Raw genomic sequence first — 144179 nt, 5'->3', positions numbered from 1 at the left:
AGAAAGACTGCAATATAGCAAGCAAAATCCTTATTGTGTTTGGGTCCAGTGAGTCCTATTAAAGGATTTGTGGAAAATCAATCAAACATACTCTTGTGTGCAACATAGGATCACCCAAAGGGGAAAAAAATGATACTGAAAATACAGTAGCTGCTCCCCAAATCCTTTCTCCAATGGCCCTTTCAACTCAAAGACCTGGAGATTCCAGCTCCTCATCCGTTGTTCCAAGGATGCCAGCTCTGAGCATATAATATGCCTCATACCTGACCTTTTCTGGTCAGAAATTTGCTTTGTGAATTAAGAGACTGGCGAAATGGTCAGCCTCTGCTTGTGATTTGATAGCTATTGACATTTTGTGTTTGTGAAACTTTTTTCTCTCTGCTGGAACTTTCTTGCCCCTAAACTAGCTGGGTTTCTCTCTCAGGCATTGCTCGTACATCCCTTGTGCACTGTCCCTCCCCAGCCCAGCGCTCCTCATTGCTCACCATCCCTGATACCCCCCTTACTCCCGAGTGAGGCTGGCAGGACCCTCCAGCCTCCTCGCCTGGTGCTGCTGTGGGCGCCCCTCTTTCTGTTCGTCAGCAGCCTGCAGCAGCCCCTCTTCTCCCACTTCCCATTCTCTGATTTCCTGGCCTCATCCAGACTTACTTCTGGCTCTTGCCCTTTACAAACCAGCTCAGCTGACATTTGAACTCTGTGCCTGAACTGCCTGGCCCACCACTGAACCCAGGAACCACACTCCAGACACCTGCGCTTGCCCTAGTCTGTCTGTCTTCTCTGGCTCTGCATTGCCGGAGATGTCTGGCCCTGGGGTCTACTGAGCTCCTGTCCTGACTGGTGCCCCTTACTGCCCAGTGACACACCCACTAGCCTCCTATATACCGAGCTCTCTCCCTAGGTCCGATGGCCCCATGAGACCAGCAGTGCTTCCTGGTAGGACCATCATGCCCTCTGATTATCATATGACCAGCTGCCTCCTGTTCATCCTTAGGCATTGGAGAGGGCAGTCTGTTTCAACCTCTGCTTGTCCCCCACCCCTGCTCAGCTCTACTGACTAGGACAGGGAGTCCACTGGCCACTTACCCCATCCACAGTGGGCTCCAGCAATAGCCCTGCTCCCTCAGACTCCAGCCCCAAGCCTGAATGCTTCCTGAGTCATGACCTCCCCCTCCCTATTCCCTGGGTGGGCCTAGTCTACGGATAGCAAGTACCCTAGATAAGATACAAGTATCTTATGCCAACCCGTATCCACTGGGAGTGGCAGCCTCGAATGATGTGTTGAGGTTATTTCTGGGCTTAGCAGGAAAGAATGATGCAATCGATTAATGATGTCTACCATGTGAGCAGGAGTAGGGAGGGGTGATCTATATGCTGTTTGCTATCCACTCGACAGAGCTTCTGCCTCAGTTTCCCTAAGCAGGTCTGATTCTCTGCTGATTCTAAAGTCTGGCCTGATCTCTAGCCCACCTCACTGGTGCCCCAGATCCCTTCCATCTCTACTGGAGAAGTGACTCAATTTCCTATCTCCTCTGCCCGTGGCTTGGGTCCTGCCCACAGCAGACTGGTCACTTGGGAATATGTCACAGTCACTGCCCGCCCACTTCCAAGTACTTTGGTTTGCTCAGTTCTTCCTGCCACCATCTCCCACCTGCAAAACTGGGCACTGGTTCAAAACCATAGGGAGATAGCACCTCATACCCACTAAGAGGGCTAGAATCAAAAATTCAGGTAATAACAAGTGTGGGCGAGGATATGAAGAAATTGGAGCTCTCATACACTGCTGCTGGGAGTGAAAGATGGTGCAGCCACTTTGAAAAACAGTCTGTAAATTTCTCAAACAAACATAGGTTACCATTTGACTAAGCAATTTCACTCCCAGGTATATACTCAAGTGAAATTAAACATATGTCCACATAAAAACCTGTATATGAATGTGTTTATAGCAGCATTATTCATAATAGGTAAAAAGTAGAATCAACCCAAATGTCCATCAAGTGATGAATGGATTAAAAAATGTGGTATATCCATATAATGGAATATTATTCAGCCATAAAAAGGAGTGAAGTACTGATACCTATTATAACTTGGATAAACCTTGAAAACATTGGGCTGAGCGAAAGAAGCCAGACACAAAATACCACATATTATATGATTCCATTTGCCTGAAAGTCCAGAATAGAGACATCTATAGAGATAGAAAGCAGATTACAGGACTTCCCTGGCGGTCCAGTGGCTAAGACTTTGCCTTCCAATGCAGGGGGTATGGGTTCGATCCCTGGTCAGGGAGATAAGATTCCACATGCCTCATGGCCAAAAAAACCAAAGACATAAAACAGAAGCAATATTGTAACAAATTCAATAAAGACTTTAAAAATGGTCCACATCAAAAAAAATCTTTAAAAAAAAAAAAGAAAAGAAAGCAGATTAGTGGTTGCCTGGGGCTGGGAAGGGGATGAGGGGATAAGAGGTGATAGCTAAATGGTACAGGGTTTCTTTTTTAGGTGATAAAAGTGTTCTAAAATTTTCTAAAAATGTTCTAAAACCATGGTGATGATTGCACAACTCTGTGAATATACTAAAAACCATCAAACTCCATACTTTAAATAGGTGGAACGTATGGTATGTTAATGATACCTCAATACAGCTGTTTAAAAAATACAAAACAGGTCCTGGTGCCAACACCTACCTGAATGACGTCTGGGGTCCTCATGGGCCCATCTGGCCTAGGCTGGGCTGGGTTGCATCTCTACTTTGTGCCCCAGGGGCTTCCAAGCCAGCACTGCCTAGCTCCAGCCAGGACTCAAAGTGACCTTGCAGCATGATCATGTGACACAAGCAGGCAAAGCTGAGTCGGGAGTGACCGTGAGAACAGGAGGGCATGAGAGGCCACGTCCCTCTTTTCCTGGAACTGCTCTGACAACTGCTGCTCATGAACAACTCGGCCAAATCCACGGCTTCACTCCTCCTATGCCAGTGGCCCTGTGAGCATCCTGCCCTGGTCCCGGCCCTAGACTGATGCTGGTCACCCTAAGGGGTCTCCATGCTCTCGGGATCCCTCAGCTAGCCTGTTCCCCACAGCTCCTCTTCCCCCCAGCCCTCCAGAGGGACTGCACCAAGGATGGCTGGTTCAGTTAATGCTACTGTGACTCAAAGTCCCAAGAGCCGGCTTGAGTAACAAAGAGGTGGCAGGGGGGATTCATTCCAAAGTTTAGAGCCCTGTTTCTCGACCTTTTTTTTTTTTATTAAATCATCCACTCTCAGGAACTGTTTCAGAGATCTCTGTGTGGAAATCAGGTCCCCTAACCCCATAAAATTTTAGTACTGCAGATATATTCTGTATCTGTTTATGTACTATGGGCTTTGGAGGGCCACAAATCATTGTAATATCAAAGGCTTTTTTGCCCCCCGAGAACTAATTTTGCCTCCTTAAGGGCGATATCACCCCTGTTAAGAACGCGGGATATTCTAGTTTTCTCCAGTTATATATTTCGAAAAGGTACATGCACCCCTATGTTCATTGCAGCACTATTTACAATAGCCAAGAAATGGAAGCAACCTAAATATCCATCAATAGATGAATGGATAAAGATGTGGTACATGTATACAGTAGTATTCCATTGTATATAATGGAATACTACTCAGCCATAAAAAAGAGTGAAATAATGCCATTTGCAGCAACATGGGTGGACCTAGAGATTATCATACTAAGTGAAGTAAGCCAGACAGAGAAACACAAATGTCATATGATATCATTTATGTGTGGAATCTAAAAAAATATATACAAATGAACTTATGTACAAAACAGAAATAGACCCAGACATAGAAAACAAACTTATGGTTACCAAAAGGGAAAGGAGTGGGGGAGGGATAAGTTAGGAGTTTGGGATTAACAAAAACAACTACTGCATATAAAATAGATAACCAACAAGGACCTACTATATAGCACAGGAAACTATACTCAATATTTTGTAATAACCTATAAGGGAAAAGAACCTGAAAAAGAATATACATATATACATATATCTGATTCACTTTGCTGTACACCTGAAATTAACACAGCATTGTAAATTAACTATACTTCAATTTAAAAAAAGAAGTTTAAGTCCAAAAAAGATTTTTAAAATGAAGAAAAAATGTATTCTGTCTAGTTGAGCTACCATGAGCTGAGCCCCATTATTTTAAATATTTCTGTTGATCTTTGTACCTTCTGTAATTTTTGCTTTATAAATGTTATTTGGTGCAAGAAAAAATGAATGCAGGATATTCTAGAGGGATCTCAGGGGAACCAAGGCCACAGGTGTCCCAAGCCTCAGAAATAGTTCAGAACAAGAAAGGAAAGTGGCTCTGCTTCTCTCCTCCTGCTCTGCCCTTATCTGCGTACTTGCTCCTTTTTCCCTCCCTCTCTCTGCAAAGTAACTTTCTTCGCTGTGCAGCCGCCTGTAGAAAACACTGCCCATACTCCCTAGTGTTGACATAAACTATTCAAGGAAGTGACCCAGATGAAGGCTGGAATCCCTTAGTTTCCAACCCAAATGACCATGGAAGGACTTCTTCCAGCCCAGGTTGGAGCTGCCCACTTCTGAGACAGTCGGTGGGGCCAGTGAGCAGGGTCATTAGGTACAAAAATGGCTGCTGGGGGTCCATCACTGTTACCAAGTGGACAGAGAAGACAATTTCCAAAGGAGGGACGCCTGAACATCAGCATCCTGACACTGGCTTAGAACCCCAGCTCTCCCATTCCTTCCTCTCTTCCGTACCTCCCTGAGCTTCACCTTCTGTAGATTACTCCTAAACCTCACCCAGACCCTGGCTCTACCCCCAACTCAGGCGTGGACCTCTCACTGATGTACTGAAGCGAATTAATACTCAGTGAGGGGCCTGGAGAGCCCGCTGGCCCTGACACAGCAGGGAACCCGGTGACTGACGTTGGCCAACTGCCTATCTTTCTTTCTGCGAATGGTCAGTTGCATCATGTGAATTTCACCTTGTCTCTCCATCCCCAGCTCTGAATCCTTGCTCTAAGCTGTGTTTCCTCAAAATGACCCTCTTGACAGCTTCCTGGAAACCAGCCCTCACCTGTCCCAGTGTACTCTGTGCAGGACTCCTAGGGCCCACTGTCGTCCATACCTGGATCTTCTCCACGTCTATTACCTGCATGTGAACTTCATCTCGTCCACCAAGCCGCAGCTGTCCCCGCCTTCAAGACACAGCCTTAGGCTTTTAAGCAAACACTCACACCTGGGAGTTTCCCTAGACTCACTGAATCTACCTTCCAAGCCAGTTACACATTCCCTGATGTGTACTTGTCATACATCACACCCTCTCCCCTCCTCTGTGTGACTGTCCCTCCCAAGGTGTGGCCCACGTCCAACCTTCATTCTGTGCCCCAAACACAGAGGACCCACTGCCCTGAGGTGCTCCCTGTTAGATTACTCTTGGGCACCATTCTTTCAAAGGTGTCACAGTGGCAAGCGGCTGGCAAAGAATTTGAGTGACATGCCCTGTAAGCCAGAAACTGGCACGATAATAAGAAATGCTGAGAAGTACATGGAACAGCTTTGTCCTTTCATCCCAGAGGCAGCAGCTGTGTACTTAGTATTTGGAGGTCTCAGGACCTTGCTCCCTGGAGGAACATCGGTCTGGCTCGTAAGACTTGGAATGGAAAGTCGACAGCTCCCAGCAGAAGTGCCAAGCCTCACTCATCTCGATGGGGGCACAGAGAGTTCTTCCTGTTCAGTTTCCGGGAGGTTGATGAAGCTGAGGGGCAGTGGCAGGCAGGCACGGATACAGTCATCTTTAGAATCAAGTTTCAGCATAACAGCCCTCGCCTGCACAGCCAGGCAAATGGTTGTGGTCAGATAAGAGCAAATCCTTCTCTCTGCCCAGGACTCTCAAATGCCTCCAGACTCACAGGCAGCTAAGTCTTCTCAAGAGGGAAGTGATCAAATAACAGGTACAGAATGGTTTTATCAAGAGTTGTTCTGTAATAACCTATATAGGAAATAAATCTGAAAAAGAATAGATATATGAATATGTTTAACTAAATCACTTTGCTGTACACCTGAAACTAACACAACATTGTAAATCAACTATACTCCAATATAAAATAAAAAATTAAAAACAAAAAGAGTTGAGTCACTGAGATGGTGGCCACAGAGAGTGGGGCTTAAAGATGTGGGTTGGTGCAACGCCCCAGAACTTCATATGTGAGGGACACCTTCTTCCTCATCTTCCCCATCCCCACCTCCACCTCCTCTCCTGCATTTGCTTCTCTCCCTACACCGGGGTCATTCCTCTCTCTGTCGGCAGACAGCCTTCCTGCTCTCCATCTCCATCATGGCTGCCTCCATACATACCTCTCAAGGGATTATCTGGCCCACAAAGTGCCCCCTTCTCTAGGAAGACCCTTAAAACTCAGAGGTGAGCCTCCCATAACTTTTTCTGCCCCTGTGATCTTGCCTCTGCCCCACTGATTGTCCCCATAGTAGACCTCTGACCCAAGCTGAGCTGGCCAGTTTCTCCTGCAAATCTGAACTTAAGAAAAGAGAGACATGATGACCGGAGCCACTGGAGCTGCTCTAGGTCTGAATCGGTCCCAATTCCTCTCATTGCTGCGTCAAATGGAATTATTATTATTGCTAAATCTCTCTTAAATGAGCCAGGGCTAGATTCTGTTGGCTTACACCAAAAGAACTCTGAAGCTAACTGAACCATTTTTTCCATGTTTCTATTTCAGATTCCCTGGAGAGAGAATCTGACTCAGCCTTGCCTCTGGAATGGCTTTTTCTGGGTCAACGTCTACCCCAAGGCCAATCAGCTGTGGCCGGGAAAAGCAGGGCCGCTTAGAAACATGGTTATAGTGGCCCACCCTTGGATGTATTGTTCAGGGTTGAAGACACCGTTTCAGGCGGGCTGGGAAGGCCCCCAGGAAGGGTCTCCTACAATGAGATCAGGCAGGGAAGGGGGAGCCAGGCATAGATGAGGGTAGTAAGCAATCTGGTCTGACTGAGGAAAAGGGCTTGTGATGGAGCGCAGTGTGGAGTTAGCTTGACTTGAGCCTTATTATGTCTTTCTGAAGCAGGAAGAAATGTTTCTAGAATTATGTCTCCAGTGGACTCTGCAAATCTTCTGACTCTGGAGGCTTGGTGTCTGGTGGGCTGCAGAGACGTGCGACTTCAGGTAAAGGATAGCAGTGCTAACTAGTATGCTTCCATAAGAGATAACTTATCGGTTACTCAGAGCTCTGTCCAAAGCTGTGAGTCTAATTAGCTTTAATATCCTCTTTGCCGAAAAGCCTAATGTGAAAACAGACACATGCAAGGAAAACACATTTGGTTAATTAGCCTTGTGAAAACAGCGTTCCTCACTTCTGCGCCAGCTCCCAGGTCTCTTCACTAGGCAGCCAGAGCCACGGCTTCCTGGAGGGATCCAAGGCCCTGTCTCTCTGATAACGAGAGTGGGCTTCGGGGAATCCTGCCTGCCACCTACCAGGTGCCAGAGGATGTGAGCTGGCTGCTCCTCTTCATCCTCTCCTAAGACCGACACCAAGGTCAGAAGTGGAGCGAGTTGTGGAGTTAGACCTGGAAGGGCCATTGGGAAGCACCTAGAAGAGCCCCCTCATTTTGTTTTATCATTTTATTATTTATTTATGGGTGAAATATACACAAACGTGAAATCTCCCATTTTAACCATTTTAAGTACACAATTTCGTGGAATTAAGTATTCACATTGTTGTACAACCATCACCTCCATCTATCTCCAAAACTTTTCCATCATTTCAACGGAAACCTTTATACCCATTAAACAATAACTCCCCATTCCCTTCTCCCCCAGCCGCTGGCAACCACCATTCTGTTTTCTGTGTCTACGTTTTTGATGACTCTAGGTACCTCATATTTGTGGAATCATACAATATTTGTCCTTTTGTGTCTGGCCTATTTCATTTAGCATAATGTCTTCAAGGATGATCCATGTTGCAGCATGTGTCAGAATTTCACTCCTTTTTCAGGCTGAATAGTATTCCATTGTATGGATATACCACATTTGTTTTCCATTCACCTGTGGTTAGACATTTGAGTTGCTTCCATCTTTTGCTATTGTGAATAATGCTGCTTTTAACATTGGTTTACAAGTTTATCAATTTTTAATTTTAATGGTACATTACATAGTAACCATGCTCATTGCAGAAAAACTTAGAAAATGCAGATAAATGAAAAAGCAAATCAAAATAATCCTTAACCTCAACACTGAGAACTAACCCTATGAAGATTTACTATTTATCCTTCCAAACGTACTCTCACTCCTTCAATTTCTTTCTCCTTCTATATATCCATGTAGACATACTATATTTGCAAACAAGATGGAAATATACTATACACATTTTTTTTCAATTTTTTAATTTTACTTTATTTTTATACAGCAGGTTCTTATTAGTTACCCATTTTACACATATTAGGGTATATATGTCAATCCCAATCTCCCAATTCATCACACCACCACCACCCCCCTACTGCCACTTTCCCCTCTTGGTGCCCATACGTTTGTTCTCTACATATGTGTCTCAATTTCTGCCCTGCAAACTGGTTAATCTGTACCATTTTTCTAGGTTCCACATATATGCGTTAATAAACGACATTTGTTTTTCTCTTTCTGACTTAACTTCACTCTGTAGGACACCCTCTAGATTCATCCATGTCTCTACAAATGACACAGTTTGGTTCCTTTTTATGGCTGAATAATATTCCATTGTATATATGTACCACATCTTCTTTATCCATTTGTCTGTCGATGGGCATTTAGGTTGCTTCTATGACCTGGCTATTGTAAATAGTGCTGCAGTGAACATTGGGGTGCATGTGTCTTTTTGAATTATGGTTTTCTCTGGGTATATGCCCAGTAGTGGGATTGCTGGGTCATATGGTAATTCTATTTTTAGTTTTTTAAGGAACTTGCATACTGTTCTCCATAGTGGCTGTATCAATTTACATTCCCACCAACAGTGCAAGAGGGTTCCCTTTTCGCTACACCCTCTCCAGCATTCATTGTTTGTAGATTTTCAGATAATGCCCATTCTAATTGGTGTGAGGTGATACCTCATTGTTATTTTGATTTGCATTTCTCTAATAATTAGTGATGTTGAGCAGCTTTTCATGTGCTTCTTGGCCATCTGTATGTCTTCTTTGGAGAAATGTCTGTTTAGGTTTTCTGCCCATTTTTGGATTGGGTTGTTTGTTTTTTTAATATTGAGCTGCATGAGCTGTTTATATATTTTGGAGATTAATCCTATGTTCATTGATTCATTTGTAAATATTTTCTCCCATTCTGAGGGCTGTCTTTACGTCTTGTTTGCAATTTCCTTTGCTTTGCAAAAGCTTTTAGGTTTCATTAGGTCCCATTTGTTTAGTTTTGTTTTTATTTCCATTACTCTAGGAGGTGGATCAAAAAAGATCTTGCTATGATTTATGTCAAAGGGTTTTCTTCCTATGTTTTCCTCTAAGAGTTTTATAGTGTCCGGTCTTACCTTTAGGTCCCTAATCCATTTTGAGTTTATTTTTGTGGATGGTGTTAGGGAGTGTTCTAATTTCATTCTTTTACATGTAGCTGTCCAGTTTTCCCAGCACCACTTATTGAAGAGACTGTCTTTTCTCCATTGTATATCCTTGTCTCCTTTGTCATAGTTTAGTTGACCATAGGTGCGTGGGTTTATCTCTGGGCTCTCTATCCTGTTCCATTGATCTATATTTCTGTTTTTGTGCCAGTACCATATTGTCTTGATTACTGTAGCTTTGTAGTATAGTCTGAAGTCAGGGAGTCTGATTCCTCCAGCTCCGTTTTTTCCCCTCCAGACTGCTTTGGCTATTCGGGGTCTTTTGTGTCTCCATACAAATTTTAAGATTTTTTGTTTTAGTTCTGTAAAAAATGCCATTGGTAATTTAATAAGGATTGCATTGAATCTGTAGATTGCTTTGGGTAGTATAGTCATTTTCACAATGTTGATTCTTCCAATCCAAGAACATGGAATATCTCTCCATCTGTTGGTATCATCTTTAATTTCTTTCATCAGTGTCTTATAGTTTTCTGCATACAGGTCTTTTGTCTCCCTGGTAGGTTTATTCCTAGGTATTGTATTCTTTTTGTTGCAATGGTAAGTGGGAGTGTTTCCTTAATTTCTCTTTCAGATTTTTCATCATTAGTGTATAGGAATGCAAGAGATTTCTGTGCATTAATTTTGTATCCTGCAACTTTACCAAATTCATTGATTAGCTCTAGTAGTTTTCTGGTGGCATCTTTAGGATTTTCTATGTATAGTATCATGTCATCTTCAAACAGTGACAGTTTTACTTCTTTTCCAATATGTATTACTTTTATTTCTTTTTCTTCTCTGATTGCCGTGGCTAGGACTTCCAAAACCATGTTGAATAATAGCGGCAAGAGTGGACATCCTTGTCTTGTTCCTGATCTTAGAGGAAATGCTTTCAGTTTTTCACCATTGAGAATGATGTTTGCTGTGGGTTTGTCGTATATGGCCTTTATTATGTTGAGGTAGGTTCCCTCTATGCTCACATTCTGGAGAGTTTTTATCATAAATGGGTGTTGAATTTTGTCAAAAGTTTTTTCTGCATCTAGTGAGATGATCATATGGTTTTTCTTCTTCAATTTGTTAATATGGTGTATCACACTGATTGATTTGCATATACTGAAGAATCCTTGCATTCCGGGGATAAATCCCACTTTATCATGGTGTATGATCCTTTTAATGTGTTTTTGGATTCTGTTTGCTAGTATTTTGTTGAGGATTTTTGCATCTATATTCATCAGTGATATTGGTCTTTAATTTTCTTTTTTTGTAGTATCTTTGTCTGGTTTTGGTATCAGGGTGATGGTGGCCTTGTAGAATGAGTTTGGGAGTGTTCCTTCCTCTGCAATTTTTTGGAAGAGTTTGAGAAGGATGGGTGGTAGCAGTTCTCTAAATGTTTGATAGAATTCACCTGTGAAGCCATCTGGTCCTGGACTTTTGTTTGCTGGAAGATTTTTAATCACAGTTTCAATTTCATTACTTGTGATTGGTCTTTTCATATTTTCTATTTCTTCCTGGTTCAGTTTTGGAAGGTTATACCTTTCTAAAAATTTGTCCATTTCTTCCAGGTTGTCCATTTTGTTGGCATAGAGTTGCTTGTAGTAGTCTCTTAGGATGCTGTGTATTTCTGCGGTGTCTGTTGTAACTTCTCCTTTTTCATTTCTAATTTTATTGATTTAAGTCCTCTCCCTCTTTTTCTTGATGAGTCCGGCTAATGGTTTATCAATTTTGTTTATCTTCTCAAAGAACCAGCTTTTAGTTTTATTGATCTTTGTTATTGTTTTCTTTGTTTCTATTTCATTTATTTCTGTTCTGTATGATTTCTTTCCTTCTGCTAACTTTGGGTTTCGTTTGTTCTTCTTTCTCTAGTTCCTTTAGGTGTAAGGTTAGACTGTTTATTTGAGATTTTTCTTGTTTCTTGAGGTAGCCTTGTATTGCTATAAACTTCCCTCTTAGAACTGTTTTTGCTGCATCCCATAGGTTTTGGATCATTGTGTTTTCATTGTCATTTGTCTCTAGGTATTTTTTGCTTTCCTCTTTGATATCTTCAGTGATCTCTTGGTTATTTACTAATGTATTGTTTAGCCTCCACGTGTTTGTGTTTTTTACCTTTTTTTTCCCCTGTAATTGATTTCTAATCTCATAGCGTTGTGGTCAGAAAAGATGTTTGAGATGATTTCAATTTTCTTAAATTTACTGAGGCTTGATTTGTGACCCAAGATGTGATTTATCCTGGAGAATGTTCTGTGTGCACTTGAGAAGAAAGTATAATCTGCTGTTTTTGGATGGAATGCCTTATAAATACCAATTAAATCTATCTGGTCTATTGTGTCATTTAAAGCTTGTGTTTCCTTATTAATTTTCTGTTTGGATGATCTGTCCATTGGTGTAAGTGAGGTGTTAAAGTCCCCCACTATGATTGTGTTACCGTCGCTTTCCTATTTTAGAGCTGTTAGCAGTTGCTTTATGTATTGAGGTGCTCCTATGTTCAGTGCATATATATTTATAATTGTTATATCTTCTTCTTGGATTGATCCCTTGATCATTATGTAGCGTCCTTCCTTGTCTCTTGTAACATTCTTTATTTTAACGTCTATTTTATCTGATATGGGTATTGCTACTGCAGCTTTCTTTTGATTTCCATTTGCATGGGATATCTTTTTCCATCCCCTCACTTTCAGTCTATATGTGTCCCTAAGTCTGAAGTGGGTCTTGTAGACAGCATATATATGGGTCTTGTTTTTGTAACCATTCAGCAAGCCTGTGTCTTTTGGTTGGAGCATTTAATCTATTCACGTTTAAGGTAATTATCGATATGTATGTTCCGCTTACCATTTTCTTAATTGTTTTGGGTTTGTTTTTGTAGGTCTTTTTCTTCTCTTGTGTTTCCCACTTAGAGAAGTTCCTTTAGCATTTGTTGTAGAGCTGGTTTGGTGGTGCTGAATTCTCTTAGCTTTTGCTTGTCTGTAAAGCTTTTGATTTCTCCATCGAATCTGAATGAGATCATTGCTGGGTAGAGTAATCTTAGTTGTAGGTTCTTCCCTTTCATCACTTTAAATATGTCATGGTACTCCCTTCTGGCTTGTAGAGTTTCTGCTGAGAAATCAACCATTAACTTTATGGGAGTTCCTTTGTATGTTATTTGTCGTTTTTCCCTTGCTGCTTTCAATAATTTTTCTTTGTCTGTAATTTTTGCCTATTTTATTACTATGTGTCTCACAGTGTTTCTCCTTGGGTTTATCCTGTATGGGACTCTGCGCTTCCTGGACTTGGGTGGCTATTTCCTTTCCCATGTTAGGGAAGTTTTTGACTATAATCTCTTCAAATATTTTCTTGGCTCGTTTCTCTCTCTCTTCTCCTTCTGGGACCCCTATAATGCGAATATTGTTGCATTTAGTGTTGTCCCATAGGTCTCTTAGGCTGTCTTCATTTCTTTTCGTTCTTTTCTCTTTATTCTCTTCTGCAGCAGTGAATTCCACCAGTCTGTCTTCCAGGTCACTTATCTGTTCTGCCTAAGTTATTCTGCTATTGATTCCTTCTAGTGTATTTTTCATTTCACTTATTGTACTGTTCATCTCTGTTTGTCTGTTCTTTAATTCTTCTAGGTCTTTGTTAAACGTATCTTGCATATTCTTGCTCTTTGCCTCCATTCATTTCCGAGATCCTGGATCATCTTCACTATCATTATTCTGAATTCTTTTTCTGGAAGCTTGCCTATCTCCACTTAATTTAGTTGTTTTTCTGGGGTTTTATCTTGTTCCTTCATCTGGTCCATAGTCCTCTGCCTTTTCATCTTGCCTATCTTTCTGTGAATGTGGTTTTTGTTCCACAGGCTGCAGGATTGTAGTTCTTCTTGCTTCTGCTGTCTGCCCTCTGGTGGACGAGGCTATCTAAGAGGCTTGTGGAAGTTTCCTGATGGGAGAGACTGGTGGTGGGTAGAGCTGGCTGTTGCTCTGGTGGGCAGAGCTCAGTAAAACTTTAATCCGCTTGTCTGCTGATGGGTGGGGCTGGGTTCCCTCCCTGTTGGTTGTTTGGCCTGAGGCGACCCAACACTGGAGCCTAGCCGGGCTCTTTGGTGGGGCTAATGGGGGGGGGGGGTGGGATGAATTGGGAGACTGGGATTGACATGTATACACTGATGTGTATAAAATGGATGACTAATAAGAACCTGCTGTATAAATAAATAAATTAAATTAAATTAAAAAAATATATATTCAATGGGGAATTCCCTGGCAGTCCAGTGGTTAGAACTCTGTGCTTTCACTGCTGAGAGCCTGGGGTTCAATCCCTTGTCAGGGAACTAATATCCCGCAAGCCTCGTGGCTTGGCAAAAAAACCCCACAAAAACAGTATTCAGTGGAATATTATTTATCTTAAAATGGAATGAAATTCTGATACCTGACACAACCTGAATGAACACCGAAGACATTGTGCTCAGTGAAATAAGCTAGCCACAAAGGTACAAATACTGTATGACTCCACTCAGTTGAGGTTCCTAGACAGTGAAATTCATAGACACAGACAGTAGAATGGTGGTTACTAGGCACTAGAGGAGAGGAGAAATGGGAGTTATCACTTAGTAGGTTCAGAGTTTCTATTTGGGATGATGAGAAAGTTCTGGAGATGGATGGTGGTGATGGTTGTACAACAATGTGAACGTACTTAATGCCCCTGAACTGTGCACTTAAAAAATGGTTACAGTGGTAGGTGTTATGTTATGTATAGTTTATCATGGTAAGTAAATAAATGAAGGGGGATTCACATCCACTTGCAGGCTTTTCTCCACAGGCCTCACCAGCTGTCATCAAAAACCCAGTTCTCCAGACTGGTGGTTGCCAAGGGGGAGTGGGTTGGAGGAGGGATGGAGTGGGAGGCTGGGGTTAGTAGATGTGAGCTTTTATACACAGAATGGATAAACAGCAAGGTCCTACTGTATAGCGCAGAGAACTATATTCAATAAACCATAATGGAAAAGAATATTTTAAAAAGAATGTATATATATGTATAACTGAATCACTTTGCTGTACAGCAGAAATTAACACAACATTGTAAATCAACTATACTTCAATTAAAAAATATTGATTAAAAAAAAAAAGAAAGTTCCCCAGGTGATTCCCACGTGCAGCCAAGGCTGGGAACCACTGGTCTTTGGGGTAATTATCTTAATCCTTTATGGGGGAAAAACATTGCTCTTAAACTACCAAAGATGGTCCCTTTGTGGGTTCTAGAAGGACCTGATGAGTGTGAACTAGCTGACCTACAGGCCAGACTGCCCGGGCTGAGTCCTGAGCACTCCCCTTGCTCAGGTGACTGCAGGCTGTTACTTCACTTCTCCAAGACGTCAGCGGGACTAACCAGAGTGCCTGCCCATGAGGCTATGTTGTTTTTTGGTTTGAGGAGTTTTTTTGGTTTTTTCAATTTACGTCTTTTACTTTATATTGGAGTAGAGTTGATTTACAATGTTGTGTTAGTTTCAGGTGTCCAGCAAATTGATTCAGTTATACATATACATCCATGAGGCTGCGTTGTGAGGGGACATGAGACAGCCATGCAAAATGCTTGCCACGTGGAAAGAGCATCAATAAATGTGGGTTGATATTATCAGCTTTCAAATCAGCCAAGAGTGAATAATTCCTACTATGTCCCTCGGCTATGGCAGGGGAATACAAAGATGTGTCAGGCCAGTTCCTGCCTCTAGGCGTTTACAGTTATATGACTTTACAGCTACATGTGCCTTAAGAGAGACAAACCAAATGCTGCGGCAGTTCAGAGACAGAGGTGTGATGACAGCAAGGCTGGAGAAGGAAAAGCCTGAAGGTCAACGGTATCTGAGCTGGCCCTGCCTGGACACGAAGCAGAAAGCTGACTCTGTCTGGCAACATCCTTCTCCTTTTCCGATGAGAAATCCCAGCCTTAGAGGGGTTAGAGACCCACCCAAAGGTCAGAGTGGTTCATAAAATTCCCCGATCCCCACCCCTACCTGCCATGGGGTAACTCCACGACCTTGATCACTGAAAAGCCCCCAGGAGGCCAACTGACAGGCCTCACTGTCCAAATGTGGTTCATCCCAGGGCTGCTCCAGGCTGCACGCGGGCTCAGTGTGCTCTGGCCACAGGCAGCTGTCCAAGCCCGTGCAGCTGCCCTCCTCCCCGCCCAGGTGGGGGGGACCCTCCAGGCCACCTGGGGTAGCGCTCCCTCTTGGGGACCCTAAGCATCCAACAGAACTGGAGGGGACTGTGCTGGGCAACCAGCTGGCTGGAGGGAGGGCATAGCTGGTGTTCTGTCATGGTCTTCCTTGGCCCTTTGTTCTCCCAGCTCAAAGCTTTCGTGATGGAGAAGCCGTCCCCATCTTTAGGGGGAGATCTGGTCATTAGAGCCCGGGAGGAGGAAGTCCTTCGCTTCCTGCGGACCTTGCAGCTTTGATGTCACTTAGGTTTCTATTGAACCTGGACTTGGAGAGAGTCTGGGGGAGGGCACACAGGTAATGAGTGGTGGAACGGGGCTGAGGGCATTTCAAGCAGAAGAAACGGCACTAGCAGAGAGGCTCAGAAAAGACAGCCCAGGGCATGTTTGGAAATTTGAGAAGAATCTGTCAGTTCTGATGGGGAGGGCAGCCCATGAAGGCGAGATGGAGATTTAAGACTAGAAGGGTAAGGGTAGGTCTGAGCCAGATTGTGGAGGATTTGCCCTTACTTCAGTAGACAATGGGGAGCCATGGAAGGTTCTAGAACAAGGAGTGAGATGCGACTACAGCTGTGACTTATTTGTAGTTTGTTGAGCAAATTAATGAATGAGTGTCTGAGGAAGACGTGATAGTCGTGGGCAGGATGCCATGTGTGACAGAGATTGGCAAGAAGAGAGACTTGGCTGTAACGTGTCCCCATGGCCTTCTGTACGCTTGGGTAACTGGTACAACTGTTCTGCAAATTCAGCATGCAAGTAAGCTCATATCTATTCTATTTCTTACAAATAAACAAAACCAGCTCAAACCCACACACCAGATGAAGGAGAAGTCCAGAATCTCCCTCCTGGTGTTTCCCCATGTTCCTTCCTTGGTTTTGCTCTCAGCTGCCCCAGGTTACAGCCCCCATTGGTTTCTGAGGGAGGACCATCCCCTGCCTGGTGTCCCTTGGGCTCCCTGTGGTTCCCTGGGCCCTGGTACCAGCTCCTCCAGCCTCACACCCAGCCATCCCCACCAGCAGTCCTAGGAGCCCAGCACAGCTGGCTCAGGCCTCCGCCCTGGGCAGCTCCCACTCCTGCCCACTCTGGACACCCACCCACAGGAGGTAGGGCAACCCTCCCCCTCCCAAGCCTTGGGACACAGAGGACATCCCCTTTCCCGGCAATGTGGCCTCCCTAAATATTACCAGGAGCCCAGCAGCCTCCAAATGCAAAAGATCTAAAACAGCTTCTTCTCCAAAGACAAAGTCACTCAGCCTCCTTGGCACAGATGCCTGGACTCCCTCCGGGGGACCCAACAGGCCCACCCTTTTCATGTGTCAGGGAGGTACAATTAGTGCCTCAAAGCTGACTCACCCAACTAAGGAACAGCACTAACTCCAGGATCAGAGAAAGAAAAAAAGAAAAGGAGAAAGGGAGAAACAGAGGTACAGGGCATGAGATCTCCCACTAAATTTGTATTGTAATATTTTTCATACTATATTATTATTATTTTTGTTGTTTTACTTGGGGTTTTCCTTAACATTGTATATCCTGTATATATTACAATCTGAGCACGTGGCATTTGCTTATGAGATCTCTAAGCAGGAGGGAGGAAAGTGAACGGGGAAGCTGGAAAATAGAACTGAGATTCACCAAGTACCTTCTGCTGGCAGGCTCTCCGCTGAATGCTGTGCACACGTCATTTCATTGACCTCTCCCCACAGCCTTATAAGGAAAGTATTATTGTTATTCTGATTTTACTGATCTAAAAAAATGAAGAAATAAAGCAGACGAATGCATGCATGAATGACAATGCCATTTTTCTCTGCCTTTCCATCATGCAAAGATGGCTTGCGTTCCTGAATTATAAAACATTTTTCAAAAAGTCAGAGAACAAAAAAAAATATTAAAAAGAGATTAAAGCAGTATGATTTCCAAACCATTCAGTAAAGGATGAAAATAGCTTTGTTATCTAGCGCCTGTCTTCATAAAGTCATTGTTATCATGAGTTAGAACCTGCATTAACTCTGAAATTAAAATAATAGCCCCATGTGCAGCAAATTCTGAAGGCACACTCTATGGTTTTCCAAGCGCCTATTAATATTCTCCTGAACTTTAGTTGGATCTGAACGGTTTACCAAAAGAGGATCCAGCTTAAGTGTTCTACTTCACAAAGAAAAAGCAATAGAATGGGGTGACTCTGAAAAGCTTCCTTTTTATATTAAGCAGGTCTGAAGTACAAACTCTAAAATGATCAGTATAATGCCTGCATTTAGGAACAGGAGGAAGGGCCTCATGCACACACCTCAGGAGGTGTCTCAGTGGACAGTTCTGGAACCACTGAGCAGACTCAGAACAGACTCCGTGAAGAACGTTGCTCACAGGCTTGGTTCCAATGACCCCAACAGCAGCAGCTGTGACAATACATTTTTAATCAAATCTAAAGGCAAACTTATAAAGAAATAAACGCTATTCAAATAAACACAGTGCATTTTCCTGAAATATATTATTATGCTTTCCGGAAATTAACCCAAAAATATAAAATAAAGAGAATTCTACGGGGATTCACTATTGAGTCACAGGTCTTGAAGGCATTATCTCTGCACTAACTTCCAAGACAAATGACACTCATAGTTGGCACTTTCTGCGTGTTTCTGACCCTCTGTTCTGGGGCAGCTCACTCTGGTGGGTCCTTCAGGGGAGGAGCTTGCCATGTGGTCACAGTCTTCGGCGCTGGGCTGAGAACTCTTAGACAGTAGAGCCCGTGGTGTCTGATTAACTCTGCCCAGCCTCATGAGGAGAAAGGCCTGGACTGCACCTCCTGATGTTCCAAAGATGGCTCTCCTGAGGACAAAGCAGGACAGGCTGGAGGGCAGATGCCACCGGTAGAAAGAGCTGTGGCCAGAAGGGGTTTTGCATAGTAATCCAGTACTTGGTCCATTTTCATTCTCCTGCCGTTCAGAGGCCTGGCCCCCGGGTCTGCTTTCACTGTGCTGTTAGTGTCACAGAAACAATACTTTGAGTAAGGAAGAGAGAGCTACAAAGGCACAAAGATCTTTCATATTTGCTTTACACATGCCCTCCCCTGAGCTACCTGCAGACAGGTTTAATATGGGGATCTCTCAGAGCAGGTGCAATAGCAGACAAGGATAGATGGGGAAAGAGAGGGAGGGAGGGAGGAGGGGAGGGAGGAGGGGAGGGAGGGAAGGAGAGGAATGAAAAGTCCCACTTCTGAGAAAAGAGTTCTTTACAGCCAGATCAAACACAAAACTAGAGGAGCAGCAAACAGGATGATTTCTATTCTCATTCAACTCTCACAGGAGACAGGAACGCACATGCTAAAACAGCATCTGCCGGTGTAAGAGCTCACAGTTTTCCACAAAGTCTTTACCTGACAGGATTGTGCAGTTGAGTTGATCTACAAGTGGTTCATAAAGAGCTCCCCCCTCACCCCGCCACACACACGGAAAAGCCAAGTTTCATAACGCCATGACCCTGATCCCTGAAAAGCCCCCTGGAGGCTGACCGACAGGCCTCCTGCCTGAAGGTGGTTCATCCCAGGGCGGCCCCAGGCTGCACGCAGGCTCAGTGTGCTCTGGCCACAGGCAGCTGTCCAAGCCCGTGCAGCTGCCCTCCTCCCCGCCCAGGCGGGGGGACCCTCCAGGCCACCTGGGGTAGCGCTCCCTCTTGGGGACCCTAAGCATCCAACAGAACTGGAGGGGCCTGTGCTGGGCAACCAGCTGGCTGGAGGGAGGGCACAGCTGGTGTTCTTTCATGGTCTTCCTTGGCCCTTTGCTCTCCCAGCTCAAAGCTTTCGTGATGGAGAAGCCGTCCCCATCTTTAGGGGGAGATCTGGTCATTAGAGCCTGGGAGGAGGAAGCCCTTCGCGTCCTGCAGACCTTGCAGCTTTGATGTCACTTAGGTTTCTGTTGAACACCTGGATTTGGATGCAGTTGGAGGAGTGCACTTAGGGATTGGAAGTCATCCAGGAATTTCAAGCAATCAGATGCACCCGGAATGTTAGTAGTTTAAATCAAGGTTTGACAAATTACAGCTCATGGGCTAATCCAGCCCTCGTCCTATTTTTATACGACCAGCAAGCTAAGAGTGGTTTCTATATTTTTAAAAAGTTGTAAAACAAACAAAAAAGAATATGCAAGAGAGACATATGTGACCTGCATAGCCTAAAATACTTACTATGTGTCCTTATGTGATTTACAGAATCAGCTTGCCAGCCCCTGGTAAATGAAGGTGCTAGAGATGATAAAATGTCTAACGTTCACGAGGAAAGGTAAAGACAGTGAATCCCTGGTGGCAAACATTCATCTTCAATGGAGAATGACACTAGCTGAGCAGGCGCGTGGCTCCCCTCTCACCTGATGGTGCCCTGCCTGCTTATTATAGGGTGATGAGGGCGAAGTTTCCTAGATGGAAATTGTACAACATGGAGGGATGTGATGGATAGTTTTATGTCGACTTGGCTGGGTCATGGTACCCAGACATTTGCTCAGTCATAGTTGGATGTTGCTGTGATGTCATATTTCAGATGAGATTAACATTTAAACCAGGAGACTTTGAGAAAAGCAGATTGCCCGCCATAATCTGGTTTCATCTCATCCAATTAGTTGAAGGCCTTAAGAGAAAAAAGATTGACCAGCCCACCCCACCCCCCGGGGGAAAAGGGAATTCTGCAGCAGATGGCGTTTGGGTGGTCTTTCAGCATCTCCAGCCCACCAACCCACCCTGCTGATTTTAGGCTGCCTAGCCTCTGCCATCACATGAATCAATTCCTTAAAATAACTCTCTCTCTCTCTGTCTCACACAAACACGCACACACATACACGCACATACCTACTCGTGTGTGTGTGTGTGTGTGTGTGTTCTATTTCTCTGGAGAACCCTGACTACTACCAGGGGGCTGACCTATATACAAATCTTGATAAAAAACGCTCTCTGGTTACAAGCAAGGCCTCAGTGAGACTTGTTCCCATGGTGCAAGTCCATCGAGGTCAATAAACAGCCCCAAATGTCTGCAAGTCAAACTAGACTGCTTTTTCTGTGTTTCCTAAGACTCCGCATGGGGCTGAAGACACACAGAACTCAGGCTCCTGGCGACCGCAACACTCTCTGTCCAGGGCTCCCCCCGACCCGATCTTTGGACACATCGCCAAGGCTCTGGAAGAGTACTCAGGGCAGGGCTCATATATGAGGGTCCCAAGGTTGGCGGCGGCCCTCTGGCTCTGATCACCAACTTTCCTCCCACTTAGGAGGTAGTGCAGTGATGGAGACACAACAGGGCTGGGCTGTCCTAGCTCAGGAGCCCGAAAGGAGACTCTGAGGCCGAGCTTAGCAAGCAGGAGTTTTCCTGGGCAGTGCTCTTGGGGCCAACACCTTTGCTGGGCGAGTGCGGGAAGCAGGGCTGGGCAGAGGGAGCAGGTGAGCCTCGATGCCACCCCGCAGAGGCATCCGGCAATCTTGCGGGAGCTCTGCCGCTGGGAAGCCCTTCAGAGTTGTTCCCGTTAGAGAGAGGGGGTCAGGCCTTCCTACCCACTCAGTGACCACTCGTCTCTCTCCCCAGCGAGGCTGCCCAGGAAGAGGATGTGGTCTTGGCTGCAGGCAATTCCCAGAGAGGACTGAGCTGTGAGCCAGAAGGTGTTGGGAGAATGGGAGACTCTGTCCTGGAGGGGTGTCTGAAGGAGGCAGCTGGCATTCACTACAGAGAGCTCAGCAAATAGCTTCCCAGTGGAGCCACCTTCCTTATCTGCAGCTCCACTTTCTCTGGGCTTCACCAACCTATGCAGACAGATGGGGTCCTAGCAGCTGAAACAGCCTGAATTTGCAACACCTCCCTCAAATGAACATAACTCAAATGCCTCCAGGTCTTACCCACTGGGGTCTGTCAGTGTCACATCTTTAGCACTGACCAAACCCACCATTCGTTTGATGAACAGAGATTCCAGTGTTTGGGGCAGCAGATGAACTATCCAGTCATTCCCTCTAGAAGCCCCTGGCAGAGTGGGCAGGGGAGAAGGTTTCACATACAATGGAACCACTGCCTCTATCTCCGGTCCAACCCTCCTTCTGTTCTGTGCAGTCTCTTACTGAGCTGCCCATGCGCTTCTAGCCATGCCTACTCATGCCCAATGCCTGGGCCACTTCTGACCATCTCACCCCCTTCCACCCCACCTCTGGCCAGCAGGAAATTTCCATCCTTGCCCTCCTCCTGACCAGCTCCTTCAGAAGGGTTGCTGGGTTTCAAGTGACAGCTCTCTCATTGATGCCCCAGCTGGTCACCTTCCTGGATCACAGGGTCTTGGGGGGGGGGCGTGGTCAGGCCAGCCTCAGGCCATATCTGGAATGTGTACACACATCTCGGGCCCTGCTGCCAAGGCTGATCCACGCTGCTGGACCTTTGCTACGGCCACTGTGACTTCCTCACCGAAGGCTCACTCCATCTTCCAAGTCACCCAACTCTGGGGGACTCAGTCCATCAGATTGTTCTCTATGTCTGAACCCTGATTATGAGCTGGCTTTAAGTTTTTCCCACTAGACTCTTAGGATGTGTCTGAACATTTATTTTTCTGTCCAGAACTTTCCAAGAGAGTCGAGAAGCTTCCTCTCATTTCTTGACAGTTGAAAAGTACCCATGCATGGCAAGCAGGGGAACTCTGAGAGACTTTGCTATTTAATTCCAGAACCATACTAAGAGAATCATGACAACGCAGCCCAAAATGACAGCACACAAAGCAACTGGTGTCCTTTCAAGGTCTGTTTGACAAAGGGATAGAAGAAATGCTTTGGAAATGCACATTTAAAAGTGTCCCACCTAGGGACTTCCCTGGCGGTCCAGTGGTTATGACTCCATGCTTCCACTGCAGGGGGCACAGTTTCTATCCCTGGTCAGGGAACTAAGATCCCACATCCCATATGCTGCATGGCGTGGCCAAAAAAAAAAAAGTGTCCCACCTACACTTGGATGATGGCCCAGCTCCACTGGTCACCCTCAGCATGATCTAGACTGGGATGACCACAGCTGTGTGGGTCAGAAGAGCTGGATTCTTACTCTGGCTTATCCTTTCTTTGCTGTGTGCACCTGTCCCACCTGGGCTTCAACTTTCTCATTTGTAAAATGGAGATACGGCAGCCTTGACTACCAGAGTGTAACCTTGGATGTCAAGTGAGGTGATGTCTGTGAAGGAATTTGTCAGGTATGAATTACACAGATGTGGAGACCAAGATGGCTGTGAAACTCACTGCCTTCATCAAGAATGCCTGGGCCGAAGAGCCGGAACTGTCCCATCCTTCACCATTTGGCCCTCGCTATAATTCTGCCCACACTCGGCCCCTACACCATGTACAATGTCTTGGTCAACCAGGCCACACCCTACAGCCACCCAGAGCTCCTCCGAGATGATGGGAGCGTGCCCAGTTACCCCCAGGACACCAAGGCCCAGCTTGGAGTGGAAGGAGGAAATGTGAGCACCCCGTCCTCAGTGGCCCCCAATAAAAATGTGAACACGGAATAAATAAATAAATTACACATAGAAAACAAACTAGTGAATATAACAAAAAAGAAACAGACTCACAGATACAGAGAAGAAACTAGTGGTTATTGGTGGGGAGAGGGAAGGGGGGAGGGACAAGATAGGGGTAGGGGATTATGAGGTACAAACTACTATGTATAAAGTAAGTAAGCTACAAGGATATATTGCACAACACAGGGAATATAGCCAATATTTTATAATAACTATAAATGGACTATAACGTTTAAAAATTGTGAATCACTTTGTTATATACCTGAAACTTACATAATACTGTACATCATACCTCAATTAAAAAAAAAGAAAAGAGAAAGTAAGTTCAATGAAGATAAGGACATTTTATGCTTTACATATCTTTGTATTCTTTGAGCCTGGTAACTACCCTGCACGTAGTAGAAACTCAAATACATTCACTGAATGAAAGAAAGAAAGAAATTACACAAAGGTGGGGTCCACTTTCCAGCTTCGTGGTCTAGCAGCTGCAGCCACACTGGGAGGTCACTACCACACGCTGTTTATTCTCTGTTCCTGAGTCCACACGTGTGGCCCTCAGCCAGAGGCAGGATGTGTACGAGCTGTATCAACACAGCCCCTCCCCGATAGGTTCCCAGATGCCCTGGTGGGGGCTGGGAGAAGACGTAGGTTTTGAAAAATCGCCTCAGTAAGTTCCACCATGACCCCCCGCCTCCCAAGTTAAGCCCCCCAGGCTCAACTCCTTCAAAGAACCCACTGAGGATCAAAGGCCCTGGAATTCCCGACACCTTTAGCTCATTCAGAGCAAGAAGTTCACCAGACCTTCTTGAACTGTAAGCGATGTCAGACACAGCAACCTCCCCTGTGTTTTCCTAATGTGGGTCCTCACTCCCCAGCTCATTCGCTGGCTGCCTGGCCCATCTGGAGAGGTCTGGGGTGCAGCAAATGGTTTCCAAATGTCTGAATTTAATGAGACACATCTTTTCTAAAGCCATTCTAGAAAGAGATAGTGGCTTCCAGTGGGAGGTAAAGAGACCCCCTGGAAACCATTAATCTTCCCACGTCTTAGGGCGTGCTAGGCAAGCAGTTTGGAAGGAGGCCAAACCCAACTGAGGACCCAGGGAGGATCACTTTGGGGTGAGCCTGGCAAGTCGACTCTCTAAGAATGTGTACCTCAGCTGTCACCAAGGCCACTGCTGGATCCCAGCTTGGGAGGGGAGAGGAGACAGGGATAAGAGTGGTGACACTCTCTCAGCGTGTTCTGCACCCCAGGCCCAGCCCTGTCCAAGCTCCACCTCATCCAGTCCTCACAACAACCCGATGAGGTAGGTTCTTTTTTTTTTTTTTTTTAATTGATTTATTTATTATTTATTTTTGGCTGTGTTAGGTCTTTGTTGCTGCACGTGGGCTTTCTTTAGATGTGGCGAGCGGGGGCTACTCTTCATTGCGGTGTGTGGGCTTCTCATTGCGGTGTCTTCTCTTGTTGCAGAGCACGGGCTCTAGGCAAGTGGGCTCACTAGTTGTGGCTCGCGGGCTCAGTAGTTGTGATGCACGGGCTTAGTTGCTCTGCGGCATATGAGATCTTCCCGGACCAGGGCTCGAACCCGTGTCCCCTGCATTGGCAGGCGGATCCTTAACCTCTGCGCCACCAGGGAAGTCCCCCAATGAGGTAGGCTCTTTATTAGCCCACTTTACAGATTGGGAAGCCAAGGCTCAGGGAAGGTAACTGAAGCCAATAGCCAACAAGTGTCAGGACTAGGATTTGACCCTTGCTGTCCAACCACTATGTTATGCCCCCAGAGAGAGGTTGAGGCATTGCTTCACAGAGGAAAACTGAATGATTCCCCAGATGAGAACTCAGAAACAGGCCTTCCTTTAGGCTTAGCAGGCGTGGGGTGAGTGGCATGGGAGTGGGTTGGGGATGTGGGGAGGAATGGGAGCACCCAGACCTGAGACAGCCCTTGGCACCTGCCTGGGCTTTCCATTTGGTGGTGAAGTCTCTGCTGCCATACCCAGGGCTGCCCAGCCTCCCTTTCCTTGGCCTCTTCCTGTCCATCTTTTCCTCAGGGTGGGGGGGTGCCCCACAGTTCAGAGCACAGCCGAGCTGGTCCTCTGGCCTCGGCATCCCATCTGTTCTGCTCTCCTCTTTCTCCAGGAGGAGGAAATGCCCATTTTACCTGAACACACTTGGGCATTGAGCCTCTTAGGAGCTGTCTGCGGGAGCTGCAGCCTGAAACGTGAAGCATGGGAAAGGCTGGTCCCCCACCCTGCCTCACACAGCTGCAAGTCAGTAGGAGGCCTGCTTGAGACAAGCAGCACTTTGTCATTTATTTTTCCTTTCCTCTTTTTTTTAAACACTTATATTCCATAATAGCTGGTATTCCTCAGTGTTTACTCTCATCATTATAAAGCCCTTATTCCTTAAATGTTTGCTTAACATTTTTTGCAGAGCAAAGGAGAAAGCTCCATGGGCCTCTGCAAACAGCTGCTTCCCAAAGACAAGGGAGGAAAATACCCAAAGCAATGCTGAGGTAAAAGGGTCCGTGAGCCCTGGGAGGTTCTCCTGGCAGTCCGAGGGCTGCGGCTCGTTGCCAAGGCCATCATATGGCTGCCTTTAGAGCCCACTCACTGACCAGTCTCTGGGGCCCATGAAGGCCATGGAGGTTATGACAAAAAAGTCATCTCAGGACTTCCCTGGAGGTCCGGTGGTTAAGACTCCACACTTCTGGACTTCCCTGGTGGTGCAGTGGTTAAGAATCCACCTGTGAATGCAGGGAACACGGGTTTGATCCCTGGTCCAGGAAGATCCCACATGCTGTGGAGTAGCTAAGCCCATGTGCCACAACTACTGAGCCCGCGAGCCACAACTACTGAGCCTATGTGCCACAACTACTGAAGCCCCTGCACCTAGACCCCGTGCTCCGCAACAAGAGAAGCCACTGCAATGAGAAGCCCGCGCACCATAACGAAGAGTAGCCCTCACGCACCGCAACTAGAGAAAGCCCGCGCACAGCAACAAAGACCCAATGCAGCCTAATTAATTAATTAATTAATTTTAAAAAAAGACTCCATGCTTCCACTGCAGGGGGCACGGGTTTGATCCCTGGTCGGGGAACTAAGATCTTGCATGCTATGTGGCATGGCCAAAAGAGAAAAAAGAAAAAGAAAAAAGAAAAGGGGAGAAAACAGTTTCCAATTTATTAAAAAAAGAAAGAAAGAAAGAAAAAGAAAAAACGTCGTCTCACCTTCCACCCAGAAGCATTCAGTGGGATGTGCCCACAGTGCTGGAACAGTTCAAATGATCCACACCCCAGTGGGGCCTCCGAGCTCAGGCCCCAGCAGGGTAGAAGTTTCTTTGGGGAGCTCTGAGACCAGGATTGGCTCCAGAATAGCCAGATAGCACCCCCAGCCAGGCATCTCCAGCGACTTCTTGGCAGGTCAACTGCATGGTCTCTCCTGTGGCCCCTTCTCCCTGAATTAACGCCTTAAATCTGGAAAACTCCTTGTGATTTTCAAAACACTTTCACACATATTTTTTATTTGATCCTCACATTACCCTGGAGGAAGGCACCTGGCAGATGAGTAACTGAAGCATTGGAAGCTTAATGGCTTGCCTAAGGTCACTTCGTGTTATGGACTGAATGTCTGTGTCCCCTTCCCTCAAATTCATATGAGGAAACCCTACCCTCCAATGTTAGGTATTTGGACATGGGTCTTTGGAAGGTATTACATTTAGATGAGCTCATGAGGGTGGGGGTCCTCATGATGGGATTCGTGCCCTTATAAGAAAAGGTACCAGAGAGCTTGTTTTCACTCTCTCCCCCCACGTTCATGCTCACACACACAGGGAAGAGGTCATATGAGCACACAGCAGGATGGCGGCCATCTGCAACCCAAGGAGAGAGCTCTCACCAGAAGCTGACCATGCTGGCACCTTGGTTTTGGACTTCCAGCCTCCAGGCTGTGAGAAATAAATGTCTGCTGTTTAAGTCATCCAGTCTATGGCATTTTGCTATTGCAGCCCGAGCAAGTAATACATACACTTGGCTTCTAAGATCCTGTTGGAACACCAAGGTCTATAGCCTCAGCACCTCTCAGTGAATGGTCCCATTCTCCAGCTCTTAACCCCGGAAAACTGGATGCCATCATGATTCCTCCCCTCCAGTCACCTCCAACCCACCATTCTACCCTAAATATCTCTGCAGCCCAACCCTGACACTCTGTCCCTATAGCCACTGCCTCCATTCAGGTCTTTATTTCTCACTTGGACGAATGTAATGCCCTCCTCCCCATTCTCCACCTGGCATGCAGAACACACACACCTGGTTATGATTCTCCTCCAAGTCACCTTTTAGTGATCCCCCATGGCCTTCAGGGTCAAGCCCAAGCCCCTGGCACCTTCAGGGCCCTCATGGGTCACCTGATTCCTTCTGAGCAGGCATGCTGCTCCCAGGGCTGGGCATGGCACCTAGCTCCAGCCCACCACCCCTCAGAACCCTGCTGGATGACTCCTAGTTACCCCTCAAGATCAAACGCAGCCTCACCTCTTCTGGGAAGCCTTCCCAGAGTCCCCTAGCCTCAGTCAGGGGCTCCCAAAGCCCCAGGTGCCTCCTCTTATCATGAAGCTGCTCCTCCTGGGATATTCCTGTGTGCCGATCCTCTGTCCCTCCCACTGGACTCTGAGTTCCATGGGACACAGGACTGAGGTCTAACCTCCATATTACCTGGCTCTGGCTTAGGATACAGTTTTTGAGGGACTGAATAGGTCCAAGGACTTCAGTTGGATTCCTGAGATGCAGACTCTGTTTAGGATAGGATTTTAGAATTCCTTCTCCAAGTCTGTTGTCTTCACTCTGTCTGGCTCTAAACTTGGCTTCTCTGAAAAAGTGCCCATGCTGATTCCAGCCAGACTTCCCAGCTCCCAACTGCCTCATCCTCACCTCCACCCACACCCACCCACCTCCAGGGGTGAAACGGTACACAAAGGCAGAACCAGGTGCCACCTGAGAAACAGTCCTGAAGATACGTCCCAGGCATCTGCTAGTTAAAGGACATCCGGCCTCCTGGAGGAGGGGACAGAGACAAGGGATAGAATACAACTGTTTTGCCTGTTTTGGCGGTTGGGGGCAGGGGTGGGTGGGTAGTGTATACTTACTTCTGTGGTGACTGTACGCGGGTAAATGGAGAAGGTCTGTCGTCTGTTTAGGGACCTGTTTTGTATTCTCCCAACCCTACACCCATTTTTCTTTTCTTTTTTGAATGTACTTCTTTTTTTTTTTTTCAACCAAGGTTGTAGAATTCCAAATTTTTTTTCAACCGTGGAACCTGCAGTAGAATGCCCTCAAGTGGACGGATTTTAGTCCTTAGAGAGTCCGTGTGTGTGTTGCTGCTTATTTAAATACAGTTCAGTTGGAGCCCCAAGAGTGCCAAGGTGTCCTCCCTAAGCTTTCCAGATGCCCTTCTTCTTCCTAAAACCAGGAGAGGTGAGCACCTGAGCAGGGAATCTCAGGTGACTTAATTTAGTCCACCGGTGCCTATTCTGAAGCGCTGGGTGTCCGTTCTTGAAGAAACAAACTCACTGGAAGGGCATGTTTTCTTATTATATACTAATAACTTCTTATACTAATTTGTACCAGAAGTTCCTTGATTGTGACTTATGCCAAGTAATTATGAAGATTTTTTTTTTTTCTCAGTATTGCATGAAGGCTACCAAGTTGGAACAGGCAAGTCCTGGATGTGAAAGCTTTAATTTAGCTACCTCATTCATGTGTTATTTTTGTAGCTATAGTCTCTATTTTCTTATTTGATGACCGCTGAAGTGTTCCTAGGCCCTGTCGTAAACCTAAGAGTTAACGTATTGGTGGGAGCCGCTGGAAGTTCAAGATGTTGTTGTGATTCTTTTTTTCTTAATCCCCCTTTTGTATGTGTGATATTAAGCAGACGATGAGGCGTTACTCTTGAGGATTTAACAAGGAAGGAGAAAGAAAGACCCACATTTCTGGGTGAAGTCTTTGCCCCTCTATGTGGAGAAGTCGATTGCGACTGTTCTCAAGTCTGTCTCTTGGTAATTGCACCTGACTTTAGGACGCCCAAAAAATTTTTTTTTGTTTTGCCAAGTTGTGCCTTTCCTTCTGGAATTGTAAGTGAACACAATAATAGTACCTGTTTACACTGTGAAGTGGATACTGTTACAGAAAATATACCAGAGGCTTTCTCACTTGTTAAGCTAATAATGCCTTGTGAATGTATGATCTACGGAGAAACCCCTGTAGTTTTTACCTGCTGATGCTGTCTGTCTGTTGGAGAATAAATTTTGGATGGTTCTTTTTTTCACACAAGAGAAAAAAAAAAAAAGGCTCAGGCCCCTTGGTCCTAGGGGCCTGAGCTGACCCCTAGGACCAAGGAAGTGGCACAGGTGGCCGTGTCAGAGGCTGTGACCCCTCCTTGTGGTTCTACTCTACTCCGCGGAGTCGAGGCTGGGAAGCATCTGTGTAGGTGGGGTCTACCTTTCCCAGTCTCCCGAGAATCTTGGAGGGGTCTGTGGCTGGGCTCTGACCTACAGAATGTGGTCGAAGTGGGGTTCATGGCTTCCAGGCCCGGCCCCTACCAGCCTCCTGCAGGACCCTCCACTTCCTTGGGGCTTCCTGGGAGCTGTCCTTGCAGGATGGCAGCGTTACCCTCAGCCCAGGCCCTGAATGGGACTCTACTCCCCCTCCCGCCACTGCCAGCTGCACTTCATGTGAGCAAAACAGAAACTCCTTTTGCGTTAAGCCCCCGAGATCTGGGGCTTATCTGCCATTCACGCAGTGGGAAAGCCAGAGCCAGGCAGACAAAAGTGCTCGTGGGATCAGCCACAGCTCCTGGAAGGAATCGGAGTCTGCATAAGAGCCAGTGGGTGGGTGACTCTGGGGTGGGAAATGCCTGGTCCAGGTCCTGCCTCTACCGTTTACTGGAAGGATGTGCTTGGGCTAGTCGCTTGCCCTCTCTGGGCCTCAGTTTTCCTCTGTAACATGGGGATTAGTCTTAGTACACACCTCAGAAGGTTGTTCTAGGGGATGCTGTTGGAGACTCACCCTGCCCCTCCTTCCCAAGCTGGGCTGCTAACAGCTCCCAGCTGTACCCTCCTCTGTCCCCCTTCAGCCACCTCCTCACCCGGAGATTCCTTCGAGGTTATACCCCTACTCCCCACCCGGGGTCGGGGAGAGTCAATCTGAAAATCAGATTGAGGAGAACAAAGCCCTTGCCTCAAAGCAGCAACTCTGCGATGTCAGAGCTTCTGTGGTATCAGGCTGCGGTTACACTCCAGCAAGACCGTCCCCTGGCTTCCCCTCTTCCCTTGCCCCATCCTTGCTTCCCTCACGTCTATGATAGCGCCCACTCATTAAATCACCTGCCTAAGAATCCTCATCTCAAATCTGCTTCTGGCCAACCCTCTCTAAAACAGTTGTGAGATTATGCGGGTCAAACAGTGCCTGGCATACGGCAGGATCTTACGAGAAGGGAGCGAGCGTGATTACTATTCCTGAGAGACAGTGCTGGTAGGGCCAGCCCACGGCTGCAGAGCCATGGCCTCAGGCTATGACGGCACTAAAATGCACCGCCTGCCCTGCGCTGAGCTCACCCCACCAGGCCCAGAGGAGGTAATTCAAGCAGAGAAGCTGAGTTTGTACACAGCTCACAGCCCCCAGTGCGAGGGGTCGGTGAAATACTACCCATGGCAGCTCTCTTGTGAATATAGAGCTCTGATTGTTCCAAGCAACCAGGAACATTCCTTTGTAATAAATAAGCTGTCAGCAAGAAGGAACAGAAAGTCTGGAAACCTGGATGACCGGGGAGAAAGCTGATCTTATGAATAGGCAATCAAGTATGATTTGAGAGACGCCAAAAATCTCAACTTTCTAAACTCACAGCTTGTCCCAAAGCCCCTGCCCTCCCCAACCAAGGTTCCTGAAATGCCCCCATTCAAAATGCATTCCTTAGAGCTTTGAGCACAGGTTTAGAGTCAAATGGACTTTGGGGGTCTGTGACCCACAAGAGAAGAAGTGTCAAATTCAAGCCTACGTCTTAAGCAGAGCACGACTGGGTATCAGAAGTCTCCAGGTGGTGCCAGGCGGTCGGTGCCTCCTCCAGGTGCGTACCACACTTCAGTGGTTTTGTTCCATGAAAACGATCAACTGCCAAGTTCACAGACACAGAAAATAGAATGGTGGCTTCAGGGACTGGGGGAGGGGAGAGTGAGGCGTCGTTTAATGGGTACAGGGTTTCAGTGTGGGACGTGAAAGAGTTCTGCGGATGGATGGTGGTGATAGTTGTACAACAATGTGAATGCATTTAATGCCACTGAACTGTACCCTTAAAAATGGTTAAGATAATAAATTTTAGGTTATGTACGTTTTTCCACAATTAAAAAAAAAAAAACAAAAAACCACTACAATCAGCCAAAGACAAAGGTAGCTTTGATGCTCACTGTGCCGGAAAGGTTGAAGGGCCCTGGCCCCAAGCTCCCAAAGGCCTTGAGAGGCAGCACCTGAACCAGGTGCTGGGCCAGGCCTGCCTCCCCAGGGCGTGTGCAGTGCAGGGTGGGGGGCCGGGACAGAGCAACAAGTGGGGAGGGGAACACAAGCCCTGCGCCCCCGGAGAGCATCGGGAAACCCTTCCACACCTCCCACGTTTCAGATGAAACAAGGCGGATGTGCTGCGGGGTGAAAAGGAGAGGCTCTGGGGGCTCGGCTTCCTGATTCTCTGCAAGGACCACTGAGCGTGGCGCCCGTGGGTAGGTCCGGGCCAGGCGGGCTCTGATAGTCAATCAACGAACAAGCATTTCCGGGGCTGCACCAGGGCACTGGGGATGCAAAGATGAGCGAGAGCCTCTGTCCTGCCCTGGATCCCAGCGGGAAGCCCGACAGGTGAACGGGCAGGTACAGCCCTGTGTGGTGGGGATTCGGGTGAGGGAGCCATTCAGGGTAGGGGTGTGTTGAAGGAGTTGGGGAGAGTATTTGAAGGGAATCGGGGGCCGAGGAGTAGGCTTCCAGGTAAGGGGGAAAATCCAGGCAGACCTCTCACGTTCTCTCCACCCCGCTCCTCATTTGTCTGGGGTCCTGCTGACAGACTACAAGCTAAGAGAAAGACAGACTGAGGCCTTGATGGTCCACTTGGTTGCCCCCTTAAGAATTTGCCACATTATTACTAAGACCGACTTGGCAAGAAAATGAAAGCTCTCTTGGGGCCAGGTGGGCATGGGGGACAAATTCCCCATACAACGAAGAACGTGTCCTGGGTGCCCTCCACCCTCACCCGCCCTCCGCCATGAGAGAGGGACAGAGGGTGGCCGTGAATGATGCCGAGCAGTGTGCCTTTGTTTCTGCGGCATGTGGTTTCCAGGGAGACCAGGGTCACTGCCTACAGGTAAACACCCACCCACACAGCTTGAGAACGGGATGTATCCTCCGAGCCCTCCTGCGATGGAGGCCTCAACTACTTATATCCATAATTGTGTCCCCATGGGGATTTCAGGTGATGCTCTGACCCAGACATCCAAAGGATAGCAATGGACGCTTCTGGAGACGAGAAGCCTCCTGCCCTGCATCACGTCCTAGGCCCTGCTCTTTCTCTCTGTCTGTCTGTCTGTCTCTCTCGACCATCTGTCAGCTGGTTCTGAAGTTGGGCAGGGAAGAGAGAAGGGTTACACCCTGACGCCCTGGAACCTTCCTCACGGCTCCTGTTGTGTATCTTCCTTTCCCGGGGGGGTCCTGGTGTGTGACTTTCAGGACCACGGGGGAAGGATGTGACCTCTCCTTCTGAAACTGCTGACTTTAGCCTGACTCCTCTGGCTACGAGTCCAACCCTAGGGACGGTGGGGGGAAGGGGAGCGGGGGTGGAGAAATGAGGGGCGAGGCGGTTGTCGTGCATTTGTTGCACGTCTGTGAGCACTGCATATGCTCCCTCATCCTCACACCACCCTGGAGGCTGGGGGTGTGCACCCTTGTTACTGACTGCGAGAAAACCCACACGCAGGGCGTCCCTTGACCACATCCTCGCCGCTGGGAAGTCAGGGGCAGGGCCCTGCTCAGGTCTGGCTGAATTCAAAGCTCTTATCTCGCTAAAATATACTGTCCCCTTAGACGGGGATGGACCTTCTGTGAACACCAAGCAGAAACCAAATTCAAATGGTTTTGGGGGTGTTTTGTTTTGCAGTAAACATAACACCCCGCTGCCTTGCGGAGACCAGACAGACGCCCCTCCGGGTCTCCCAGTCCAGTAGACACGCTAGTCTGTGTGTCCTCTCTCTGTCTCTCTGTCTCTTTCTCTCCCTGTCTCTCTCTCTGTGTGCCTCCTTCTCCCTGTATCTCTCTGTCTCTGTCTTTCTCTATTTCTATCCCTCCTTCCCTTCCCTATTCACCCTCATCAAGTTTGATTTCCCCAGTAGACAGCTTTCCAGCTGTAATAATGTAGTCCATCTTCTGGAGCTTAAGGCACTTTTACGTATTATCTCATTTGTCTTCGCAGCATCTCTGTAAGGTGAAGGCTTGACAGAAATAGTGAAACAAGAAACGAGAGCTATAAAAGAACTTACACAGTGTTCTGTACCAAAGCAGGGAGGTGCTGGGGGTCCATGAGAATACCCGCTGGGCCTGGCATATGAGGCTTCATAGCCACCTGCATCTAACTCCTCCAACAAGCCAGGAGGTGGGTCATTTTAAGAACAGAAGATGTGCTATGGTATCAACGTGAAGGAAGGAATTAACTCTGCCTGAAGCATACTCTCTGAAATGACCATGTGACATTTGTGCTCAGCCTTCAAGGATGGGTAGGATTTTTCTAGGTCAACTACAGGAAGAACAAGAATGATCTGGAACAGAGAGGTGCCAGTGTCCTGGCTCGTTTGGGCTTGTGGGACTGGATAACCAGGTGCCTGATGTGGGCAGTGGAATAAAGATGAGATTCCAGAGGCCACGGTGATTTTTCCTTGGGCCAATGCTGTGAGTGTACCAAGGGGTTTAGGACACAGTCCTGCCCACTTGGAGCTTATAACCTAATTGGGGAAATAAGATCAGTAGGCATTGAACCATTGGAGCCATTGCCTTAGAGGATGTAGCTCTAAGTCCAACTGAAATAACATTCCAAAGAAAGGAAAGATCAAGTATGGGCAAGGTAAGTCCAAGAAGTCATCACAGGAGAGGGAGGAGGTGAACTGGGGGGAAAGGGAAGTATTTAGGGAGGCAAAGAGGAGAGGGACCTGTGGGGAAGCCAGAGGGAAGGTCGGGGTGGGAGCCCGTTAGGCCTCTGTCCTCTCAGCGTCACATTTGTCCCCAAACCGCCCCCCTTTCCCATCACCCTGCCCCGCATGATCCTGACTTGATCCACGGGTTGATACTTCGGGGGGAAATATAATGGGTCATTATATCGCTCTCTTTTTTACGTGAAAAGTCTACCACGGCTCCTTTTTTGGTGGAAAGTAAGTAAATCAAGGGGCGTGGGGTATCCAGTTCCCTGAGGGGGAGGATGGAAATGTTGTCAGCCCCTGAACTGGATTTTCTGCCTGCCTAGTCCTTTCCATTGGCAAATTCAGGTTCCAGCTTTGTTTCTCATGCCTGGAACCTCTAGAGAGACACTGGCTGGCCCAAGGGACTCTAGGGAGATTGAAGCATATTGGTCCTCAACAATCAGTTTTTGAACGAATGAGTGAGTGAATGAAGGAATGAATGAGAACCCGAACTCCCTTTCCTTTCCCTTCCATCACCCATTACAGGCAGCTCACCAGGGTCCTGTGTCTGATATTTGTCATTCCTTGGTATCTGCGGGGGACTGGTTCCAGGAACCCCACAGATACCAAAATCCACGGATGCTCAAGTCCCTTATATAAAATGGTGTGGTATTTGCATAAAACCTACACATACTCCTGCATACTTTAAATCATCTCTAGATTACTTATAATACCTAATACAACATAAATGCTACATAAATAGATGATCCAAGCAGAAAATTCAAGTTTTGCTTTTTGGAACTTTCTGGAACTTTTTTCTCTCCAGTATTTTCGATCTGCCGTTGGTTGAATCTGCCAGTGGAGAACCTGCAGATACAGAGGGTCGGCCGTACTCAACTTTAGCCAAATGCTGTTCTAAGTACCTTATTCATATTCTCTCTCACTCCCTCGACATCCCTGAGTATGTTCATGCACATCTGACAGCTGAGAAAATGGAGGTTCAGGGAAGTTGTTAATAATACCAATGATAGGGGCTTCCCTGGTGGCACAGTGGTTGAGAATCTGCTTGCCAATGCAGGGGACACGGGTTCAAGCCCTGGTCTGGGAAGATCCCACATGCCGCGGAGCAACTGGGCCCGTGAGCCACAACTACTGAGCCTGCGCATCTGGAGCCTCTGCTCCGCAACAAGAGAGGCCGCAATAGTGAGAGGCCCGCGCACCGTGATGAAGAGTGGCCCCTGCTTGCCGCAACTGTAGAAAGCCCTCGCACAGAAACGAAGACCCAACACAGACAAAAATAAATAAATAAATAATTTTTTAAAATAATAATAATAATAATAATACGAATGATAATAATAATGTCAATGATTGCTGACTCTCAGTGAGCACTGAATATGTGTCAGGCATTGTCTAAATGGTATAAACACATTATCCCATTTAACCCCATAGCAACACTATGAGGTAGCCATTTCGAAGAGAAGGAAACCATGAAAGAGCTAAGTGATGCAGCAAGTTCACACAGCAACTGAATGAATGAAGGAGAAGATGAATGGGCACTAAGAAAGCAGGTGGGATCTTAGTTTCCCGACCAGGAATCGAACCCACGGCCCTTGCATAGGAAGCTTGGAGTCTTAACCACTGGATCACCAGGGAAGTCCCATCACTTTTCTTTAAATAAATAAATAAATAAATAATATAAAATAAAAAGAAAAAAAGAACCTTACCTAACATAATAGGATAACATATATAAATTGCCCAGTTGTCCAAAACAATCTTACTCAAAAAATACTAGCTTCCTTCCCTATCTGTAAAATAGAACTAGTCTTGCCTGCCTCTCCCTACCTTACAGGGGTTGGGTGCCAGTGAGACGAGGTATCAAATATGAAGACATTCTGTGACCTATATCTCTATGGGACACAGCTTCCCCCCATCATTCTCCTGGGGAAAGTGTCACGTTGATTTCCCAGCACTCGCTGGCCTCCCGTGGCATGTGTCAATGACTTAGGACCCAGCGTGATGATTTTGCCAGTGGGCTCCAAAGCAGACAGGTCAGTGAGGCCTCTGACATCTTACACTCCCTTCTGCCTGATGGTAAGTGAACTGCCTCTAGCTCCAAGTAAAGCTCAGGAGAGAGGACGGACCACCTCCATGCCCTTCGGGGAAGGACTAGGCCCCGGGAAGGCAGCCCAGAAGATCAGATGTCAGAGCGCAGAGTCCATGAACCAGACAGGAGCAGAAGGGAAAGCCTCTCTAAAGACCAGCGCCCCTACCAGGGATGCCTGGAGGCTGAGTTTCCCAGCAGCCCGCGGTGGAAGGGAGGCTCTAAGCAGAGCATGCGTCTCACTTGGTGCTGCGGCCCCTGGGGAAGCTGGGGTCCAGGGACAGGTCCTGGGAGGCTGATGAACACCTAAGATGGCCCAGGTGTGAAGACAGGGCCACACTTGGGGGCTGTTGAACAGGATGGTGGACGGGGTGGGTGGCTGGATGGGAAGGAGATTGGGCCCAAAGTGCAGAGCAGGAACCAGAAAGCCAGAGGGCGTGAGGCCAGAGGCAGAGCAAGCTCAGAGAACTGCACCCATCTCCTGACCTTCCTGATCCTCTTTCTGACAGCCAGCCCCACAACCAGACAAAGGCACTCACCCTCCCCTCTTAGCCCCATTTCCACATTAGAAAGCCCGAAAAAACATCAATTATCTGCTTCCGTTTTAGAAAGTCTTTAAATAATTAACGATTACGGGATGGCTTTGAACTCCTAAGATAGGAGCTGCTATGGTAATATTATTATTGTTTTAAAAAATAATATGTCTCCAATCACTAGCTGTTGCTAAAGGGTCTGTTATCTTACCCTTGGGGGTAGCTGTTTGCAAGCTGATTAATTAGAACTCCATTTTTCAGACTTTTTAATTTAGATGTTAATAAATTCAATACTTTTATCCATTTGTTGTCCCAAATAAGATCCTTTGGGAATAACTTCTCATTTACGATAGTGACCTGGGCAAGACGGCTCATAAAACTGTATTAAGAATGCCTTCGAGAAACGATGAAAATTGCATTATGAATATACAGTCCTCTTGCAGGCCTCCAAATTACTAGACCCACGACACAGCCCAAACTCCACCATTAAGTTGAATTAATATTCCTGTAAGAACCGTAATCCTTACACAGTCTGATTTTCTGTTTAATTTCTCAACCCAAGCATACTGACTTTTCCATTTAATTGACTTTGCCTCAATCTTTACCCAAAGGAAAAATAAGATACAGAAGCAGAGGGAAAATGACTTCAATTGCGTCTCTCTGCCCTTCCGCTCAGAGGCTGCCCCACTCCACGCTCTGGGCTGAGAGGCAGCCCACCTGGAAGGAGAGACACGGCCCTCGTCCATCAGGAGATCTGGGGACCTGCACAGGGGGCAGGGAAGAGCCCATGTGACATTGGGCACCCTTTCTCAAGATGAAGGTGCCTGGAGATGGCACCCAGGACAAGGGGTGGTCAGAGATTTGGGGGAAGAGAGGGCTTCTGCCCATCCAGGAGGGCCAGCTCCCAGCCCTAATGGAAACGACAACCAGCAGCCTCTCTGGGTCTTGGGGCTGCACAGCAACACAGAACTGCTCTAGATATTTACCGCAGGGTGTAACCTTTCTCAAAAACCCCGTTGAAGAGAACCCCACCCTTCCTCTGGGCAGAACGGTCCAGCCCCAAACTCTGCAGGGAGCCACAGCCTGGTCCCTGCGCTCCCCGTCTCTCCCACCCTCCCCTCTTCTCTGCCCTGCTCCTCCTTTCTGTCACCTGGCCTCTGCTTCCCTTTCCTCCCTCACCTGCTCCCACTCACCCTGCGGGCTCTCCTCAAAGTCTTGTTTCACACTCCCAGTAGACCGTCATTGCCGAAACAATAGTAAAGATTCACCCATCACTCCTCAGTTACTTCAGGGTGATCAGAGGCAGTGGAACTACCCCCAAACCACATCTGGAATGTGGGAGGATGGTTTCAAAAGCTGTAGCCCCAGTCGCGCCTCTGTTAGCTGCTATTCGAATGAACCTCGTTCCGCGAGCACAGTCCCTGGCGTGAGGTGGGTGCTGTGTGGGAATGAGTAGGGTTGCGGTGACACACGCCTGTCCCCCCATGGAGTGCCACAGTGGCGGGCAGGTCTGGAGACGGCTCTGCCCGGCTAAGCCTTTCCTCATGGCTAGCTTTACTGGGGAGGCAAAAATGGCACCAACAGACCCAGGATGGGTGGATGGAAACATTTCCCTTCAAGAGGGAGCAGCCTGGGCTTCCCTGGTGGCGCAGTGGTTGAGAATCTGCCTGCCACTGCAGGGGACACGGGTTCGAGCCCTGGTCTGGGAAGATCCCACATGCCGCGGAGCAACTGGGCCCGTGAGCCACAACTACTGAGCCTGCGCGTCTGGAGCCTGTGCCCCGCAACGGGAGGGGCCGCGATAGTGAGAGGCCCGCGCACCGCGATGAAGAGTGGCCCCCGCTTGCCGCAACTAGAGAAAGCCCTCGCATGAAACGAAGACCCAACACAGCCAAAAATAAATAAAGTAGCTATTAATTTAAAAAAAAAAAAGTGAGGGAGCAGCCTAATCGGACCATATGCTGGGAAGAGAGGTGAGAAAAGAAATCCCCCTGGATCCAAACACAGAACAAGCAGTCGGTGTGCGTGGAACAGGCAGCTCTGAATCCCAGTCACAGGGTAGCTTCCCTCCCGCTGTGTGTGCAGGGCCTGCTTCCTCGTGTCTGGGTGAACAGGTAACACCTATGTCCCGCGGCCACCCCCTTACAGCCCCCATCATGTCACACCGGGGGCTCAGCCTCTGTGCTCACCTGCCTCCCGTCTCCCTTCTGTTACCGACCCAGGTCCTTGGACTCTTCAATCACTAGAAATCGGTAAGAGTCCAGACGAGAAATCCAGGTAAGGTGGTACTGGGAGCAAAAACAAGTAACAGGTGCCCTCGCCCGCTCCCTGAGGAGGGTGCCAGCTGGCTCCTTAGACGGAGTTACGACAGATGCAGGTCCCTGGGTTGGGCAGGAGGCAGAGCTTAGGTGGCCTGCCCACCCCCTTGGCGGTGCTGTGTGCAAGGATCATGCACAGTCCCCTGCTTTGGCTCCTGGCACTCAGATGTGACAGTTGGTTTGTGGCCTTTTTGTATCTTATTGCTTATAGTTGCCCCAACTGCGCATACCTGCAGTTATTTTTAGTTTCTTTGTATTTTGTTGCTGGAGGAGACGTTTGTCCAGGTGCAAGCACTCTGGTAAAGAGTCCCAGGTCTCAGGGCCCAGGGCCTGTCTCCCTTCCACTCCCACAACGTTCTCAACTGTATCCACAGAATCTGACCCAGGGTGGGAAGAGTTCATTTATGTTTTTCCCCCCGTCACCAAAGCAGAGAGGAGCCTGGCTGCACCAAGGTGAGAGGAGGTACAGCAAGGGGTTAAGCCTGAAACCTGGCCCTGCCACCTTCCAGCCATGTGACCATGGGTGAGATACCTCCTCTATACCTCAGTGTTCCCCTCTATAAAATGGGGCTAAAAACAATGGATTGCTTTTGTATAGATTAAATGGCTTAATATGTATAAATTGCTTAGAACATTGTCTGCACACAGCAAGTTCCATGTAGGTGTTTGCAATTATTGTTAATAAGATGTTTAACCCCTTGAGGGTAGGGACTGTACTACTTTATCCCCAGATGTACTGCATCCCCAGATCTCCATCCAGTTTGTGGAACATAACAGCAAAATCATCTGGCGGAAAGGCATGGGAGAGAAACGAAGTTAGACTCAAGTCCCAGCTGTGTGATCTTGGATGAGTTATACGTTACAATGACATTCATTTTCGTGAAAAGCTTGCAAGTCTGATACGAGGATTGGAATGATGTTCGTAAAACCCTTATTAGCATAGTGCCTGGTGCTTCAGGACACTGGATAAATTGGTGGCCGTAATCTTTGATATTATTGCTGAATAAATGAGCACAGAGTGAGCTGCAGTCCCTCCAAGGATGGAATTACATCAGTAAATCTTCAGGAAACCTGCATCCCCATGGGCAGGTCCAGCTATATAAATTGCGGGGTCCAGTGCAAAATGTAAAGGTAGGGCGCCTTGTCCAAAAATGATTCAGTATTTCAAGATGGCGACAGCAGAGCATTGCACCAAATATGGACCCTCCTTAAGGCACAGGAGTCATGCCCATGGGACCTGACCAGGACTAGTTTCAGCCGAAGGGACCAAGGCCCTCTTATTTTGTAATCAAGAGTCTCGGCCCAGAGAATTCGGGGGCCTCATGTCACTTCTCTTTTGGATCACTCAGCAGGGCGAGGCCGAGAGCTCAGAGCTCCCAAGGCCAGGCCAACTGTCCTCAATGACTATCAGTTCCCAGCAGGGGCCCGAGCACTCCCTCCTGCAGCTGAGACCTCAGATCGCAAAAAGTGAATGACTCAAGGCCATCCCTTATCTTTGATTAAGTGTGGACAAAAAAATGTACATGGTACCTGCAGCCGATTGAATTACTGGCCCTAATCTCTCACCGCCCCTGCCCGCCCCCGCCCCCCTGCATCCCCCCGCCTCCCCCCACAATCCCCGCCAGCGTATTGACCTCCACAGTAAGCTGGGTGCACCTCACTGCCCCTTGACTTTCGGCACGTCCATGTTACTTGCTTTGGTCAATGGGAACAGCTGGGCTTGCCCTCTGGCACACCTGCCTGTCACCATGGGAAGAACACAGCCTGTGTGGCCCCTGTCTCAAGGAAGAGGAGAGACACGTAAAGCAGACCTGGACCCACCTCGCAGTCTGCAGTCAAGCCCAGCTAAACGCACCCGAGATCAGCTGAACCCATCCAACCTGTAGACCCATAAGCGAGAAATATATACTCCTTGTTTTGGGCCAGTAAGCTTGAGGTATTTTGTTAAGCAGAGTCACTGTGGCAATAGCTGGTTGATATAGTACCTTGCAACCCAAAGAAACTGTCGCTCATCCCCCAGACACTTATTGAATGGCTATAATGTACCAGGCACAACTTCTGGGGGTTTGAAAATGAAACACAAACACACACACACACACACACACACATGTACACACACACACATCCTCCACCCACAGTCAACTAACCATTTAGAGGAGAGAGCAAATCTGTGTAACCATTACATGGAGTGAGCAATTCTATTTTTATCTCCCAGTTTTATGCAAACGTATTCCTGGAAGCCCATTTTCCCATGGCAGGCCCCATGGCTCTCCTGGTCACTCCTGCATAATACAAGAGTTCTCTAGTCCTCACAATCACAAGTCTTGGTTTAATAATTAAAATTCCAGCCCAGAGGAATAGTCAAGACTCTACTGTTGATCCAAGCTGGAGACCTCTCCCTCCACTCCCAGATCTCACGCCTTGGAGGCAGCGAGGCTGGCTGGGTGGACGTGGTCACGGTCTTCTCTAGCTCCCCAACCATGGGCTTCTACTCCTCCTGTCCAGCTTTAGACCCACTGGAACTGGACTGAGGTGGGGGAAAGAGAAACAAGGAGTGGAGAGCAGAAAGTTCTCCCTTGACTGGCACTGCTGGGTGATCTAGCACCAACTTCCTCTTAAGTGAGGGAAGATTCCTATCTCATGTGCATTTATGAGGGCACATCTGGAGACACCCTCAAAACTGGGGCTCTCTTGCCATCAGTTCCCTTGACCTGTGTCAAAGTACCTCTATTCATGTTGGTTCCTTACTCCTTCCTCAGCCTCTAAGCTATCAGTGATCCCTCTAGCTCCTTTCAGCTGTATCTCTCTGACCCTTCAGGTGACCCTCTAGGACAGGTCCTAAGATGGCCCACACTAACCCTCTCTCACACGTGGTCCATGGGCATCACCCTGCACCCTTTGACCTGACAGATGCCAGGAGAGCAGGCCAATCCCAGTGTGGCAGAAACTTCTGCCTTACTCCTCCCCTCACAAAGCTGCTGGTGAGCCTGTCTCTTGCCTTCTAGATTTTTCAGGGGGACTCAGACCGTGGAGCGTTGTGTCCCCCAAACTAAAGGAGATCCATATTGACCTTTCTGGGTGATGTATTTAAAACTCTTCCATCTTGACTTGAGGTGAAGGAGGATATACTTTCCATGCCCTCTATTGGTCATGGTTTTCAGATAAGAAAATAGAAACCACTTGTTATTTTAGTGAAAAAAGGGTGAAAGAGTGACACTTCCCTTGTCGGCAATACTCTGTGTGTGTTGTCACACATGCCAGGAGAGTAATGCATCCTGACTCCATGGGGAGAAGAAAATGAAGAGTCCACACTTGGAAGTTTCCTGGGCTCTGCAGCATGCCTCTCTTCCCTTGGATGATTTTAATCTATACCCTTTTCTTGTAATAAACCACATTTGTGAATAAAACAATGTCAGTGAGTTTCTGTGAGTACTTCTAGTGAATTATCAAAATTGAGGGTGGTTTTGGAACCTCCTGAACTTATAATTGGTGTCAGAAGTGGGAGCAGTCTGATAGACTGCCCTCTCTAACTTCCCAGTTGGCTAACTTTTGCAGAAATCAGGTGCTGGTCAAATTCTTGGAAGGGCCAGAGGAGAGAGATTCAGGAGTGCCTCTCTAGCCCACCATAGAATTTCAGATTTATCACCATGGCAGTGATCCCAAAGATCAGGAAGTTGTTGTGCTACCTGGAGTCTGAAAACTATGGAAACCACTGCTGCTTTTCACAGCTTCCCAATAGCCCTGAGGCAGGAGACTGGCTGGCAAACAGAGAATCCACTGGGAAAACTCATGTTGGCCAGAGCACACGCACCTGCCGCCATGCTGGAGGAGAAAGAACGGCTCTGACTGCTACTCTGGCTTCCAAATCTAGCTACAGGGCATCTCACTGGCATAATTAAACCACTCTGCAAACAAGCAAGTTTGGGAACCGGCCTCTAGACTCTTAAAGAGAAGAGAGCTAGAGCCAGTTGAACGACTCCCCGCCTTGGGCTCAGCAGGAGTTCTCACTTGGAATCCACTTCCTAATTTTCCATCACCAATCTTTGATGCCCTCACTAGGAATGAAGAGTTTGAGACTCATGTGACTGGATTTTGGAGAGCTCCACGGCAAATCCTGCAAACAGTCTCACCACTCCTTTGAATGATGCATGTATGGTCCACGAGCTTCAACCACAAGCACCGTTTTAACATCTCATTACACGTGTAACGATTAGGATACAATAAACACTTGGAATAATGAAGGTATGAACATCATTCCATGTTTTACCCCAGTCTTCTGTTTGGGAATAATAGATGTGATCATACAGCCTGATATTCAGGTGAGACCCTTCTCTTTAGGACCCTTATTTCCAAAATCTGCAACTAAAGGAGATAATTTAAAGAATTAATACTCATTTGGTAAAGGATAACTTGTTTATAAAACACTTCACCTGAATAATAGGGATTTCCAGATATTTACCACTTGTCAAAACAGAGGAAAGAAACTCTACAGTATTAAGAGCTATTGTGAGTTAAATACCAATTATTAATTAGGTGAAGTATCTCAGAAGCAGTTATGAAATCACTGGAGAATTACAATTTGTGTAACACATTGTTTTTATGAATGCATCTTTTTTATAAAAAAAGACCCAGCTATGCATTATGGGTATGGCATGGGTTGGTAAGTGCTTTCCAGAGGCCTCATGGGTGCATTTCCCATCTCCCTTGGATGCTAATCTCCTAAAGGGAAAGATTCTGTTGTCCGCGTTTATCAGTTAGAATGCTTTCGGCTGCAAAAACAGAATATCCCAGTCAAAATAACTGAAACAATAAGGACATTGATTATTTCACACATCAAGAAGTCTGGGAATATTCCCAGGTCTAGGGTTGGTTAATTCAGTGTAATGAAGTCATCAAGGACTTACTGCCTTCCACCTTTCCACTCTGCCATCTTCAGTGCCTGCCTGGTCCCCTCAAGGTGGCAAGATGGCTGCCAGCCACCCATCCTAATGCAATCACATCAGAAAGAAGGAGGACAACCTCTCTTCCCATTTCTCTTTTTGTCAGAGAGACAATCTTTCCCTAGAAGACTTGTCTTGCTGGCTCCGTAATCAAGGCTGCGTCTCATGTGCGGTATGCTTGACCAGAAAGGAAGGAGGAGGCTGGGAAATGTTATTGGTTCAGCAACCAGTAACCAACTCTGCTCTTTCCTGAAGCCATAGCTCAATGCTCTGCACATAGTAGGTGCTCAGCAGACACAAGCTAAGAAATAAAATATCCAAGAGCCAGCTGGGACCAGTGCTCACTCAATCAATCTCAATGTCCAGGCTCAGTAGCCTCCCTCACAGGCACCAAGAACCAGCCCCATTTTCCTTCCTCCTGTCCTGGAAGTGGCTGGTAAGGAAACAAGTAAAGGAACATTCTGTGTTTTGTCACTATCGTGTTCTCCCATCTCCTGTAAGAGACTATGCACCCAGACAGTGGAAGCCCAGAGACCCCACAGGAGAAGAGCTGCTGACAGGTGCATAATTGTCCCTGCGAAGATGAGAGAGCCAGTCCCGGGCGTGACCTCAGGAGGCCTGCCTTCAGATCAGGAAATAGAAGGGCTTTGTTCACATTCCCGGGGAAATTGAGGACAGCACTCTTGAGTTAAAACAAATGCGTCACACAGGGCTCCCTTAGAGGAGCTAAAACCAAATGGCTTTCAAGAGAAGAGAACCGTAGTTCAGAGGTGAAAGGTGTCAGACTGCAGAGGTCCCCATCCCCAGCGGGGACCTGTGGGCTGGACACTCCCTCTTTCCTCAAGATGCAGATGGGGACTAACTAAAATGTCACAGCCTCTTCCACTTGCCATGGTGACAAAATCGCATTGATCTCAGTAGCTCTGTGGCCTCTTACCGGCGTTCTCTCTGTGTCCACTCAGCTTCCTCCAGGAAACCAGAGGAAAGTGAGACTTCACCAAAGATCATGGCAAGTGAGGAGCTTGGACACGGATTTAGCCCCAGCTGACCCTGTGACGAGAGCCGGAGCAGCCCAGAGGGCGCAGACCATCAAGGCAGAAGGAGGGAAAGGCATGCATCTTATACCTAAGGAAACAGAAGCCCCGGAGAGAGACACACAGGCACTTTGGCTCATTGGAGAGGCTAATGAGCCCACTCTCCACTCCTAATTAATTGTACAATCTTGGACAAGCCGCATAACCACTTTGAATATTGGTTTCTTCATCTGTAAAATGGAGTTAATTATGTCGACTGCACAGAGCTGCCGCGAGCATCAAATGAGATGAGCCGGGTGGGGGGCGGATCTTCCTGGACCAGGACATCTCCGTGACCGTCCCCCTTCCTACCCCTCTCCCCACTCCACCTCGGGGCTCCTGGGGGCAGCAGGAGGCTATACACCATCACAGCACGGATGTTCTTCTCTCCCCAACACAGCTCTGAGCCTGCCAGTTGAGGGGGGATGAGGCAGGCAGGGGACCCCACCCATGAGTCCCCCTATTCGGAGCATCAGCCAAACTCTGGACGGTTCCTTGGAGGAATCACAGACGCACCCCTGCTCACCCCACTGGCTGGGAGCCATCTCTTCTTTACCCCCACAAAACTGCTGCTGTGAGGTCCCGGCTCCTTCCTCCTGCCCCTTCCTTCCAAACCACCCTCCCCGGGCCTGCCCTCATGGGGGCTGCTGTCCCCACCCCCAGCTTCAACCACCTGGCGGGAGCAGCTTTGTCCTTCAGAGACTAAGGACACCAGCCCCGCCTCCCTCCCACCTCGCCCTGGGCGTACCTGGACAGGACCCGCCCATGTCCCAGTTATGCCGCAGAGTCAGTGATGATCTAAGTGAGAACAAGAGCCCACGTGGACCAATCTGGAAGAGTGTCCTCAGGGAAGTCACTGTCTATAGAGATGAACTCTTCTGCTCCAAAGCTCCTGGGTTCCTGGATGAGTGTCCTTGGCTATCCTGAGCATCATGCCCTGGCCAAACACCAGTTACCCTGCTTTCACGGTCCTTCTGATCCCCACAAGTCTCCCATTTGAATTGGAACTATCTCCTTCACAGGAAACTTCCAGCACAAATAGAGATACCCAGAGCCCCCGGGCAGCCCTGGGGTGGCAGCCAGGGTTCCTGCTTGTGACTTCTTATAGGACTCAAGCAAGAAGCATTAAGCCTCCGGATCCTCTAAAGCTTGATGTGTAGACATGATCTCCATCACAAGGGAGTTGTAAGGAATAACTGAATAGCAATTGTATTTTTAAAGCACTTTGCAAAGTGTCACATAAATAACTCGTCCTGTAAGTGACTGTCATATATATAAAATGCTAGAGACGGTGGGGAAAAAATTATCGCCAGAGGCAGAGACACACACATTCATGTTAGGAAAGCAGGTCTCTGGGAGTAAGGTACCTGCAGTGTCCTGAGAATTAAATGTCAGCAGGGACCCTGTCCCTGGTCTTCATTTCTCGGTTGCCACAAGCAGTCAGCAGGAGACGTGTGTATGTGTTTTAAAAATCACCAGCACTAAAATCCACTTAAAATATTAAAACAGCCCTGATGTGGGAAACTTACAGTGGCATTGATTCTACCTATGATTGCTTTTAATTCTCTGCAAAGAGTGAGATGATCAAACATAACCATTATTTTGACATCCTATCTGTGGTCGCTAATTCTTTATTCTCTGAGCGCCGTGGAGCCTGTGAAAGGGAGTTTTCTTTCCCCCAGTAACATGGCGTTTAGCATTAGTTAGATGTCACATACAAGTACAGCTCAAGGCCAAACTTCCCCAGCCCCACATATTCCCTCCATGATTAATTGGACAGTGTTGAGTCAGCTTCATTCTCAGTGTGAAAAAATTCTCAGAAATAGAATACGATTGCGTAAAAGCACACAATCCTTTAGTGGGACAGCTTTGGCGTCCTAGCTCTGAGCTTGAAACAAACAAAAAGAGTCCCATCCTGGTGATAAGCCAAGCCTGATCTAAAAAGGGACAAACAGGGAGCATGGAAAGGCCAACACTTTGAAACACCAAGAAAATAGACAAGACTCAAACAAGACTTGATCAAGGAGAGAGAGAATACAAATAACATACAACAGGAATGAAACAGGTTATAACTACAAATACCTTAAACATTGTAAGAAAATGCATGAACAGTTTTGTGCCAATAAAGTTTAAAACTTGGATGAAATGAACGATTTCCTCAACTTACCGACTTCAAAGCAAATAGAAGGCACGCTTCTGGGTAAAGATAGTGGATTGAACACATGCCTTTAACATTTTTCCCTCCCTTAAACCCCACTAAAACCACAGGAAAGGATTTTTTTAAATTTGCCACTGTTCGGGTTTAATCCCTTTTCTGCCCTGTTGTGTGGTCTGCTGTTCATTTCCACTGAGCTCTTCTGTTGTGTGTGTGTTTTTTTTAAGACAATTTCTGAGAGCAGTTTTCGATTCACAGCAGAATTGAGGGAAAGGTACAAAGATTTCCCATACAGCCCCTGCTCCCCAAAGGATTTTTTTAGGAAAAAGACTTAAAATCCAGAAGCTGCAAATCAGAGGGACAAGTAGTAGGTAACTCAGCAGTCTTGAGAAGGTGGCGTGTCACACAGCACCACTGGCCCACGCCTCCTCCTTTTCGATGACCACTGCCCAAAAGACACCGGAGAGCAGCTTCTCCCTGGGCCATGGCTCAGCTGTGCCGGGTGCCTCTGTAGAGAAAGCTGGGGTGTCCACCTCGTGCTCTCCCGGGGTGGTCCCAAAGCCAAGAACACTCAGGGGCAGAAATAACACCATGGTTCTCTTCCCTTCTCTCCGAGCCGTCCCCTGGTAGGGGAAGGCCCTCCACTCCCTGTCCCCCAAAAGGCAGCACTTCTGCTCCCAACACGGGGTGGGGGCGGGGACCAGAGTGTGCGGGCTACACCATCTTTCCTTCTCAACACCAACATCACACCTGACACCCCTTTCCTCCGCGTGTGCTCTTCCCCCACGCGAAATAACTAACGCTGGAAAAAGACTGTTGTGAAGCATCACCCCGCTCCCCCACTAAACCACAGCGCACGCCCAGACCCACTCCGCCCCTCCAGTGGGCACTACAGCCCAGACATGAGACCCTGCTATTCATACAGGGTGGATTTTCCAAATCTCCTATAGGTGTGAGGAAATAGAAAAACAGATTGTGTCTAACTTGTTTGCATTTTAAATAATTATAGGGCTTCCCTGGTGGTGCAGTGGTTGGGAATCCGCCTGCCAGTGAAGCAGACACGGGTTCGATCCCTGGTCCAGGAAGATCCCACATGCCACGGAGCAACTAAGCCCGTGCGCCACGACTACTGAGCCCGCGAGCCACAACTACTGAGCCCGCGTGCCACAGCTACTGAAGCGCCTGCGCCTAGAGCCCGTGCTCCGCAACAAGAGAAGCCACCACAACGAGAAGCCCGCGCACCGCAAGGAAGAGTAGCCCCCACTCACTGCAACTAGAGAAAAGCCCGTGCGCAGCAACAAAGACCCAATGCAGTCAGAAACGATAAATAAAATAATAAAATAAATTTATTTTAAAAAATAATAATTATATTTGGTAAATTAGAGGTAAGTGACTCCCCAGTCACACAAGATTTTTAAATGTAATAGAATTTACTTCAAAATGTTTTAAATTTTCATTTCAAATGGAACTCTCAGAAACTGAATTCTTCAGCAATCTGGCCTCTCTTAGCTTTTGGCAGGTTGTGAGAAATGAGCGAAAGGAGAGTGGAAGTCGTGAACATTACCATACAAAGGAAGGTTCTGTATTTTCTACACCAAGTGCCTTCCGATGTCAAGAAGGTAGAGGAAGAAAATGTATTTTTAAAGGATAAAAACATTTCCAAATTTTCAAAATGGGATTTTTGCTTTTAATAATGAGAAGTGGTAACATTGATGGAGTGTCTGATTGGGGCCCACCCCTGAACCCAGAGCTGAACATACATTAACCCGTCTAACCCTCACAGCAACCCAGGCCAGTCGGAGCCACTATGGCCCCATTTTACAGAGGAAGAAACTGAGGCTTGGTGAGGTTAAGTAATGAGGACTAAAATAATGCCTGCCATATCAAGTAGACAAAGGATGTTGCAGCCATCAAGCCATTACATTACAGTTGCCCAGACGGTGAGCCTTGAGGGAACTCAGGATGAGAAAACACAGGATCCTGGCCCCAGATAGCTGAGGTGCATATCAAAGGAATAAATTCAGTGAGCCCAGACTGCTGCATCTTCCCATACATAGAAAAGCACTAAATTCCTTAACTTGAGATATCTGGTTTTCTTTAATTAACAATAATCTTTTCACATTCCGACTACCTGCCCTTTGTTGCAAAAACTCCTATATACCCCGGCTCCTCACCTCACCTCCTCGGAGCAGTCTCAGAGTTATTTGAGATGCTGTCTCCTGGGCTTGAAGTCCTAAAAATGTTCATCGAATAAAACATACTCTCAACTTTTAGGTTACGCATTTTTTTTTTCAGTCGACAGTAACTCATCCAGGGTCACACGGCTAGGAAATGGGGATTCTGAGTTTATCTGACTCTGAGCCTGAGTTTTGAGTCAACACATATCCTGACTTTTTTCTGCAATCTTGTCTAAACCTTCTCTATTTCTACTGCTTCTAATACTTAATTTTTGTCAGGCTTAAGAAAACTAAACTTCTGCCCAGAGAAAGAATGTTCTATCCATTTAGATGCTCACTTATTTCTTGGTCCAGAGGGCAAATTCCAGAAGACAGTTTCTCTACCAAGGTGAGTCAGAGCCCAGCGTGCTGATGCTTCTGGACTGTTTGGTGGCACCCAGCCCTCCAGGCATGCTTCCCTGAGATGCCTACTCTAACAGTTTTGTTTGGCCATTGGGGCTGTTGAGAAGAGCTCGCTGCACCTCGATTAGGCTGGTCCCCTAGACTTTGCCCACTGGCCTACAGCACTTGCACTGTCCCTCTGGGGTCAATCAGTGCCCCCTCCCCCGGCCCCAGAATACCCCTCTCTCATCCCTCCTGGACACACAGAACCCTCCCAGATTACCTGTGCCCCATAGTTACCAAATGGGCTCCCAACTGGCTCCCCTACTCTGACGCCTTTAAAGTATCCTACCCACCCCATAAACACCTGCCGCCATCGTAACTACCTCAGCTCAAGAACCCACACCACCCACTTTGACCCTCCTCGTCAGCAGCAACCCCTAAACTCACCGGTTCCTCACTTCATTCCCTGGCTCGGCCTTTTGCATCTGACTCTGTGGTGACCTAGTTCTGGACCATCCATTCAGCTCAGACCTTGGCCCCCTCAGACTCTGCTTCCACTGTTGGCTCCTTGGCTCCCCCTGCCCACACCCTACCCCACCTCAGGGTCCATGTCCCCCCACCCCTACCCTGCCCCAGTGAGAAGCAGACAACAGGATCCCATTAGGGAGAGAGGGAGGGAAAGACAGTAAAGCGCTAGACACTTTGCAATTGTCACTTAATCCTCATTCCTTTGCCGCTACTTGTAATTTATCCTCCACTTTACTCCAGAAATGGGTTAAGAAGCCTTATGAGACTACATAAAAGGCCAACTAGCATGAATTAACAGCAGAAGCAAAAGAAGAAAGAGAAGTAACAGGGCACATAAACCAAGATTAAAGAGCCAAGTGTGTCCATAAAGTCTGTGCTCGGCGTGGGCCCTAGCTTCGCCTCGAATATCCCCTGCAGCCAATAAGAGGAGGACCTGAGCAGTGGCTGACGCAGGTATTGCCATTTCCCATGGACAGGTGAGGAAACTGAGCAAAAGGTTAAGTGACTCAGCCAGAGTCACATGGCCGGCTGGTCGAAAGGTGGCAATGAGATTTAAATCTAGGCCTGCCCGAACAGAAGACGCTTCCTAAGTCTATAAGACCCCCGGACTTCCTCCTGAACAAGAAGCATCCGTCAGCCTCTCTCAGCCACAGTGGTATCACCTGGACGATTAGAGAAAAGGCCACCTGGCTGCAGTGGGCTTGTCCCTAGGGGCCATGGCACTGAGGGAAGTGACCTCCTACCGCTGCTCTGTAGGAGAAGCAGAAGCAATCAAGCTGCAGCCCTGCAGGACGGCCTCTACTTCTGTGTGACAGCCCTGCTTCCCTGCTTCACCCCGAAGCAGCATACAACTAATAGGCTCGTCATCTGGGGAGATAACATTAGCCTCGTCATTACCATTTCACTAAAGAAGTCATTTTAAAGTAATTACATTGCACCCTAGAAAGAATTAGCTCTGGTTGACTTTTCCATTCCTGCTGATTATGGCATTGGCAGAATTCATTAGTCCTGTAGATAAACCAGAGTGTTTGTGGGTGCACTGGGTAGAGACAAGCTCACATGGGCTGGTGCCAGGAGCCTGGGTGCATTAGGAAAGCTCAAGTCTGTGGCTGGCAACATGGCTTTGGGTCTGCCCGTGACCGCTCCTGGGCCGCAGCCATTAGCCCTGAGAGCTGCATGAGGCTGGGAAAGGCCTCCTCACTGGTTGCTTTGCCCTTTGCCTCTCCGTTTGGTTCCAGGAGAAAATCTGTGAATTGACTTGTTAACCACTTTCCTCTCAATTTGAGAGTCTCAAAGAGCAGCTGGAGACAGTGCCCTGAGGGAAGGGGAGCCTGGACCCTGTGCTGAGGAGCAAGCTAGGGAGGACCAGTCCAGGAACACCGGCTGCTGTGCAGTGGACGCATGTGGACAGTCATGGGCTGGAGTTCCTCCTTGGCCACTGCAATGGATGGATGTTCATGTCCCCCCAACATTCATGTGAAACCTCATCCTCAATGTGATGGTGTTTGGAGGTGGGGCCTCTGGAGATAATTAGGTCATGAGGGTGCAGCCCTCATGAATGGGATTAGTGCCCTTATAGAAGGGACCCCCAGAGAGCTCCCTCACCCTCTTTCCATCACGTGAAGACACAACAAGAAGATGGCAGTCTGCAACCTGGAAGAGGGACCTCCCCAGCACCGCCCATGCTGACACTCTGGTCTCAGACTCCCAGCCTCCAAAACTGTAAGATGTAAATGTTTGTTGTTTCACCCAGTCCATGGTACTTTGTTACAGTAGCTCAAATGGACCAAGACTGCCACCTACCCTTAGCCTCTTTAAGCCTCAATTTCCTCAGCAGTCAGCGGGAATAACAGTACCCTCTGGTAGGAGTGTTGGGAAGGATGTCATTTGTAGTGTTAATAGCTAGATTTTAATGCCGTATTTACCACATGCTGGATACTGTTCTGAACACATAGACAAATTCATTTAACCATGATCACAACCTTATGAGGTAGGTACCATAATTATTCCCACTGTCAGATGAGAAAATTAGGATCAGAAAGGTAAATAATAACCAGGTGGCCCAAGGCCACACAGCCAGCGAGTGGCAGAGCTGGGCTCTGGAGCTAGATGGTCACCTCCACGCCCCTTGCTCTTAGCCACTATGCCTTGTCAATTAAATGAGATAAGGCATAAAACATTTCATAGAAATTCTGGCATATAGAAAAACTCAACTACTGTTAGCTGTTATTGCTGTTAATTTTGCACATTAGTGGGATGGAGAGGAAAGGCCAAATGGGAAATTCCACTGGAAAGGACCCTATGACCCTGGGTTCCTAGCTTCCCACTGTAGCCCACCTCCCAGCAGACAGGAGTCCATTTCAGAAGCTGTTCCCTCCGTAGACACTGTAGTAATTTTTCCAAACACAGAATGTTGGGTTTGGGGAGCTGGGAAGGAACTGAGTGACCCTCTAGCCCAGCTCCCCCACATTACAGATGAGGAAACTGAGGCCTGGAAAAGTCACAGAGTGGAGGCGGCAGGGGCCTGGGTCCCCTGACAGTTCCTCTACCGCAGGCTTGATGTCCTATGCTCTTATTTGCATATTGTTTTCCATAAATTTGCATATTGGGCTCCAGAGATTCAGCATGTGAAACAAAATAAAAGAATTTATGGGTAACGAATTCAAACGTAATAATCAACTCGACATACTTGAAATGCAGCACAGAGCCCAGGCTGCCAGGGAGGTGCTGAGGGCGTGGTGAGGGAGGACCAGCGTGCGGGATGCAGCCTCGCTCTGAGCACCGTCAGGAGCGTCACCGAGTGCCCAGGACAACCCAGGAGCTGCTCCAAGGAGTCATGAGACATCTCCATGACAGCCCCCCACAACTGGGACACAGATCCAGGACACAAGTCTCTCCATACAGCCTTCATGAGGCCCCGAGAGGCGAGGCAACTTCCCTAAGATCACTGGACAGCTTATGACAGAGCCAAGACAAGGACTCCAAGCCCCGTAATGACGTCCACCTTCCGGGTGAAGCTGCCAGGAGGCCTTTCTGAAGTGCAATCCCTTCCTCCTCTGGCTGAGGAGGGGGAGCATCTAATCCCCTGTTGGCTCAGAGCTGTCCCCCTAAGGAATTGTCCCCTTGGAAAAATCCAGAGGCCACGAGCAGATGAGCCCAAGGACAAGTAAGTGCTGGGCTGTATGGACACGCCCTGGGTCGTCCCCGGGGGCACATCCCTGGAGCAGGCAGGCCCCAGTGCTGGTCTGCTTGGCCTGAGGGTGTGGTCGGGAGGGAGAGAAATAAAAACACCCACCAGAGCCCACGTGGGAAAAAAGAGAAGCCAAGGAAGCAGTCACCACCCCGCTGGAAAAGAACAAGCAGGACTGACCCAGGAATGCCCAGCTCTCTCCTCTAGAGCCCAGGGGTGAGACATTAGCATGAGGCTGGGTGGAGGGCAGCTCCAGATGCTGGAAGGGACTCAGGAAGGGGGTCCTGAGAGACCCAGTTAAAGAGAGACTGGACTGGGGACTGGGGTGCCAGGAACTGAGAGTAAAAGGCCAGAGACAGCCCGGAAGACACCCCTTCAATCTGCATTGGTTTTCCTTGCAGACACTTGGCTAAATACAGGGAATTTTCCTTGCAGACACTTGGCTAAATACAGGGATTAATTCATGCAAGGGCTTGCCGATCACAGATTGCAGGGAAGCACCTTCTTCTCCAGAGACGGTGAGAGACAGCGTGGAAAACCATCTTCTGGACTGGACTGAAATTGTGCCTGGGGTGGGCAGATGGGCCTTCAGGGGCTCAAGTTCAGGGTCCTGCAGACCCTTCGTCTCTGGTCCACGGCCCTGGACTTCTCTCTCTGCCTGGCTGGGAGGCTCGAACTGAATGGGCTATAATTTGAGTTTGGGCATGTTGGAAAAAAGTAAAGAAACTGTCCTCTTCTTCACCTTCATGGGGGGTGGAAGGAAGTGGGCAGGGTGGGTGGGGCATTTGTAGGCCGGGGAGGGACAAAAGGAAAGCACAGGTGGAAGGAAGAGCCCCAGCAAAGGTAGCATGCTTGGTGATTGTAGTTAATATCAAGCCATCCTGCATGATTAAAACACAGTGATGACACTGGGGTGGAGTCTGGAAAGATGGCTTGGGACCCATCCAAGGAGGCTCTTGGACACCGTGCTAAGAGTTTGACTATCATTCTGCTGGCAACAGGACACCACTGAGAGCTCTGAGAAGGAGCCAGAGTGATGCACTGTTGCTTTAGGAAGCAATACCCGATGCAGGGGACAGAGAGGCAAGAGCTTGAAAGGAGAAGAATTAATTAGGAGGCCTCTGCACCGGGACAGGCCAGGCGAGACAAGGGAATAGCCTGAATTCAAGCAGTGGGAAGGAAAGGGGGAAACAAGGAGGGAGTGAAAAGAGAACTGACAGGAATCAGTGATGGATCAGCTATGAGGATGAGTGAGAGGAAGGCGTCAAAGATGACTGAGCTTGGGACTTCCCTGGTGGCGCAGTGGTTAAGAATCCGCCTGCCAATGCAGGGAGCACAGGTTCAACCCCTGGTCCTGGAAGATCCCACATGCCACGGAGCAACTAAGCCCGTGCGCCACAACTACTGAGCCTGAGCTCTAGAGCCTGTGAGCCACAACTACTGAGCCTGAGTGCCACAACTACTGAAGCCCGCACGCCTAGAGCCCATGCTCTGCAACAAGAGAAGCCACCGCAATGAGAAGCCCGTGCGCAACGAAGAGTAGCCCCTGCTCGCCACAACTAGAGAAAAACCCACACACAGCAACGAAGACCCAACGCAGCCAAAAATAAATATATTAAATAAATTAATTTAAAAAAAAAATGACTGAGCTTGGAGCCAGAACGGCTAGACGATGACATTAGGTGACATCAAGGATTTGGGAGGGGCGGGTGCGAATTAGGTATAAAGGGAGAAGAATGAGTTCATTTGGCAACATGGAGAACCTCAGGTGTCTTCAGGACAACCTTGTGGAGATCCCCAGAAGGCAGTTGGAAACTCAAGACCAAGTCAGAGGTAGTTGGGCTGGAGAAAGGATGGGGATCTGGGGGTTGACCTCATTAAAGGAGCCAGAGAAGGAGACTGAGAAGGAAAACAGGAGACATTGAGAAGGAAACCCTGAAGAATCCTGAGCAGGTAAAGGTGAGGACAGACGAATCCTCAGTAGCTGGCAATGGGGGGGGGGGGGGGGGGGCGGGGAGCGGGGGGGACCTATGGGTAGGTAGCAGGAGTCAAAAAGGCAAAAACAAAAAAACTCTAGAAGATTTTTCGTGAGAAAGCAAAGCCCCAGAGTGTACAAGGCCACTTCCACTCCCAGGACCTGTCTGGGAAAATAATAATTTCATAAGCGTAGTGAACAGGAAACATGCAAATATCCTGGATTATTCAAAATGGTTTATACATCTCAGGTTATTAAGACTGCATTCTTCAGATTAACTTACTCAGTGAATTCAAATGGAATCTTTTCATAACTTTATAATCATCGATGGCGTAAATATTTTTTAAAACCCGCAGTTACCGTCAGCTCCATCCTTCAGCGGCTCCAGCCAAAAATATTATAATCATTCTCGACTCTTCCCTCCCAGTCATACCCCACACCTAACCCGACAGCAGATCCTATAAACTTTCCTCACCACCTCCATGGCTGCAAGGCTGGTCCAAGCCACAAAATGCCTGATATTTTGCGGGTACTCAAAAATCGAAGCTGAATGAACGAACCTCCAGCTCATGGGACCACCCTCCCCACCTTCTGAATCTCTGTCCACTGGCTCTATATTCAGCTCTGCCAACAGGGGGCGCCCCCAGCAGGTGAACCCGCTCCGCAATTATTCCTACAATTGTAAAACCTGCCCCCGGGTGGTACAGCCTCCCCTTCCAGAGACACCAGCTTCCCAGAGATCTGAGTTTCAGCTTGATGGGGTCTCTCTAAATTTCTGTGTTTTAATAATTCCAACCTCTTCCCTTTGTTCACTCAGCCTGACGCAGTAGCTTCCCACAGCTGTTACCTCCACGGTACCTTTAAGTACTCTTTTTATCCATTCAATTACTAGTTATAACTCTTTACCTAGATAACAATTTGCTGCGTTTCATTCTTTCTGTTCAAATAAATGTTATGGTTTCTGTCCCCCGATGGACCGTGGCAGGTACAACTCACCCCTCAGGAGAACCACCCATAGCCTACAGCCTTCATACCTGGCCTTCGACCTGTAAATCAGGTGCTGAGAGTTGGGAAGGGCTCCAGCCCTCATGATCTAGGAAAGAGCGGAGGAAAGTCCTTGTTCACACTCTCTTCTGTTCCACGGACTTGCCTGAACTCCAAGATGCAGCTAGTGCCCTCATGGTTCCCTGTGCCTGTCTCCACCGCATGCTGAAGCCACTTGTTTTTACACGTCTCTCTCCTCAGACTATAGAGACATACCCACAGGAGGGATCCTACCTTATTCATGTAGCCCACTGGCCAGCATACCTCCCTGCACACAGTAGGAGCTCAATAAGCTTGATGAGCCTAATAAACCTTTGATAATCCGATATTCCAACATGATATGAAAGCCACTTACTTGTTTTAATGTGCTATCCAATCTACTATAAATACACACACACACACACAATTCTATGTGGCAGTAAAAACAAAATAGAAAAGAGAGAGAGAAAAAAATTAGTCTGCTTTAATCACCACAATGCAAAATGGGACTTACAGAGAGGAAAACATGGCCAGTCCCCAGTGAGTCTCTCTCCTCATAATGTTTGGCTATAATTATGTTTGCATCATGTCTGCGTGTTATTATTTACATTTCTGTGTTGGTTGGTGTTTGTACAGTTGGCAGGGTTCCTGAGGAAGCTTTCCTTCTGAGGCCAGAGACGGCTGCATGTCTCCTGGAAGGGTTGCTGTGGTCCCCAAACAGCTGATCTCCTCCTCTGAGACCAGGAGGACCTGCCAGCCAGGCTTTCCTTCTGTCTCAATCGATCCAAAATCTCCCTCTCCCTCTCCTTCCTCCTCCACCGCCCCCCCCCACCCCCGCCCCGCTCCTCCGTCCCTCTCATTTCTGGGAGAGCATCTATTAGAATCACTTGTGAAATAGATAACGACCCCTTTATAGCTGCTAGTGCTTCCCCTGTGTAATTAGGAAGTGCATTGTTGTGTAATTCAGAAATTAATTAGTAGTAAATGTTTCAGGAACGCAGGTGGAAGCGGGAGGCCAGCTGCACTTCCTTGGCCAATCATCTGGATTGCTTTCAGCTCCAGGGGAATGTTTCTGGCTTCTCCCAGGGGCTTTCTGGGAGCTGGCCTTTTCTTCTTCACCCTGGGTGGTGAGGACACAGCTGCAGAAGCTACAGCTGGCTGCACATCAAGGTGCTTTGACCCAGTGCCGGGCAGCAGCCACAGAACGTGGCTCTCAGCTGCCCAAAGAGCTCTGGGGGTGCTTCCAGCCCAGGGAGTGGAGGAAGTGGACGTTACCCAGCAACCTGAACCTCAGGAGGCCAAGGATACTGCCCTCTCTGGGGAATAGCCTGAAATTCTTTCCCTCTGATATAGAAAGGCAAAGCACCCCAGGCAGGATCCTGGCACAGAAGACAGGAAGAAGCAAGGAAGGCAGTTGGCTGCTTCCTGGTCCAGCAGGTCCTGGGGGGATGCAGCGACGGCCTCAAAGTCACAGCCCAGGCTCTTCCAAACAGGCTCTGTCTTTTCCTATGCTCTTCCCTCCTCTCATGCTGTTCCCTCCATCTGGAACACCTTTCCCTCTCATTTACTGGTGCCCGCACAATCCCTAGAATATAGCTGATGCATAATTAATATTTACCAAATGACTGAATGAAGTCCCAGCTGCCCAATTCCTACCCATCTTGCAGGAAACCTGCTCCCTTTCCTGAGACAGCATTAACCTCTCTCTTCTTGTGGCCTGTCTTTTCTGTACCCCTCTTCCAGCACTGATATTACACTGTTTCAAATTGTGTTACTTGTGTAGGAGTCTGTCTCCCCCATTCGCCTGGAAGGTTCTGGGAGGCAGAGACCTCTGTTATTCATCCCTGCGCCACCCACCATCCCACCATCCCACCTCACCCCCCCTACAACTCCCAGGGCGAGCACTGAGCCTGGCTTGTAGTTGGTGCTTAAGACGTTTACTGATCGAATTACTGAGTAGAATTGAAGAGCGTGGCTCCACGCCCTGAGAGCCCACCCCACTGCCCTCAGGAAGCTGAGGGGATTCTACTCCAGGTCTCCAGGAGTAGCCTAGGGGCCAAACAGAAGCCCCTCATGCCCACTGGGTAAGCCCACTGTGCAAATCCACACATGGGTGTCTGTGAGGTTCTGGAACGGGCTCCCTGCCAATCCCTCCCAGAGCATAAGTAGAATAACTGTGACTACAGGAACATTTGGGCTTGAATTTCATCACCAGATAAAGTCTCTCATCTCCTAATCTTCTCTTCCTTGCTGAATTCAATTCAATTCAACAAGCCGAAATTGAAGGCTTACACTGTGCACAGAACCACAATACCTTCTAAATCCCAGAGAATTCCCACGTGCTTTCATGTGTTTTTTACTAACTGAGCCGTTCCCCTCTGTAAGTACTCAGAGGCAGATCGCTGGTCTGCAGGCCTCCCCGGGGGGCCTGGCGTCCTCAGGGCCAGGATGAGTACTGCCCCGCCCCACTGGCTGAAAGGAGCCATGAACCTTAGGGTCAGAGAACAAGGTGACCTGAACAAAAACCAGGTGTGGCCCAGAAGGGGAGGCTCCAGCTCAGATGGTTCTGGAGCCAACGGGCCACCAGCAGGCGATGCCACCGGCAAGGACGGGCGGGCTTGGATGGCAACCACAGTGGAGGGAAAACTAGACGCCCTTTTCCCAGATTCCAATCCCTACAGACCATCCTGCCTGGTCCTGGGGAGAGGGAGGAAACCGGAGGGGATGGGCGCTCTGCATGAGATTTAATTAGACTGAGAAGCAGATAGAGCAGATTCATATCACCAATATTCTTTCTTAAAGCTGCAATTATGCATCAATCATTCAATACCCCCCAAAAATGGAAGATGGCTGTAGATTAAAACCAGAAAAATGAGGACCCTGGTTGAATCCTCACTCAAATAAACCAACTGTAAAAGTATATTTTTAAGTCAATCAAGGAGATTTGAATATAGACTGGTTATTAGATGTGATTAAAGAATTATTGCTAATTTTGTTAAGTTGGATAATAGTATTGTGGCTGTGTAATAAAATGTCCTTTGCTGGAGATGCACAGTATAGGGTAAAATGTCATGATATCTGCAATGTACTTTCACAAAAACTTCATCAGCAAAATTCTTCAGCAAAAATGATAAAACAGATATGGTAAAATATTAAAAATCATTCACTGTAATGGATAATACATGGGACTTCAGTATACAGTCCTTTTATTTATATGTTGTTGATATTTATTGATATATATATTGATTTTATATATTATTATTATATATCTTGATATTTATATATCGATAATGTATAAATATGTAAATGTGTACATAAACATATAAATGTATAACAATAAATAACAATACATAAAATCATTTTAATAGAAATAAATTTATAAAATATAAGAATGTAGATATAACAAATATTAAAAAAGAAAAAGCAAGTTTCAGCAGATGGCAGTAAATTGCTGGGTCTCCACATGCCTGCACCCCTGGCTCTGCTCCAGAGTACAGCAGGGAGCTGGGAGAAGGACCATCAGCCTTTACAAGACCTTCATAACTCAGTGGCTGGGACAATATACCCTGCCTCATTTCCATCCCCCATGAAGCCCTATGTTTAATCAACGGGTGAAGCAGACACAGGCCTCCCAAAATTGTAAGGAGTCAACATGTGTATTTACAGCTTGCAAACTCCAAATCATCACCCTCTCCCCCACTAGAAGATGGGCCCTCCTTCTCCACACAGCTGCCACTAGTAAGTGAGCACTGCTATCCTTCCCAAAGACTGCAGCTCAGATATGACAGGTACGCGTCAGATAGGATCGAAGGCAGGTGGGATTCAGGACGCTTCTCTCCATCCTTGTCTGTATCACACAGATGGGCTCCATGGTCACCCTGTCTATAACATGGAGCTGAGGAGCAGGGAAAAGGTGGCAGGTAGGTGTCCCCGCACTAGGTCCTTCCTGACACTGTTCTGCAGTGCAGAGAGAGGTTAGGGGGTGGGGTGTCTTAGTTGTCCCCTGTCCAATTACGTGAACTCTCGAGGTCAACCCAGCCCGTCAATCAAAGGGAAGGGTTCAAAAAAAAAAAAAAAAAAAGGGAAGGGTTCATGTATGAAGGGAGATGTCGACCGGGGGCTGGGATCCCCCGTGGAAGAAGAGCAGAGAAGCGTGGGCTGGGGCGTGGGGTTTGGCCGTGTCCTGGAGCCACAGCGGAAGCAATGACAGGATCAGGGCCTGCGGGAAACTGGAACATCGAAAGCTGAAAAGATGCTGGGCATCTGAGAGGCTGCGCAGCGTGAGGCTTGGAGTGAGAGGCAAGAAGTCAGCCTAGGTGGCAGAGCGAGAACAGCTGATGCAGGACTTTGTTCCGTGCCCCGCTGCCCCAGCCCGGAGGAGCGGCTGGCTTCAGGGAGGCGGTGAGGAACGGAGGGGAGCCCCGAGCAGGGCGGGGGCCTCCGCCAGCTGCGCCCCGGGCAGGACGCACAGGATGCCCCGCGACCCGGTGCTGTCGGGACCTTGGCGGGAAGAGCCCCCTGCTGCGTGTGGCAGGGCCACCGGCTTCTCCCAGCCCTGCTCAACGCTGCTTCTGCGATTGTGCATAACTACCGACACCCCTGCTTGGGCCGGTAACGTGAGCAGAAAGCTAAAAATGCGTGACTCGAAGCTCTCACGGGAAAGGGGACTTGCTAGAGGTGGCCTTGCTGGTGTGGAATTACCCAGAATATTCGATACCCCCTGACCACCTCCCGCCGCGGTGTCAGGTTCCATGCTCCCGGAGGTCTCAGTTGAGTCTGGGGGCGGCGTGGTGGCGTGTGTGTCCTCACGTTGACTAGTGAGGAAACAAGCTCGGCCTTTAAGAGACGTGGCGGGGCTCTGCAGCGAGGGAGGATGGCGAGGAACAGAAGCAGGCTCACCCTGCCCCCCACCGCTGCCTCAAGCCTCCTGCCCAGCTGCTTCACTCTCCTTCCAGAAAGTGGGGAACCCGAGAGCCGCCACAGATTCTCTGCACGAATCAAAGACCCGCCGACACGGGAGGCGGCCCACTGGAGGCAATAACTCCCTGTGCTCCTGGCACGGGGGTGGGGAGGAGCCTGGGGAGGGAGCGGCTCAGCAGGGGACCCCGCAGGGGACACAGCTTCTCCTTCTCGCCATCCCCCCCTCCAGCCCTTCACCCGCCCACGGAGGCTGGCTGTAGCGCACCCAAACATCAGCACTTCCCCTCTGGGGCTGCCGGGAATTGCAGTGAGGGACCACTGCAAACCCATCCTCTCTACTGGGAAAACAAAGTGGGGCCCAAGCGCTACAGTACCTCCTCATTTGCAAAGGAAAGGACACGGGTTTCATTCATTGAGCACCTACTCTGTGCCAGGCACTGTTCTAGGCTCTGGGGGAATTAGGAACACTCTGCATTCACAGACCGTCCACAGGAACAGGGAAGACGTGAAACACGTGAACGCAATAACGTGGGGAGGGCTCGGCCGGGGAAGCGCAGGAGCCTCCCTGGGGGATCCACGCCGAGGCGCCACCATCCAGCAGGGGCTGATGTTTCCTGAGATGCAGTCACATAGAGGGGCGATGAAGAGGCCACACCAAAAAGCAGCACCTCTGCTGGCTTAATTCAGGGGGCAGAAAGGAGCATACAGCAAACTCTCAGGTGTTTAAGAGGAAAGCTATGCAGTGTTAAGATCCTTAGCTGGCCTCACAGGCTGTACTGGTAAGAAGTCCCCAGAACAACACTTCCCTGAGACTGGGACCCCCAAAGCAAATCCATTTTGTAACTAAGCTGTTTTTTGGGTTTTTTTGTTTGGTTTGGTTTTTTTTTTGCTTACCAGACTATTCCCTGAAGTAGCTTGTAGGCCTGAAACATAAAACTACCTGTTGCCTGCTGATTATAACACAGTCCTTTCAATTTAGGCAGCCACGCTATATTCGAAATGTAAAGGAGAACTGCTTTGTAGTACTTTATTTTTAAACAATGGTGTGGGTCAGGGACTTGTACCCGGCTAGCGAGCATCAGACTAACACCACCTGGGCCGACAGGGGCAGGCTGGGTGGTATCCCCAGGCAGCCTGAGGGCAGCTGGACATACACCTGCTGGGTCCTGCTGATGACCCAGGTGATGAAAGCTCCCTCATACTTCTGACTACACGTGGAAGGACCTCTTTACTTCTGGGACCCACAGGCTGCCAAACAAATATAGCTCCTTCTCCACCCTCCGATGACTGAACTTCCCCTGCAGGGGTGCCGTCCCAGAGCCTCTCCCTGAGGGGTGAGATCCCAGAGCTCCCACAGCCCCCTTCAGTTAAGGGCCTACCCCTTCCCCCCGCTGGGCCTTGGGAGAGTTGAAGACAGCATTAAAGCTGACTGGTGTTCAGTCAGAATGGCCATCAACAAAAAGTCTACAAATAAGAAATGCTAGAGAGGGTGTGGAGAAAAGGGAATCTTCTTACACTGGGAATGTAAATTGGTGCAGCCACTATGGAAAACAGTATGAAAGATCCTTAAAAAACTAAAAATAGAGCTACCATATGATCCAGCAACCCCACTCCCGGATATATATCCAGGGAAAAAAAAGAAAACACTAATTCAAAAAGATCCATGCACCCCAATGTTCATAGCAGCACTGTTTACAATAGCCAAGACATGGAAACAAACTAAGTGTCCACCAATAGATGAATGGATAAAGAAGATGTGGTTTATATATATATATACACACAATGGAATACTGCTCAGCCATAAAAAGAACAAAATAATGCCATTTGCAGCCACATGGATACAATCAGAGATTATCATACTGAGTGAAGTAAGTCAGAAAGAGAAAGACAAATACCATATGATCTCACTTACATTTGGAGTCTAAAATATGACACAAATGAACCTATTTACAAAGCAGATACAGACTCCCAGACATAGAGAACAGACTTGAGGTTGCCAAGGGGGAGGAAGGGGGGAGGGATGGATTGGGAGATTGAAGTTAGCAGATGCAAACTATTATATATAGAGTGGATAAACAAAAAGGTCCTACTGTTTAGCACAGGGAACTATATTCAATATCTTGTAATAACCTATAATGGAAAATAATCTGAAAAAATATATATATATAACTAAATCGCTTTGCTCTACACATGAAACTAACACAATATTGTAAATCAACTATACTTCAAAAAAAAAAACTGATGGCTGTTATACCATACTTATAAATCATGTTCCTATAAGGAACGTTCATCCAGCTCTACTTCTGGAGGTCAAAAATTAATCCTTAATCAGACTAATAGAGAGGCCAAGGCATAAATGTGTGTTTTCTCTCCAGTAGGTCACAGCTATGGGCTGAATGGTTGTATCCCCTTCAAATTCATACATTGAAACCCCACCCCCTAACGTGGTAGTATCAGGAGGTGGGACCTGGGGGGTTAATTAGGGTTAGATAAGGTCATGAGGGTGGGCCCCTCATGAATGGGATTAGTGTTCTTCCAAGAATCATGAGAGAGCTTGCTTCCCCTCTGCTCTCCACCCTGTGAGGACACAATGAGAAGTCTATAGTCTGAGAGAGATCTCCAGAACCCAACTATGCTGCTCTGATCTCGGACTTCTAGCCTCCAGAACTGTGAGAAAATGTGTCTGTTTTTTATAAGCCACCTGGTCTCTGGTATTTGTTCAGACAGCCCAAACTGACTAAGACACTCATCTTCCTGTACACTTCATTTCCAGCATCTGCGTATGAGAGTCAGCTCTGTCTCCAACTATCCATTAGGACACTAGGCTATGGCACCTATTTTCTTACCAACAACAAAGATCCTTGTGTTCCGCCATGAGCAAAACTAACCTGAACTGCATTTCCCCTCAAGCTATTTGTCAGGTAAGAATTCCCCTCAGCAAGAATTTTCCTATCCTTTCCTTTCCTTTAGCCCATGCTGACCTGCAGTATAGCAATTTCTCCCGTCTGCCTGTGAGGAAGAAAGGCCTCTCCCCCCAGCAGACCCTCCCTGCACCCTCCTCGGAAGGGCGGGAGCAGCTCCTTTCCTGAAGGCAGTCCCCGGAGGCAGTTTAATCTATAGCAGGCCTTTCCTCCAAGAAATTCACCCACATTTCCCATCTTTCAGCAGCTTTGGGCTGCATCATTGTTCAAGAACATCTTTTCTAAAGCAGAAACACCCCAGGGCACCCCCCAGATTACATATCACTAGAGGAAGGCAGAAACCATTTTGGCCCACAACTTTAATTAATTTCTGTCTCTCCATTGTGCTCTGGGATCAGCTTAAATGCTGCTGAAAGAGATCTCGGGCTCCCCGGACTGCTCCAGTGGGACAGGCCAGGATCTCAGGGAACAACAAATGGCAAGGAAGAGATGAATAACCAGTGAATGCTCCCTTGAGGATAAATGTTCACAAAACTGTAAAGAAAGGGAGAAAAGAGGCAGGCAGGCTGGCAGGGAGCGTCACTGATGTCCAGAACCCTGGGTCAGACCAACACACAGCACAGCCACTGCAAAAGAAGGAGATCGGGGTGAGCTCAGGGGTCCTCAGGAGCTGGTGTGACTGCGCCAGAAGCACTCTCCTGCCTCACGTGGTATGACTTGTTCTAGCTGTGTCCTCCAGTAAGTGCCTTGCTCAACAGGAGGAAGCAAGGAAGGCCTTAACTAGGTCACTACCCCCTGAGCCAGAGCCCCATGGAAAAGTGACTTAGGAAAAGCTTAGCCCCAAAGGGACTTCCAAAAGTTTCAGGTTCAACACTATTGAGCGGGTGTTTGTAGACATCCACAGACATGCTTCCAGGAAGGCCTTCCCTAGATCACTGAAAGGGGTCAATGACATTCCCATTCTAGAGAAGAAAAGAAGTGGTTGTACCCAGACAGCTAGGCAGGGCCAGGAATAACCTGGTGCTCTAGTTCCTCTGCCTGAGAAGCAGGTCAAGGGCAATGCCTCCTGGCCTGGCCCCTCAGGACATGCCCACACCTGCATCCCCACGGGCCAATAAAGGCCCTGCTGCATAGGCTGCAGCCCTCCACAGGGGAAGGGCACCACGTTGTCAGCGTAAGACATTATGGGCTTTGTACACAGTAATTTACACCCATTTATTTTGCATCTGCACTCTACCTTGTTGCAATTTAATTCTTTGTTTCTGATATCCTTCTATACGTCAATCAAAGATGCCTGGTCCTAAAAGTTAGGCACTTTAAATTGTACCTACCACCCACAATTCCATCCAAATTAATAAGAGCTTGCATCCTTGAAATGATTTGAAATGTAACTGTCGCTTTACCTTTAAAACAACAACAATAATAATAATTATAAATAAAAATACTTGAAAGATTGATGACAATCACACTCCTCCTGGCAATGCCTGCCATAGAACATGCGTTGTATCCGCATGGAAATAAGACAAGTCAGTGTGAATTAACAGCGCTCGGCATCAATACCATCCAAGAATGTTCAAGTACCATCAGCAAGCTGTTTATCAAAACCACTTACCTCTGCCAGAGAGAGCCGGACAATGCCATTCTGGTCCTTGTCCAGAAGGCTGAACAGTTCTAGAATGCCAGAGAAGGAATGAAATCAGATGGGGATGTTCCTGGACTTTGGAACAGCCAGGGAGCCGTCTCTGTCCACCCCACCTGGTACCTTCCCCCGGCCCCTGCACCCTTCCCAGCTCCCACTCAGCTTCAGGGACCCCGAAAAGCTAGATCTGGATCCAGTGCCCAGGGTGAGGGTTTTAGACAGCAGATGTCCCCCTGCCGAATTAGACAAACTTCCAGATGTGAGCAGAGAAGGTCCTTTTGCCATCTCCACCCTCAGAAGCTCTAGAAACTTGCAATTCTTTCAACAGAGGTAGGGGATGGGGTCGTGGAACAGAGGTGGTTGCCCCATTTGTGGGTAATCCAGTCACTGACTTTTCCCCGTTAGAATTTACACTTCCCAGCCCTCACTGGAGGAAAACTCCCTCCCTTAATATGATACCTTAGCATGAGTCCAAGGGGGCACTAGGCCATCTATAGGCTTCCAGAAGGGGGCCCCTCTTCCCTCCCTGGGAGGTGACACACGCTCTCAATATGATCCCCATGGAGGCATAGATGTTAAAAGCCATTTAAGGACCGTTGCTGGGACTCATTCATTTGGCCCAGTGACTGCATGTAGTAGGTGCACAACAATCTTTTTAAACCTCCCAGAGAGGGCAGCACCTTGGGCGTGGCCAGCTTGGGCTTCCTCAGCCTCTTTAGTTTCTGCTTCCCCTCCCCCAAGGATGTCACAGTTTCTGAAGCCTGTCTGGTTCTGCTTGCTGGTCCTGCCCCCTGCCCCTCTCCGCACCTCAGGAGAAATGAGATAGGGTTAAAGGAGAGAGTGACTCACTGAAGAGGGTCTCCAGGCGGATCATACAAGCAAGGAAGCTGTCAAAGTCGATGTCAAGTTTGCTGCATGCATACCGCATGGCGATGGTCTGCTGTACCTGGTTGTTGAAGGTGAAACCTATGGGCAGAGGGGGGCCAAGGTTATAGGTGCAGTGGGGGGCTCGGCCCTGTCTACAGCAGAAGTCAGGGCTGACTCAGGCCTGACGCTGCCCCCTTCAAAAGATACCAGAAGGGTCTGGTCATCCAATCAGTCTCCTTATAGATAATCCTCAACAGGATGAGCCTTCTCCCTGATCCAAGAATAAGACCTGTAGCTCCAACACTAACTCAGCTGTGCATCACACTGGCCACAGCAAGAAAAAACAGGGAAGGTGAGGGGACGGCCTCTCCTGCCCATCCCATTCACAGCCCCGTCCACTGTGATTGCTGTCACCTTCCCAGTAACAGGCAAAGTCCTTGCAAAAAGTCTAAAGAATCCAGCAACATTCCCTCCTCCCCGGATAAGGAAGGTGCTCAACAAATATTTGTTGTCACATTGACATCCAACATAAGGTAACTACCGCTGATGGTCATTAGCAACCATCATATTGAGAATGTTTAAAATGAGCACATATTGGGACTTCCCTGGTGGTCCAGTGGTTGGGACTCCGTGCTCCCAATGCAGGGGGCCCGGGTTCAATCCCTGGTCGGGGAACTAGATCCCCCCATGCTGCAACTAAGGATCCTGCATGCCACAACTGAGACCCGGTGCAGCCAAATAAATAAAGAAATATTTTTAAAATAATTAAAACTAAATAAAATGAACACATCTAGGGGACTTCCCTGGTGGTCCATTGGTTAAGAATCCGCCTTCCAATGCAGAGGACGCAGGTTCGATCCCTGGTTGGGGAACTAAGATCCCACATGCCACAGGGCAACTAAGCCCATGCGCAGCAACTGCTAAGCTCTCATACCACAACTAGAGAGCCCGCGTGCTGCAACTACAGAGCCCACGCACTCTGGAGCCCACACGCCACAACAAAAGATCCCAAGTGCCACAACTAAGACCTGACACAGTCAAAAATAAATAAAGGGAAGGAGGAGTTTCAAGACGGTGGAAGAGTAAGACGCGGAGATCACCTTCCTCCCCACAAATACATCAGAAATACATCTACATGTGGAACAACTCCTACAGAACACCTACTGAACGCTGGCAGAAGACCTCACACTTCCCAAAAGGCAAGAAACTCCCCACATACCCAGATAGGTCAAAAGAAAAAAGAAAAAACAGAGACAAAAGAATAGGGACGGGACCTGCACCAGTGGGAGGGAGCTGTGAAGGAGGAAAGGTTTCCACACACTAGGAAGCCCCTTCGCGGGCGGAGACTGCGGGTGGCAGAGGGGGGCAGCTTCGGAGCCACGGAGGAGAGCGCAGCCACAGGGCGGGGGAGGGCAAAGCGGACAGATTCCCGCACAGAGGCTTGGCACCAAGCAGCACTCACCAACCTGAGAGGCTTGTCTGCTCACCCGCCGGGGCGGGCGGGGACTGGGAGCCGAGGCTCGGGCTTCGGTCGGATCGCAGGGAGAGGACTGGGGTTGGCGGCGTGAACACAGCCTGAAGGGGTTAATGCGCCACGGCTAGCCGGGAGGGAGTCCGGGAAAAAATCTGGAGCTGCGGAAGAGGCAAGAGACTTTCTCTTGCCTCTTTGTTTCCTGGTGCGCGAGGAGAGGGGATTTAGAGCGCCGCTTAAAGGAGCTGCAGAGATGGGCGCGAGCCGTGGCGATCAGCGAGAACCCCAGAGACCGGCATGAGACACTAAGGCTGCTGCTGCCGCCATCAAGAAGCCTGTGTGCGAGCACAGGTCACTCCCCACCCCGCCCCTCCCGGGAGCCGGTGCAGCCCGCCACTGCCAGGGTCCTGTGATCCGGGGACAACTTCCGTGGGAGAACGCACACGGCGCGCCTCAGGCTGCTGCAATGTCACGCTGGCCTCTGCCGCCGCAGGCTCGCCCCGCCTCCTCCGTACCGCTCCCTCCCCCCGGCCTGAGTGAGCCAGAGCCCCCGAAGCAGCTGCTCCTTTAACCCCGTTCTGCCTGGGCGGGAACAGACGCCCTCAGGCGACCTACGTGCAGAGGTGGGTCCAAATCCAAATCTGAACCCCAGGAGCTGTGCAAACAAAGAAGAGAAAGGGAAATCTCTCCCAGCAGCCTCAGGAGCAGCGGATTAAAGCTCCACAAACAACTAGATGTACCTGCATCTGTGGAATACCTGAATAGACAAAGAATCATCCCAAATTGAGGAGGTGGACTTTGGGAGCAACGATATATATATATTTTTTTTCCCTTCTTCTCTTTTTGTGAGTGTGTATGTGTATGCTTCTGTGTGTGATTTTGTCTGTATAGCTTTGCTTTTACCATTTGTCCTAGGGGTTCTGTCTGTTCGGTTTTTTTTAGTATAGTTTTCAGCACTTGTTATCATTGGTGGATTGTTTTTTGGTTTGGTTGTTCTCTTATTTCTTTCTTTCTTTTTTTTTAATTACTTCAAAAAAATTTTTTTTAAACTATTTTTGTTTCTAATTTTAATTATTTTATTTTATCTTTTTCTTTCCTTCTTTCTTTTTTTCCCCCTTTTATTCTGAGCCGTGTGGACAACAGGCTCCTGGTGCTCCAACCAGGTGTCAGGGCTGTGCCTCTGAGGTGGGAGAGCCAAGTTCAGGACATTGGTCCACCAGAGACCTCCCAGCTCCATGTAATATCAAATGGCAAAAATCTCCCAGAGATCTCCATCTCAACGTCAAGACCCAGCTCCACTAAACGACCAGCAAGCTACAGTGCAGCACACCCTATACCAAACAACTATCAAGACAGGAACACAACCCCACCCATTAGCAGAGAGGCTGCCTAAAATCATAATAAGGTCACAGACACCCCAAAACACACCACCAGATGTGGACCTGCCCACCAGAAAGACAAGATTCAGCCTCATCCACCAGAACACAGGCACTAGTCCCCTCCACCAGGAAGCCTACACAACCCACTGAACCAACGTTAGCCACTTGGGGCAGACATCAAAAACAACAGGAACTACGAACCTGCAGCCTGCAAAAAGGAGACCCCAAACACAGTAAGTTAAGCAAAATGAGAAGACAAAGAAATACACAGCAGATGAAGGAGCAAGGTAAAAACCCACCAGACCTAATAAATGAAGAGGAAATAGGCAGTTTACCTGAAAAAATAATTCAGAATAATGACAGTAAAGATGATCCAAAATCTTGGAAATAGAATGGAGAAAATACAGGAAACGTTTGAGAAGGACCTAGAAGAACTAAAGAGCAAACAAACAATCATGAACAACACAATAAATGAAATTAAAAATTCTCTAGAAGGGATAAATAGCAGAATAACTGAGGCAGAAGAACGGATAAGTGACCTGGAAGATAAAATAGTACAAATAACTACTACAGAGGAGAATAAAGAAAAAATGAAGAGAATTGAGGACAGTCTCAGAGATCTCTGGGACAATATTAAATGCACCAACATTCGAATTATAGGGGTCCCAGAAGAAGAAGAGAAAAAGAAAGGGACTGAGAAAATATTTGAAGAGGTTATAGCTGAAAACTTCCCTAATATGGAAAAGGAAATAGTTAGTCAAGTCCAGCAAGCACAGAGAGTCCCATACAGGATAAATCCAAGGAGAAACACGCCAAGACACATATTAATCAAACTATCAAAATTAAATACAAAGAAAACATATTAAAAGCAGCAAGGGAAAAACAACAAATAACATACAAGGGAATCCCCATAAGGTTAACAGCTGATCTTTCAACAGAAACTCTGCAAGCCAGAAGGGAGTGGCAGGACATATTTAAAGTGATGAAAGGGAAAAACCTACAACCAAGATTACTCTACCCAGCAAGGATCTCATTCAGATTTGACAGAGAAATTAAAACCTTTACAGACAAGCAAAAGCTAAGAGAATTCAGCACCACCAAACCACCTTTACAACAAATGCTAAAGGAACTTCTCTAGGCACAAAACACAAGAGAAAGAAAAGACCTACAATAACAAACCCAAAACAATTAAGAAAATGGTAATAGGAACATACATATCGATAATTACCTTAAATGTAAATGGATTAAATGCTCCAACCAAAAGACATAGACTGGTGGAATGGATAAAAAACCAAGACCCATATATATGCTGTCTACAAGAGACCCACTTCAGACCTAGGGACACATACAGACTGAAAGTGAGGGGATGGAAAAAGATATTCCATGCAAATAGAAATCAAAAGAAAGCTGGAGTAGCAATTCTCATATCAGACAAAATAGACTTTAAAACAAAGACTATTACAAGAGACAAAGAAGGACACTACATAATGATCAAGGGATCAATCCAAGAAGAAGATATAACAATTGTAAATATTTATGCACCCAACATAGGAGCACCTCAATACATAAGGCAAATACTAACAGCCATAAGAGGGGAAATCGACAGTAACACAATCATAGTAGGGGACTTTAACACCCCACTTTCACTAATGGAGAGATCATCAAAAATGAAAATAAATAAGGAAACACAAGCTTTAAATGATACATTAAACAGGATGGACTTAATTGATATTTATAGGACATTCCATCCAAAAACAACAGAATACACTTTCTTCTCAAGTGCTCATGGAACATTCTCCAAGATAGATCATATCTTGGGTCACAAATCAAGCCCTGGTAAATTTAAGAAAACTGAAATTGTATCAAGTATCTTTTCTGACCACAATGCTATGAGACTAGATATCAATTACAGGAAGAAATCTGTAAAAAATACAGACACATGAAGGCTAAACAATACACTACTTAATAACCAAGAGATCACTGAAGAAATCAAAGAGGAAATCAAAAAATACCTAGAAACAAATGACAATGAAAACATGACGACCCAAAACCTATGGGATGCAGCAAAAGCAGTTCTAAGAGGGAAGTTTATAGCAATACAATCCTACCTTAACAAACAAGAAACATCTCAAATAAACAACCTAACCTTACACCTAAAGCAATTAGAGAAAGAAGCACAAAAAAGCCCCAAAGTTAGCAGAAGGAAAGAAATCATAAAGATCAGAACAGAAATAAATGAAAAATAAATGAAGGAAATGATAGCAAAGATCAATAAAACTAAAAGTTGGTTCTTTGAGAAGATAAGCAAAATTGATAAACCATTAGCCAGACTCATCAAGAAAAAAAGGGAGAAGACTCAAATCAATAGAATTAGAAATGAAAAAGGAGAAGTAACAACTGACACTGCAGAAATACAAAGATCATGAGAGATTACTACAAGCAACTATATGCCAATAAAATGGACAACCTGGAAGAAATGAACAAATTCTTAGAAATGCACAACCTTCCAAGATTGAACCAGGAAGAAAGAGAAAATATGAACAGGCCAATCACAGCACTGAAATTGAGACTGTGATTAAAAATCTTCCAACAAACAAAAGCCCAGGACCAGATGGCTTCACAGGTGAATTCTATCAAACATTTAGAGACGAGCTAACTAACACCTATCCTTCTCAAACTCTTCCAAAATATAGCAGAGGGAGGAACACTCCCAAACTCATTCTACGAGGCCACCATCACCCTGATACCAAAACCAGACAAAGATGTCACAAAAAAAGAAAACTACAGACCAATATCACTGATGAACATAGATGCAAAAATCCTCAAGAAAATACTACCAAACAGAATCCAACAGCACATTAAAAGGATCATACACCATGATCAAGTGGGGTTTATACCAGGAATGCAAGGATTCTTCAATATACACAAATCAATCAATGTGATACACCATATTAACAAACTGAAGGAGAAAAACCACATGATCATCTCAATAGATGCAGAGAAAGCTTTCGACAAAATTCAACACCGATTTATGATAAAAACTCTCCAGAAAGTAGGCGTAGAGGGAACTTACCTGAACACAATAAAGGTCATATATGACAAACCCACAGCCAATATCGTCCTCCATGGTGAAAAACTGAAACCATTTCCACTAAGATCAGGAACAAGACAAGGTTGCCCACTCTCACCACTATTATTCAACATAGTTTTGGAAGTTTTAGCCACAGCAATCAGAGAAGAAAAAGAAATAAAAGCAATCCAAATCAGAAAAGAAGAGGTAAAGCTGTCACTGTTTGCAGATGACATGATACTATACATAGAGAATCCTAAAGATGCTACCAGAAAACTACTAGAGCTAATCAATGAATTTGGTAAAGTTACAGGATACAAAATTAATGCACAGAAATCTCTTGCATTCCTATACACTAATGGTGAAAAATCTGAAAGTGAAATTAAGAAAACACTCCCATTTACCACTGCAACAAAAAGAATAAAATACCTAGGAATAAACCTACCTAAGGAGACAAAAGACCTGTATGCAGAAAATTATAAGACACTGATGAAAGAAATTAAAGATGATACAAATAGATGGAGAGATATACCATGTTCTTGGATTGGAAGAATCAACATTGTGAAAATGACTATACTACCCAAAGCAATCTACAGATTCAATGCAATCCCTATCAAACTATCACTGGCATTTTTCACAGAACTAGAACAAAAAATTTCACAATTTGTATGGAAACACAAAAGACCCCGAATAGCTAAAGCAATCTTGAGAAAGAAAAACAGAGCTGGAGGAATCAGGCTCCCAGACTTCAGACTATACTACAAAGCTACAGTAAGCAAGATAGTATGGTACTGGCACAAAAACAGAAATATAGATCAATGGAACAGGATAGAAACCCCAGAGGTAAACCCATGCACATATGGTCACCTTATCTTTGATAAAGGAGGCAAGAATATACAATGGAGAAAAAACAGCCTCTTCAATAAGTGGTGCTGGGAAAACTGGACAGCTTCATGTAAAAGAATGAAATTAGAACACTCCGTAACACCATACACAAAAATAAACTCAAAGTGGATTAAAGACCTAACTGTAATACCAGACACTATCAAACTCTTAGAGGAAAACATAGGCAGAACACTCTGTGACATAAGTCACAGCAAGATCCTTTTTGACCCACCTCCTAGAGAAAGGGAAATAAAAACAAAAATCAACAAATGGAACCTAATCAAACTTAAAAACTTTTGCACAGCAAGGGAAACCATACAAAAGACGAAAAGACAACCCTCAGAATGGGAGAAAATATTTGCAAATGAAGCAACTGACAAAGGATTAATCTGCAATATTTACAAGCAGCTCATGCAGCTCAATATCAGAAAAACAAACAACCCAATCCAAAAATGGGCAGAAGACCTAAATAGACATTTCTCCAAAGAAGATATACGGATTGCCAACAAACACATGAAAGAATGCTCAACATCATTAATCATTAGAGAAATGCAAATCAAAACTACAATGCGATATCATCTCACACCAGTCAGAATGACCATCATCAAAAACTCTGCAAACAATAAATGCTGGAGAGGGTGTGGAGAAAAGGGAACCCTCATACACTGTTGGTAGGAATATAAATTGATACAGCCACTATGGAGAACAATATGGAGGTTCCTTAAATAACTAAAAATAGAACTACCATATGACTCAGCAATCCCACAACTGGGCATATACCCTGAGAAAACCATAATTCAAAAAGAGTCATGTACCGCAATGTTCATTGCAGCTCTATTTACAATAGCCAGGACATGGAAGCAACCTAAATGTCCATTGACAGATGAATGGATAAAGAAGATGTGGCACATATATACAATGGAATATTACTCAGCCATAAAAAGAAATGAAATTGAGTTATTTGTAGTGAGTTGGATTGACATAGAGTCTGTCATACAGGGTGAAGTATGTCAGAAAGAGAAAAACAAATACCGTATGCTAACACATATATATGGAATCTAAAAAAAAAAATGGTCATGAAGAACCTAGGGGCAAGATGGTAATAAAGACGCAGACCTACTAGAGAATGGACTTGAGGACACGGGGAGGGGGAAGTGTAAGCTGGGACAAAGTGAGAGAGTGGCATGGACATATATACACTACCAAATGTAAAATAGATAGCTAGTGGGAAGCAGTCGCATAGCACAGGGAGATCAGCTCGGTGCTTTGTGACCAGCTAGAAGGGTGGGATAGGGAGGCTGGGAGGGACGGAGATGCAAGAGGGAAGAGATACGGGGATATATGTATATGTATAACTGATTCACTTTGTTATAAAGCAGAAACTAATGTACCATTGTAAAGCAATTATACTCCAATAAAAATGTTAATAATAAATAAATAAAAGTTTTTAAAAATTAAAATAAAATAGGGGCTTCCCTGGAGGCGCAGTGGTTGAGAATCTGCCTGCCAATGCAGAGGACACGGGTTCGAGCCCTGGTGTGGGAGGATCCCACATGCCGCGGAGCAACTGGGCCCGTGAGCCACAACTACTGAGCCTGCGCGCCTGGAGCCTGTGCTCCGCAACAAGAGACGCCGCAATAGCGAGAGGCCTGCGCACCGCGATGAAGAGTGGCCCCCGCTCGCCGCAACTAGAGAAAGCCCTCACAAAGAAACGAAGACCCAACACAGCCAAAAATAAATTAATTGATTAATTAATTTAAAAAATAAAATTAAATTAAAAAGTGAGCACATCTGGGTCTCAAGACCTTGTCTACAGGATGCGTCCTCACCTGCCTTCTTGAGGGCTGTCCTCATCTCGTGGGCATCAATGGTCCCCGAGTGGTTATAATCAGTTTCCTGATAGATCTCCTAAAGCAGGAGAAAAATTCCAGGTAGAAAACAGCTTTTTGTGGCCCCTGCACAACCATCTCCCTCCACCCCACCACTTCCTCAGAAGGCCAGGGACACCCTCAGAGAAGGCTTCATTGATTCCTCCCAAGAAGTTTCCAGAACAAAGTAAGAGCTTGGGCTGAGGGCCGGTGCTAGTCCTTTTGCCCTGTGAACAGGGGAACTTCCTGTGACAGCACTGGCACATTGACAGCACTTCCGTTGACAGCACTGGCAATCTCTCATTGCCTCCTTAGTCCTTCCTGAACAGTATGTCCAGGTTTGGGGTTGCCTTTGACCATGATGAAGGATTTGGTCAGACCAGGGCAGGAAATAGATCAGGAATGGGTGTCATGGAAGGCGAGGGGCTAGAAACAGAACAGAGGCCAGTGACAAGAGCCCAGAGTATGCACAACAGGGAGAGAGGGGTTACCAGATACTTCTGAATCTTCAACCAGAGCGTCTTGAATTCCACCAGCCCCAAGGTGCCCGTCCCATTGCTCTAAGCAGGTTAAAGGCCAACATGATCAAGCCCAGATTCCACATGCTCTATGGATTTCGTTCTCTTGTGACCTTGCACAGTGAGTGTCTTAAGACCTCAGTGAACATCCGTGTCTGTAGTAAGCAGGGCCCTGGGGGTCACGGTGGGAAAGGTTGGTGAGAGACATATTCAAATAAAGATTAAAGAGTCAAACACTCACCAAGGCCCTCCTTTGAGGTCAGGTACAGAGCTAGGAGCAAAGGGCAAGTCAGGAGCCTAACGCCCTCCATTCATTAGCATCCAGCACCCTCGTCATCCTGGGTCATTGAGGGGTTGAGCTCTATGGTCTGTTGTAAATTCCCTTCCAGATTTAAATGTCTGCCATTGATAGTTGATGTCAAAATGTTATCAGAGGGACTTCCCTGGTGGTCCAGTGGCTAAGACTCTGCGCTCCCAATGCAGGGAGCCTGGGTTCGATCCCTGGTCAGGGAACTAGATCCCACATGCCGCAACTAAGAGTTCACATGCCGCAACTAAAGATCCCGCATGCTGCAACTAAAGATCCTGCATGCTGCAACGAAGATCCCACACACGGCAATGAAGATCCTGCGTGCCACAACTAAGACCTGGCGCAGCCAAATAAATAAATATTAAAAAAAAATGTTATCAGAAGAGTCCTCAGGAGCACGGGATTGGGATTCTCTGCCACACGGTCTACACATGTTTGTCTGGTGCCCTGAAGGAGCTCTGAGCTTCTCAGAACTGATTCCTGGGACCCTGGGACACAGTCCCAGGAGCACAGCTGGCTCATAGGCCACTGCTCAACCCAAACAGGCCAGGGGTTGTGTGCAATTCTCTGTGTCCAGCAATATTGATTAAGCACTGGGCTCGACCCGGGGGGCTGGTTTTGAGCTGTCCCTACCCTCATGTAGTTCAGTCTCTTTGAAACTCTACCCTTTTCTCAGCCATCCCAACTAATCAACAGACACCAGTGTGTTACAGCTCAGATGTTAAAATTCTGAAACAGAGCATCATTCCCACCTCCTTCAACCAGCTAAACAAAAAGTCATGTTTACACCCAAGAGTATAAACCTCACCATTTAAGAAAGTCTGTGTCCTTATTTCCACGATCCACGCTGAGTGTTGGATGCACCACAGCCTTCAAATCCTAATACTTCAACCAACATACCTGAGAAGAGTAGTCTACATAGAGGGCTAACGCTCTGGTCTAGCTAGTCCCATGTGTACTTGTATCTCATTTCATCCTCGCAAGCTACATATTGTTATTCCATTTTCCAGGAGAAGAAACTGAGGTTCAGAGCATTCAATAACTGTGGTGGAGCCAGAACTTGGACTCCTGTCTGTTCCAAAGCCCTTGTCCCAGAGCACCAGTGTAATCCTCAATCTCAGATGGAATTGCCTACAGACTCCCAGGCCCCATCCCAGACTTAATGAATCAGCACCTCCAGGAGTGAGACTCAGGCAACTGGATTATTAAAACCCCATGGTTTTTAAGTGCTGATACATGCTATAGTGGACCACATGTTATATGATTCCATTTACATGAAAATATCCAGAACAGGCAAATCTATAAAGACAAAGTTGTTGTAGGGCAGAGGGTTTCAGGTTGTTGAGAGGAAAAGCTGAGTGACGGCTAATATGGGTGCAGGGTCTCTTTTGGGGGTGATAAAAATGCTCTAAAATGGGTGGTGATGTTTATACAACTCTGTGAATATACTAAAAACCATTGAACTGTACCCTGTACATTGGATGTACATTGGATGGTATGTGAATTATATCTCAATAAAGCTGTTATATTTACACAAGGCTCCATGGGCAGCTCTGCTGCATATCCTGGTTCAGAACCACTGCCCCCAAAGCATCCAAACCGTGGAACGGACCCTCTTGAAGAATGACTGGGTCACGGTCCTCCTGGAGCCATGAAAATGCAAATACCACTGGGAACAATGAGTGAGCGACTACAAGGTCACCCTCAAATCTAAGTTAAAGTCTATAGGCAGGTTTGAGAAGAATGATTCGGAAATCAAGGAACTATCTGTAGAAAAATGAATCGACGCTTAACAGTTCTTTGTGGCTCACGAATTAAACTGTGGACCATGCAGACCTCACAGAAGGACACAGGGCTGGAGAGTCCCAGCATCTGAAGCTCTGGGACCACAAGGATAGCACTCGCTCTCCGTGGCTGACACCGCCAGCAGAGGGCAGCACACGCGTGCTGGCTAACCAGGACCCCTCTGCATGACTACCGCGTAAGTACAGTTCATTCCTCCCGCCCCAAAGGTCATCAGATCTTATCACGGAAGAAGCCCTCAGAACTGAGAAGCACCCTCCTAGGCTCCAGTTTTCAAAGAAATCACCTTCACCAGCAGCACCATGGAGTACGGTAACCTGGGCCAAGTTTCAAGTAAGTGACGTTCCACGCTTCCCCACTCTGCGCTTCAGTTAAACTGTTCCTTCCACCTAGGATGCCCTAACCTTCCCCATTCCTCCCCAAGTCTCTTACTCATTCTTCAATACACAGCGAGGGTTAAACTGGGTCAGAGTGACAAGCAGGTTTTATCCTGTGTGATATTTCTCAACTACTGGTGGTGGCCATGTCAGTACTGGGAGAAAAAGACAGATGGGGATAGAAAGAGCCGGGGAGAGGGAGGAGGGAGAAGCCTCGTGGGAGGAATACTGTGATGAACAGGAGGAGGGTCACAAATGCCACATAGCTGCGGTCTTTGAATGAAAGGATTTTAAACAAGTCACGTCAACACGGCACACCTCAGTTTCTTCACCTGTAAAATAGATCATCTCAAGCTTACTGAGGAGCAAAAATGAGATGACATTTTTCTTTACAGCTCAAGCAAGTACCTGCCATATGCTCAGAAAATGCTGGTTCCCTTCTCCCTCTTTCCCTTGCCTCCATCTCACTGGGAAAGGTGGAGGAGTCACGAAAATCAGGATCAGAGTAAAAATAATGTGACATTTAAAGGATACATCCATCAGGCTGATCATCTCCCTGCAAGTGTTGATGTTGAATCCATCGATTTGACGTCTGTTCCTAAATATTTAAATAGAAAAGAGGGGAGGGAATCAGGATCATTTGAAGGCAGGGGAAATAATCTCCCTGGTAGGAAGCCACCAAGGACGCCAGCCAGAGTACGGAGCCAAATGTGAGCGCCACAAAAAGAAGAGAGCATGGCGGCGGGCTCCTGGGCAGGGCCCCCTGTGGGTGGTATAGGTGGGCACCAGCATCGGGGTTCAGTGTCTGAACCCCAGCTTTGCTACTCACAAGCCACCGGGACTTCAGCAAACTAATATCTCTGAGCTTTGGTTTCTTTCTCCGTCAATAAGAACAGTACTTGCCCCCAAAGCTAATTGGGGATAAAATGAGATAATGTAAGTGAACTTCCTAGCACAGGGCTTGGTATATGGCAAGTTCTTAATAAACCAGCTAACTTTTTATTGGCTAGGTGTTGTTCTAAGCACTGTACTTCTACTCCTCAAAATAACCCCATGTGGTAGATACTTTCATCCCTATTTTATAGATAAGGAAACTGAGGCCCAGAGAGGTTAAATAATTTGCTCAAGATCACACGACCCAGGCAGAGCTGGGATTTAAACGCAGGCCACCCGTCTCCATAGCCCAAGCTTTCAACCATGACAGCCTCTCAAACACAGCCTCTCAAACGGCAGCTGTTATCCTTACTGCTAAATTGCAGGTATCTCCTGGGAGCTACAGCCATCCCTGGCTCCATACTCACCTTGCCCACACCTGAGAGCCAAGGCAGGAGGGAGCCAAAGACCCTGCAAATCCTCTCCTCTTCCCTGGGCTCTTTCTCTGCAAGGCAGGAGGGAGAGCTGGAGTGGGGCGGTGTGTCTCTGAGCCTGGGCCTGGGCTCTGAGCCCTGGGGAGCTGCTCAGCCCCAGGTGAGCTCACCCCTGGCCTTGCCCCTGCATCCTGCATGCTCACCCCCTGTCCTGCTGCCATGGGTGAACATGCCCATAGCTCAACCAGGCGGAAGCCTGAACCTGGCCCATCCCTGGGCCCAGCAAGAAGCCAGCTCCGTGCCAGCTCACATGGGGCTGCGGTTCAGAGGGAAGGAGCAGGCCTTTCCTCAGCCTGGGTGCAGTTTGATCCTCTGACAGCCCCCGGGGCTTGCTAAAGTCTAAAGATGGAGAACTGTCACGATCTAGGACAGTCAGAATCCTCCACTCCACACACTTTCCCCAGGGATGCACTACAGAACAAGATCTTCAAGCTGCGCGGTTTCCCACAGTATCAAAGTTATTAATTTGGGGGGAAAATTTCACTTACTCTCAGCCCAACTTCTTTCCTCCCAAGACTCAGGACTCTTTCCTGCAGGGCCAGTTGGCCCCAGCACCAGCCCCGCCTTCATCCCGCCCAGCACCCCTCCGCTCCAGCCTCTCCCACCTGCTGGACGCTCTACCAGCCCAGAGGGAACCAGGGCCCCGGGTCAGAGGCCAAAGGCCCCTTGTCCCCATCTGCAGTGCCCCTGGCCCAGTGCCTGCACCCATCCTTACCTCCCCGCCCCCCCAGCATCTCTCTTACGCTCCCAGACTTCCTGAAAAGCCCCAAGGAAGAATTTACGTTTGGAAAACACCTCATTCAGAGCTGTTTTGAGTTCATTGACACTGATCTCAGAATACTAGAAAGAGGAACCCAAATGCAAATCACGTCAGGCCCTGACAAGCGTTTCAAGACATTAAATTCATGTAGAGTCAGACACCAGGTCCACTGACTCTATGATTTTAAAAGGCTGCGACATCTTTATAAAACTCCAAATCACAGTTTCTCTGGGGCCCCCATAGCCGGGTGGGAAGTGAATATTAATGGCGTGAGCGGGGCACACCTTCTGCAGAAGGCTGCACACGGTGCCTGCTGCCTTTCTCCGGGCCTGCCTAACCCAAGACCAAGACATGGCAAGAAGCAATAACAGGAGCCAGTGCTGACGGGCCACACGCCTGATGTGGAACATCCTCGAACCCTCACAACAGCTCTGCACCCATGTTAGAGTTAAGCAAACTGCGATTGCTAAACACCATATACATTCACCACGTAATTGTCACTTCCATGTGATGTAACTGCTGGGGGTTCCCAGCCACCAGTGGCAGAAACCTAAGACTGCCTCACCCCAAAGTGCCCGCGTTCCCCACTGCACCTATGGGAGTTGCTATTTCACGCATAGCCCGTCTCAAACTGGAAGTAGAGATTTAGGGGAGTAGGATTTCCCACGTGCATTTGGGATAAACACTGAGCCAGCAGGACGATTCGTCCCTTCACTCTGAGCTGGAGGGCAGACCTCGGGCAGCACGATGAATGATGCTCAGAGAAGGGACGCTGGACTGAGGTCTGGGTTCCAGTCGTGACTCCGTCCCTTACTCCCCATGTGACCTTAGCCAAGTCACTTCCTCTGGTGAGGTGTGGTCTTATCACTTGTCCCCATGGGGCCCCACTTCTCCCCGCCTCCACCAGCCAGGCCCAGGCTATTCTACTGGAAACCAGGGAGGTGGGAGCTGCACAGGGCAGCCTTGCCTGTGAGCACAGCTGGCCTCACTTAAGCACGGCACGGTCAGTCCCAATAGTAAGACCTGGGGACCCTCTGAAAAGCCTCCAGGCCAAGAATGGGATGTTGAGATCTTGGCCTGTCCCTCACCAGGCCTTGTGCCCCAGCAAGCTCCTCAGCTCTCTGTGCCTGACCCTTCACCCGCAGAGCAGGCACAGTGACCGATACTGCCCCGCCAGGCAGGAGAGAAAAGATAAGGTACGTGAAGGGCTATACAAATAGGAACTTTTACTTTGTTATCAGTCTTGATGCTCTAAATAAAAGATGGTCCCTTGGCAGCTAAGGCAACAAGGTTTTGTTAGCGAAAACACTGGTCTGAGCGCCCATCTAAAACACAGATTGACTCATTTTTGCAAAACTTTTTTTAATGGCTATCTAAAGGAATTTTGTTCCCAGGTTTTATTTTCTGCAAGGATTCTGATGTATTTTCTTCTACTCTATCCTTAAGTCTAGAAAGTGGCTCTGAGCTTCCCTGCAGGGTGGAGAGCATTGTTTTCCCCTTCTGTTATGGACTGAATGTTTGTGTCCCCAAAACTTCATATGTTGAAATCCAATCCGCAATGTCATAGTATTAGGAGGAGAGACTTTTGGGAGGTGATTAGGTCATGAGGGTGAAGCCCTTTTGAGTGGGATTAATGCCCTTATAAAAGGGACCCCAGACAGATCCCTCACCCTCTTTCCACCTCGTGAGGACACAGTGAGACTTCAACAGTCTGCAAGCTAGAGGAAGGCCCTCCCCAGAATCCAGCCATGCCTGATCTCAGACTTCCAGCCTCCAGAACTGTGAGAAATAAATTTCTGTTTATTCTGTTTCATATGCTTCCCAGTCTGTGGTACATTGTTATGGCAGCCCAAGATGACGGATGCCTTCCAAGGCCCTTTGGTAAAACCTTATTATCCTTCAAAGAGCCGTGCATTCACTGTATCTATGGGGCCAGTTGTGACACTTGCAGTCCTGAGTCTGCTCTGACTTATGGCCTCACATAAGTGAGGAATCACAATAAGCTAAGTCAGCAGGACAGGGAGGGAAGGAGCAGGGGCCACACCAGCGTCTTCCCCTGGCTCCATGGGCCCCTGAGCGGTGCCGGCACCTGGGCCAACTTGAATTTCGCAGCCCAAGCTCCGCTGGTGTCCCTGAGGGCAGGCAGGGCGGCGGACCAGTGAACACTAATCCCAGGCCAGGTTAACTGAGCCACCTGCCACCTGGGCTGAGCGATTCCTCTCATCTCTGAAGGATATTGATATAGGGAAGTTTTGCCTCCCCGCTTTTTATAAAGTCAGGGCTCTGATCCGCAGGGCCAATTTACACACAGAAAGGCTTTTGGCAGGACCTGGAGATTCGGATTTTCTGTTTTCTCAAAAAGCAGTCAACACAGCAAGAAAAGTGGCCTTGGTCCCAAGATACCTCTCCCCAGCAGTGCAGGAAAGGCCTCAGGTTTAAGACAGGAAGTGGCAACAGACAGAGCTGGGGGACCGGAGACCTGCAGCCTCATCGTTTATACTCACGGAGATGCAAGGGGAAACACTCAGGTGAGCTGAGCTTTCCAGATCACTCTCCTGCCCGTCCGGGAGCTTGTCTATGCCCTCTACTCACCTTCCCTGCAAGCTTCTCAAACAGGCTCCTGAGCTGGCCGTCTTCTTGATCCACCTCACTGGGGTGTGGCTAAAAGGCAGGGCAATTGCAAAGTTGAGATGGGACTCGTTGAGGAGAATGAAAGATGAAGATTTAAAATTCATTCGCTCGTCATTCACTACATCTGTTGCATATCTGTTGTGTGTCAGACACTGGCTGGATGGGGGCACGTGGCAGTAAACAGGAGAGGTCCAAGGTCCTGGCCCCAGGAGCTCTCCATCCAGCAAGGTCCAGGGGTCTAGGGGCTTCCTCTCTCAGCGATGTGAGGAAGTGATCCCCACCAACCCTGAATTTCTGATTTCAACCCTGAATCGCTTTCAGAGATCGGTGGCAACACGGACAGTAGAGAATCTCAGTCTGGGTCTGTGGGCTCCTAAGAGATTCACTGATGACTTTCAAGGGGTCTGTGAACTTCCGATATTGCATGAAAATTGGGAGTAACGTTAACATGTGTTTTCTTAGCTTTCACCAGATTCTGAAATAGCAACATGATTAAAAAGGAGTTAAAATCACAGCCTAGTGGAAGCAGCAGAACTGGAAGCCAGAAGACAGGAGTTCAAACACCACACTGATCAATTACGAAACTCCATCACAGGGCTCTGACATCCATTTCCTCAAGTCCAGTATTAAATCAACTAGGCTTGTTACATGGGGTCATTTGAGAATCAAATGAGAACTAATGTGTGTCAAAGTCCTTCGAAAATTGCTAATCATTATATGAATGACTGTCCAGAGACTCTCTGATATGACCATGGGCTCTTTCCAAAATGGAATGAAACGCCTCAACTGTCACCACCAGACAGAAAAGGAAAAGTCACAAGTTTCCCAGATGTCTTGAAGAGTTTCAGAAAACCAAGTCAATTTCTTCCAAAACCATCACTCAGAAAAGTACAAAAGGCCTGATCTGGCCCAATGATGCTGTACTACTAAGAGTAGCAGCAGTAGTAACAGTACTTACCTTTGTTGAGCACTTACTACCTGTCAGATACTATACATAGATTGGTTCATTTAATACTCATGAGCACTCTATGAGATTGGTCTCATTGCTATCCACATTTCACAGGTGGAGAAACTGAGGTTTAAAAGTATTAAGTAACAGGCCAAGATCACACAGCTGGTACATGGTGGAGGCAGGATTCAAAGTCAAGCTCGTGCGCTGTTTCACCGCCCACCAGTCTGAGCCCCAGAACAGCTGCTCTCAGCATCCTACTGCAACTCAGCCTCGCCAGGGCTCTGCTTCCTCGTCGATAACACGAGGGTTTTAATGCCTATCATACTGTTTACATTTATGAAGAGTAAATCCAAAAATACATGTAAAGTTTTTAGAAGAAATGATAAATACTTCTCATCACACATGTATGATTTTAAAGTGGTTTTGTAGAAGCTTTATATTGTCCATGTAATAAAATATAAAAGCTTTATATTGTCCATGTAATAAAATATACGATAATCTGAATCTAGTGTGAAATCTACAAATTCTGAACATAGAGTAATATTCTATTTTTCTGGGGGAAAATAAGTATGAACTGGAAAGAAAGGAAGAAAGGAAGGAAGGAAGGAAGGGAAGGAGGGAGGGAGGGGGGAAGAAAGAGAGAGAAAGAGGGACTTCCCTGGCAGTCTAGTGATTAAGGCTTCACCTTCCAATGCAGGGGGTGGAGGTTTGATCCCTGGTCAGGGAGCTAAGATCCCACATGCCTCGTGGCCAAAAAACCGAAACATAAAACAGAAGCAGTATTGTAACAAATTCAATAAAGACTTTAAAAATGGTCCACATCAAAAAAAAATCTCTAAAAAAGGAAGAAATAGACTAGAGCTATATGTTTCAATAAAGATAAATCTCAGGGCTGCGGATTGATCTGGTTGCTCAGACCCACCTTCTCCAGCTCTACACCACCAGCATTAATATTCCTGCCTTCCAGGTCTAGTGTTCTTCCTCAGGGACTGGGAGGGTCCTGGCTATAGAAGTCAACTGCAGTAATAGCGAGGATTCTACTAAAGCAACTTTATGGCCTTCTTACCTAGGAATCATGCAGATATTAAAATACTGTATTTATAAAAATTACACAAGTTATACATGAAAACATGCACTATCAAAGCATATTAAAAGTACAAGCCCCCCTTGGAAGGGGGGGCGGGATGAATTGGGAGATTGCTATTGACATTTGTACACTACTATGTATAAAATAGATAATGAATGAGAACATACTGCATAGCACAGGGAACTCTACTCAGTGCTCTGTGGTGACCTAAATGGGAAGGAAATCCAAAAAAGAGGGGTTATATGTATGTGTATTGTTGATTCTCTTTGCTGTACAGCAGAAACTAACACAACATTGTAAAGCAACTATACTCCAATAAAAATTTATTTTTAAAAAGTGAAAGAAAAAATGGACACGGGCACAAACGGGTACATAGCAGGTACTTCAGCACTAGGGGTTGTTATTGCACACAGGGGAGCTTTTGGATACCAGGGAGAAAGATGCTTTTAAGTGATGGCATACATGGTATGGCAAACGGTACTTCAGTTCGTTCACTCTTTCAAAAAAATATTTACTGGACACCTGGCACATGTTGGGAACTGTTCTGTATCTGTGTCTGAGATGTAGTGGTGAACAAGACATGGTCCTTTCTCTCAAGGACCTTAACGTAGTGGAATTATCTGTTGCCCTGAGAAAATATACATGAAAACGCTTTGGAAATGGTAAGGCAACCTGGCAAAAACAGGTATTATTTTACTGTTGTCATATTACATGTTGACAGCATCTTTGCAACCCTTCTCTAGTGTGTTTGTTCAATTGCTTTTTTTTTTCCCTCCCCCATTCCAAGCAGGCCCTTTAAATGTCCAGCTGTCCAAGTCTTGGAGATTTCTGGAGGGAGGAAGACAGAAGTTCTTGAAGGCAAGGGCAATGGCTCTTCCTGTCTCCTATAAAGTCTTAAGTCCCCTGAAGATATTATCCCTGTGGCGTGTGTGTGTGTGTGCGCGCGCGTGTGTGTGTGTGTGGTGTGTGTAAGGGAAGAGGCGGTGCTCTCATCTAGATCCTCCTCTATGCGGTGCCCATCCCCGCTGCAAGGAAAACGCTCTAACCGGGCTGTTACTGGTGCCCTTTCTCTCTAGCCTTGACCTTTTTTAAGGAAAACTCCCCCATGTCCTACAGACCAACGTGTAGGGGCAGGAGCGGGACACCTAGTGAAGCACCCTTGAGATCTATAGTGTTCTACAAATTTCTCCTGGGAGCCGGGGGTGGGTCCCGCACAGCGGCAGGGCCTGCACCTGCGCGGAGCCAGGTCCCTCTGTCACCCCCGCCACCCCGGAGGGAAAGGACACGCCCAGGGCCTTGGCCTTCTTCTCCGAGAACACCCCCCTCAGGCAGAAGTCGCCGTCCTTGAAGGGCCCGAAGGTGGACGGCACCACCGCGTACTCCCCGGGGGGGCAGCTGCACACATGCCGAGACCTCGCGCAGGTTGACGTAGGTGCTGTAGCGGGCGGAGGGCTGGCGGCTCAGGAAGAAGTCCCGGCCCAGGTGCTCATCCGTGTGGCTCTCCAGCTGTGCAAAGCAACAGTCAGGGCCAATGTCTTGTGAAATCCTGGAAGATGAAGGCCCCAGACTTGGGTTTTATCGCACTAATTTAGGGACAGTTGATTTTTAACCCTGGGCTGAGACTCAGGAAGCCTTGGATTCTGTCGTGAACTCACCGTGTGTCCATCATCAAGTGCATTCAGAGCACCTTCTGGGGGCCCGGCCCAGGTTGAGGCACTGGCCTTGACTACGCCACTGACCTTGGCCAGACCCCTTGCCCTCTTCCCGCTTAAATGAAGGATTGGACAGCAGGTGTGCTCAGTGTGTGTGCTCAGCTTCTCTCTGGATATTCGTCCTCATGAATCATCCCTCATCGAATCCAACAGACTCTCACTCTGCAGCTGTACCTGGTGGAGGGTGGCGCTGAGCTCCCCAGTACAGGCCTGTGGCTTAAATCCTGGTTCCCAAGCAACAGCAGCCAGAAGGGCCTGCTAACCTTGTCCTGCCTTGGAAAATTGCTCTGCAAGGTAACCAGGGTGATCAGATTTGGGGGAGGGGGGCGGGGCAGGGAGGCAGACAGAGGGGGTGGCCACCCCGAGGGAGGCCTGGCTCTCCTGGGAGGGGGAAGATGCTCTCCAAGACCCATCTGTTTGTTGGAGGGAGAGGGAGGTTGTGGTCGTATGCCACGGGCTAATTAGTGCCTACAGAGTGCTTTGAAAACACTGTTGCCGGTGTTATTATTGCTGTAATTAAGCCTCCCCGTCGCACTGTATCTTCATGACCAGTCTTCGTCAAGATGCCTGTGACAGAGCGCAGGTGCTGGTAAGCTGCAAGGGCTGTGACTTCTGTGTGACCCAGAGCTGGACTGCCCACCCCAGGGTAGACAGTGTCTATTCATGGTCACCCGACCCTCTTTGGATCACAGGTCTGCTAAGCAGGGGAGGAAGGCAGGGCCACCTGCGTCCACTGCCCTGGTCAGGACTCCACGGGACCCCCCAGGCTGCCCCTGCTGACCTGGGCACTAGAGCAGCCATAGCCTTGGGATCCCCCACACCGGAAGTTTTCTACTCTGGGCGGAATGCTGGGGGCATGGCCAGCAAGGCCTTGGCTGAGTCCAAGTGTTAAGGGGCTAAATGTCATTCTTGCCCTCCCTGTTGATTGCGAGGGGAGGAAACAGGCGACCAGCAGGGGAGAAGGAGAAGTGTGGGGTGGGAGGTGGGGAGGGAACGGGGAAAACTGAGTTCTAGCAGGAACCCAGGGGTGGGACAGATTGCAGAAGCCTCACCTGGGAGGCCAGAGTGAGAGGTGGAGAGCACGGAGGCAGGAGCTGGGGCCCCTCTGTCCTACTGGGGGCTCCACACAGGCATGTGCCACCAGGCCACTGGCCCTCGCACCTCCCCGTGGCCTGGCCCAGCCACGAGTGTGTGGGCCCAGGGTCGGCGTGAGCACCCCTGGGGGGCTTGTTGAAAGTGCAAGTCCTCGGGCCCCAAGCCAGACCTGCGGAATCAGAGACTCTGGGGCTGGGGCCCAGCAGCCTGTGCTTTCACAAGCCCCCAGGCCTTGGAACCACTGACCAAAGACCCACCGGCACTTGCAGAGCCCAGGCTCCACAGCGACGCGCGGAGAGCACCGGGAAATGCTCCTGCAGGCTCCACTGTGTGTGCAGAGGACCTCGCTCGCATAAACGGGCCGCTTCTGATGGGATCCACCATCCATCAGACTGAATGCACGTTTGAATTTAATTACTTTTGGGTAGTGAAGAGGGGCATGCTCTAAATCATCCCTGCCCTCTTGTCTGTTGCCTCCATAACCAATGATATGCATTTGGGAGCCATCAGGCAGGGTAGACCAGTGATCGGCAGCCTTGGAAGAAGGCATAGGCTGGAACCTGTGAACTTGGGCCTCATTGGCACGTGCTACCAGGTGGCCAAGGTTGAGAACCCGGGGGAGCAGGGATTAGCACAGCAGGGCAAACGTACCCCTACATAATTAGAGTAATAGACTCCGGCTGGGGTAGCCCCAGACAGAACAAGTGGTTCCTAACCTTGGCTGCACACTGGAATCACCCCAGAGATGCTGCCATAATTGGTGTGGGCGTGGAGATGTCTAAGACCTCCCAGGTGTCCCTAGCGTGCAGCCGACGAGAGGCTCGCTGGGCTGGGACGAGCTGGGGCCTGACTGTGTGCCAGCTGCATGGATGAGGCAGTCTCACAGCACACCCCGCCAGCCCCTGCCCACGAGGCCGCCGGGATAGCTGGGTGAGGCCTGGGACCGCAGCAGGAAACCGCAGATGAAAGTACGACCCTGATGACATGTCTCTCTAACCCAGCTGTAAATCACTGAGGAGGCGCAGGAAAAGCTGGGAGCCAAAAAGATAAAGTTGGTGCTTCCTTTTCTTATCAGATATCAGGGCCTTTATTTCTGTCAGCTAGATAAACAGGAGCCTAAGTGAGCTACAGTCATCTTGTTTGGATCAGACCACCGGGCACACAAGGGGCAAAGGTCACCACTGTCCCCTTCCTGGTGGGTGGGACCCAAGTGTCTTTACCAGCTCTCTCAGGGTTAGCAGCTCACCGGATCCTGTGGGAGTTGGTTTGTGGGAGAACCGGCTTCCATCAAAGGAAGCACATGCCACCGGGTGCCCATCACGAAGGCAGCCCAGCTGTTCCTTACCAAGGGGGACATCTCCATCAGTGTTCACATACCTCTTTGGGGACCTACAGGGCAGGAGAAAAGAGCATGTCACCTGAGGGTGCCGTGGGCCTCCCTTTGTGCCCTTGTGTCCCTCCCCACATCTGGCCCACAGACTGTGCAGTCCTGGGCCACTGGGAGGAATTCTGTGCTAAAGTGAGTCATCAGCATTTCTGAAACTGGAAAGTCATTGGTGAATTTTCAAGGCCATCTGTAGACTACTGAGCCCTAGAAATCCAAAAGGAAAAAAAAGGTTCTACTTTATTTTCATATTGTATAATCTACCAGGATCCTAAATGTTTGAGGAGTACTAACCTTGGGGTTTAAATGAGAACTAACATCTTACAGACCTGCAGACCTGGCCTCCAGATCAAGGGCTTGGCCAGAAAGGGGTCTCACTCAACTCGAGACATAATTTAATCACCATTGGCTACAGGGATTGGTCCAGGAATAGGCACGTGACCCAAGCTGAGTCCATCACAGACTTCTCTAGTATTTTCAAATTGGAACTAAGGGAAGGGGCCCCCTTGTTTTATGTGGGTGATATTAGAGAGACTGTGCAGAAAGCCAGACCAGGAAGATGGCATTGACACCAGAGGGGAGATGTGAAGAGAAAGGGTCCTGAGAGCAGGCACGTCCCATCCTAAGTATCCCTGTCCTTCCCTGGGTTTGGTGACATGAGCTGGTGAATTCCTTTTTCACTAGTCTAGGTAGAGTTAGGTCCTATTATTTGCAAATGGAAATGGTGATGCCCACAGGAGATACCAGATGCAGAGTGGGAGTCTTCCCACGCCAGAGAAGACTCCGAAGAGGGTTCAATCCCCCCTTGTCCTTTTCCTACATTTGCCCCCTCCCAAGCAGGCTCTTGTGACCAGAAGAGCAGGAAGGGCATTGTTTGTGGCTTAGGTCTGTGGGCAACTGCCAACTCTGAGGGAAAAAAATTAGGGAAAATGTGGATCAGCTGGCATCCTCACTCTGGCACCCTCGTTTATAATTGGCAGCAGAGGTAGAAAAGTCTGCAGTCACTGTCACTCCTCTAAGTTTGCATCTAAAGCTAAAATCCCCCATGCAGAGGCCCCAGCTGTCTGGGAGAGCAGAGGTCCTCGGGGGATCTGCCTCCCAACCGCCTTCACCCCCTCGGCAGGGACTCTCAACCACCTCGGCTGTCTTTGCATTCACCCCGCCCACCGCCACAGGCAATATGCCCTGAATCCACTGCCAAGAGTCCCCAGGCAGGAACTGAGCCAGCAAGCCAGGCCTTAGGTGGCACAAGTCCCCAGCCGCAGCATCCAGGCCGGAGAGCCCGCCAGCCTCGCCCACTGACGGATGGAAAGGGACAGTTACCTTTGAAATGCAAGATCCTGAATGCAAATGACAGGCCTGTGTGGCAGGAGCCTGTTGTCTCAGCAGGAAGATAACAGGGGAGAGAGAGGAGGCCAGACAAGCAGGGCTTTTCTTTGGGGGTTTCTGGCTGTTCCTCAATCAGTGTCAGTTTTCCCACCTCAGACCAGACTCCAGTTTGCAGACAGTTAAAGCCAGAAGAGGCAGTTCCAGGGGTCAGAGAATGGTATCCCCTGCAATCCCTGCATGCCCTCTCTCCAACACCAGGTACTTTCTACAAGCCCAGGCACTGCCTCTACCCTCAGACACTCCCTACAGGGCTGTACACCTTCCTCACCCTAACGTTAAAGTGGCTGTGTTCACAGATGTCATGCTCTAATTTATATGCCTCTGGCTATAAGAAGAAGGTTCACGGATCACATCCATGGGGTTATTTTATAAGCAGCTGTAAACTAATGTCTGAAAAATTGACATGCCGTTTATATTATTTACGAGAGCAAACGCCATGCCCACAAAGCTATTTCCGTGTGCTGGCTCACGTCCCTTTGAAAGAATGCTTTGTTGATCCGGTTATAGAAGGTAGAGCTGGTGGATGAAGAGCTGGTGGCCACAGTCCCCATTCAGCCCACCCTTTGGCCATGCCCGCCTCCTGCCTGCTCTCCCAAACTGTCACTTCCTCTCCAGCTGTCAAGAAGCACAGGGTGTCCCCTATGGCTGGAATGTTCTCCCTCGTCCACCTTTGAAATCCAGCTCATTTTTTGACGCCCTGATCAAATTCTCCTCATCCACGAAGCTATCCCTCTCTGAGGAGACCTCAGCTCACCGTGTTGGTCCCCGTCATAGCAGATCTGACCGGCCCTGTAGTTAGTGAAGTGTGTGTGGTTTTCCCCTCTAGATTGTGAGCACCCTGAGGACGATAACCTTGTGGTATTCCTCTGGATCTCAGCTTTCAGCACAGCACCTGGCACGTGGCAGATACGCCCTAAAGAAGTGTTGAATTGATATGCATAGGGTAAGCGCTTTCTTGGTTTTTTATCCCTATAAGCAAAAAATCTGTTTTGGTGCTACTTACATTCTAGGTGGGGATGGAAGGGATAAACTGGAGTAGAATTGGAGCTTATTTATTTGAAATACTTTTCTCCAGCCATCAAGCAGCAATTATTTTCCAACTCCCATTCCTCCAACACAAAATACACACACATACACACACACACTAAACTCTAAAGCTCTAAGTTCCAAAATAAGAGAAAGAAAGGGGCTGGAGATCACATGAGCTTCACAATTGCACTTTTCCTTACTGGTTTCTTATTACACTACTTCTTTTTCATACACTTATGTATACTGAGATGTTGGGCTTCAGCCAGCTCTTGGTTTTTCTGATTAGAATTGTATTTTTCCCAAGAAATTCACTTTTAACAAAATTCTATAAAAGCAACCACCATGAATCCCTCTGGAATTCGTTATAAAAAGTCTTTGCCTATGTAAAATAAGTGGATTCCAGTTTGATCCTGGCTAGGCTTGTCCAGACCCAGAGGTCTTGCTTTAACCTACTTGTTAGGCTGTGAAATCTATAGAGGGGTGGTTACAGGGCAAACTGGGGTATTGAGCCACGCACTGCAGCCTGAGCCCAGAGCCATCTGTGACCTTCAATCCAGAGACACCAGAACTGAAAATGACCTGGGGCTCCTTTCACCCCAGCCCACGCCTTGTGTGTCCCAACAAGTGTTTCAAGGTTGCCCAGGGAGAAAGAGGGTTTGTCTTTGGCTCCCTTCCCCCACTCTGTGATGTCCTCATACTCCTTGTGTCACCTTCTTGGCTCCTGTCCCCTGAGAAGCCTATACCTGGAGAGAGTCTAATAAGTGTAGTTACACTGAACCCTCAATGACAGACAAAGCTTAATGAATTACATGTCTCAGTGTTAACAGTGGAGGTTTAAGCCAGAGGAATGAATCTCTAATTGTGGAATTCAGGCCTCAGTAAGGCCACTGGGGGAGGCATTTTGGGGAGCAAGGAAAATGCTTGATTAGGAACATCCAAAGAATAAGAAAGATTTGCTTCAACTGCTGGCCAAAATATTCTGACCAAAGTCATCAGGCGTGCCGTGGCGGCTGACCCCAGCTCCAGAGTACCTTGTAGACAGCATGGCCGATGCTGAGCATGCCCTGTCCCATCCTCTTCTGTCGCCTGCGATTCTTCTGCATCAGCCCCAGCAGCACCGTGCAGCAGGGTTCACCGGTGCTCTCCTCCTGGTGGTCGTCCACCTCGTCCAAACAGATTTTGAACTGGGGATTGGTCCAGTAAGTGGCTAGAAGTCACTCAGGAGATGGTGGTTCCCCCCAGGGGGGGTGAAGAGATAGGGAAGAATAGAATGAAAGGGAGGAATTTTGATCATCCCAAGGAAAGCATAACTCTGGCCAAACTGTGCCGGGTAAGCAGGCCTTGGCAAGTTTGCTTTACAAGGTGGTCAGCATTTCCTCCTATCTCCCTACCCCACCCACACACCAGCACACACACCCCACAGCATGTGGAAACTTTACACTTGTCCATTTGATCAACCAGGGCCCCGATATACTTGACGGGATATTCAAGGTCCCGTGGTCCCAGGGCTACACTGGGTCCCCCTGGAAGGAAACTCCAAGTCTTTTGGGGAAATGATTAACATCTCCCTGTTCTCAGCCTGTGAAGAACTGGCCTGTGAAGATGAACCCATCTCCTGGAGGAAGGAGGTCTCTGGGGGTAAAAGCAGGTCCCTGGGACAGATGAGGACAAAGTCCAGCAAAGACTAGCTACCAAGGAGTTCTCTCCTGACAGACTATAAAAGGATGACCACTCTTGCTCCCCGGGGAAGCCTGTCTGACGGGCCCCTGCTTCAGATCACAGCCCGAAACAGCCATGATTGCTGATCCTCTGTCCATTGATCCAGGGGCCCCACTAGATGGCACAGCGTTGCAGCCAGTGATGAGACACACTCCCTCAAGAGTACGTCATTTAATAATGCCCAAGGAATAATAATTGGCGATTAAGAAGCATGCCTGCCATACCACCTATGGATATTTTAAAACACTGCTTCATTTCAAATATGACCGTAAAAAAAAAAATCTCTCCAAATAGTGACTGTACAAGCCAAAGCACAGAGAGGGCAAATGGGTCATCCAGGGGCACACAGCAATTCTATGACAGACTCAAGTGGCAGAGTATGATTGAGGAAGATAGGCTTGACAGCCATCTCCATGCCAGGGCCTCAATAATTTCAATAACGATGTGCCCTGGGGGAAGAAAGGGGTGGGGGAAGGAGGGAGTGCTTAGGTCCTCTAGATAAGGGCCCAACCTGATACAATAACAAGGCATTCACAGGTGACCAAGAGCCACTGGTTATTATATTTTCTTAACAATAAAATTACTTACTCAATTCCACCTTCCCAGAACTTCCACTTCCAGATTTTTTTTTATCTAAGGCACAAGTGTGTAGATTTTAAAACAAATATCTGTCGATTCCAGAGGAGCCAGAGACAATTCTGTAATCTTCTATACTTACATCATTACCAAAGGGCAGGAACAGTCCATCTCTTCCCGACAGCTAGCTGATGGCACAGATGGGGTAGCGATTTCGTGCAGACAGATACCTTAGGCACGCCCTACAATTCTGAGCTCCCAAAATGATCCATGCAAATTTCCTACACATTTTCTAAGAGCTTGCTAATGGTGAGCATATTTTAATTTCTCCCAAATGCAACATTACTGCAATCCCTACATTTTTTGTTTACTCCTTAACAGAGCTAGAAGAAGAAAATGGGTCATAAAAATAACACATCCCATTTGTATAACACTACACCATTTACAAAGCGCTTCTGAAGGTGGGTATTATCCCTCCACTTTGATGATTGGGAAATTGAAGCTCAGAACAGGGAAACGACCCTCCCAGGGTCCCAGAGCTGTCGGACCGGGCATCTGAGTGACAGTGGCAGGAAAGGACCACCCTCCTTCCATCTCTGCCATCAGAAATGGGAGCTTGGGTTGGATGGGGATAATGAACAAGAGACCCGGTCAGGACCCAGGACTGCACCCACATGGGATTTTATTCTAATGCTGCTTCCACGCCCTGAGCACAGGCCTGCAATGAGCTCCGTGGTGAGAACAAGGCCCAGTGCTTACAAGTCGAAGTCAGTTAACAATGTTAACATCAGACCAGGAGGGACGTGGGTCCTGGGGAGGTGGGAAGTGGAGAGGGTGGGTTTTGCTTTCTTTCATTTCTCCTTAGAGATGTGGGGTTGTTTTTCGGAGTTTCTTCCTCTGCTGCTGCCTCAGCTGATTCAACCTAGGAGGAGCCTATATGTGTAGATATCAGTGGTCTCCCGCGAACAGGGAAGGCTTCCCACCTTTAATAAGATGAGGGCCTGGGTTAGTGCAGAGGCAGCGGTTTGCGCCAGGCTATCCCCACTAGGGAGGGAGTTCTGATGACGACCAGGGGAGCGGACAGTGGCCATTCGCACATCCTGCGTGTGGCCACCCCTGACCCAGGCTGTCTGACTCAGGTGCAAACAAAGCAGAACGGCCGCTTGGATGGATGCAGTCTACTGATACAGTGATGCCGAACCCGTGTCCCTCTAGCACACCATCAGCCACTGTCCCAGGGCGCAGTGGGCCGGTTGCCAGCCAGCCGGGCCACATGGGGATGGAGGAAGCCCCAGAGAAAAACAAGAGGCCTTGGTGCAGGGTGACAAGAGCATGGTTAGTTCGAAGAAGAATGGCCTTGGGGGGCAGGAGGCAGGTGGGTGAAGCACAGACAGTCTGAACACACAGACACTGAAGAATGATGTTACCTGAGATCAGGCCCCGGGGGAATGGCTGCAGAGGCACCACCCACCACTGCTGCCCTGGCCTCCAAGCCCCAGAAAGAAGCTGGGCCACCAAGGGGTGCCAGGAGCCAGAGAACAGAGTGCAAAGGCACTGTCCCAAGATTAACATATAAGGATGCCCAGCCCTGGGAGGACAAGCCAGAAGAAGGTGAGCACGGCAGCTTCCGCCTCACCTGGGTAGTTCTGGCAGCCGCCGGCAGTGGAGCCCCGTATCCAGCACCTGTTGAACAGAATCAGGTTCCACTTGTGTACCTCCTCACTGCTCAAGGAGTCCAGGGACAGGTGGCAGATCTCTAGCCCAGAGAACTACCTCAAGAAATCCGAAAAAGACATCCTGGGGGCAGAGGGACCAGTGGGCTCTCAGTCGAGAGAGCTGGGCTGGAAAAGTGATGGAAGGCGTGCCCCCTGGGCACGGGAAGGAGCAAAGGCCGTGGGCTAACTCGCATCTTTCCTGCAGCCCACTGTACAAATATGCAGGGGTCATTGACCACATTCCTCACCATTGTTAGGGTCTCCATTTTTCTTAGAGAACCCCCTCTCATATCTAACCAACCAGGCAAAGAGACTAAACCGTAAACTGGAGAGACCCTGGCAGGTAAATTGAACCAATCCGCCACCTCCAAGTTCCCTCCTGTTTAAATCTAACTGGTGTTAAAGTGGGAGCCTAGAGATGGCCCCTAAACCACGTCATATTCTTAACGGTGTCCCTATTATCTTCCTTAGCCCATGGGTGAAGGAAGTTATCTTATTTTGATGCTATGCTAAATCTTGGCCTTAAAGAGATAGGAACAGTGCTCCTATTTCACTGGAAAGATATGGAAACTGAGGAAGACAAGCTGATAGCTAATCCGTGTTGAGGCCCAGATATCTTGGTTTCAATGCTTTAGATGTACTGGTATGGAGGTAGAGCTACTCTGGGGTAAAAGGGGGAAGAGAAAGAAGCCCTCCTGGCTGGGAACCATGTTGAATTCCTTGAACACCTAGAGAGAGCTGCTCACCTGTGAACCAGGAATGGACCCACAATTAAGGGGACAGCACTCCCTCAGATGACTCTTACCAGAACTCTCCATTGTCAGCTTTCTTGTCCAGCTTTTCTTTCTGCCTGGGATCTACGTAATTCCACTCCAGTGCACTGGGAAAGAAAGGATAAAATTTAAAGTTTTTTTTAAAGGAAGCAGAGGTGATCATTCCTGAAGGGTTTGCTGCAGTGCAAGCTGTTTACTGCAGCTCAACTTCCCCCTGAGAAATGGGGAATCTGAAATGATAGCTGGGGGTGGGAGTGGGGTGTAGCCTGGGGAAGGGACGGGACTCCACGGGCACTAGCAGGGTGACCCCAGACATGCAGCAGGAACACTGCGCCATGGCTTTGCTCTAAGTTCACTCTCCAGGCAAATTTTACATTCATGTGTGATTCAGCCCCCCAGGCCCTGATCACAGGCCTGGGCAAGTCCAAGGCAGGAGCTGTGAGAATGGCCGTCACAGGCCACTCCACCCCTTCTCAATTGGTGAGACGTCCTTCTGGCTTATCTATCAGTCTGAAGTGAAGATACTGTGAGAGGGTCTGAGCATCTCTGGGCACATGAACATGGTCCCCTTCCTGAGCCTGCAAAATGACAATCAGGCCCAGTTTTGTGACAATTTCCATGAAGTAATGTCACCCTGTGAGGCCTCCTGCTGGCGGCCTTTCCATGGCAATACCCACATAATTTGTTGAAATGCCATTTCCAGCTACCTGACCTTTAAGAAGTTAGGTTTTCCTGAAATACGTATGCAACGCTAAATAACTGAGCAGTATCCAGATCCTTCTTTAAAAAATCCCTTCCCTCATTGCTTTCAGCACAACGTGAAGACCTCCCCATCACTGCATAAAAGCTGGGGCATAGCCAAGCCCAGACTCTTCCTCCAGTGGGGCTCTCAGGACCCCTAGCGATCAGGGAGGGGAGCACCCAGGGCCTATTTAGTTCATGGAAATAGTCATTGGATCAGACCAAACCTCAGGGGCTTCCCTGGTGGCGCAGTGGTTGAGAATCCACCTGCCAATGCAGGGGACACAGGTTCGATCCCTGGTCCGGGAAGATCCCACATGCTGCGGAGCAACTAAGCCCATGTGCCACAACTACTGAGCCTGCGCTCTAGAGCCTGCGAGCCACAACTACTGAGGGCACGTGCCACAACTACTGAAGCCCGCGCGCCTAGAGCCCATGCTCCACAACGAGAGAAGCCACCGCAATGAGAAGCCTGCGCACCGCAACAAAGAGTAGCCCCCGCTCGCCTCAACTAGAGAAAGCCCGCGCACAGCAACGAAAATCCAACACAGCCAAAAATAAATAAATAAATTTATTTAAAAAAAAAAAAAGAGCCAAACCTCAGAATGTGCTTGTTATAAACAAAGATTAGGGGACTAGCTGGAGAATATGAGATCTGACCTAAATCTCCCAGTTAGTTTCTTGAAACTTAAAAAAAAAAGTTTTAATTTAAAGACATTGGGCTGAGACTATGGATGTTACCTCAGAGATGCAGTGCCCTCCTCCCCCAGCAGCCATGTATAAATACCCCCGGCTGTGTCTCCAGATGGAGCCTGCGGGGCTTGCCTGCCGTCACCTCACACCCCTGGACCTGTCCCAGCCTGTTAGGGACTGAGCAGCATCGGGGAAAGGAGATAAAGTCATATAAGCCACGTAAGCAGCTTGGGAAGCAGCTGCTGCTTAAAATGGCCGAAACTGGGGTTTCAATTTCATTCAGCCATGACATTCTTTTGGGGCAGTTGGCAGAACTAAGGTTTTGGGTTTTGCTCCATCATAGGCAGGAGAATGAAAAATCTTTAATATAAGAGGCGATCCGTGGCCCTGGGGACATGTGTTTCTTCATGACACAAACCTGAAGGGAAGTACCAGTTACAAGCACTAATGATGTGTGATTAGTTCATAAATGTAATAAAGTTCCCTTCCAAAGCCCTGGTGGCATCATGCAGTGTGGGCAGCACATATGAGGTACATACGAGGCTTAAGGATGTGCTGGGGGGGCGAGTTGTTATTATGACCATTCCCAATACTGGTGTCTCTTCATCAATGACACTGGCCAATTCTCCATCCTTCCCCAGCGCCGACCTGCCTCCCCCGTGCCAGCAGTGCTAACTAGGATGGAAACTGGGCCGTGCTCTCTCCATCCTCCTGTACCACAGTGGCATCGATTCCAGGGCACAGCTGTCCCAGGACACCACAGGAGGCCTCTGTGTCCAGGCACCATCTCTGACTGGCTGCCACTCTCCACTGTGAGAGGTCTGGGCCCCTCCGTTCATTAATGGCTTTGTCGGGAGAGATCAGCACCCGCCCGTAATGAGCTCTGGGGGAGCGGGCGCCACTCCCATTCATCCTCACTGCCTCTGGCGGCCACTGGCTCCTAGGATCCAGTTCCTCTTTCTAGGCACGTTTCTTCTTGATGCTGAGGGGTTTGGCCTTTGTCAGAGTGACCAGGCTTTGTGGAGTGGAAAGAATCCGATCGAGACTGATGGGTCTCACCTTTGGATGACCGCGGTGGTAGGTAGAAAACAAGCCAACCCTCCGGCACTCAGCAAAATTCCACTGAGCTGCCAAACTTGCAAATGCCAAAGCAGAGCAAGGAATCGAAGACTACAGCTGAGTGGATTTTGTTTGGCTTTTCCCCACCTGGAACCATCTAACACTCTTTTCTGAACAGGCCGTGTGGTTTGTGGACGGAAAGTGCTGCCCAGCGTACTCCACTGTGGGTCTCACGATCGCTGCGTGTTTGGATGATGCGTTCCCGCAGAGGGAGGTGAGCACGGGCGGAGGGAGGAAAGAACCTACACATCGCTCCAGACCCCCATCCATTCCACTTCGCCCGACGGGTTCCGGAGTCTGATCAGCTTCTCTGGATGACCCCGGAAATCCACCTGCAAGGGCCACAGACAAAGGCAACTAAATCACCGCGCATACCCCTGCTGCCCTGCGTTCATGTCCTCTCCTGAGCAGGCTTGCATTCAATTCCTCAAATGCCCCTAAACAACCACTTCTATTTTCTTTTAACACATGTTTTCAAGCCTTAGCTAACTACTCTATTTTCCACAATCTGGTTGAATAAATAGTAAGTCCAGCATAAAAACAAGTGTCTATCTGCTTTAACTTGGATTAAAATTTGATAGTTGACTAAGACTGACTCAGGTCTTAATATATGAGACCTATTGATAATCAGTGCCCTCCAACAAATACTAAGAGCAGAGCAGTTAGCATTTTTTGAGCAGGCAGTATGAACTAGGCATGGAGCTGGGCAGTTCAGAGGCATGATCACCTCATTTAAACCTCACCACAATCCTATAAACTGGGTGCTGTTATTACCTTCATTTTCATCTCTCTCAAAACTCTGAGACCCAGAGAGAGTAGATATATGTATATGTATAACTGATTCACTTTGGTGTACACCTGAAACTAACACAACATTGTAAATCAACTATACTCCAATAAAAATTTAAAAAAACAAACAAGCAAACAAAAAAACCTCTGAGACCCAGCCAGAAGGGTTGAGTTATCCAAGATTACCTGGTTAGTAAGTAGTAGATGGAGGACAGGCATCCAGGCAGTCTGTCTCAAAGCCCATAGTGGGAAATCCATACATCCACCTTCCCCTATCGTCTACGGAACACTCACCAGGAGCCCCCATGTGTGCCTTTGCATACACGTGCAAACACGATGGACTGTTCTGTCTTCAGTGTCTGACCTTCCTATGTATCCTCCATCATGCCCTCGCCCAGTGTTTACATATACGTGCTCAATTCATATTTGGGAATTGACTTCATTAAAGAGTGTATTTGTGAAACACAAACACACGTAATGAACATGCATGCCTTTTTAATAAATAACAAAAACTGAGACAACCACTGCGTTTCCTTTTTTGCCTTGGCCATCGGGAAACCCAAAACAAAATTAATTTCTCAACTGGAGCACTGTTTTCAGCCTAGATTGTCTGGTGTATTTTATCTTTGTTGTATGGTTTTATTGTGTCTATGCTTTTCATTGTAAACCACTGCACATCCTTTTTGGAGGTAGGCAGACTATAGTAAATAGAAATAATGAGAAGTTCAGCCCATGCTTTCTCCTTGGGTTGGAAAGTAAGGAATACTTGCGTTCCTTCCCACTATCACACCCCACCTTGAAAGTTGGGGCAGGTTTTACTGCCTTTTTCTCTTTGGAGATCCTGTGGGTTTCCACTGCTTTACCTGTACAAACATACTTTTTTTTTTTTTTTTGCCATATAACATACAGTAAGATATACTTTTTTAAGGCTTTTCTTTTTTCTTTCAATTTATTTATTTTATTTATTTATTTTTGGCTGCATTGGGTCTTCGAAACTGTGTGCGGGCTTTCTCTAGTTGCGGAGAGCGGGGGCTACTCTTCGTTGCGGCGCGCGGGCTTCTCATTGCGGTGGCTTCTCTTTTTGCGGAGCACGGGCTCTAGAGCTCAGGCTCAGTAGTTGTGGCACATGGGCTCAGTAGTTGTGGCTCACGGGCTCTAGAGCGCAGGCTCAGTAGTTGTGGCGCATGGGCTTAGTTGCTCCGTGGCATGTGTGATCTTCCCGGAACAGGGCTCGAACCCGTGTCCCCTGCATTGGCAGGCGGATTCTTAACCACTGCACCACCAGGGAAGCGCAAACACCCGTCTTAGAATGAGTGTAGGTCTAACTGACAATTTCTACAACTTTCCTCCAAAACTTCGTCCCTCTTCCTGGCCACATCTCAGAGGATAGCCTGCATTTAGTTAGAACCCATAGAGCTGAAGCTCAAAGAGGTTACGTTACCCATCTCTGAGTGGGTAAGAGGTAGGAGGGCCCTTGTAATAAGCACGAGCTGAGTGTGGGTCGGTGCTGGGGCTCTGTGCCACCAGAGATGCTGCACGTCAGGGGGGCAGGGAAGGGCCAGGTGGTGATTCCCTCTCTTTCTCTCATGGATGCCACGGATTTATGGTCGTATCATTACGCATTGCCCTTCCGTCTCCCCATGCCCAATTTTACCTCTTCAACTCCAGTGACAGAGTATGCGTGACTCTTAACCAGCTTCAGGCTGGTGATGGCTTCTGCTGCAGCTGCACTGGAGACCTGAGTTGAGAGTAAAGTCCATTCAGAGTGGCTGACCCTGACCTTGTTGGGGCCAGTCCTACAATGCTTTCCAAGGGCATGCTACACAGCCACAGGGCCCCAGTGCAGGGCTGCGGGGGCGGGGGGGCAGGCGCAGCAATTAACCTCAGGTAAACAGAGCTCTCTCCATCCAAACCCTCTTTGATCAGGCCTGCCTGCCAGTCCTGGAATATGACTTACCAGCCTTTGAAATGACACAGGAAGCGGGAAGCCATTTATTCTTCAAGAAGGACCCCATGCTGCCTGCAGAAGACTAATTATCCGTGACAGTTGTCTGGACTGGCCCTGGTTCACCAGTGGCGGTGGATGTCCCCAGGGTCCCTCCTCAACAGCCCTGCCCCCTCCCCAGACCCCACGTCACTTCTCCACCAAAAATACACATATCCTGCTGGGGTTTTTATAGAGAGGAGAAAGGGGGATTGCTCTTGCTTTGTCATTCACGTGTGTGAGATCACCAGGTAAGGGTCAGAGAAGGAGAAAGAGCAGGTGGAGGGGCAGGTGACAGCAGACCACGTGGCTGGTGGCCTCCAGGCTCTGGTCTACACACTACCATGGAACCGCATACAGCCAGCCCCCAGACAGGGTACCACCCCTGGTTCAGAACCTCTTCCCTTTTCTTCAGTGATCTCAAAGCCCATCATGTATTGTGAATCACCCTATTTGTTTTCCAAAATCCCAAGATTACTTAGCAAAAGGGGGTAGCAAAGGTAGGGCCCAGGATCCAGGGATCAAGTCTGCGTTCTTAGGGCAATTCCTGCAGTACTAACGGGGCTTAACACTTAGAAATCCTATGGTTTCTGAGTTTATGAGACCAACTCCAGTTCCTACCCATTAATTAGGTCTTCCCACCGGCTCCCATGTGCTAGGGACAAATATGTCACAGGACTTGCCCTGTAAGTCCTAGACTCTGCTCTAGCCCAAAGCCTTCCCAGCCTCTAGCCTCTGTCCAGTTCTTTCCCTACCACACATGGGGAGGGGCAGCAAAGAGAAGCCGTCCCGGCTCACATCACTGGAGCAGGCCAGCAGAGACCCTGCTCGGAGGGCCTTCCAGATGATCTGAAACAGACTGGCTGGTGGCTTCTTCAGCTCATAAAACTCAGAGATGCCACCTGTGAAATCCTCAAACCCCTCCACTGTGGACCCTCCAGCAAGAGCCTCATAAGAACTGTTGAGCCTGTTGGAAAGAAAAAAGAATACGTGCATCATCCAGAGCCATTAGCAACCCCAGCGAGGGGACCACATGGGATGGGGTAGGGGCAGTGCTAGGACATAGTGTGGCCTGGAAGGTACAGGAGGGCCTTTGCCAAATTTGTCTGTGGGCCAGGGAGGGGCTTAGGCACAGTTTCACGTAGCCAGCTCAGCACTTTGCCAGGAGCAAATCTCAGATCACCTCTCACCAAGTCATGCGCTCTTATAAAAACCAAAGTGCAATCTTTCCAGAGCTGACCTTGACTTCTTGGGTTTCTGGGGGTTGGGGGCATGGGTAGGGATGAGGGGGACCCTCCCTCAAAGCTGAGAGGCATCCCTTGGGGTTTGCTTTGGGAATAGGGCTGGGAAGGAACAGAGGTTGCACAAAAGGGTACCCGTCAACGAACCTAATTCAAAGAACCCCAAAGAAGACTTTGAACATTGAATGCCAGTGAGAAGGAGAATGACTCCCAAGCAAAGGGTAGAGACTTTGATGAGTTTGGGATCTAAGTACATTTGCTTTATTCTTCTTCTTTGTCACTCTTTTAAAAATTCACATTGACCTAAGAACTGACCGGGGGGTTTGAAAGAGGACAAAGCTGAGACACCAAGAAGCTAAGTGGTGGTCCCAGTTCACTCATTCATGTGGGACAGAGCTGAGCTTTTAACTCGTAGCCCAAATTTCTGTTTCTCTTAGTTACGGAGGGGTACTTTACATGGGGTGCAGGGGCTGGGAACGATGGGCATGGCACCCAGAGGCTGGGGAGGGGCAGGTAAAATCCTCCAAGGAGACTGCAGAGCCTCCCAGGTCCTCCCTGCCCCACTTCCTTGGCATAGGCCTTCTCCAGCAGCGCACTCCAGAACTCACTGCCTTCCTCGGAGTACAGGAAGAGCAGCTCCCCGTCCTTGGTGGGCAGCCTGTCGTCCACCACCACCTCCACCCACTCGCCGTACTGCCAGAACTGCGGGAGGGAAACACAGCGCCCGTCCACAGGGCTGAGCTGAGAAGCAGAATCGGCGTCCTCAGTGGACCTCAGAAGGACCTCAGTCTGTGCTGATCAGTGTTCCAGCCTTGGACCTTTAATGGACTCCTTAAGAGCAGGATCTGTGCCTTACTTACCCGTGCCCATAGGAGACGCCGGCAAAAGCAGGAAACATCGAGTCCAGTGGCTGAGCTTGTGGATGAGAAAACTTGCATCACGCAGTGGCAACAGTGACGCTGAGTGACGCCACTCGGGCTCCCATCTCCTGACCCTCACTCCAAGGTGACTTCCTCAAGGCCTCATGGCCTGGGGGAGACAGGAGGGGATGGACGTGTGGATGACTGGATGGACATGTTAAAGCAAAGTTTCTCAAACTCAAGCACGCATCAGAATCCCCTGGAGGGATTATTAAAACCTAGGCTACTGGGCCCCAGACCCAGATTTCTGATTCTCGGCATGGGTCCCAAGACTATGGAAAGTAGTGTCAAAGGCCGTGAGCAAGGCAGGATACCTGAAAATGAAAGATCGCCCTGTAGTTCTCCTGGAAGCTCTGGTCCCTGCGGACCACGCAGTAAAGCAGTTCTCTTCATTCAAGGTGGGGGAGGCAATGGCCGCCAGAAGCCAGCAGTCACCTGCACCATGTCATGGGGGACACACACTGGTCAGGCCAAGCCTGCAGGGTCCCTTCTTCCTCTGACCCTCACTGGCCCATTCAATCCAGAGTCACACGACTCCCTTCTGGGTCAGATAGTCTGGGACTCTTTTCCTCCAGTGTCTGAAGGTCCTGCTGCCTCCTTGGAAGTTCTCAGTTCCTCCTTCCCCCGACCTGCTACATGCTGACCATTCCACATGTCCTAAGCTCTCAATCAGTGGAGTAGAAGGTGCAAAGAAAGAAAGGAAGAAGCAAAAATCATCCTCTTTGATTCCTTAATAACAACTTTAAGAAAACATTTGGTTGGAGGAAACACTGAAGCTATTTGGCCAGCTCAGGATGCATGTGTGTGTGTGTGTGTGTGCATGTGCATGTGTGTGTGTTCCTTGCTCCGCTTGACCTTGGATAACGGAGAGTTGCCTCTTCGTGTCTGTTGGAGGACTGCCCTTTTATGTTTCAGAGCTCACCATGACAGCTTATAACACTCCTGAGATATTGATTAGCATGAAAAGATCATACTTTTAGTCAGAAGAAATCAAAATCAAGAGAGGTTAAAAGTGTTAGGGCTCAGTGTTGGTCACTTTGGAGATCCAAGTAAATGCAGAAGAAAACAGAAAACTGCTTTCTGTACAAGTTGGGACCCCCCAGACCCGTGCCTCTGAGCGGTACCTCCATGGAAGGCACCATTATCCCCCGTGGTGTCGACTTCAAAAGATTAAGCACAGCCCCAGACACCCTTTACAGACCTTAGCATCCTGTGGTGGATCTATCATCCTGGAATTGATGTAAATTTGTCTCACATCTCATTTATAGGCTTCTTCTACAACAATCTCTGAGATCTCAACGTCCTTACGTGTGCTGCTCATCGTGTGAAGAAGTATTTCATCTTACTGGCCCGACAGCTGCCTCTTCCCAGTTTCACTCCAGAGCCCTACCTCTAGGAGCTTAGAGTTTGGAGACAAGTTTCTCCCATTCCTATCCCAATCAAATGGCTCCAAAATCCAGCCTGTGTGTCTCAGCCTTCACCTTGTCCACAAAAAAAAAATCTGAATCTCTTCACTACATCTTCAGATAAAAGCCCCTTCAACCATTCAGAGACCCTCTGAGGACCTCGTCTAACTCTCTGTGTTCTTTCCACGCTGTGGCCCAAGCTGCACACGTAGTCCAGGATGAACACACCACGGTTCTCTCAGGCGTGGGCTGCCTGAGCAAGTAGTCAGTAAACTGTGACACAGGAACCCACCTCTGAGGATTCATCATCTGCTCAGTACGGCTCCATCACCAGGTTATCCTAGAAAACCCTTTGCTCTATCTGCCCTCATCTCTCTCAACAGAGAGGTTCATGATTTGGTCCCAGATGAATTCCTTTCCCTCTTCCTTTCCCCGACCAGCCTCATATATTCTCTCTCTCTCCACCTCTCGCACGCAGTTAATTTTTGAAGAGCTTTTCTGACCCAGAAGCCAGCCCTGCCCCTGTCTTCTGCTCTCACTGACAAATGCCCTCCTCCCAACGGCAGTGGGCCCCCAGGTGGGACCAGACCCGGTAGCCGGAGGAGATAAGAATTGGTACAGCAGGCACGGGACTGTGGCTTCTCACTAAAGAAGACTCAAGGGGGGCAGTACCTCATTCAAAGGCAACTTCCAAAGAGTGGATAAAATAACAGGTTCTCTCCTCTCACTCCAGCCTTCTTCCCGTCAACACCTGTGATCACCTCTTTCCTGTGCTCAGAAATCTTCAACTTCTCCATTGCTTAAGAACAAGATAAAAAACTAACAGGGCATCAAGACCCTTCACAATACGCCTCCCCCCTACTTCCCCAGCCTGCTTCCCACTGTCCTCCCACCATGAGTCTGATCTCCAGTCGAACTCGGATCTGCACACACCATGCCCTGGTCTTTTCCAGCACACGCTTTCACCCATCCATCCCCTCGGCTTGTAGAGTCCTTGCTGCAACACCACCCCCTTTCCCCTCCTCCACGAAGCCTTCCCTGATGCTTCTCAGCCTCCAGCCGCAGGTCACCTCTTTTTCTTTGTGTTTCCTAAAGACCTTGTTTATACTTCTCTGCGCACAAGCTGCTTCCCAGTCCAATCCCTGACCCACTTCGGCGTCCCGTGTGCTCCCTCCTCAGAGCCCCCAGCGCCTTCTTGGGCCACTAGAACAAGACTGTCTCTGCAAGCTCTTCCTGCAGAACAGGGATATGGGTTCCCCATCCTGGCATCCCCAGCAGGTGGCTGACACATAGTAGGGGCTCAATGACTGTTCGATGAATAAAAATAAATAAGTGCAGAGAAGGACAAATATCATATGATGCATATCACTTATATGTGGAATCTAAAATATGATACAAATGAACTTACCTACGAAACAGAAGCAGACTCACAGACACAGGAAACAAACTTATGGTTCCCAAAGGGGGAAAGGGGGAGTGGGGATAAATTAGGAGTTTGGGGTTAGCAGATACAAACTACTATATATAAAATAGATAAACAATAAGGTCCTACTATATAGCACAGGTAGGGCAAGATATTCGATATCTTGTAATAAACCATAATAGAAAAGAATATGAGAAAGAATATATATATATATATAAAACTGAATCACTTTGCTGTGCACAAATATTGTAAATCAACTATACTTTAATAAAAAATGAAAAATGCTTAAAAACTTATGTATTTTTTCATCATCTTTTAAAAAAATTATTCATTTATTTATTTACTTTTGGCTGTGTTGTGTCTTCATTGCTGCGTGCAGGCTTCCTCTAGTTGCGGCGAGCAGGGGCTACTCTTCATTGCCGTGTGCGGGCTTTTCATTGCAGTGGCTTCTCTTGTTGCGGAGCGTGGGATCTAGGCGCGCGGGCTTCAGTAGTCGTGGCTCGCGGGCTCTAGAGCACAGGCTCAGTATTTGTGTCTCGTGGGCTTAGTTGCTCCGCGGCATGTGGGATCTTCCCCCGGACCAGGGTTCGAACCTGTGTTCCCTGCATTGGCAGGTGGATTCTTAACCACTGCGCCACCAGGGAAGTCCCTTAAAATTTTTTTTTAGGTAAATATGTGACCAAATGAATCAATGACTCATATTTTGTTCCTGTGCAAATCCCCAACAGCACCTACATGTTTGCACCTGAATCTCCCTGGTGTCTGGAGATGTGGAGCCCAATGAGGACATGTGTTGAAACTGACAGGGGCCACCTAAGCCAGCACCAGGGGCCCCTGCCTCTAGAGCTCGGGGGTAGAGGGAGATAAGGGAAGACGAGGGCAGAGGCGCAGGCCTCTGGGGAGGGGCAGATGACCGGGCTGCAACCCTCCCTGCGACAGGTGGCCTCTCACAGAGATCAGAGCAGCACCTGCCCTCATGACGAGGTGCAGTCCTGGTTCTCTTCTGATACTGGCGTTCTTGCTCCCACACAGCTGCTTCCAACAGCCCACCTGGAATATCCCTTAGACATTAAAATTCACGGCACGGACACAAAGTGTCCCTCGGTTGCTGACATCAAAAGGGGCTGCCCAGCTGGAAGAGAGTTTAACTTTCTCTTCATCTGCCTCACTGTTGCCATTTCCCGGGGTCCACCTGGCTCTCAGGGCCAACCCAGAGCTGCAAGGAGATGCAGTGCATACGCGGGCTTTGGGATGCCTGCCAGGGACTCCGTAAGGTGTGCACACACTGTCATCACAAAGATGCTTTCTCTAAGGCACAGATCCAATGAGCGTGTTCCTCTCCTGAGAGCTCTCTTGGGAAGACAGACATTTACGCCGTCGCTCAAAACATTTCAGAAACGTGTTTGGGAATCTGCCTGGATGCTTGTACACATGCATCACGTTCTCCTCCGTGGACACACGGCTTGGACCTTGAGCATAAGTTTAATTTCCAAAGGCAACTGAGAGGCTTTTGGATCTAAGGTTGGTGGTGAATAAGGTAGACAGAAAAAGCTGGGAAAGAGTCCTGATGGGCAATGCCCTCCTCTCCAGCCACCTTCCAGCAAGGGCGGATCCTGATTAGAGTGTTGGCTGACCAGGGAGCTGGAGGGGGAGGGTTTTGCATCACTGACCTTACCGGGGGTCTGCTGAGCTTTGTTCTTCCTACTCCCTCTTCAGGTTATATATGTAATGGGTTTAACATTTATTAAAGTCATAAACTGGTTTATTTTTTTTACTCCACTGAAATAACGGTCCCCCCGATCTCCCCACCCACCGCATCAGCAGGCTTCAGGGCTTCTAGTAAACAGCAGGCAGACCCCAGCCCCTACAATGAAGTCTTTGCTCTGCTCTATCAAAAACGCATTTTAAGCCAATCAAGAAATAATAATCCTGAGTCAGGTTTTCTTAAAAAAAAAACAACTCTAAGTTCAAAAATTCCATTTACATGTTATCAAAGCTTCATGATCTAAACACCTAGTGTTATGATAAACCCTAGGTAGCAAGAACTTGGGCTATGACTTAAGAGAATTTTCCAAACATCGGGAGGGGGGCGGAACTGGAGATGCTTCTGGACTACAAGGAGGAGAGAGGACGGGAAAAAAGAGAAAAGGTCAGACACTGGAACTGCTTCCATCGCCCCTCTTCCACCTTGAGGTTGAACAATGGCCGGAGCAGGAACAATAGCAAAACCACAGAGAGATTAAAGAGGAAGCCAAGGCAGAGAGGATTTATGCCCTACTTCCCATGGGGGACACGGGGAGCAGAATAAAAATGGCAACACGGAGTGCTCAGGTGGAGAGAAGGTGAGAGAAAGTGAGAGAAGGTGGTAAAGAGCGCCCCCAAGTCTCCCTCTGCCGTCAGATAGTGACTGAGCTGAGGGCAGGGAGGAGAAGGCAGGTCAATCCCACCACAGAGGCCATGGCGACCGCGTGGCTCAGGGCCAGGCCGGAGGCATGACAGCGCACTGAGTCGGGCCTCGGTCAGCCAGGGAAGGTCCACTGGACCCTGACAGCACCAGCAGAACAGACCACACCACACGCTAGTCCCAGGAGACCAGTGGGACCCAGAGGACAGCAGCGGGCACCCAAGGGCCAGCCACTCTTCTCCCATAGGCTGGGGGATGTTAAGCCTTTCCTTCCGTCCAGACACTGTCCTGGGGAGGCCGGAGAGGGGCCAGCCTTGAAGAAGCAAGAAAGCCCCCAAATAGAGTGGCTGAAGGAGGAATATTTATCCGAAAGAGACAAGAACCCGAAACAGGCAGAGGCAGAAAATACCTTTTATTGGCCAGTTGACGTTTCCCCCCAACTCATGGTCAGTGCAAATTGGGGTTCCCCAGCAAGCCGAGAGCAGTCGAGGAAGGTAAAGAATGCCATGATGATTGCACATCTGAATGTAACGCAAAGATTCTGACCTGCTAATGTGTGCTTGTTTTCCAAAAATCCATCTTTAATGTTTTGTCACAGCTGAGGCCTCCTTTGTCCCCTCTTCGCGGTAAGGCGGCTGCAGTGTTTCATACTCAGGCTGCTATTTTTGCTCTGCACATTAGTGCCAAGCAATCACCAAAGCCTCCCTCCTCCCCTCCCTCCCGTGGGCGAACCTGCCTTTTCCAGGCCTCGGCATTCAGTTCCTGCCTTTTTGATGACATTAAAACACATACACACAGACTTGCGGCCGTACTGGCCTTATTGACAATTCCCATCTCTCAGGCTAGACCGAGAGCTGACTGGAGGCCCGAGCACAAAATGCTTCCCTGAACGAAGTCTTGTAGGTAGCAAAGTGTCAGATGGGATCTGACAATTCATACCCTAATTACCAGCAAGAAAGTCTCATGGCTTAGCCCATTTTGCAGTTGATATCTCGAACAGGGAGAGGTAAAACAGCATACATTAATACCATATAAGACTAGAACCAGGGGCTTCCCTGGTGGCACAGTGGTTAAGAATCCACCTGCCAATGCAGGGAACACGGGTTTGAGCCCTGGTCCGGGAAGATCCCACATGCCATGGAGCAACTAAGCCTGTGCACCACAACTACTGAGCCTGCGCTCTAGAGCCCGCCAGCCACAACTGCTGAGCCTGTGTGCCACAACTACTGAAGCCTGTGCGCCTAGAGCCCGTGCTCCGCAACAAGAGAAGCCGCCACAATGAGAAGCCTGCTCACCACAACGAAGAGTAGCCCCCGCTCGAGAAAGCCCTTGCACAGCAGCGAAAACCCAAAGCAGCCAAAAATAAATTAATTGATTAATTAATTAATTAATTTTTAAAAAAAGAAGTGTGACATTAAAAAAAAAAGACTAGAACCAGATTGAGAATTTAGAGCTACTATCTTAGTTAATAAAGCTCCTGTAAGTTTGGGATTAACAGATACACACTAATATTTATAAAATAGATTGACAACAAGGACCTACCGTATAGCACAGGGAACTCTATTCAATATCTTGTAATAACCCATAACGGAAAAGAATCTGAAAAAGAATATATATATATATATATATATATAACTGACTCACTTTGCTGTACAGCTGGAAACAACACAACATTGTAAATCAACTATACTTCAATTAAAAGAGGAAAAAATACTAAAACTAAAAAAAACATTAAATTAAAAAGCTCCTATAACATAGTGTATCCAGCTGGAGCAGGTTTCTCTAACTGAGCACTGCTGATACTTTGGTCTGGATAATTCTGTGCTGTGGGCTCTCCTGTGCACTAGAGTTGTTCAAAAGCATTCCTGGCCTCTACACACTAGATGCCAGTAGCACCTGCCTCCCAGTGTGACAGCCGGAAATGACTCCAGACACTGCCAAACATCCCCTGGGATGGGGGAAGGAGGATCACCCCCCGCATCGAGACCTCATGAGCCGGAACATCCACAGTAAAATCGGGGGTTGAGGAAAGTCTGCACTGGAGGGAGGTTGGACAAAATGGCTTTGCATCAAGTCTCCGGTTTTCAGCAACTGCTCAGTATGAAAATGTCAGTGACGGGGATGATAATGACGTTTCTTCAGTCTATTACTCCTAGAGTCTTCTGGGAACCACTTTCTGCTTCCCCCTTCCTTCTCTCACTCCTGTCTGCTCTGGTTAAAGAAAATTATAACAGCCAAAGGAAGGCTCTGACTCGCTCATCAAGGTCGGCACCCAAGCCAGAGTAGGGTGTCATCTTACCCAGCTTCCAACATTTGCTCGTCTCAAACCCTGGGTGTAGCATGATTAGACTCAGGCCCACCCACCTGGATTTGGAAGAGTGACCATTTGACCTCCTGAGCACCCCTCTGAGCTATATCATTCTACCATTCCTCTTTCCCTGCAAATTATAGAGATGCCAGCCCTCACCTCCGCAAGCAGAGGCAAAGCTAGACATTTCTGAACCTGGACGACATCATTTCCACTGGATCCCCCCAGCCCCCTTCCTGCAGCCAGCCTCCATCCCAGACACCCCTCTGCCCTCTCCCCAGGCTTAGCCCTGGAGCACAGATAGACATCTGGCTCCAGCTCTGCAGTGGCCTTTTGGCATCCTCAGGGCTCCTGTTTACTCTGAGATTATTGTTACCTGCTCCCCCAAGCCACATCACTCCTTGGAGCAGTGCCTGCCCAGGCTGGCCGGGCTGTGCGCAGGGCGAGGGGAGTGAATGAATCAGCCATGTTCACACCCTCTACATCCTAGCAGAACACTCCATTTACATTCCTGTCCTCTTCGAATCATTTGTAAATCTCCCCTATCTCGTACCAGCCTCCAACCCTCCTTGGAAAACATATGTTTGGGAGGTTCCCTTCCTTCAGGTTTGGGGAGTAGTTCTTATATGTCATCATCACTCACCAGCATTTAGCAATCATTGCTCATGTAGGACACTAGGACAAGAGAGATGTAAAAGACATGGTCCCTGCCCTTGGGGAGCCAACAGGCTTAGAAAAGTCAAAATAACATGGCCTTTGCCCTCAGAAAGCCCGGGTTTAAATCCTCAGGCCCTGACTTGTCTGCTGAGTGACCTGTAGCCAACCCTTAACTCTTATGATCCTCAGTTTTCTAATCTGTGAAATGGGTTTGTACCTCACAGTTTATTCTATAGGATCATTTAAGCAAAAAGGACTTATTTGTAACAAGAGAGATGTTTAAGAATATACATAAATATCAACCTCCAGTTGGGAGAGAGGACATCAGGACATAAAAAATATAAAAGATACACATGGATGTACATGTAACAGCAGACATATTTTTAGGGGGCCTCTTGAGTATCTTGATTAATGGTCCCCTATGGGTAAGCCAGCTTCCCTCTACCCTGACCCCACTTGCCAATACAGCTTCAGGGAGGGCAGAGAGGGATGGGCAGGAAGAGGTGGGCTTCAAAACTCCAGAGCAAGGAGGAGGGGCCCAAATGGGGTGAGGTGAGCCCAGAGGACAGGGCCTCTTGGACCCTCCCCAGGTGGGACTCAGAGAGAAAACCATTGTGGGGAGAAGTTCTGCACCAGAGAAGGCGTGGGCAGCCCCCACAGAATTAAGAACATGGTGAGCCAGGATGGACAGAGGCGCTTGGCTGACTCTCAGGAAACCCCTGAGCTCCCCTGCGGCCTCAGCAAGTAAGGGACAGAGGCCACCAGTGTGATGCCACCAGAAGGCAGGGCAGGAAGCAGACCAACCACCCCTCGGCAGACATGGCCAGTGCACACGAGGCCCCATATGGCCATCTTGGGAAGGAGAGGGCAGAGGAGAAGAATCTGGAAGACTAAAGAGTTACCCAAAAGGGACCGAGTTGTTTCAACTACTGGGTTGGACAAAGTTTTAAGTTGAACTGGACTAAATTTAGTTAGTTCACCACTTCCCTAGGCAGGGCTCCTGGGGAAGATGAAAGCAGTTTTAGATGGGACTTGTGCGAAGGGCCACACCCAGGGACTCCAGAGGAGCTGCCTGAGATGAGCTTTCAGAAAGTCTCCCACCATAAGCGACATTTCTGCTCAGAAGGGACAACTCCAGTGGCCTTCCCATATCCAGGGCCTAACAGGAGCCTCAGTGTCTCCTGGACTAGTAAGTGGTGGTTCTCGGGCTCTGTCTGTGGTGGGCTCTTTCCCTCAGACAGACTCGGAGTCAAAGGAAACGCGTCTGCGAACAAGTCACACTCACGAGTCACAATGGACCCTGCTCTGCCTGGGTCCATTCAGCATTACCAACTCCCGCTCCGAGTTACGTGTAAAGTGCCTGTCCCCTGCACCTTCTTGGAGCCTGCAGATGTACTCTGAGCTAATGGACCATGCATGCCTGGCCCCTGATAAATCCTGCCAAATCCCAAAGTAGGTTAATCCAATGGTTTTTGGGCCGGGTGCGTTCTTACAAAATGGAGATGAGAACAAAAAGCCACCCCAAGCTCAGCCCTTCACCCTCCAAGAATTTCCCTGAAATCACATAAGGCCCCCCCTTCGTTAGCATCCCCCCAAAAAGGAGAGTGCCTTCCTACATTTGAATCTCTCAGGCTCTGCACCAGGTAATGGGGGCATTTAATCCCCACTTTCCAGATCCATAAAGCTGAGGCCCTGAGCAGCTACGTGACGTCTCAAGGTCAGTCAGTGTCAGAGCCAGGTCTAGTGCAGCAGGATGATTAGCTTGCTGCCTTTCCACACCCTGCAGAGCCCTTGGAAGCCAAAGCAAATGGGATTATCCCCGTATATGAAATGTTGTGCCCTAGACTCCTGCGCAAGACGATCATGAAGTTTCAGGAAACTTCTCTCCTCCCCTCAGACCACACACAGCTTCTCCTTAGCCTCTCCTCATCCCCACTTTCCGTCTGCCTTCGCCACTCCTCCCCCACCCCTCGTTAACATTTGGTTCACCTTCTGACCTACCTCATCTAGTAGCAGCTACTTACATCGCAGTAGCATAAAACCGTTGCTACTTCTTGGAGTTGTTATGAAGATAAAAATGAGATAATCTATGAAAGTGCTTAGCTTGGTGCTCGCTGCAGAGAAAAGCCTTCAATAAGGCTCCTATTATTAGCAATTACCACCCAACACAGAACAATCAAAAACACAGGGGAGCCTAAAGAAGCGAATCAGCCAACATTTATTGAGCATCTACTACTCTATAAGAAAGTGAAAATGAAAATTATTCTAGGAAGTGGCAGGCCTCGCCGTCCTGCTCCCACCCACCTGACCCCGCACGCCCCGCACCACCCTGTTTCCTCTCTCAAGCATCACACCACTAGTTTCCCAGTTGCTCAAGCCTGGGAGTCATTTTGATTCCTATTCCCCCCACTCCGCTCCTATCTAATTGCTTCCTAAGTGCTTTTGACTTTATTCCTATATAGCGCCCAAGTCCGGCTTCTCCTCTCTAACACCCCTACCACTGCTTTCTCTCCCACTAGGACTATAACGGACCTTCTTTCCTCCAACATTCATTATCCAGGAGCTGTAATTAGGGGGCTGCAGAAAGAAGCAAACTTGCCATGATGTGAAAATATTCACGCATTTGCATTTCAGCATCCTCCCCGCTTAACACTAGTAACTGTCCCTACCCATCAAGGCACTCTCACATGCAAATGCCATGAAAAGGGGTTGCAAAGGGACACCGAACATTTGGCTAAATTTGCAAGATTTCATGAAGTTGATGAAAGTGACGTTGGAGACCTGCCCCCAAGCCAGTGCTGGAGGAGAACCTGGCAGAGTGACAGCAGTGACAGCTGAGGAAGAGAAGACGGACCGGGCTCCAGGCACGATGGGCACTTCAAGGGAATGGTGTGAACATCAAAGGATTGAAAACGGACCTTGGGGAAAGCGGGGAAGCCTTGAACATTTCCATGATTCTGCTTTGAAAGTCAAGGGAGAAGTGGAGGGTGCCACATTGTGCTGTCCTGTCATTTTTTCAGAAAAAACCACACCCCTCAAAAGTCAACAATTGGATGGACCTAGAGATTGTCATACTGAGCGAAGTAAGTCAGACAGAGAAATACAAATATCATATGACATCTCTTACATGTGGAATCTAAAAAAAGGTACAAGTGAACTTATCTACAAAACAGAAATAGAGTTACGGATGTAGAAAACAAACTTATGGTTACCAGGAGGTAAGTGGGGAGGGATAAATTGGGAGATTGGGACTGACATACACACACTACCATATATAAAATAGAGAACTAGTAAGTACCTACTGTGTAGCTCAGGGAACTCTACGCAATACTCTGTAATGACCCATATGGGGAAAGAAGCTAAAAAAAGAGTTGATACATGTATATGTATAACTGATTCACTTTGCTGTATAGCAGAAACTAATACAACATTGTAAATCAACTATACTCCAATAAAAGAAAAAACAGTGATCACAGATCACCATAACAAATATAATAATAATGAAAATTTTGAAATATTGCAAGAATTACCAAAACGTGACATAGAGACACGAAGTGAGCAAATGTTATTGGAAAAATGGAGCCAATAGACTTACTCGACACAGTTGCCACAAACCTTCAATTTGTAAAAAAGAAAAAAAAAAGCAGTATCTTCAAAGTGCAATAAAGTGAAGCTCAGTAAAATGGAAAAAAAAGTAAACAATTGATTCATTCCTTGTTCTAAGATCTAGCAGAGAGCTGCAATTATTACATGAGCATTGCGAAATTTAAGAAAAAGTTTTTTCAGAATTTTTTGTATCATTTTTCAAAATTGTATATTAACCAAACCTTGTAGAAACTATTTACTCAAAAATGTGGCCTTCCTCCAATACGGTCCTCAGATAATGAAGGTTCCTCATCTTGCAGTTTTCTGCCGCAGGGTGTTTGCACTCTCCCCATTACAGCATGTCTGGCTGAACTTGCCCTTACTGACAAGCTTCCGTGCTGCCCCACTGCCCAGGACTAAAGTCCCGAATTCTTCCCCCAGCATCACGGCCCTGCACAATCTGGAGGCTCCCGCCTTTCCACTCCCAGCCTCTGCACCCCTGCTCCCTCTGGGCTGCAGCCCTGCCACTTCCCTGTGAGTCCTCCCCGGTGCCCCGCTCTTTCTAGCTGAAGGACCTTTGTTCATATTCCCTCTGCTGCCTGGAACCCTCTTTACTGGGAGAGGAGATACAGTGCTAGTTTGTTCAAAGAAGACACTTTAATAAATATTTGTAAAATGAAGGAATGAGCTGTGAAAGTTCTTCCTGATTCTGACAAATTCAAATGTCTATTAAGACACACATCCCATCACTCTTGGAAGCATTCCACTGCCAACCATCCCTGAATCTGCCATGTGATCCCCACCTCCTGCTATATCTGTAAATGAAGAATCTAGCACACCTTACTAGAATATCTTCTTCCTTTTATGATTGCATTAGAGCAAGCTACCATTGTTCTAGAAGCAAGATCCCAGAGCACATCAATCCCTAGCATTTCGAATGTCCAGGAGCTCTCAGCAGGGGGTGGGATACTGGAGACACCCCGGGAGGAGTGTCACCAATACATTTTCAAAGATTAGCCCCAAATTCTACCAGTATTCTTCTGAACAATGGCGGTGTGACTCCTTATGGCTACTATAATTTTTATATCTTCAAAATCACTCCTTTCAAGCTGCACTACATATAATAAAGCACACTAAATAATCCACCTCTGTGCCCCCCCATAGGTTGGCTCTCGTCTCCACTCCTGGTTCCTGTAGCTACCCAGAAGGCGGCCCTCACACCTGACAGCAGAGCCTGGTGCAGAGGGCAGCTAGAACCCATCGCAGCATTTGGCCAAGGACAATTTTGGGCTGGGGGAGTCTTCAGCTTCCAGGAGCTTGGAACATCCCAGAGAGTTAATGTACTTCAAAAAAGAGGAAAAACTGGGAAAGGTTGGTGGGTCATCTTTTGAACCAGAGGCCATCTTGCTTTACCTTCTAAGTTATCAGTGGGGAGGAAAAGGAAAAAAAGAAAACGCTTCACAATTGAGGGAATTTATTTAAATTATTTCAGAATTTCTTTCTAGTTGTTTACGGAGCCCACCAAGCCAATTCTCATCTAATTTCTGCTATTGTTGAAGGAATAAGGCTTGATGGTGTGAAACTGCTTGAGGACTTCCTATCCTTAACCCCCCACTTTAAATCATAACTTTAATGCTATTTAGAGGGGGAAATTTCTTGGTAGACTATAAAAATGGAATTGATACACTGGAGGGAAAAAAATCAGTAAGTAAATACGTTTGGGGCATTATGTAAGTACATCTTAGAGCCAGTTTCCAGGAAGTAGCTTGCTTACTGAGTTTAATTATAATACCTTTTGGATTCAAAGATAAGACAAATGCTAGAGGCCAGGTTCTTTTTTTTAATTTATTTTTGGCTGTGTTGGGTCTTCGTTTCTGTGCGAGGGCTTTCTCCAGTTGCGGCAAGCGGGGGCCACTCTTCATCGCGGTGCGCGGGCATCTCACCGTCGCGGCCTCTCCCGTTGCCGAGCACAGGCTCCAGAAGCGCAGGCTCAGTAGTTGTGGCTCACGGGCCCAGTTGCTCCGCGGCATGTGGGATCTTCCCAGACCAGGGCTCGAACCCGCGTCCCCTGCATTGGCAGGCAGATTCTCAACCACTGCGCCACCAGGGAAGCCTTAGAGGCCAGGTTCTAATGGAGAAAGAAATAAAAAGATGAGCACTGAGATTCACCACTAGCTCTGGCCAAGGTTGAAACATACATGACGAGGTAAAAAACGGTCTTCGCTGTTTGTGCTGAGGCAGAACATACAGCTTGTCAAACTCCCACCTCTACAAACAATGGTAAATGGTGTGGCACCTCCAAATCGGGGCTGGGATTCCAAGGCTTCCAAACGTACGTGTGGGTCCTCAAAATGCGACAAACATGAAACACAGCCTGATGGAGAGTCTCCATGGCAGCATGAGGACGGCCTTCCAGCCTCACACATACTAAGACAAGAGGTGAAGTGAGCTCAGATATATCAATAAAATGCCCGGGAGCCCAGTGGGGTGTTGTGAACAGAAATCAATGTATTTTTAGGCTGGGGAAATATCCTGAGTACAGTGCCTAAGAGCAAAAAGATGCAAAAGGAGACAGAAAGGAATCAAAACTCTTAGGGGGAGGGGCAGAGGGGACCCTGGCCAGGTGGGTGGCAGGCAACCACAGAGAAAGCAATTTCCACCAGCAGCCAGTGTATGTGTGCCTGGGGCTCATCTACCTAAGAACAGCATTTCTCCAAAGACCAAAGGAAGGACGGCTAGCAGCAGTTCAAGAAGCTCAGAAGGGTGAAAGCCGATTAGAATGCAGAAAGTCCAAAGGGTCAGTGCCATAACTGAAGCCCAGCAGGGCCTTGGTGTAGAGTGAAGGGGATAAACCCGTCACAATTGGTTTGCTGATCTGTTCTGTCTGGCTTGTGCAGGGCTGGCCTGCATGGTGATTGATATGTTTGAATTGGGAGGTTTCACATAAACAACCAGATTTCTGGCTTCTCTTAAAAACTACAAAAAAAAACCCAAAAACACTATAAAATCTGGCCAAAATTCCTCTATCTATCCAATCTACAAATATTTATTGAGCATCTACTCTGTGCCAAGTATTATTCCAGGCCCTAAGGATACAACAGTGGGAGAAAAAATTCCTTGATGTTATGGAGTTTCCATTCTAGTGGGAAAGACAAAGGATAAATAAATCCCTGTGCCAGGTGGTGGTAAATGCCATGAAGGAAAGGAAAGCAAGGTTGTGGGAGTGAGAGTAGGGGGTTGCTATGAGAGGTCGAGCAGTCGGGACGGACCTCCCGGCTCTTTATGGTAACATCCAGTTCAAGCTGGGGGATGGCTTCCGCCACGGGCAGGGCTGGCTGTCTAGTTTGCTACAGTCCACAGTCCCACGAGTCTCTGCTGTTACCCACTCCTGGCCTAGAGGAGCAGGCAAAAGGGCAAGAGCTGAGATGGCAAGAGGGAGGCGACAGGAACTGACAAGGCCAAGAGAAAGCCTCTGAAAGAGAGGGGCCTCTGGGAAGGGCTTGCAAAATGGCCTCAACTGGTGCAACGGAGACTCTGCTTGTTTCAGTTCCTCAAATCAGTGTAGCTCTTAGAACAAAGGAAGCAGCTGTCCTTCCACCAGTGAGTAGGTGGCATGGATTTGCTTCCGGGAGGACCAGCCTCCTGTGGGAGGAGGAGAGATCAGAGGAGGGAAAGGGAGGGCCCACGCTTCTGTACTGTGGGTGGTGGGAACTGAAGGTGCAGCCTGTGAACCACAGCCTGGAACGCTCCCGTGAGAGCTTCTAGTAAACGCCCCAGGCTGAACCAAGTTTCACGGAGGCCCAAGCACAGCCTTCCTGTTCCTGCACCACCAGTCTCCACTTGCGGCTCTGTCCTCTCCGGGAGGAGCCCCAGCACCCAGCACACACAGGCTCCCCACGGACTTGGGGACCCGGATGCTGCATCCCCAGTGCCCCATCAGCTGCACTGTCTTCAGCTGGCCCCCGGTCTCCTGTAATGATGCCCTGTAAACAGCCACGTTAGGCAGGGGTAACAGTGTGCCCCTAAGAAGTCAGAGAGGGCTGGAGGGGCCCAAGACTCACAGCCTGTCCCTGAAGGAGAGATCGTCCTTGGGCCCTGGGATGGTGTCTGCAAAGTGGGAAGCTAAGCTGAGGGGAGTGTCAGGCATGGGGTCGGGCCCTAACAGTGGGGATCCTATTGGGTCTGTGGACTACATTAAAATGACTGTCCTCTAAAAATATAGGACCCAAGTATTTCGGCCAGCACTCTTCTGAGTAGGAATCAGCCACACTCTGGAACTTGCTTTTCAGACCCAAACTTCAGGCTGCTCAGCCAAGAAGGAGCTCAGAGAGCGCTTCCCCCACTGCCCTGGCACCACTCACCATCTCCTTACCAGGTTAGTAACCTCAAGGGCAAGAGTTTGTCTCCCTGGGGACTCAGGGGCTGGCCTGCATTTTTTGCATCTCTCTTAGGAAGTGAGGGACAGTCAGGACATCTCTTAGTAAAACTGAAGATTACTGACAAAATTCCCTTGCTGCAAAAAGAAATCTCCCCCTGGCAGAAGCAGCCTAACATTCTTGTAATGTGGGGTTCTTAATCTTTCCTGTGCCTGGACCCTTTGGCAGTTTAGTGAAGTCCAGAGCTGATCTCAGCATAATGTTTCTAAATGCATAAAATAAAAAAATAGGACTACAAAAAGTATATTGAAACAGTTATCAAAATATGTTTTTAAAATTATGATGTCGTAAAGTTGGTGCTTCTTTATTAACGTTCTATATAAAAGATTTGTGGTAGGGCCTAATAAACTGCATAGTTATGAGGTAATGATGAGTATAAATGGTATTTTGAGATATTTGCAACAATTGTAATGTAATATGAATATAATCCGTGATTTCTATTACTGTGCTTCATTGCCTGCATTCATACCAAAAGGAAATAAGTTAGTAAGGGTTAGTGTAACTAAAGCTGTAACACTACACTTCTTTCATGCTCTTAAGATAATGTTCTATATACAAATTCTCCTGTAATACACCGATTTAAATTCATACTAAAGTGTAAATGGTTGTTCTGGGCCCTTTCCTCAGCATAGATAGGACAGTGGTGATAATGGGGCCACACATGAGGTCACTAAGCACTAAGAATCAAACAGAAGGGAAAGGTATTCCACAAAGAAAGGGAATCACTGGGACTTCCCTGGAGGTCCAGTGGTTAAGACTCCACCCTTCCATTGCAGGGGGCATGGGTTTGATCCCTGCTCGCAGGAACTAAGATCCCGCATGTCGTGTGGCATGGCCAAAATACATATATATAAATAAATAACTCTCAGATGTTTATACTTTAAAGGGGGGGAGGGGCAGATCACTGAAAGTAGGAGAAGACTGTATTAACAAAAGCAAACTTCCCCATGTCACTTACGCAGCCCAGTTCCTTGGGCCGCAAGGAACTGTCATCTGCTGTTTTCCTGCCTCCTAGAAGTCTGACCCTGCACTCTCCAGAATCAATGAGGGGGTCTGGCTGCTTTGAGTTCTCTGAGGCTTCCCCTGATTGCTCATTAAAAGTAACCATTCAGGGCTTCCCTGGTGGCGCAGTGGTTGAGAGTCTGCCTGCCGGTGCAGGGGACATGGGTTCGAGCCCTGGTCTGGGAGGATCCCACATGCCGCGGAGCGGCTGGGCCCGTGGGCCACAACTGCTGAGCCTGTGCGTCTGGAGCCTGTGCTCCACAACAAGAGAGGCCACGATGGTGAGAGGCCCGCGCACCGCGATGAAGAGTGGCCCCCGCTTGCCGCAGCTAGAGAAAGCCCTCGCACAGAAGCGAAGACCCAACACAGCCAAACATAAATAAATAAATAAAATAAATTTAAAAAAAAAAAAAAAAGTAACCATTCAGTCCTAGTGAATTGATTTACTTCACCCCAGTCCTCGAAGGATGCTACAGATCAAAAGGTATCTAGAAAAAATGCTTGTGAAGATGCTGACACCAGTCCCGACATCTGAGGGCGATGCATGCCTGGCGCTTGTTGCAGGAGAGCAGGCCGCTCCCGATGGGGGAGCATGGCTCACAGAGGAAAATGGATGCAAGGGTTGCATCAGAGAAGGCACCTGGATTTAGGCATTGTTGTTCACTCTTTGTCTATAGAGACAAGTGAAACTGGCCAGTCACTCCCTTTTCAAAACGAAAATCCAGAATATAAAATTCTACTCAATAAATACAACAAAGATGAAAAAGACATCAATTCCATAAAGGTGAGGAGAAAACACCAAGTCACTAGAGAAAGAAGGGTGGAAGAGATAAGCACACACAAGGACAAACACACAGAGTAGAAGACACAGAGGGGGAAATAGCGGGATAAAGAGAGAAACCCCAATACTCACCGAACCCTTCAAAGAAAAGCTTGGCTCCCTCGCTAATCCTCGCTCTGCATGGAAAATAAACCATTACTAGATCAAAAGCTTGGATAAACACTGTAGCATTTGTTATTCAGAAAGCACTCTAATTTCTAGCTAAATTCTGCAAGTCTCTGTTCCTCATCTGTTAAGGAAGAAAATCTCCTGCTCCTCATTGCTGAAAACAACAAGTGGCAAAAGATGCCCAAAGATGTATCAAGTCCTGTTGCATTTTCACAACCATAGGCATAAGTGATACCCCATCTCAGTGTTCCCCTGCCTGCAGACATGCTAAGGTAAGGGCGGTGGACCTGTGTGGTCCTGCTGAGCCTGGGAGAGACAGGCTGACTCAGAGGCTCAGAGTAGAGTAACCCCCCCACCCAGGGGGCCACAGGATCCAGCTAGCAGAAGGTGGAGGGGTCTCCCTGTATTCCTTTACCCACAGCCACCTCAGGGCCTTGGGACAATGTCATTCCTTGTCTGTTCCTGGGACATCCCTCCTGGGCAAGGACCATCAAGCACCTTCAAACACCTTTACGTTCCTCCCAGCGGTAACAGTGATCTGAGGATAGATAAGCCAACGTGCTGATTTGCATGCACTTTGAAATCCTTTAAAAATAAAGACATGTAGTCACCTTCAGGATGGGAATCTTTTTTTCTTTTTTTTTTTCCTTTGGCAGTGCCTCCCGGCTTGCGGGATCTTAGTTCCCCAACTGGGGATCGAACCCGTGCCCCCTGCAGTGAAAGTGCCAAGTCCTAACCACTGGACCACCAGGGGAGTCCCCAGGATGGGACTTTTTTATTCGAAATACCTGATCCAGCCTGATGGCCAAAAGTGATATTGACAAAGAAGGAAGAAAAAACACAAGTAGCCTCTGATTTAAGATACCCCTGTTTTCATGATTTAATAATGATACAAGGCAAAGGGTTTAGGTAACAGATCAGAAGTCCAGTAAACATTCACGGAGCCCTGCTACACCCCAGGCACGGTGGATTATAGAGATGCGGAAGAGAGTCAGACCCATGGAGCACACAGGCAGGGATCCCAGGGTTATTACAACCACTTGTGCCCATCGCAGTGCCCACTTCCGGGAGGACAAGGAGCCGTGTCAATTCTCTACTCATCACAACCACCCGGCAGGCTGGGTTTGATTACATGCCCACTGTACAGTTGTGCAAACTGAGGTGGCGAGGCCAGGCAGACCATGAAGACCCAGGTCTCCCTGCGGGGCTCTTTGCACGTGGGGTGCTGAATTAGGCACTGCTGGTAGCACAGATCCAGAGAAGGAGAAGAGCAGCCTTAAGGGAGGGACATGTCCTGGAGCACTGCAGGGTGATGGATTCAGGGGCAGCGAGAAGATGGCAGGACCAATGAGTCCAAATAGCAGAGGTGACCTGGGGCGGGGAGAGCACAGTCTGGCCAGACCTGGTCCCCGCCACCCCACTGGCATATTGAGGTACACTTTCTCCATTCTGTCAGCCCACTGCACACTGCCCCCTTCTTTTGGAGAACCCCCCTGTGGTTTGGGGGGAGGCTGGCAGTCAGAAGAGCAAGCCCATGACCCAAGCTGAGCCAACCAAATAGGACCTCACCCCTCTGGCTGAAATAACTGAACCCAAGGAGTGGGCGAAGATCCCAACCACCAGATCAGAGAATTTTTCTGAGATTTGTAAAATCAAAGGTGGTTTGCGATACTACCAAGTTGAAGTCTGGAACCCTAGTGGTCATCTCTCCTTCTGTGTGAAGCCTGCCTGGCATGGAAGAGGGCGGAGTGGAGACAGGACAGGCAGAGAGAGCTCCAGGAACACCTAGATCCCTAGATCCAGGCTTCCCGAGGCCAGCACTGCCCTTCCCTTTCCACGGTCTAGTGGGATGAGCCAATAGCTTCTCCTTTTTCTTTAAGCTGGTTGGGTTGAACTTCTGAAGCCAATGACTAAAGGACTTCTGGCCAGTGCACAGTCATGACTTACCGCGTCGGGTGAAAGGAGCCAGAAACGTGTACTTCATGGTGGGACAGAATCTATTTCTGTGGACACAGAGGCCTCAGAGGGACACACATGGGCCAACGTGCAAAGGAGAGACAGACGGTGCTGGGACAGGCAGCAGAGAGACCAGCGAGGTGCCTGCAGTTCCCCGTGTGATGTGCCAACCATGAGCCTTCGCTGGAAATGGGCACCGCAGACGTGCCCGACAGGGAATAATCCCACTCTTAACAACTTATTCCCTCTCACTATGGTGTGGCCCTGAGATCTCCTCACACTGGAGGGGTGCTGTGTGTGTGGCCCTTGCTAGACCTGGTGAGCGTGGGCTCTGCCGGGAAGACCAAGCGTGAAGGCTGTGGCTGCAGGGAACCCCTCCTCAGTGTGTCAGGGTGAAGAGCTCCAGGCCTGGGGATCCAGGGAGGGATTTTGTCTGCGGGCTGTTTCATCAACAGACACCCATTTGATTACTTGGGGGAGGCAAACCACACTGCCCTCAGGCAGAGACTGAGTCACCCAACAGAAAGTCATATTACACAGTAAGAATTATCTGGAGCAATTGAATCCTTAGCATTGCAGACTTCCCAGTCTTTCTTCCTATAATAACGTCTCCAAAGAAAGTTAGCTCCTGGACTCTACATGAGCACAGACTCTGGTGGGAGCCAAGAGGCTCACATGGCGAGGATGAAGGCTGGCTTGGCGAGAAATACATTGTATATACATAATATAATTACATTGAAATAGTTATCAAAATATGTTTTTAAAATTAGAATATGGTAAGGTTCGTGCTTCTTTATTAACATTCTATATAAAAGTTTTGGAGTGGCGACTAATAAGCAGCGTAATTATGAGGTAATGATGAATATGTGGTATTTTGAATTATTTGCAACAATTGTAATGTAATATGAATATAATCCATGATTTCTATTACTGTGCTTCATTGTCTGCATTCATACCAAAAGGAAATAAGTTAGTGAGAGTTGGTGTAACTAAAGATGTAACAGTACGATTCTTTCATGCTCTGGAGATAATTTTCAATATACAAATCCTCTGGTAGCCCACTGACTCAAATTCACACTAAAGTGTAAATGATTGTCCTGGGCCCTTTCCTCAGAGTAGATAAGACAGTGGTGATAGTGGGACCGAATATAAGGCCCCTAAGCACTGGGAATCAAATAGAAGGGAAAGATATTCCGTGGTGACTGAAGCAGCCACACTTCAAACCTGCTGACAAAAACCCTCACACACACACACACACTACCGCGGAGAAGGACATTCACTGCACCATTTTGTATAATAGCTGTAAAGAGAAAATAACTCGTGTCCATCAGTAGGAGACAGGCTAAATCAACTGGTACTTCGCACAATGGACTGCAATATTCTGAGTGGTTACAAAGGAATGAAGTCCTTCATACGCTGACATGGAAAGAGCTCCAAGACATTTTATTTAGTAAAATAATAACAAATAATGGAAAGGTGCTAAACAATGTTTACAGTATGCTGCCTTCAAGGCAAGAAAGGGGTACAAATTAGAATATGTATTTAGACTTGTTTGAATTTGCATAAAGAAACACTGAAAGGATAAGAAAAAAAAAAGGTTCCAGGACAGCAAGCAGTGGAATAGATGGAGACAGACAGGAAGCTGAATCTTCACAGTGGACCTTTCAGTTGTTTTCATTTTTGAACAGTGTGTATTCAAAGTAATAATAAAATCACGGTAACACAAAACTGTGTAAAGGACATCATTTTCATTATATAGATCGACTGTTAAAAAATAATAACAGGACTTCCATGGTGGCGCAGTGGTTAAGAATCCATCTGCCAATGCAGGGGACACGGGTTCGAGCCCTGGTCCGGAAGATCCCACATGCCGCGGAGCAACTAAGCCCGTCTGCCACAACTACTGAGCCTGCACTCTAGAGCCCGTGAGCCACAACTACTGAAGCCCGCGTGCCTAGATCCCGTGCTCTGCAACAAGAGAAGCCACAGCAATACGAAGCCCGCGCACCACAACGAAGAGTAGCCCCCGCTCACCGCAACTAGAGAAAGCCCACGCACAGCAACGAAGACCCAAAACAGCCAAAAATAACTAAATAAAATAAATAAATTTTTTTTAAAATAATAAATAAAAAATAATAAAAAAGATGTTTTAAACCTGGAATAGACCCCACTGCGCTGTGCTGGACTGTGTCAAGCCTGAAAGGCACTGAACAAATATGAATCCCTGTCACACCCTGATTCAACAGGTGCAGCATGACACCCCTTGGTTCTCTGATCAGGAAGTTTTCTTCTTAATCTCGCCACGATCCGCCCATCGTTAACGCCACCGAGCTCAAGTCTCACAGGCCACACAGGTTGTTGTCACTCTGCTCCTGGCAACCACCCTGGTGCCGAGTTGCAGGCCTGGCATGCAGGCACCCACTTCGATACGTGTTGCGGCTCCATCTGGTCCACAGGCCCTCCGGCCCCGTACCAAGCATCCTTCAGGAAATTGGACTCAACAACCCCTTTCCACTCTGCTCATTAAAAACCACCACTGCAGCAGGGCTAACCCGGAGCGGCCTCCACGGCGTGGCCCGCTCACTTTGATGTGAGCTGGATTCGGAGAATCGGGTTCATTTACTGCTCCTCTAGCTGTGGGCTCCATCAGCAGCGCACACTCACCATGGTAACGCTCAGGCCTCTTTGGGGAACCCTTCTTTTCTCTGAGCTTAAAGCTATTCAAAGGAAGATCTATCCAAGTTGATCAATTAAAAGACACTTACTAAATACCTTTTCCAAAGTCAAAACATCTACAACAAGAAGCTGTTAAAAGCATAGATTAGAAGTTGTGTTTCCCTGAGACACGTGCTAAATTAGGTTAAATATTTAGCTGGAAGTAAAAAGGCACAGCACACTCATCCAGAGCAAGAAAAGGTCAGAACGCTACCCCTGGGTGAGCCCTCACACAAAGGCTCAGGACACGGAGACTGTGGCTGTCAGGGAACAGGGCACACGTCTGTGTGGTACCCGAATCGTTCTCACTGCTTTGTGCTCACGCCCCATGAGCTCTGGCTAAGGGGATATCAGCTCTACTCGTTAAAGGAGAGAACACTGGAAGCATTTAAAATAAACACCGGTGATTTTCAAAATCATAAAAGTTTCCAACAGGCTCAAGAGAACAGGAGGAACAAGGAGAAAAAAGATGGAGGGGAAATCTCCTGAAGGATAAAGGGTGATCGGGGCCGCGTGGATGCTGAGATTTTGTTTGTTTGGCTAATTTTCAGCAAATAGGATTTGTCTCCTCTTGCCTTCGTTTCCAGGTCTATTTCCTGCAGCTGTCACTGGCTGGCCATTTGGAAGCCCAGCAAATTCAATTCAGAGCTATGTTGTCCCTGAAATGTCAGTGTTGTCCCACTCAATGAAGAAACTGTGATGCCCTGGGATCAGGAGGGCTTATGAGATCAACAGTGCTAATCTGCTATCAAGGAGAACCTCGGTTTCCAACACTTAAGGCTAGAACTTACAAAATAAATTATTTCCTCAATTTAACTGAGCCTGATTTGGAGGGAATATGAAAGGTTGGGAAGTGAAGGTTCTTAATCCCAGGATTCCGGGCTGGAAAGAAGCTTGGCTGGAAAGCTGGGATTCTTCTTTTCTTACTCATGCTAAGAGCATCTATTATGACAGCCCATAATTGTATAGACATGGCCATTCCACAGGGCAAATTACGTCCACTTAAAGGTCACTACTATCAAAACACAGCACAGCATGGTTATCTACTGCATGCCTATAATTCTGGCTCGTGACTCTAGCACTAAAAGGGGTTAAATGAGCATATGGAAGATCTCTTGTTAGGAGGAACCAAATGTAGTTCCAGCATTCCAGACCCAGAATGGAGAGTACGGTCTCAAAACACAAACCCATACGGATAAGTCACAGACATAATGTAGTCGGTCAACTCTAACAGCGTAATCTGATGTTACTCATTACACATACACACCTGCCCTCTCCCAAATCAAATAGGACTCTCCCCAGTTACTCACCTACCATACCCTGACAAATGTCTGTACGCGTGGCTCCACCAAAGATAAACTGAGGGCTGGGACACAATTCCTGAAAGCAATTGGAGACAAAACACAAGTCACAAGATGCCCAGTGATGGTGGCAGCAAGAGTGAAAGAACTTGATAGTCCCAAAATTCGTGGAAGAGACCTAGGAGAACATTTACTGCACACACCGTATTTTATTGCTGAGGATGCTGAAGCCCAGAGAAGGCAGGAGAGCTGCCCACAGTCACACAGCCAGGGGTGGCAGAGCAGGAGCTGGAGCCCACGGCCAGCTCTTTATCGTGATACATACTGTGTGGGTGTGTGTGTGTGAAAGCAGGTATGGGGGAGGGTAGGAGAAAGGTAAAGGCTGAGATAATGACATGAGGAGCTATGATCTCACCCATTCAGACAACACCCCTATTTACAGGGAGAGGATGAAACTAATGTTTAGCACTCTAACAAAATGCCCTGCACCCTGTGGACGCTCATTAAATACTTGACTCAGTGATGACCGCGTGTGCTGATGGAAACACTGAGGCGTCAGGAAGTGTCCTATACAGAGAGGAGAACTCAGCTCCATTCCCACATCTGACCTACGCTTCCCCTGCTCACCTGCCTCAAAGTGGCAGCCCTACAGCCCTGTATAAAGCTGCTAGCTCCTACCTAAATGGGCCAAGACAGTGCCTTTGGACTGGCTTTTTTTTTTTCTTCCAAATATTAAAAAAATTCATTAACTTGTTTTCTATTTAAAAAAAAATATGTGCATATGGGTAAAAAAAAGAATCTAACAGTAAATAATGCTGTAAAACAAAAAAATTCCTTCTACTTCACACTCTTTGCTGTTAACATTTCTTATGTATCCTTCCAGAAACCGTCTTTTGATTTAAAAGCACACTTACATATATATATCCATTTTTTATCTTGTACATCTTTCCTTAGCACATATAGAGCTTTATCATTTCATTATAAGTACCATGAGTTATTTAGTCAGCCCTCCAATGATGGGACTTAGTTCTGTTTGTTTGTTTGTTTGTTTCAATCTCTTGCCATCTCTAGTGGCAATTTAAAGAGAGAAGTGGCATGAGTCGGACTAGGGGTTCTAAAAGTGGACAGCTGTAAATTCTAATCCCAGGTGCTTGAGAGCTCCCAGTCTCCAGACATCCTCTCTTGGCAGACAAAAGGTGGAGAGATTTAAAAATTGAATAAATAAAAATAGAGAGACAAAAAAATGTTGAATGTAGTTTGTTTTTAAAAAAAAGAAGGAAAAAGTTGCTTCATGGAGAAGGAAGGGCAGGGAGCACGTTGAAGAGAGGTTTAGCAGAATCTCTCTTGTTAAAACCTACTTAAAAGAGTCTCCTGTTGGAATTGCCTAGCAGTCTAGTGACCGAAAAAAAAAAAAAAAAGTATCCTGTTCCTCATCTCCCATGCATCCATCAGTCTACTGAAATCTGGCTCCGATCTCCAGCGGCTTCATGAAACTCTTCTCACCTGAGTCACCAGCAATCACGGAAGGAGCTTTGTTCCCCTGAATCTCACTGTTCTTTACACTTGATACTGTGGCCTATTCCCTCCTTCTGAAACCCTCCTCTCTTGGCCTCTGTGTCCTTACTTGCTCTTGACTTTCTCACCTCTCTACTCCTTGTCAGTCTCCTTTAAGGGTTCCTCTGCTCTCCTCATCCCCAGGATCAGGGAACCCCTGGGCTGGGTCCTCAGTCCTCGGCATGACCCCATTTCATAGAGCAATAACATACCCGAAACCTTCTCCCTGGGTGACATCATCCAGACCCGTGGTTTCAGCTACTAACTATAGAATTTGCTGATGCTCCCCAAATCTCTCCCCTGAGCTGTATATTCAATTACCCACGTCACACTGTCCATACGGTAGAAGCTCACTAGACTCATATCTAATAATCTACCTAGCTCGGCTAACATGTTAAGTTTGGTTTGGAAGACAGAGTGGTTTGCAAGGGCTGGAGACAACTGAAAGCGTTGTAACCAGAACGGCGCTAAGGGGTTCATAGGCAGGTGGACTGTTCATTTGGCTACGGTTAGTCATCAGCATGTTTCACGACGCACACCAGCCTCCACCAGGAGAAAACAATCAAGAAATGCCATGACTCAGAGGTTGTGTGGATCTCTCAGGGGCCACAGAAAGTCCTTATCCTTGCAAGGAGATCACAGCTCAGCATTATGCCTGAAGAACATTTCCAGAGTCTTCTCACCATTGTTAACTTTCTACTGGAACTCCTATCAGATCAGAGATACAAAGTAACATGGCAGCCAAAGATGTTTATAAGAGGCAAGCCTCAGTAAAGAGGCAGGCTCCCACCTCCCCCACTCTTGGGACATTATTTTTTTCTTCCTTAAAAACAAACTTGTCGGACTTTCCTGGTGATACTGTGGTTAGGAATCCGCCTGCCAATGCAGGGGACACAGGTTCCAGCCCTGGTCCGGGAAGATCCCACATGCCGCGGAGCAACTAAGCCCGTGCGCCACAACTACTGAGCCTGCGCTCTAGAGCCCACAAGCCACAACTACTGAAGCCCACGTGCTGCAGCTACTGAAGCCCGCGTGCCTAGAGCCTGTGCTCCACAACAAGAGAAGCCGCCGCAATGAGAAGCCCGCTCACCGCAAAGAAGAGTGGCCCCAGCTCGCCGCAACTCGAGAAAGCCCACACACAGCAACGAAGACCCAACGCAGCCAAAAACAAATAAATAAATAAATAAATTCAATAAAAAACCCCAAACAAACATGTCTTTTTAGTACTTCTTTTACTTTTAGAAATGTTTACTATTTCTCAGTAAAGATCTCAAAACATTCCATAAACTCAAATTATTCAAGCCTTATATCAGCCGCTGATGAAAGGGCACAAGAGTAACACCGGTATCAGTAAGGAATTCAAGGTAGGAAGTGATTTAAACCACACATTCTCAGTGACTTGGTGACTTGGAAGCATTGCTCCCCAGGGCATTAGTCCATGTCTGATAGTCTATGTTTGGTAGTACAGGAGCCCTGGCTGTGCACTTCCGGGAAACCCAGTGATGTCGCCACGTTTTATCATCATCACCATTGATTATGGCCACATTACTCAGCTCAGCACTCCTGTCGCTCTTGGATCTGGCCCCATTTGACGTTTCCCACAACACTCTCTGTTTCCCAAGGTGCTCTCTCTCCCCTAATTACAATGCACCACTGCCTTCCTCTGAACATGCTGGCTCTGAATGCACATCCACAGCCCTGTGCCTTTGCTCACACCTGTGCCTTCTAGGTCTCTATCATGACCCTCTTCTTTTACCAACCCCCCCATCCCCCGCTCAGATGTCTGCCCCAATCCCACAGTCAGTTTAACTGCTTCCGCTCCTGAACTCCCATACATATTTATATTTCACTCTCTGGACATTCTGTCTTATAATAATTGCTAGAGACAGATCATAGCATGGAGTATCTGTTATGTGCCAGGTACTGTGTTAAACCCATCCTCTCATTTAAGCCTCCCAATAACCTGATGAGATAAGTCATATTATTATTCCCATTTTATAGATGAGGAAACTGAGTCTTGGGGAGGTTAGTAACTTAGCCACAGTCACAGAGCTAGTAAATGGCAGAAAGGGAACCAGAATCGTGATCTACCTGATGCCCAAACCCAAGCTCTTGGCCATTCTGCTGCCTGTCAGCTGTCAATTGTCTCTCTTCCCAACTAGCAAAAGCTCCACAAAGGCTCCACATTATGATCTGCACATGACCAGCACTCAGAAAATCAAGGCTGAATTAAAAATTCCAAATTCATTCATTCAAGAGGCAGCAACTGAAAACAAAGAGTGGACGATCCAAACTGAGGCCTCTCCCCTTCATCCTTATCCTAGCCTCCCAAAGTTCAACCCGCCGTGTCTCTCTTAACTTGGGATGGCCATTTCACGGACCCCTACCATGCAGCTGGCATTGCCTCACTTCTCTCTGTGTATTTCTCCTTAAGATCAATGAACCGCTTAATTACCAAAAAAAATGGACAGAGAAGAATCTCGTTGGCTGGGCCCGTGCACTAGGGCCCACACACACTGGGCGTCCCTCAAACCATAGGGGCCCAGGTTGGGTGTCGACCCAGAGTGACGGGCAAGCTGGGAAATGGGAAGTAGCTTCTAGGAGCACTCCCTGCTCTCACACAGCCAGTCATGCCCTTTGTGATAAGATCGTTGTCCTTGCCCAACACTAGTAGGGGGAAAATTGCCTTAGGATCATGAATAGCCAAAAGTTTCTCCTGAGAACCCATGCTTGACCATGAGATCTTCAGTCTGGGCAAACTTGTCTTCCAACCCTTGGAATAAGAGCCCAACCAAACCTTACACTCAGGACTTAAAATAGGCAGAAACACCCAGCAGGGGAAGGAGGTCAAATTTTATGATTTCAGAAAACATCTAAGTATCAAGCTTTATTTATTATTGAGAGGGCAGAAACAAATATACATATATATTTAGCCCATCTCATCTCCTTTCCCCCAAAGGCAAGTAAAAATTAACATCTTTATGGGAACCAGGGTTATAAGAGCCACATCTGGGCAGCTGGCTTAAAGTTCCTAAGACTGAAGTGGTAAGGGGTTACCCTCAAAAGCAGCAAGTGAAGCAAAAAAGCAAACAACCCAATTCTAAAATGGGCAAAGCACATTTTTGTGCTTTGGAGAAGTAGGCATTTCTCCAAAGATGATGTACAAATGATCAACAAGTACACGAAAAGATGGTTAACATCACTAATCATTAGGGAAATGCAAATCAAAACCGTGATGAGATACCACTTCACACCCACTAGGATGGCCCCCACCACAAAACAGAAAATAACCAGTGAGGGTGAAGATGTAGAAAAATTGGAAGCCTGTGCACTGGTGGTGGGGATGTAAAATGGTACAGTGGCTATGGAAAACAATATGGTGAGTCCTCAAAAAATCAAAAGTAAATTACCATATGATCTAGCAATTCTGCTTCTGGATGTAAACCCAAAACAATTGAAAGCAGGGTCTCAAAGAGCTATTTGCCCACCCATATTCACAGAAGCATGATCCACGATAGATAAGAGATGCAAGCAAACCAAGTGTCTATTGATGGATGAATGGATAAATAAAATGTGAAATATGCATACAATGGAATACTATCCAGCCTTAAAATGGAAGGAAGTGTTGTCACATGCTACAACATGCATGCATCTCAAGGACATTATGCTAAGTGAAATCAGCCAGTCATAAAAGGACAAATACTGCATGATTTCACTTATATATGAGGTACCTAGAGTAGTCAAACTCATAGAGACAGAAGTAAAATGGAAGGAAGGATGTGGAGTTAATGAGTGTGCAGTTTCAGTTTTGCAAGATGAAAAAGTTCTGGAGATGGTTGGTGACAATAGTTACACAACAAATTATTGTTACTCAACTATACACTTAAAAATGGTTAAGATGGTAAATTATATGTTGTGTGTATTTTACCACAATGTAAGAAAAAAAGAAGAAGAAAGAGAGGGAGGAAAGAAGGAAGGAAGGGAGGGAGGGAGGGAGGGAGGAAGGAAGGGAGGAAGGAAGGAAGGAAGGTAGGGAGGGAGGGAGGAAGGAAGGAAGGGTGGAAGGAAGGAAGGATGGAAGGGAGGGAGGGAGGGAGGGAGGGAAGAAGGAAGGAAGGATGGAAGGAAGGAAGGGAGGAAGGGAGGGAGGGAGGAAGAATGGAAGGAAGGAAGGAAAGATGGAAGGAAGGGAGGGAGGAATGAAGGAAGGGAGAGAGGGAGGGAGGAAGGATGGAAGGAAGGGAGGGAGGGAGGAAGGAAGAAAGGGGGGAAGGGGGAGGGAGGGGGAAGTGGGAAGGGAGGGGGGAAGGGGAGGGGAGGGAAGGGGAGGAAAGAAGAGCAAATGAACTCATTGGTGCACCTCATTTCTGGACACCCCAACCTTCTTGCAGGCCCCTGAGAGACTTCAAGGGAAGAAAGAAATGAAGCATTTAGGAACAGGCTGAGTTTTCCCGGATTCCAAGGCACATCCCCAATAGAGATAGAATCAGGGTCATTACAAACTCAGGAGGCTATTCAATGATCTGTAAGATCTTAGAGGATAAAACTGGGTCCTATCGTGTGATGTGTGAGCACAGCATGGTCAAAAGCAGCTGAGTGAGAATCCTTCACTGATGATTGGGGATGGAGAGGGTACATTCTGACAAGCTTTTATTTATTCATCTGAAAACTCCCAATAATGGGAGTACTTCAGCTCCACATTAATCAGGTTCTACTACCTCATGGTCTGGCTTTTATAGCATTTTGTTGACAGGCACAAATCAGCATCCCAGTCTGAAATTACCATATTTACGTAAACAGTGAGACCAGGTGAAGACACAGTTTAGGGGAGAAGGTGAAATGTGGTTGAGAAGGTGAGGGCTTTAAGAATTGCAAATGAAAGAGAAAAACTAGGCAAAGGCTAAAGGTACCTGACTTTGGTCACAGAGTGAAATCTTCTCCCCTCCCCCCATATCCATCTCCCCTCCCCCAAGCTCCTTGGGGTCCTTCAATTCCACTCGAATGGATTCTCCTCCCCTAAGTCTTTCCATCATTCAGTCCTAACATCCCACATTGCCATGCCCATGGTTTATGCCTCTGTTAGCACTTCCTTCATTCTGCCCAGGATGTCAGTCCTTTATTCAGGTGTCTGCCTCCCCGCAATCTCCCTCAGAGCCGAGACCCCGGCTCATTCCTCAGTTTCTCCCCGACCACCTTTCCAAACAGGGCAGAGCCAATGCCTGGCCCAAAACAGAGGCCTAAAAAAACTCTCTGTTGAAATGAAATATGGCTGCCAACTCTTGACATTAGAATATAAAACCATGGTTCCCAGCCTTGATTTTGCCAACATCCCAGAGCGCCCACATAGGCTCCAGAGGGGCACGGAAGATGGCCATGGGGGGCTGGAGGGAAGTGGGGCAAAGGAGTTATGCTCAGGGGTGGCAACTGTTGTGTAAAATTGATAGGATGAAAACAGGAGGGGTAGAGAGAGCTGGAGTTAAAGGGTGATTTTGACCACGTCCAAGGAGTTATTCTCTCCTTATCCTCCCTCTTCAACCATTGCCAAGAAAATAAGGACCATGGCTTGATTTTCCCATCACGGTCTAGAAGACAAACGGCCCCCTGGCCAAGGGTCACAAAGCGTGTTCTCTTATGAGATTCGTGGGCCAGGCACTGAGCAGAGCACTTCAGGGGATTATCTCAATTCTCACAGCCACTCTGTGTGGGGGGCTCCTATCCTTGAGGTTAAATCACTGACAAGGGTCACAGAGCAGTAGGTCATGGGCCCAGGTTTTGGGGGGTTGGTTCTACATCCCTTGCCCTTGAGATTTGGGGGGGTATCAATGACAGCATCCCAGAGCCCCTGACTCCCATCTGTATCCACAGACCCCCAGCTCCACCTCTCCACTCCCTAGCCCCAATAGAACAATGGCAATTCATAACCCTAAGCAACCCTGCACACTTCAGCAACGACGTCACAGTGTACCCCAGGACTGATTACTTCTAGCATTGTTTTTTTCCATCTTGCACTGGCCCAGGGGCCCTATGCAATAGCTACCATGCCTTCTGTGCCTGTTATGTGCCAAGCACTGTGCTCTGACCTTTATCTCCAGTCCTTGTACCAACACTGAAAAATAAGATGCCAGTAGCACCATTTTACAGATGGAAAAACTGAGGATCACAGCGATTATCTGTCCAAGACCACACAGGCAGAGGCAGGATTCAAATCTAACTTGTCTGGTTCCAAAGCCAGTGCATGCTCTTCCCTCTATACCTTATCACCTCTGCAAAGATGTTTTTTAAAGTGGAGGGGTGGGGGTAGGCTGAAATATGGGATAGAGGAACATAGGGTCAAGAACCATAACTTCTCCCTCAGCTATTTCTGACCAGAAGCGAGGGCCCTCCATCCTGACACTCAACAGCAAACCCATCTCCTTACCGTGGGCCGCTTCCAAACAATGCCTTGAGTTTGGGGGGAAGCATGGTCCAAGATCCTTGTAGCCCAAGGCTGATGGGCACGCTGGGAACTCTGGATCCTTAAATAGGACCCCTGAGTCCAAGCACTTCTGCCTCAGGGTCTCAAAGTCCTGGCCCAAGTACTTCACGGCATTCTGGCTGGAGCCAAGACCTTCAGCTGCCGCCTGCTGCTGGGATACTCTAGCCACCAGCGCTGCCATGGTCGAGGGCTCCGTGGGGTAGACAGAAGGGCAGAGCTGCTCTGTGCTGTCAGATCTGCCCCACTGGGAGGGGAGCTATAAGGCAGTGTGAAGGGGAGGTGGAGCAGGTAATCATTTCACCTGAGGCCCTGCTCCAGAGGGAAGTGAGTCACAACCAGGAGCAAATGTGTACCCAAGGTGTAAATGAATCTGCCCCCACCCTCCCCTTCTGCCTTTCAGCAGACAATTTGGAGGCTGGGAAACTTCCAGGGCCCCTCCCAGGCCATTAGCCTAAGAAATCCATTAGGATCACAGCCACCCATCCCCATCTCTTTGCAAGACCTGCTTACTTCCCATTGGCCCCATCAGCTGAGATGAGAAGACCTGTTGGGCAGCTTGAGGCCAGTATTTTCCAAGGAATTGGTTCTCAGCAGGAGGGTAAGGGGTTAGAGGGGTCTCCTTCCCTTCCAGAAAAGTTTAGTTCCATATTCGCTAGAAGGACAAAAATATCAGAGACTGGGTGATTCATGGAGTGGATCAGAGTAACCCCAGGCAAAGGTGTCCCTCCTACAAGTGAAGGGTTTGGCCTTTGCCTGGCTATCTATCCCAGCAGCACCAGTAATTAGCTCTGTCACCTCGGGCAAGTTATTTAACCTCTCATCCCCTTAATTTTCTCACCTGTAAAATGAAAGGTAATAGTAGGCCCTACCTTATAGGGTTGTTTGGAAGGGTGATGAGATAGTACATGGAATTTGCTTAGAATAGTACATAAGAAGCACTCAGGAAATGCCAGTCATCGTTATTCCTAGGAACCAGGACCAGAAAGAAAAGGCCTGGGGAATAAGAGTTGTGGGTTCTAACCTCAGAAGGGAAATGGGCTCTGGGACCTTGCATTAATCGCTTTTCTCAGGTTCCAATTTCCGAGGCCTGGTCTACCCTAAGGATGTGGAACATCAGTGAGTTTTGAAACTGGAAGGGGGAGTGGCTGGAAAATGGTCCTCCAAAGATACTGAGTCCCAAACTCTAGAACCTGTGAATAGTACATACCTTATTTGGAAAAACGATCTTTGCAGTGGTGATTAAGTTAAGGATCTTGAAATGGGGAGATTATTGTAGCCCTAAATGCAATCACAAGTGTCCTCATGAGATGGAGGCGGAGGGTGATTTGACAACAGACAAAAAAGGAGAAGGCAGTGTATCCACAGAGGCAGAGACTGGAGTGATGCTGTCACAGGCCAAGGAATGCCAGCAGCCACCAGAAGCTGGCAGAGGCAAGGAACGAATCCTCCCCTAGAGCCTTTGGAGGGAGTATGGCCTTGCCGACATCTTGATTTCAGCCCAGTGAAACTGATCTTAGACTTCTGCCCTCCAAAACTGTGAGAGAACATATTTCTGTTGTTTTAAGCCACCAAGTTCCTGATAATTGGTTACAGCAGCCTCAGGAAAGGAATCCAGTATGTGTGAGAATCCGTGAAGCACTTGCTTAAAATGCTGATTCCTACCACTACTCCCCCTCCCCCAAAAGGTTCTGATTCAGTGCGTGTGGGGTGGGACCCAGGAGTCTGCAGTGTTTAAACTGCTATCCCAGAGATGATGCCAAACGCAGGGGTCCTTGGTCCACACTCTGAGAAGCGCTGAACAAGCTGACCTCTCAGGCCCCTGGTTCCAACCTTCTAAGCCAGCAACAGTCTGTGAGTAAAGGACTTCACCAGATGGGCAGGTCTTGGCAAGCAGAAAGAAGGGTCTGTTCCCCACATGTCCAGGATAAAACATGGTTTCTCAGGTTTCACCAGAAATTCAAGGCCAAAATGACCTTCAGAGGCTCAAGGTGGCATCAGAAAGACTTGACTATGGCCCTGGTCCCTCTGGGAGCCCCACCTGTGTTTCCTCAGCACCGTTTTCCCCTTGATTCAATGTCTCCTTCCACTAGTAAGCTCATCCAAAGTCCATGGTTACATTTTCACCAGCTCCCAAAGTTGACCCTGGTCTCACCTGGGTGGCCCCATCCTCCTTTAAAAACAGAACCATAATTCCTCCATTCAGTCAACACAGAATCCTCTCAAACACACTGGATTCCAGGAGCAATCTAGCAACTCCGTGTGGGAAAGGAAAGGAAATATTTATTTTTACTTTTGAATCTACTGCCTAATTATCTGGAGCTTGTGATTGACATCCTTGACCAATCTTTCTCTACTCAGAGCAGACATTTCAAGCACAAATCCAACCATGTCCTTTCCAAGCCTAAAGCCCCCCAGTGGCCGTCCATCGCCCTTAGGAGAACAAAGGGGAGGGAGGGCCTGCATGCCTACAAGACCCTCAGCAGACTGGCCCTTTGCTCGCTCCCCGCCCCTCTCCCATGCCCCTCCTCCCTCTCTGCTCTCCACCTCCTGGCCTCTGGAATGTCGTACTCTGTCCCACTTGAGGACTTTGCACCTGCTGTGCCCTCCCCCGGAAATACCCTCTCCCCACCCCCGCTCTGCCTTCAGACCCCAAATGCCCCAGGGAAGGCTTCCTAGACCACCCCCCCATGCAAAGCCATCCCCCTCCCATATGCTCTCACAGCGGCCTGCGATGCCCTGCCCAGCATCATTTAATGAATGCCCCTCCACCCCACCACACTCTGATCTCCACGAGGACAATTGTGTTTGTTTTGCTCATCACCGTATCGTTGGAGCCTGGAAAGCTCCTGGAGCATAGTAGGGACTGAATAAGTGTTTGCTGAATGAATAAACACCCACAGGTATAAGATGCCCAGTGGTTGGATAGATACATACCAGGTATAGTGGACCCAGCATCTTCAGGCAGGGATCCCACGGGATTGTTTTCCCTGCTTCCAGTTTCTCCCTGAGCCTCCCGGAAACACTCCCTTTAGACTGACTGAAATGAACAAGCCCTTCTCCATCTAATCACAGAGTACGCACAGCTGGTAATTTTCCTTCTCCATAAGGGTCTCCTTTGGGGTTAGAAATCTCTTTCCCACCCCACCTGCCTAAATCACCTCCCTCGTCACATCCAGATGCTGCATGAATAAATTCATCCTCATCTAGGCAGACAGGTCTGAGCTGCTGGGAACAGAACCCTCATTTCCCGAGCCAGGAGCTGTCTCTGCTCACCAGCCCCACCTGAACTGACAGCCAACGTCTCCCCGTTACCCAGCCGGGTTCCCGCTGGCCCTGTCAACCTGGACAGACATCTCCCCAGCCTCACACCTCAGACACCCCACAAGAGCCACTGCCAGCTCCACCCAGGAAGCCCAGGATCCACGACAGAGGCCGATGAGGCCGGACAGAAACACACCTGTCAGCAGCGACTAGTAAGAACTCTTCTTGGCAAACAGCGTTGGTGAATGCAGCTCAGACAGAGCACTCAGCTTATCCACAGCGGCTCCTCTCGGCCAGAAGGACAAGGCTGCATTGTGCCCTCAGCAAGGAAGACAAATCACCCCAAAGCCCAAGTGTGCTTTTCAGACAAAGTCTGCAAATCTCGTTATCATGCAGAACCTTAACTTCAGTCTCTCTCCTGGGCCTTCCCATTTCAGAATTCTAAGGCAAGCATGGAGTGAATCCAGTGTCAAGAGGATTACAGAGTTCTCATACATTGCTGGTGGGAATGGAAAATATACAGGCACTTTGGAAAATAGTCTGGCAGTTCCTCAAAATGCTAAACATAGAGTGACAGAGTAACTTCTAGTAACATTCCACTCCAGGGAATTGAAAAAGACTTGAAAACTCAAGTCCACCCAAAAACTTCTACTCTGATGCTCATAACACATTATTCACAGTAGCCAAAAAGTGGAAACAGCCCAATGTCCGTCAACGCATGAATAGACCAACAAAATGTAGTATAGCCATGCAACTGAATATTATTCAGCCATAAAAAGGAATGAAATACTGACATATGCTACAACATGGATGACCCTGGAAAATATTATGCTAAGTGAAAGAAGCCAGTCACAAAAGACCACAAGTTGTATGCTTCTAGTTATATGAAATATCCAGAATAGGCAAGTCCACAGAAACAGAGTAGATTATTGGTTGCCAGAAACTGAGCAGAGAGGGGAACTGGGACTGACTACAAATAGGTATGAGGTTTCTTATCGGGGTGATGGAAATTTTCTGGAATTAGATAAGAGTGATGGTTGCACAACATAGTGAATATAATGAAAAAAATCACAGAATTGTATACTTTAAAATGGTGAGTTTTTATTACGTGAATTATATCTCAATTTAAAAATTTAAATAAAAGAAAATAGTATTACAGAGAAGGTGGCCTGCTGTGATCCACACGTTCATTAGTCGTCTCTAAGTAAAAGATGGGTTCCCCGTCTGCCCAGGACAGGAAGTATCCCATCACTCCAAAGGGTGCCAGAGCTGTAAGACTGAACCCTATCTAACCAGCCCTGAGAAAACAGAAGGCTGGGAAGGCCAGATGTGTGGGCTCATCCCTCACCAGGTCTGTGGGATCGCACACCACCCCAGTCTCTCATCCCTGGCAGGAAAGGGTGGATCCACTCAAGCCCAGCTAGGAGACCAGCTGAGACTGCCCCCAAGTGGCCAACCCAGATCCTGCGGACCCACTGTGACTAATGTAAAAACTTACGTTTGAATAGAGGTAGCACTTTCAAGTCCATGACCCATTAGAGAGTCACAGCAAGTCTGTGGGTAGATTGTATTGTCAGGCTAACCCAAAGTTACTCACATGGCAAACTCGACCCTAAGTCTTCTGATTTTATTTATTTATTTTGTTGTTGTTGTTTTTCAGTATTTTTTAAAATTAATTCATTAATTTATTTTTATTTTTGGCAGCTTTGGGTCTTCGTTGCTGCACGCAGGCTTTTCTCTGGTTGCGGCGAGCGGGGGCTACTCTTCATCGCAGTGTGCGGGCTTCTCATTGTGGTGGCTTCTCTTGTTGCAGAGCACGGGCTCTAGGCGTGCAGGCTTCAGTAGTTGTGGTGCACGGGCTTAGCTGCTCCGTGGCATGTGGGATCTTCCCGGACCAGGGCTTGAACCCGTGTCCCCTGCATTGGCAGGCGGATTCTTAACCACTGCGCCACCAGGGAAGCCCAGTCCAGCCCACTCGTAAAAGGAGGGAATTAGCCTCCACCTCTTAAAGGGAGGAGTATCAAAGAATTTGTGAGCATATTTTTAAACCACGACAGCTTGACTGTATTCTTTATTCCAGTCGTGTTCAGCTGTGCAGGTACAGGTGCAGGTGCAGGCATAGAATAGGTGGAAAGTTGGATTAAACAGGGTTATGAACACCTGAGAACAGGAAATCTAAGAACCAGAGTCTTGATGGTACCAGGCTTTCTGAGGTCAGAAGTTGAATTCTGCTGAATGTTGGATACTCATAGCTCCCCCAGCCTCAGTATCAGGACTTGTGGCTCCTTCCACCACTGCCCTCCTGTTAGCACGCCTCTGTTCTGGTCAACCATCTATTTCTGTCTGGCTATCAGCTGGCCTCCTTGGACTGCTCACCATTTTTGCTCCAGTACAACTCTGAGTTTCCCACGGCCCATCATGTCCTCTCCAGCTCCAACTCTCTCTCTTGACTTGTCAAGTAAGTGAAACTCCCACCACTAACTAGCAAATCATTCCTTCTGTGTTTCTCAGTCCAGTTTCCCAAGAGAGAATCTAACTGGCCCCGCTCCCCTTTTGGAGCCAGGCCACATGAGTCCTATGTCACTGACCAGGTTAAGGGATTAGCTGCTGTAACCATGAAGTCCATGCTCTGTCCATACCGCTTGGAGCCCGTCACCGTTCTATGCACCTGGGCTCTGATGAGCGTCACCTGCCGGCAGCCCCTCCCTGTGTCTCTCTGTTGGAAGGATGCACTGCTCTCAGGCTGTCAGAGCCCACTTTGCCAGCAGTCACAGAAGCCAGAAGTGCCTCTCTAACCGGGGCCATCTGCCCTCCAGGGTGCTTGGTGACATACTAGAGCACAAACATATCTTTTTTTTGGACTCTCAATTTCACTCAAAGATGTTTTTTTGTAAGGCAAATTAGGTTTTTAATAAGAAACATACTTAAGGGCTTCCCTGGTGGTGCAGTGGTTAAGAATCCATCTGCCAATGCAGGGGATGCGGGTTTGAGCCCAGGTCCGGGAAGATCCCACATGCCGCGGAGCAACTAAGCCCGTCTGCCACAACTACTGAGCCTGAGCTCTAGAGCTCGTGAGCCACAACTACTGAGCCTGCGTGTCTGGAGCCTGTGCTCCACAACAAGAGAAGCCGCCACAATGAGAAACCCGCGCACCGCAACGAAGAGTAGCCCCCTCTCGCCGCAACTAGAGAAAGCCCGCACGCAGCAACAAAGGCCCAACGCAGCCAAAAATAAAAATAAATAAAATAAATATATTTATTAAAAAAATAGAAATATATTTACGAAGATGCCAGACTCTTCCGAAGGATTTTGTATTTGCTCTTCTCCAAGTTCAAATGTCCTCATTTTAGTGGGTCAGTTTTTGAATGTGGGGAGGAAAAAACCCATACATACAAATAAAAGAAATAAAACACAGCAAGAAAGGAAAGATAAACACAAAGATCAGAAGGGTTTTTCCTTCCATCTTGAAGAGGAGGGAGATGGGGTGGGAAAGGAGTAGAAGAGAGGTATACATTTTAGGTAATGTTTTCATTCTCAGGTGGGTGGTGAATACATAGGAATTCATTATACTATGAACAAGAAATGAAAGAAAGCCATGCATGGACTAATGATGAGTTTGTGTCCTAAATCAAGGATTATAATTAATCTAATTTTGAACATTAACAGAAAAAATATTCCCACAGCAGGCAGAAGGGGAGATATTTATGGGCTGGGAATTTTGTGCAAAGAGCCTCAAATCTGATAAACCTGGTGCCACAGCAGAGCTTGGCATGAAATTGGATGGAAGGAAGGTACTCACAGCCCGTCAATCATTTTTCCCTTGCAGGCCATAGGCTGCACTGGAAAATAGCCACGTTTCTCATCTCCCCCCATCCCCATCACTAGGACAAAGAAAACACTGAATTTTCCACTGGGTTTTTCAAAGGGGAGGCAAAGGAAGAACAAAAAAAATCTTCATAGCTGTTTATCAGACTTCCAATTTCCAGCAAACTTTAGATGAGTGCCCCAAGCTGAACCTGTGAAAAACCAGGTGGTAACTTGGGCACATCATAGCAATTTCTCAAGGTTGATTCCAAAACGTTGAGGTAGATCCTTCCCACGGTTACTGTTTGAACATATGTCCTATCCAGTCTTTCTCCTAAATTTCCCTTGAGTTACTTCCTTCTTCTCCATGCCCACAGCCACAACTT

The 144179-nt window shown here is 47.9% G+C and overlaps 1 protein-coding gene across 1 annotated transcript; it reads right to left on the bottom strand.

The window, feature by feature from the left end:
* Positions 1-65296: 65296 nt before the first annotated feature.
* Positions 65297-136909, bottom strand: LOC137761613 (calpain-8-like). The gene is given in 24 exon segments (XM_068538532.1): positions 65297-65320; positions 66307-66365; positions 67183-67299; positions 75835-75913; positions 76365-76433; positions 79416-79465; positions 79468-79479; positions 81031-81088; positions 83601-83669; positions 86947-87069; positions 87071-87184; positions 89863-89874; positions 93319-93494; positions 96219-96379; positions 97103-97177; positions 99870-99955; positions 102067-102150; positions 103195-103354; positions 104197-104339; positions 104872-104943; positions 104946-104992; positions 128709-128778; positions 136672-136713; positions 136715-136909. Coding segments are annotated over 24 exon segments (2097 nt in total).
* Between the last annotated feature and the right edge of the window lie 7270 nt (positions 136910-144179).

The sequence above is a fragment of the Eschrichtius robustus genome, chromosome 3 (genome assembly GCF_028021215.1).
Source record: "Eschrichtius robustus isolate mEscRob2 chromosome 3, mEscRob2.pri, whole genome shotgun sequence".
Taxonomy (NCBI): Eukaryota; Metazoa; Chordata; class Mammalia; order Artiodactyla; family Eschrichtiidae; genus Eschrichtius; species Eschrichtius robustus.
Note: the sequence above shows the minus strand (reverse complement) of the source record. Positions and strands in the feature narration are given on the sequence as shown.